General features: G+C 38.3%; 2 protein-coding genes across 2 annotated transcripts; both read right to left on the minus strand.

Annotated features, from left to right (window-relative positions):
• Positions 1-59,738: 59,738 nt before the first annotated feature.
• On the minus strand, positions 59,739-121,559 carry LOC5575190 (cleavage and polyadenylation specificity factor subunit CG7185). The gene is made up of 2 exons (XM_001655523.2): positions 119,818-121,559; positions 59,739-62,860 (listed from the first exon to the last, which is right to left on the minus strand). The coding sequence occupies exons 1-2, from the start codon at positions 120,515-120,517 to the stop codon at positions 61,800-61,802; spliced, it is 1,761 nt and encodes a 586-aa protein (XP_001655573.2). The 5' UTR covers positions 120,518-121,559; the 3' UTR covers positions 59,739-61,799.
• A 10,480-nt stretch (positions 121,560-132,039) lies between these two features.
• LOC5575189 lies at positions 132,040-133,632 on the minus strand. The gene is made up of 3 exons (XM_001655522.2): positions 133,513-133,632; positions 132,369-133,457; positions 132,040-132,305 (listed from the first exon to the last, which is right to left on the minus strand). The coding sequence occupies exons 1-3, from the start codon at positions 133,615-133,617 to the stop codon at positions 132,114-132,116; spliced, it is 1,386 nt and encodes a 461-aa protein (XP_001655572.2). The 5' UTR covers positions 133,618-133,632; the 3' UTR covers positions 132,040-132,113.
• Positions 133,633-139,689: the final 6,057 nt, after the last annotated feature.

Consider the following 139,689-nt stretch of genomic DNA (forward strand, 5'->3'; position numbering starts at 1 on the left):
CCAACCTGACGAAATCGGAACACAGTCGTCGATCAAGTTCGACAAAAACGAGACGGTTAAAGCGTTGGTCATCTCCAAGGGAACCCGAGTCCGACAATCTCCGTGTCGATTAGAAAATCCAACAGCACGACGGTGTGCCTACGAAAAGATTAACTTTGGGGTTAATCTCGGTAGCTTTTAGACCCCCTAGGGCTGTATCACTAATTAGCATCAAGGGCAAGATGTTGATGTAGAAAATTTTCTACTACCCTGCTCCTGGGATGGCCCAGTTCCCGACGACATCGCAAAATCATGGGAAGAATATGTGTTGCAGATCCCAAAGGTGGCAAACTTCCGCGTCAGTCAGAATTTCTGAAATAATATCTGAAGGCTGCTAGAAGCTCTGTGGGTGTCTATGAAAGAAACCATGCAGATATTTAAGGACTAATTCCTGCAGTAATTATTGGATGAACCGGAAAAATTGCAAGAGACGTCTTCGGAAAAATCTCGGAAAGGCCATAAAGAAAACTAATAAGAAATTTTTGGAGGTATCTACAAGAATTTCCGTAGGAACTATCACAGTAACTCCTAAATATTGTTGGTGCATTTTGCGTAAAAAATAAGTGTCATTTTTCTCGGCGTGGCAAAACAATGAATAGTCGGCGCACAGGTCTAAACGGCGCTGACGTAATCCACCAAGCCGGCACCTCACTGCGAAGGCCAGGAAAAAAATGCATCGAAGATGAGCTGAGATGCATCAACGGACTATTTTTAGAGGATTATCTTATCCACTTATGAAGGAAAGATGATGCGTTTTTAATTGCGACTCAAACTTGGACGAAACGCAGTGAAATATTCCATTCCAGCGAGTCCGAAGGGCCAGTTTCCAAATTGGACCGGGACAGAGCTAAGTGCAGCTACGTGACACAAACCAGCGGTCAGTTTTAGCCTTGCGAAAGGTGAGAAAGTGGGTACCAAGTGATGTTTTTTTTTTATTCGCCGGCCACCGCAAAAGGTTTCCCCATTGCGAGTGGCGATTAATCACGGGGCATTCAGTTTCATTCACAACTTTTACCCATGGGTCCACTTTTATGGTAGTGGTCTTTTGTCGGCAATGTTGGTTGGACTGTGTGATCTGGTGCCGATGCTGGGAGCGGAGATACTCAGTGCTTTTCCATCGACGGTGGACCACACCAGATTTTTTAACTGCTAAATTTTATATCACTTACGATTTGAACAACCTGCACGTCTAATAAACAAGCATACCGTCGTTGCGGGTGAGAATTGGTCAAAAAAGGATATGTACGAATTATTTATCGAATAACTATCGTAATTTAACTCCAATAAACTTCAAATTTGATGTGTATGTGCTTTGATGGTCCATTAACAACTTTACAAAAAAATAAAGAAAAATATTTATTCACTACGGTACTACATGTGAATCAGAAATGATCCAATCTCACCCCATAGAGGGGGTGACATCGGGTCACTGTAAATGAAATAACTTGTTTTTGAGAATATGATTCACAGCTGAAAAATATTGATGAAATACGTTGCAAGCAAGACGAAAAGGCATCTAAAATGTTTCACAAGTATGATGAACCTACTTAAAAATGATTATACCGAAAAATTTAAGAGCTATGAGAAAAAATATGTATATTTGATTAAATTTAACGTTGTTGCTGCGCACGAAAAACAGTTGCTGGTTTGAGAAGTTGTCAAAATGCGTTGCATTGTTATTAAATTCACGGAATCCTCAAGTAGACTTGATTGATGTTTCAGGATGTTGTATTTAGAAAGAATAAACACACCCTAATGATGAAAGAGTACACACGGCACCGTAAAATGACAAAAATGAAGACTTATGATTTCAGTCGCAATCGTTCTTGTATGACCCAATCTCACCCCCATTTTTAATGTTTTAAACACTGTACCGAAAAATATTAAATTTTTGTGGAAAAATAATACAGATTCCGGAAAAAAACAATTGAAATGTATTGAAAAGACGTTCGACCTTCTACTAATATAACCATAGATGTTTAAGTACATACGTTATACTTTGCACAGGAGAAATTTACTGTCGTAAATTTTGTCAAAAACTACGATTTCTAAAAATGTATATTATAATCGATTATGAGTAATAATATGTTCCCTTACATCTGAATTACAAATTTTAGTTATATCAGCGTTATTAGCTGAAATATTTCATATATCATATTTTTCCGTTTTGACCCAATCTCACCCCCTAGACCCATTGTCACCTCCATCGACGGTACACTCAAACTTAAAATGTTGAAAATCGATTGCTTGAAAGGGAACAAAACTAGAGCATGCCAAAGCTAAGCATTTTGAACGAAAATCGATATGTGCTGCTATTATTCAGCACGGCACTGTAGCTTTTAATATGGTCTTCTAACTCGATATCAATTTTCGAATATCGAGTATGGTAGAGTTGACTGTATATGGAACAACTTATTGTGGAATTTTATAAGAGCTTCCAGAACTCATATCCAAAGAAACATCCTAAGCATCACAAGATAAGTATTTGATGAATATTAGAAATCTTGAATTTATTACCTGAAAAAAAATACTTGTTTTAGCTATGCCAAAACATTCAAAAATAAATTCTTTACAGACTCTAGTGTACAACACAGATTTATGGTGTTTGAATTGAGTCAAGTATTGAATTAATTGTATTTTTTTTTTATTCCGGTCGTAGGTACGAATTTTATGGTCATTGGTCATGCGCTGGTCCATTAACCACGTGGTCTTTTTTTGGCGACACTTAACTAGGATTATAAGATTGAGTGACTTAAGCAATACATACATTTTCAGCGTATAGATAGTTTAGTGGATGCTTCTTTGGCTTTGAGAAGCTTAAACCATTGACATCTTTTTGCACGGGAAACACCTTTTTCAGTTTGTTCATAAGCCTTTCAAGCTTTGGTTGGGTAAACCAGTTCAACTGTTCAAGCCAAGCATACTACAATGTATGACAAGCTGAAGATACTGTGTAGACTTAACCTGCTCCACACACCTGGAACTGGTCCCATCGGGTGAAGTCATCTCACCCTGGAAAACTTTGGAATCTATTCCGGGTGAAACTCCTATTCGAATGTCTAATTTGCTACAGTTTCTTCAAATTATCATACAGATTAGCATTCGCTTTTCCCGGCGGCCCAAAAACCAGTGAATCCACTAACTCCTAAGCCCCCTAACGAAGTCTCATCTGAACGCCGGCTTACCTCCCCGAGCCAACTCTTCAGGATTCAAATAAAACAAAAATTATCACCGGCTCGGAATCATTATCACCTCGCTATTGCTGGACCACGGAGACGATAAACTAGGCGGCAAAACCGCTCTACCCAGCCCATACATATGACAGCACGAGACCTTGTTGCCTGGGACAAGACCAAAAGCTGGGAGGAGAAATTTCTTACCCACAACTTTCGAAATCCCATTATTTTACGAACCACTCTCACGCCACCTCGTGATCTCTGAGTGCTTAGGGTGGTTCGAGCTCGCGCCACAGTCGACACTCGCCAGAATTTGAGGAACCACTCGATTTGCGTCGCAGGCCCGGCTCGCTCTGGAATGTCGTTTGGTATGTTTCTCGTACGGTTTTGTAGGTAAGACGGTACCTCTCTCTCGCTGCTGCTGCTGCTGCTGCTGCCATGGCCTGTCCAGTTCACGGTTCGTTCATACATATGTGCATGGTAAGGCTGATGATCGCCGCCGTCCGTTCCTCATTTGGTCGATACTACTAGAAAACCACTTGTGGATACCCCCGTTTACGATCACCACCAGTGTGTCCCCTCAAGACACTTGGACTGCAGCAGAGGACCACGACGGCGATGCATGCAGGAGTCATTTGGATAAAATGTGGCCAAAATTACGTTTTTACTTTAATGATCATCTTGTGCCCTTAAATTGACTAAACACGGTTGTATTTATTATCTCAGTCACTGAGGTGAATTCACCTAGTCTCAATAAATACCTAGTCACTCAGTTTCACATGCATTTCAAATGGAAACCCTTAACTCAGATGTAGAGTGAAAGCTATTCATATACAAAAAGTGTTGCAAATGTGAGGATCTATCACATACAAAAGGGGACGGACCTGGTGTAGTGGTTAGAACACACGCCTCTCACGCCGAGGACCTGGGATCGAATCCCATCCCCGAGATAGTCACTAAAAATTTCAGTGACGACTTCCTTCGGAAGGGAAGTAAAGCCGTTGGACCCGAGATGAACTAGCCCAGGGCTAAAAATCTCGTTAATAAAGATAGAAAAAAAATATCACATACAAAGACACAGATGTTTGTGACGTTTCCTCAATGTGATAATATTATACGCCATACCCTAATTTATCTCTAAGCAACTCAGCTTGATCAGTTTTATCGATTTCCCAAACTATGACCACGAATTTTCGCTAGTAACTCCTCTGTGCGACGCTCGGATTGTTTGGGAGAGCAATAATATGCAACCTCACTCGGCCCGCCATTCGCTGCTATCTTTGCTTGAGGGCACCGCATTCGTTTCCACACTTGCAGGCTGTGATATGAGCAAAGTTGAAACCTATATTCAATGAGATCGAAAGCCAATGGCAACTTAACTTACGAGGAGGAAGGAAAGGATCCAGAAGGCCGGAACGAAGCGGAATAAAATCTTCTCTTTCTCTCTGTGGGGACAGGTTTCACATTCCTCGGTGGACGTTTACTACTGACTGTGGCACACTTGTCGTCGTCGTCGTTGTCGTGAAGCGGAGCTGACCAATCGAAACAAGTGAGTGAACGGGATGAAGTGTGCAAGTTAACAGAAATCTCGGCAAAAAAATACTGGCTATTGAGATCTATATTCGGATTGGAAGGTTGTCAAATTTCCAAAAGCAAATAAAAAATTGTCAATTGTACTCTTGCTTTAAGATTTTTTGAATAATATTTAAAAATTTGAAAAACCAAATCTGGCGTTGAAATGGTGGAAACAAAATATTATCAACTTAAGCGAAAAAATTAAAAAACTTGCTATGCAGTTTGAAAGCACGCACAATTTTTATTTAGAACGTACTAGTCCAATTGGTAAAAAGGTTATTGAAACGAGAATTCTCATGTTTTTGAAAAGCATTCGTAATGAAGAGAACAATGCTTGTACAACTGGTTTGGAAGAAATGAGAACTATTATTAAATATTTAAATTTCAAAATTTGGAATGCAATGAAGTAGCTAATTATTCTTGGTTGATATATTTAACTGCTGTGGTATGGTCAAAGACAAAACAAAGACCTCCATTTTCCTTGCAGTACTAGAAGTGGTACTCATTCTCGACCCGACTGCTATGTCTCTTTTCGTCTCAGGTATGGTGAAGCGAAGTAACCTACGAAGTAACCTACGACCCATTTTCATCTATTTAGTTAACATGAGTTGAGTTGTTTGGCTTTAGATCAATTATCTTGATAAAGCCTCGCCAACAATAATTCGCCAATTCACTCGGTTCATGGCCGCTTCTCTCCATCCTCGACTGTGACCCACGCTCTCCAGGTCCTGGTACATCTGATCAATCCACCTAGCTCGCTGCGCCCCACGCCTTCTTGTTTCGACCAGATTCGTAGCGAACATCATCTTTACAGGGATGTTGTCCGGCATTCTTGCAACATGCCCTGACCAGCGTATCCTTCCAGCTATAGCTACCTTCACGATACTGGGTTCGCCGTAGAGTTGAGCGAGCTCGTGGTTTATCCTTCGCCGCCACACGCCGTTCTCCCGTACGCCGCCGAAGATCGTCCGTAGCACTCGGCGTTCGAAAACCCCAAGAGCTTGCAAATCCTCCTCGAGCATAGTTCACGCCTCATGCCCGTAGAGGACTACCGGTCTTATCAGCGTTTTGTACATCGTACATTTAGTGCGGCGGTGAATCTTTCTTGACCGCAGCGGTCAACCTGTCCGGGCCCATCTTGATGAGATCGGCTCCGATACCATCCTTGCCAGCGGTCTTGTTGTTCTTGAGCTGTTGAATGACATCCTTAACTTCCCCCATCGTGGGAGCTGGTTGGTTTCCGCTGTCCGCTGTGCTGACTTAGCCATCGCCTTCGTTGTCCTGACCTTCTGTGCCTGTGTTCTCTGCGCCATTCAGGTGTTCATCGCAGTGCTGCTTCCACCTTTCGATCACTTCGCGTCCGTCCATCAAGATGCTCCCATCCTTATCCCGGCACATCTCAGCTCTTGGCACGAAGCCTTTGCGGGATATGTTGAGCTTCTGATAGAACCTCCGCGTTTCTTGAGAACGGTACAGCAACCCCATCTCTTAGCATTCCACCTCTTCCATGCGGCGCTTTTAGTCCTGGAATAAGCGGGTTTTCTGTTTCCGCTTCAGTCTGTATCGTATTTAGTTAACATCTAAACAGAAAATTCTGAATCAACAATTTCACGCCACAATTCTCGGTTCGTGGCCGCATCTCTTCATTCTCGTTTCTGCTCCACGCTTTCCAAATCGATACGCACATGATCCGCCCACCACGCTCGCTGCGCTCCATGCTTTTTGCAGGATTGTTGTCCGGAATTCTTGCAACATGCCCTGCCCATCATATCCTTCTAGTTTTGGTCACCCATTGGATAGGGGAACTGTGGGTAAAATGAACAGGGGGGGTAAAATGAACAGGTTAGTGTTTTACGGTAATTATGCTACAAAATTATGCAAAACATAGCACCATCCTTAATCCTCAGATAAAGGAGCTATTGCAACAACTCTAACGCGATCTTGAACTGTCAAAAGCTGTAAAAGTAAACAAAAACAAAGTACGCCTCTCCGTTTTCTCTTATGATGTAAATTTTCACTCGTGGAATTTAGGGTTTTTTTTTTGACTAAAATCATATCTTCAAAGTATTTATGATTAGTAGACGGAAATATGAAGCATTTTTATCTTCTAAATTCTTAGAACAAATGATTTGAATAGGGCAAACGCTCCCTTAGTGGAGGTAGCTCCAATAGTGGAGGTAATGTGTTTTAGCATGTTTCGCACTAATCAATGATTATGTGATATTTTTCTTTGATGTAAGATGTGAAAAAATGATGCGAGTAATCGAATAATATCCATGATTTTTAACCGAAAAACAATTTAAAACAATTATTTTGCCTAATTTTTTTGCTCCTTTATATATATATATATATATATATATATATATATATATATATATATAAAACAAATATATATATATATAAATTCTCCAAGAAGCCATTCTTTGTTTTTTTTTTAAATGACAAAGAAGAAAAACTATAGAATGCTGTCATATAAGACATGTGAATAGTTACGAAATTTTGAAATTGTTGATCACGATTTAGATTTTTTCATAGAGTAAAAGCACCGGTTGTAGCCATAGTGGATTATACACCGTTTTACATAGCCAATCAGCGTGAAACCTTTTGTGTTCCGTAGATCACATTCATATGATAGAGCTACATTCATTTACTCGTCCAAATTGATTAAAACATAATCAAAACAATGAATTTTCCTTATTAACTCCCATACACCTAATTTGGCCACTCTCACGAGAAATCAATGCGAGTGACCAATTTGAAACCCAACTAAATTTTCAAAGCGAAAAATGGTTTTGGCTCAGTTTCGATAGTTCACATACATAATATGGATTGAAAGCTTGCATTTGACATATTTGTAGTATACATACGGCTTCCCATTTAATTTTTATTGACATTTTCTCTTAGGCTGGCCAAAACTGGTGCTTTTACCCTACTCACTCCAGTAATCAATCGGATTACAAAATCATCCAGAAAAAAAGTTTAACCCCTCTACCGGCAGCTTCATGTTTACCACTAGAAAAAAATTCGAATCGCGATAACTTTTTTATTTCTCTATATTTTTGCACCATTTTTTCACAACTTGTCAAAAAACTCTTCTAGTTTAAGAATCTGTGTCAACATTGATCATTGGACATCTCGATCTAGAGATATTCCGAAATTACTTGGGGGACCGACGCGTAACCATAACCCACGCATATGACTCAGGCTACAGAATTTTTATCGTATTCGGATATTCACTCTTCGGAACAACACAATAATGAGAGTATGTTGTGTAAAAATGAAGAAATTCGGTACAGCCGTCTTTGAGTTATGAGCATTTATGTTGCTAGTACCAAGCTGGCCAAATAAAGATCTTGAAAACTTCAAACAACATATTTCTCTAAGAATATTTAATCAATTTGTAGGATTTTTCCAGAGTAGCTCCATATTACATGGCATTGTATAACCCACATTTTATTTTTTCGATAAATTGACGTAAAACAAAATGGCCGCCAAAGACATTTTATATGGAAAATGTCGGTCCCCCAAGGAACATCGGAATATCTTCAAAACCAGATCACCAATCATCAATATCGACACGGATTCTTAAACTAGAAGAGTTTTTTTTGAAAACTTGTGAAAAAATGGTGCAAAAATACCGAAAAACAAAAAAGTTATCGCGATTTGATTTTTTTTTCTTGCGGTAAAAATGAAGCTGCTGGTAGAGGGGTTAATAATTTTAATAAGATGCTAAGAAACTAAAACTTATTATTGACCTTCAGGCTAGATGTTCCAGATTTTCAACTCTTTAAAATGAGCCAATTATGCCTCCACTTTAAGTTAAGTTAAGTTTTACAATTCTGGTTTGCTTTCGACAGGCTGCAACAATAGAGTAACGACTGTTTACATTGTTCTTATATGCTAACAGTTGGCGCCTGCGGCAAGAAGTACAGACAACAACCTTTCGACCTTTCGGTTTCTATCACTGGCCACTGAACGGCGAGACTGATTTGTATTCCACTTACTGATCGCGCTACTCTCGGATCTCAAATCTCCAACAAAAACATATTTAAAGAACAATATAAATGGATGATTACACGTTATCACGTCAATGTATTGTAATTAATTTAACTGTTCGGTAATAGTGAAGTTCAGTCAAATTCTTCAAGTCAATTTCTTATAATAAAAACTACCTTCTCAACTAGCAATATTTTCAAGTTTACAAATCAACACCCCCACCCCCCAGAACCAAATCCTGGTTGCGTTACTGCGTCAAGGAATCATCAGAATATTTCCTAAATTAATTTCCACAAATCATTGGTAAGGACTGTTCATTTTATAAAGTGGACACTTTGTTTATGCTATATCGTTTTTATATATTGATAAAATCGTAATCGGTTTTCTGTGCATCGTTTAACTATTATTCTACACTGCTATGAAAATATAAGATCTTAGAAAATGTATTCGGTTGAAGAGCTGAATAGTTTTTCCAAAAAGTCCTAAGAAAAGCTGTTTGTTAAAGTTTAACATTATTTTTCGCAAAACAAAAATCCAAATTTTTATGAACAAATTGTATGTTTGTATCCTTTAGTATCCTACTATAAGTATAGCTTAAAAAAATCAATTATATTCCAGCATTCTCTGACATTAGGTAACATTAGTGATTTACCCAGTTATGGCCAAATTTGCTGATGCACCATCCCTTCACTCCCAGCAAAAGAGAAAAGTAAAAAGCGTGTTCAAAACTAGTTTGGATTACTAAGAAAACTATATTTGGATAAACGAGAGCAAAGTCGTGAGTTTAAACCACAGTCTTAAGTATAAATTTTACTGTTTATGGTAGTTTTACCAAAAAGTCTCATACTTTTAAAATCATGTGCGCATATTTATCGATCCACAGCAAATTGTAAACGGTTTTCTTCAAATATTTTAATGGGTATTCTCAGAATCACATATTATGAAAATAATATGGGGAAAATTAAATCGATTTTATTACAGCAGTGTTGCCAATTTTGTTAATTGTCAATGTACTTTAAAAGGTCTTCTTAGAATAAAGCAATTGTGTTTCTATTGTGCTTTATATGTGACGTGGGGACTAAATAAGTAACTCTATGAAGGCGTAAGTTATTTCTCATATCAATACTATATCAGCACTTCCGTCAGGACGTACTTTTAACCAAAAAAATCTACTCATATCAATTCTCTTCAAATTTAAAACATGTTTCTCTAAAAAATTTAGGGGAAAAATAATTTTATTATATCAGTAAAATTGTTGCTCGAAAAAATACTTGATTTTTTTTCCTTCAGGCTTCTGATTGATGATGCTTTCGAACAACAAGCCTTTTTAAAAAATTTAAATTGTAGAATTTTCCACCCAATTTCTAACAATCATTTATTTTGATAACACTCAAAAATCGTCCGTTCTAATCGCTGTTTCATATTCATGTGAAATTAAATTATTTTGGAAAATGTTTATTATCACAACACTGTACAATACTAGTCGAACGATGTGCAGAAAACCGATTGAAATTTCATTGATAAATTTAAAAGATACAGTATGCATAAGGTGTCCACTTTATAAAATGAACAGTCCTTATACTTTACAGCAGAAACGCTGCAGAAGTACTTGTAGTTATCTCTAAAGGATTGATTTTCATATAAGGCTGATACAAATATTATTTTCCTTTCGTGTCATCAAGTCCCGAAACTTTGAAGGGGAGAAAAAAAAATATTGTTCTATTAAACCTTGAAAGCGTTTTTAAAGCCATAAAACAACAACATCAAACGAAATGTGCACAAGCTCAAAGCTTCAGATTTTGGGGGCTCACAAACTTGGATAGATTTGATTGGACGTTAGAATTTATGAAGGGAATATTTATGAGTTCAAAGCCGTAATCAGATTCAACATTTTCTAAATTGGCATCTGAGCCTCCTCAAGTATCTACATTAGGGCCGTCTTCAGCTATAATTCAAATTCAAATTCAAATGTGGGGGCCCAAAGCCACGGTCTGCCCTAAAATATTAAAATAAGGGATAGTCCAGGGACCCCTTTACTTCGCTCCAAGTCTTTCCCAAAACAATGCTCATTATGCTTACCATGCTCGTTTTCTTTTTGAGGTTTTACAAATTGTCAGTTTCCTACAAGCTATGTAGAACTTCTAATGCTATGATAAATCCGCACTGTAATTTGGGGCCCCTAGGAGCTCGGGGCCCGGTGCGAACCGCACCCCCTAGCTACGCCAATGCACTGTATACAAGGCGATGTGTACGAAAGGGTGTTCCCAGCGTTACGGAGTCGATATCGATGGGGTTTACTCCCCTGTGGTACGTTACTCGACAATTCGTAGCCTGGTCATTTTGTTCAAGATCCAAGGAAATTATGTCGTTTGCAGAAAGCATCGTACGGGGAGAAACAACTTTTCCGAAGACGCCATCTTTCTAAGTGGTCAGGCTACTGAACTATACACAAAATAAAAATTATTTGCTCACTAGCGCCGCCTAGTGGCAAAATTTCGAAACTTTCGGCTCAAATAATGTTAGCCCTTGTGATACTAAGCAACTTTGCCGAAGACGCCATCTCTCTAAGTGGTCAGGCTACTGAGCTATCCGTGAAACAAATATTATTTGCTCACTAGCGCCGCCTGGTGGCAAAATTTCGAAACATTCGGCTCAAATAATGTTAGCCATTGTGATACTGAGCAACTTTGCCGAAGACTCCACCTTTCTAAGTGGTCAGGCTACTGAGCTATGTACAAAATAAAAATTATTTGCACACTAGCGTCGCCTAGTGGCAAAGTTTCGAAACTTTCGACTCAAATAATGTTAGCCCTTGTGATACTGAGCAACTTTGCCGAAGACGCCATCTTTCTAAGTGAACAGGTTACTGAGCTATCCGCGAAACAAAAAATCGTTGCTCACTAGTGCCACCTAGTGGCAAAATCTCGAAACTTTCGGCTCAAATAATGTTGGTCCTTGTGATACTGAGCAACTTTGCCCAAGACGCCATCTTTCTAAGTGGTCAGGCAACTGAGCTATGCGCAAAACAAAAATTCCATACTCACTAGCGCCGCCTGGTGGCATAATTCCGTATCAGAATGACCACCGCGTGTCAGCCCTTGAGCTACTGAAAAACTCTTCCAAAGACACCAACCTTCCAAAATATCCAGTGAATCAATTGTCACCCAACATGCAACAACAAAGACATTGTCATCTTTTCTACTTGTTGCAACAATTTTATTCTGCAACATCAGTTCATCACCACTTGAGCAGAATATGACAGTGATCGATCATCACGTGCGTAGCGATTTTCTGGGCTTCACATTGCAATTTTCGAGAACTTTCTACGTGTTGGTAAACATTGCCACATTATCGAACAGCATCCATAAAACTAATTTGGTTTTGTGTTTAAAATAACTGATTATTCGCGAGTTGAAAAGGTTGCAACAATGTTGCACTCTGTGATTGTCATGACAATTTTGCTTTGGATTGTATCCTTATCCGCAGTTGGGATGAAAGGGTTGTGAGCGAGCTTGCTTTGTTGTTTGTTTTTCGTCTGTTTTGATGACAATTTGATTCACTGAAAATATCAGAATCTAGAGATATCATATGTTACAAAATTTCGCATTCTTATCCCTCATGGTTCTTCTTCTTTCTGGCATTACGTCCCCACTGGAACAGAGCCTGCTTCTCAGCTTAGTGTTCTTATGAGCACTTTCACAGTTATTAACTGAGAGCTTGCTGTGCCAATGACCATTTTTGCATGCGTATATCGTGTGGCAGGTACGAAGATACTCTATGCCCACGGAAGTCGAGAAAATTTCCAATCCGAAAAGATCCTCGACCGGTGGGATTCGAACCCACGACCCTCACCTTGGTCTTGCTGAATAGCTGCGCGTTTACCGCTACGGCTATCTGGCCCCCTCATGGTTCATATAGTGCTAATAAGAAAAAGCGCCCCTACCGGCCAAGTTCTCAACTAAAAGGATGATCCTCAATTCCTAAAGGTACATCGTACTTAGCACTGAAACTTCGCCGAAGACAGTGTTGTGCTATCTCATTTGGCTTACGAGATATTCAACGACACCCCAAAGTGATGAATTCCCACAAGCCCTGGGTCTCCTATAACGTTCTGGTGTGTCTTATAGGAGTGAGCGTAATAGGAGTGCACGTTAAAGAAATGCGTTTAATAGGAGACACGACTGTACATTGAAAAAATCAATGAATGTTTTATTGGTACTTACATCGAATAAAATTATCATTGCATTCTTTTATTGCCACGATTATAAATTTACATTCAGTTTATTGCAAAACAAATAATTTGTCTCTTATAAGTTGACGATTTCAATTCACTTGTAAAAATTATGTTATGTTGGTTCTGGTGTTATGTTTGAAACGATACTAATAATAATATATAAAAAACTAAGAGAAACACATAAAATAAAAATAAACACAACGAACAACACTTCAACGTTGTCTTGTTAAATGTAGTCTAGTGGTGTTTGATCGTGACATCCTTTTCATTGATATCGATGAATTTCTTCAAATCGATGGAGACTTGGTAGTCTTGATGATAATAAATTCTTTAACTTATTAGTTAAATGAGTAACCGATTTCAGTACTGTGCCCTTTAATGCTATCCTGAAATTCGCATCATTTAACAGATACACGTATTTTATTCTCAACTATGAGGCCATCTCAAGTGTCGTGTTCCGCGACTGCGACTTACTCAACCTTACGTAAATCATACAAGATAAAATTGGCAATCGCTCATTGTTCATATTCGTACATCCAATCGCCACATCTGACCAATGCGGATGCAGCGCCTTGTATGTCTGATTATACACACGTGCACACGTCATAGCTTTTGATTTGACATATTGCTATCCCACCGGACTGGATTGGGACCACCAACCTGACGTGCGACGTGCGGTTCCCCCTGTCCATCCGTCCGATATTAATGGACAGCCAAGCCAAGACCGGTCCCCGGAGTGTGAGATGTACACGCGCTTTCCCGAAAAAAAAAACATCATCGGATCAAACGGATGAAAGTTTTATGCGCAGTCGAAAAACTTGTTTTTATCACCAACGACTTCAGTAAAGTCTGAGGTGACGACTTCGACGACGACAACGACAACGATTACCAAAATGGAAAGGAGCGAAATCTTGCCATCGATCGAACTGTCGGTGATTTGAAGATTGGCTACCTTCGAGCAATATTGAAGTTCGCCGCTGTCCAGACATTGAAGGTTTTAATTACGCTTTTAAGGTTGCTTTTAAAAGCACCTTTAACGCACTCGAAAGTTGCCCTCCATCAAAAGTCGGCTTCCACATTTAAAAATTGCTTCCCCACGAAGCCCTATCCATAGTTGCTGCTCTAAAAATGCCCTTCACCAGACCGGAACGAAATCCAGTTTGCAACTGTGGAGCACTTCGAGCACTAAATTGTTGGAATCGTCAAGAATCTCACGCAGTCCAAAGAATACAATCTGTTTCCCAACATGCCATCAGGGCACAGTGGCCCGAAGCGGACCAAAAGTCAAGTATATACAGTTTTCAAATTGTTTCACCGATAATTTGTCTGATTTTATATTGAAAAACCCATATAAACACATAAAAAACATACACTTGCTTTTTATTAACGAAGATTGTCAGCACTGAGCTAAAGAAAGTCGTCACTATATCTTTTACGTCATAAGTGACTATCTTGGGTATGGAATTTGATCCCAAGTCCTCGACGTGAGGACTACGCTACAACATGTACTACAAATAATCTTGATGATAACGATTGTGTAAAGCTATGTCAGCTATATGCTAATTAACCATGGTGTTCTAGGCCAGCCAACACACCGAGGGGATAAGGCCTTTATATCTACAAGTGGAACCAGTGATTTTGCGTAGGATTTAAACGCAAAGATGTGTGAGTGACAAGAAAGCCTCCTTTGATTTTTTAGCAATATTCTATTGCATACATATGGGAGCCAAAAACATGCCTTTCTTATACGAGTTATGTTATCTTATCTGTTGGACTGCAAAATCACCTACAATATTTTTGTGAAGCTTAAAACAGTAACAACATTTAATTCCAACCGACGTTAAGGTGAAGATAAATCGAAGGCAAAGTTCAAATTTTCAAGAGCACGGATCTGGAGAACCAAACACCCGTTTGAGCTGAAAACCTAATCGATTGGTCACCACCAGCTAGTGACCAATCGATTATGTTTTCAGCTTGAACAAATGTTTGGTTCTCCAGATCCGTGCACTTGAAAATTTGAACTTTGGCTTCGATTCATCTTCACCTTAATGTATTTTACGTCCTTTTGCGTTTGGGCCCCCTTAATCATACTCTACCAAGATTTGATTTCAACTACTGTTCAAGGTTATCCAAGAACTACTTGAAGTACTTCAGAGCATTGCAAATCAGGATAGTAATTAAATGGGCTCATTCAGTAACGGTTTTACCCATTTCTGCATTCAACGGCTATCTAAGGTTATCCAAATACTTCTATGAGTACAGATCATCAGATGTGCAAGCGTAACTAGTGAACCCTCGAAGAATTATTTGCAATAGGTATATAACTAAGTAGGCTCAAGAAAAGTTTTGTGGTCAACGACCATGTAAGGTTATACCTACAAATCTTCTGAGAGTACAGGTCTGAGGTTATTTCAAGTTTTGTTTTTGTTGTTGGCTGGAGTTCAATATGTTCTGCTTGATGGAAATCTGCTTGAGTATGAATTGTATTTGTTCTTGGAAAGATCTCTGGTTGCGCCAATAGATACGAAGGACCTCATTCATAGAAGTATTGTGATAAGCGTAATCAGCCATTGATTTTAAAACTTGATGTAACGTATTTTATTAAGCCTGTTTTAATGTAAAATTTTTTCATTGCTAATGGCAATTACGACTGGATCTTGAATAATACTTTCGGATGGCTTTCTCAGACTGGAAGTCAAAAAACGATGTTTTTTTTTCCAACGTTTCGGTCGATGGGTTTTGGCCTTTTTTACACCCCTTGAAAATGGCCAAAACCCATCGGCCGAAACGTCGGGAATGTAAAAAACATCGTGTTTCGACTTCCAGACTGAGAAAGCCATCCGAAAGTATTTTTTTATTTCTCAGAAAGGTTACTGGTTACGCTAACAGATCCAAAGGCTTCTGCTCGACGGATCTATATTGTAACCTGCAAACATTAAACTTGGTTCAACTTAATTGCTTCAGCCCACATGATTTTAAACCTTATTGATGTATCTTCATGAGATTACTGATCCCGTTGGTTGATTTGGAGAGCTGTACTTAACGGAGTTTTTGAACAACCAAAATTATATAATCATATGTTTGTTTGAGTTTACTTGTATATAAACATCATTCAGAAGCCTCCGAAAGATCTTCTGTAATATTTGTAGATACGAAGGCAATTTTCTTGGTTTTGAAGTCGATTATGAAACTCAACTCGATAGTCCCTTTAATATCGAATTATGGAGAGTTGACTGTATATTGTTTAGCCTTTTAGGATATTGATCTTATTTATTCATTAAAGCACTATTGAACCTTCTATAAAACTAAATAATGTAAACAAATAGATTTTTTTTACATCAATAGAAAGTTTTTGATACATTCTTCGAAAAAAAAAATGCATGTTTTGTAAAACTACAATTTTGATTCTGTTTTGGCTGCGTTTCTAATCTATTGCTGGTGTTCCTCAAGGCAGCATTTTTGGGCCAACATTATACAACTAGCTTACCTTACGTGGCTAGCCACGTTCCTACGAAATTTTAAAGCGAAAGACTATGTAGGGTAACCAACCAATATATTTTAGACCTCTTTAGATTTTCGATCCTCTGGGTAATTTTCCAACAAATTTACCAGTATAAATCCAAAAATAAACTCAGTTTGCATGTTATTTGGATGGATAGGGCTGTTTTACACTTGCATCAAGTGTTTGCGCATGGAAAATATCTTTATTATGACTAAAATTAATTAAATTCAATCGGTTCATCCACGCAACCGTTACAACACGTTACACACGGAAATTGAAGATGTCAAACATTTTACGAATGTAAACAATAACTTTTTCTAATTTCTAGGCTAAACGCATACAATTCCTTCAGTATTCCATTGTTAATCGATTGACTGGACTATGCACAAGCTATTAAACATACAATTTCCGAAACGTTTTTACAACGCTTCGAAAATCTTCTGTCAGTGTGACTATCCTCGGAAATCTCGTCGAGGGGAAGCTGACAGAATAAAGAATCATCTGAATGTTTTCATTTGAGTGTTTTGATAGGAGAATACTATGTATTTGATTGCCGATAGTAGTCGAATGGTGCCCAAGCCGTAAATTACCCTATAATCTTTTGAAGCGCATGATATTATTAACCGCAAAATTGCCTAGCTTTATGCTTTGGCTATGCTATATCGAACACGTGGCCATTATGCTGTTGTAATGTTCTAATCTGAAATAATAACAGCCTTAACCTTCCGCGGATGTTAAGAAAAACAACTTAATAAGATACTGGGGTCATTATGACCCAGAAATGTATACCCCTATAAATCAGCGAAATATCAACCGAATAATGAAATTTATGCCGCATTCGAAAGATATACTCCTCAAGATTCTGATCACTACCTGGAATACCGGTTCCGGATCCAGTGGCCACCGGGAATCGGTTACGAAGGGGACCATGTTGCCCACGTGGAATTTCAGTACACTCAGTCCAGAAATCTGCAGTCATCACCAAATTGTATAAGATGCAGGCCATATAGGAATGTACTGTCTTCAGCAAACTTGCTTCGGGGGCCAAGAACTTCCACATGGGATACAATTTAGTTCAGAACTTGACCACCGCGTGGCGCTAGCGTCGATATGAACTTCCGGTAGGGGCTAATTATGCGATAACTCGAGATTGCGAACACATAGAAGAATGCTGTCTTCGACAAAGTTGCTCAGGAGGATAAGCACTTCCACATGAGATACAATTTAGTTCAGAACTCGACCACCGCGTGGCGCTAGCGTCGATATATACTTCCGGTAGGGGCTAAGTATGTGATAACTCGAGATTGCGAGCACATAGAAGGATGCTGTCTTCGGCAAAGTTGCTCAGGAGGATAAGCGCTTCCTCATGAGATACAATTTAGTTCAGAACTTGACCGCTGCGTGGCGCTAGCGTCGATATGAACTTCCGGTAGGAGCTAATTATGCGATAACTCGAGATTGCGAACACATAGAAGGATGCTGTCTTCGACAAAGTTGCTCAGGAGGATAAGCACTTCCACATGAGATACAATTTAGTTCAGAACTCGACCACCGCGTGGCGCTAGCGTCGATATGAACTTCCGGTAGGAGCTAATTATGCGATAACTCGAGATTGCGAGCACATAGAAAGATGCAGGTTTCGGCAAAGTTGCTCAGGAGGATAAGGACTTCCACATAAGATACAATTTAGTTTAGAACTCGACCACCGCGTGGCGCTAGCGTCGATATGAACTTCCGGTAGGTGCTAATTATGCGATAACTCGAGATTGCGAACACATAGAAGGATGCTGTCTTCGGCAAAGTTGCTCAGGAGGATGAGCACTTCCTTATGAGATACAATTTAGTTCAGAACTCGACCGCTGCGTGGCGCTAGCGTCGATACGAACTTCCGGTTGTGGCTAATTATGCGATAACTCGAGATTGCGAACACAAAGAAGGATGCAATTTTCGGCAAAGTTGCTTAGAAGGATAAGGACTTTCACATGAGATACAATTTAGTTCAGAACTCGACCGCTGCGTGGCGCTAGCGTCGATACGAACTTCCGGTAGGTGCTAATTATGCGATAACTCGAGATTGCGAGCACATAGAAAGATGCAGGCTTCGGCAAAGTTGCTCAGGAGGATAAAGACTTCCACATAAGATACAATTTAGTTTAGAACTCGACCACCGCGTGGCGCTAGCGTCGATATGAACTTCCGGTAGGCGCTAATTATGCGATAACTCGAGATTGCGAACACATAGAAGGATGCTGTCTTCGGCAACGTTGCTCAGGAGGATGAGCACTTCCTTATGAGATACAATTTAGTTCAGAACTCGACCGCTGCGTGGCGCTAGCGTCGATACGAACTTCCGGTAGGGGCTAACTATGTGATAACTCGAGATTGCGAACACATAGAAGGATGCTGTCTTCGGCAAAGTTGCTCAGGAGGATAAGCACTTCCACATGAGATACAGTTTAGTTCAGAACTTGACCGCTGCGTGGCGCTAGCGTCGATATGAACTTCCGGTAGGAGCTAATTATGCGATAACTCGAGATTGCGAGCACATAGAAGGATGCTGTCTTCGGCAACGTTGCTCAGGAGGATGAGCACTTCCTTATGAGATACAATTTAGTTCAGAACTCGACCGCTGCGTGGCGCTAGCGTCGATACGAACTTCCGGTAGGGGCTAACTATGTGATAACTCGAGATTGCGAACACATAGAAGGATGCTGTCTTCGGCAAAGTTGCTCAGGAGGATAAGCACTTCCACATGAGATACAGTTTAGTTCAGAACTTGACCGCTGCGTGGCGCTAGCGTCGATATGAACTTCCGGTAGGAGCTAATTATGCGATAACTCGAGATTGCGAGCACATAGAAAGATGCAGGTTTCGGCAAAGTTGCTCAGGAGGATAAGGACTTCCACATAAGATACAATTTAGTTTAGAACTCGACCACCGCGTGGCGCTAGCGTCGATATGAACTTCCGGTAGGCGCTAATTATGCGATAACTCGAGATTGCGAACACATAGAAGGATGCTGTCTTCGGCAAAGTTGCTCAGGAGGATGAGCACTTCCTTATGAGATACAATTTAGTTCAGAACTCGACCACTGCGTGGCGCTAGCGTCGATACGAACTTCCGGTTGTGGCTAATTATGCGATAACTCGAGATTGCGAACACAAAGAAGGATGCAATTTTCGGCAAAGTTGCTCAGAAGGATAAGGACTTTCACATGAGATGCAATTTAGTTCAGAACTCGACCGCTGCGTGGCGCTAGCGTCGATACGAACTTCCGGTAGGTGCTAATTATGCGATAACTCGAGATTGCGAGCACATAGAAAGATGCAGGCTTCGGCAAAGTTGCTCAGGAGGATAAGGACTTCCACATAAGATACAATTTAGTTCAGAACTCGATCACCGCGTGGCGCTAGCGTCGACATGGACTTCCGGTAAGGGCTAATTATGCGATAACACGAGATTGCGAACACATAGAAGGATGCTGTCTTCGGCAAAGTTGCTCAGGAGGATAAGCACTTCCACATGAGATACAGTTTAGTTCAGAACTTGACCGCTGCGTGGCGCTAGCGTCGATATGAACTTCCGGTAGGAGCTAATTATGCGATAACTCGAGATTGCGAGCACATAGAAAGATGCAGGTTACGGCAAAGTTGCTCAGGAGGATAAGGACTTCCACATAAGATACAATTTAGTTTAGAACTCGACCACCGCGTGGCGCTAGCGTCGATATGAACTTCCAGTAGGCGCTAATTATGCGATAACTCGAGATTGCGAACACATAGAAGGATGCTGTCTTCGGCAAAGTTGCTCAGGAGGATGAGCACTTCCTTATGAGATACAATTTAGTTCAGAACTTGACCGCTGCGTGACGCTAGCGTCGATACGAACTTCCGGTTGTGGCTAATTATGCGATAACTCGAGATTGCGAACACAAAGAAGGATGCAATTTTCGGCAAAGTTGCTTAGAAGGATAAGGACTTTCACATGAGATACAATTTAGTTCAGAACTCGACCGCTGCGTGGCGCTAGCGTCGATATGAACATCCGGTAGGTGATAATTATGCGATAACTCGAGTTTGCGAACACATAGAAAGATACAGTCTTCGGCAAAGTTGTTCAGGAGGATAAGGACTTCCACATAAGATACAATTTAGTTCAGAACTCGACCACCGCGTGGCGCTAGCGTCGATATGAACTTCCGGTTGTGGCTAATTATGCGATAACTCGAGATTGCGAGCACATAGAAAGATGCAGGCTTCGGCAAAGTTGCTCAGGAGGATAAAGACTTCCGTATAAGATACAATTTAGTTTAGAACTCGACCACCGCGTGGCGCTAGCGTCGATATGAACTTCCGGTTCTGGCTAATTATGCGATAACTCGAGATTGCGAACACAAAGAAGGATGCAATTTTCGGCAAAGTTGCTCAGAAGGATAAGGACTTTCACATGAGATGCAATTTAGTTCAGAACTCAACCGCTGCGTGGCGCTAGCGTCGATACGAACTTCCGGTAGGTGCTAATTATGCGATAACTCGAGATTGCGAGCACATAGAAAGATGCAGGCTTCGGCAAAGTTGCTCAGGAGGATAAGGACTTCCACATAAGATACAATTTAGTTCAGAACTCGACTGCTGCGTGGCACTAGCGTCGATATGAACTTCCGGTAGGTGCTAATTATGCGATAACTCGATCGACCGCTGTGTGGCGCTAGCGTCGATGTATACTTCTGGTAGGGGCTAATTATGCGATAACTCGAGATTGCGCACACATAGAAAGATGCAGTCTTCGGTAAAGTTGCTCAGGAGGATAAGGACTTCCACATGAGATACAATTTAGTTTAGAACTCGAACACCGCGTGGCGCTAGCGTCGATATGGGCTTTCGGTAAGGGCTAATTATGCGATAACACGAGATTGCGAACACATAGAAGGATGCTGTCTTCGGCAAGGTTGCTCAGGAGGATGAGAACTTCCTCATGAGATACAATTAGTTTAGAACTCGACCACTGCGTGGCGCTAGCGTCGATATGGACTTCCGGTAAGAGCTAGTTATGCGATAACTTGAGATTGCGTGCATATAGAAAGATGCTGTCTTTGGCAAAGTTGCCCAAGAGGATATATTTTTGTCTCTTATAATGAGATTTTTAACCCATAGCAAGTTTATCTCGAGACCAACGTCTTTGAGATCAAAAGTGACCATCAAGGGTATGTGATTTGATCCCAGGTCTTCAGCGTGAGAGGTTTGTGAACCAACAACAATATTAGGGTCCGTCTCACAAAAGAATAAGGTATTCCACATGGGCTACAGTTAAGTTTAGAATTCGACCACCCGGTGGATTTGACGTCGATTTGTATTTCCGATAGAGGTTAATTATTAGAGGAGGGTTTCACATTTTTTGAGCCCAAACACGACCCGTACCCGATTTACTTTATTTTTTTAAACCCGGACCCGAGCCGTACTCAGACCTGACCCGAACCTGAAACAAAAATCCGCTGTTCAAATCCGAATCTGACTCGAAACCTTAACATTTTTTGTAAGAAAAGACCGAGTTTTAAAAATAGATAAATTCATCGTTTCTGATGCATAAAGAAGCTTTCTGGTTGTTACTCTTACCATAACTCTTACCAAAGTCCACCTAGATCCGAATTTTTACAAGCCCGATTCTGACGTACAGTCACCCCACAGTTATGGATTGCACACAGATATGGATCAGAGTTGGATTAAAACTGAGGTATCTCATCAAATAGAGTTACAATTACACAGAACACATTTTACCTACGTGAACTATAAATCTGTACAGCATCGCAATCAATTATAACATGCTCTGGCATATTTTTTTCGTCCGTAGGAATTAAATTGTCAACCGTATTCCCAGAAGCGTTGATTCATAACTGTGGGGCATTTGAACCCATACCACAGTTATGGATCAAAGATAAGATGATTCCAAAACAAACGCCAAAACGTATGCTTTCACTAGCACACCATTCATTTACCCCGCAGATAATTTACTGTTATAGTGCTTCGATCGAATTCGTCACTTTTTCGTAAATAATCGAGAATTTTGAGGTGTATTCTTAAAAACAACTATATTCTGCAGTGTAAGGAAGGGAATTTTGTTTTGTACAGCGTCATCATGTCTTTTAATTATATTTTGTTCTGTTTTTGTTGACCCTCAGTTGATTCATAACTGCGGGTTGACTGTACTCGAAAAAAAAATTCTAGCCTTCAAATCCGACCCGAACCATTCGAGTTCGGGTTTGAAAACCCGAGACCCAACTTATAGAAGGATGCTGTCTGCGGTAAAATTTTTCGAGAGAATAAGGAATTAGTCACACAGTTCGAACGAAACGTGTAAATTTCTGAGACATATAATGCACATAATTGGAGCGTGGAATATCATGGATATTTACATGATATGTCATGTAAACTTCAATTATATGTCATGTAACTCAGCAGGATTCTGTGTGATTACATGACATATAACACATTTTTACATGATTTCAGACTTGAATGTACATGACGTCATGTTTACATTGCATAAATGAAGTTTACATGACGTGTAATCTTCATTATTTTTGACTGTGCATGAACATACGTTCAAAATTTAACCAGCGTGTGGTGCTGGCGTCTATATGTATTTCCAGAAGGAACTCTTTTTTGAAGGTTTTATCTTCGGCAAAATCGTTCAGTTTTTTTTTAATTCTGCGTAGTAAATTCCGCGTGACGCTCGTCATTATATTGCTCTTATATGATATGAATTACATGATCCGACATGAAATATATGTTACGATATAAACTACAGTCGATTCTCCATAACTCGATATTCAAGGGACCATCGACTTATAGAATTATCGAATAATAGAATATACCGACACAAAATCGAAGGAACAAATTTCTGTATTTCCAATATTTTTATTATCATTTTTGTAAGAAAGCAATATTATTTTGTTGATAGTATTTTGCAAACTATTATTTGAAAACATTTTTCGAAGTGCTCGAAAAATCACGTTATTTTTACTGACAATAGTTTTTATCATTTTAATGTCATTACAACTTGTAAGTATTTATGCACCTTCAAACAAAAATTAGATCACGTATCCCCAAAAAAGAAATTAAAATAGATATCGAGTTATGGAGAGAAATTCACATCTCACGTAACATCAACATGTGGAGATATCGAGTTACAGAAATATCGACTTATGGAGAGCACAATGTATGGAAATTTAAAGGAACCGGAAAATCCATCTAGTTATAGACTAGATGGATTTTCCGGTACATATCGGTTATATATCGGGTTATAGAATATCGAGTTGTGGAGTATATAATATAAAATGAGCTCTATGATATGATATGAACTATATTGTAGTCACTTCTAAAATTCCAACAAGAGTTCAGATACAGATAACGTCATGAAGTTGCAAAAAAAATTACTTCTAGTTTTCTTTAGAAGTTGTTGCAGTAACTGTGCACTTTAGTTTTTAATTGGATCCGGAGGAATCTTATGACTTTCTACCAGTATTTCCTTCTGGATTACTTCCAAAAAGTTATCTGAATCTCAAGACGTAGTTCACATCGGAGTTATTCAAAGGATATAGTCCAGTAACCTTAAATCATTTGTATGATGGATTCTACAGTTATTTACCGAGAGCTCATCCGAAGGAATACAAACCCATGCCCTTCTGTCCTCATCCTCTCGAAATATCCCCAGAGACTCCCCCAGAGATTTCTCCAGGAAATCTTTCGAAGATTCCTCCAAGGATTTTACTAGAAAATAGTCCAAGCTATTCTTTACCTTAATCTCTACAATGATTTCTTCTGGGTTCCCTAGAACTTTTGCCAGAGATTCTTTCAGGAAAAAAATTTGTTCGCCCTGCATGGAATAGCTTCCTCCAGGGAGTTGAATTTTTACAACGATTTCTACAAGAAAAAATATGTATAAGGATTTCTTTAGAGATTTCACAAAGGTTTCCAGCAGAAATGTCTGTAGTGATTCCTTCATAGATTCCTCCAGAAAAATCTTTATTGGGATTCTTTCAGGAATTTTTCCAAGGATTCCTCCACGATTCGTTTTAGGAATACTTCGAAATTTCTCCGGAGATTTCTCCAGGGACTTTTTAAGTTGTTTCTTCTGGTATTCCTCTATAAAATTTTCCACAGACTTTTGCAAGGATTCCTCCAGGAAAGTGTCTACAAGGATTCTTGCACAGATATCTTCAAGGTTTTTTCCAGGAATTCCTCCAGGAGTAAAACTTAAAACAATTTCTTCAAGGATTACTAGAGATGTTTCTCTAGTGATATCTTCAGAATTTCTCCCGAGGATTCCTCCACGGATACATACAAAGATATCCACAAGCAGTTCTCTCGAGATTCGTTCAGAAATTATTCCGGGATTCCCCCAGGGATGATTCTACGAGGAAATTCTACAAGGATTCCACAAGGTGTTCTAAAACTCACGAATTCCTCAAGGAAATTACATAAAACGCCTCAAGAATTTCTCAAGATAATCTTCCAGGGATTCCCCTAGAATTTCTCCAGGGATTCGTACTGGGTCTCCAATAATACTCCATGGATTCCCCCAAGAGTTCTGCTTGAAATTTCTCCAGAGATTCTCCCATTAATTCCTGCTAGAATATTATCAGAACTTATGCTAAAAATTTCTCCATGGATTTCATCAAAAAAATCTCTGCATATCCTCCAGTAAAATCTCTTTAATTTTTTTTTGAAAATCTATTCATGGATTTCTTCAGATATTTCTCCTTAGATTTTTCGAGAAATTTTTCCATTTAAATATTCTATAAGGATTCTTCCAGGGATTTATCCAGCAAAAATCTACAGGGGTTTTTCCAGGGATTTCTCTAGCGATTCCACCAGCAAAATTTCTACTTCGATTCTTCCTGGGATACCTCCAAGGATTCATCAGTGATTCCTCTAAATATGTCTCCAAGAGTCCTTCATGGATGCCTACACTGCCCATAACTGCATAACAGTCACATTCGACATGTTTGACAAATTGGAGTTAATACCATGGAGAGTCATCAAATGATAAATACTTTCGATCAACTTACTGAAATCTGGAGATTGATCTAGAAAATTGGAAAAAAAATACCAAGTTGTTTTGTCACATTGGTAATTATAACCACATAACAGTAACATTGAGATTATAAATGAGCCTCGTAATGTAACAGCAATAAAATTTCTACCAGAATTATTTTCTGACTATTCACCTAGTATGCGATATGAGTTGTACAAAATATCAGCCTCAAATAAGAACTCTTGAGTTTCTGGTAATTTCTAGAAATTTTAGTTTCCTCCCATACTGCCATGAAATGTACACTTGGTATTCCATTTACTCAATGCCTACTTTTGTCGAATGTTACAAATATGCAGTTATGGGCAGTACAGGAGTCTATCCAAAGACTCCTACAGAGATTTCTCTATGCAAATCTTTACAGGAATTCCTGCAGAGATTTCTCCAGCTTTTTCTTCAGGATCGCTTCAGAAAAATCTCTACATGGTTTCCTGTAGATATCGTTTCAGGAATGAACTGATAGAGATTTGACTGTATATATAAATGAAATATGAGTTTCGTCTACGCAGTCTTCATTATAAATAAAACGTTGAAAAAAATGAAGACTGCGTAACTGAAAAGCATATATGATGTTCAGGGGATTTTTGTAAGGAATTCCTCCATAGTTTTCCTCGAGAATCCCTTCTTGGGCTCTTGCAAGAATTTCTCCAGCGATCCCCATAAGGACTCATAAAATAATTTCTTGTCATATCCCCAATTGAATGGTAGAATCTCTGGAATAATTCGTTATAGAATTCCTGGAGCGATCCCTGGAGGAAATCTTAGGAATAAATCCTAGAGGAATCTTGAGAGGACTACCAGCGGAATGTCTGAAGAATTCACTGTGGAAATATTTTAAGTAATCCTTGAAGAAATGTTACTTAGAGAAACCTCTGACATTCAGCAGAAATTTCTGTAGAGATCTTCTTGGATGAATCCTTAGGGGAATCTCTTATTTTTTATTAGAGGAATGTCAGGAGAAATCGCTTGAAGAATCTTTGGAAGAATCGCTGGAGAAGTGCTTGAAGTAATCTATGCAATAATTCCTTGAAAAGTTTCCTGAGGATGGATTAATTCCCGGAGAAATCTATCTGGAGTGGATTCTTCAGAGTTTTTGCAATTCCCTCACAGGTCTTTTTTTTATTGAACTCTTCTACGATCTGATTTAAAAATTGTTTTCGGTATTTCTCAAGTTATAATTTTTGGATATGACGGAATAATAGTCTGATTTTTTTTCTAAAGGATAATTTGGAATTTTCTCAAGAGAATTTTTAAAAAAAACTTCAGAGTACTTTTAATAAAGCGTCCCAATGAAGCTATTTCTGGAATTCCTCCAGCTGTTCTTTCTAGTATTAGTCCATAAGATATTTCCAACATTCGTTCGAGTTAATGTATGAATTCCTCCACGGTCATTTATTTAATTTTTCCAGAAATCTACTGAAGGTCTCCTCGAAGTTCTACATGAGTCTAATTTGATTCTAATACTTTATTATGGAATTCTACGAGAAATTTGGATTATTGGAATTTTTTCATTGGTGTTTGCGAAATTGCTTAATTTTTTTACAAATCTTCTTTTAAGGTAATCTGACGAAGTTCTTCTGAGTTCTTCCTGGCAGTATTGTTATAAAACAAAACATTTATGCAAATTCTTGTACGCAAGATTTGTTGAAATTTCTGCAGAAGCTGATTCTAAAGAAATGTCCAGAAGTTAACGAAGAAGCACGTTTTATGTTGACGTTACTATCCTGTTAAATATTTTCACTTACGCAAAATAATTGATTCTGAATCAAATCAACTGCTTCAGCACTAAATTTTACGTTAAATCAAATTCGCACACTCTATTGATTTTACAGTGATACCTCCATGATTCGATATCAACAAACTTTCATGGTTACTATGATGGTCCCTAGAAGCAGCTATCCAAAGGAATGCTGTTCCATGACTCGATATTTTCATGAGTCGATGGTCCCTTCAATATCAACAGGTTTCGCTGTACTATAAACTTTTATTTATCTCAATAATAATATTGATAATTATCACTATCCGAACACATTCACATCTTTATACTTCAAGTCATGCTCGCAAATCTACTTACTCTAACTTGCGAAGAATAATGTAGGTGATAAGATAATCACAACTCAAGCAGAGGATTACGTTCAAATTAAAGTTTATGACGTGCATTTTTTAAATAGGGGTAAGAAAATGTAGGAAGTTTCTTATGAAATGTACTCAAGAGTTTCTTTCGGAATTCTGTCTCTTATTTCTTCTAGGGATACGCCCCAGAATTTTTTTCGGGGATATCCTTATAAATTATCTCCTAGGAGGGACACCCCTAGTACTCCTCAAGGCGTAAGTTTATCAATTTATTTATTTATCCAATGATTTTAAAAATTATTCCTTAAATTACTGTTTAGGTTTTTTGGAGTTTCTCACGAATTTCAAAATCAGCAATTTGTTTCTTTGTTTTCATTAAAAATTAGTCACGCGGTGGTCGATTTCTGAACTTAATTGTGTCTTATGTGGAAGTCCTCATCCTCCTGAGCAACTTTGCCGAAGACCGCATCCTTCTATGTGCTCGCAATCTCGAGTTATCGCATAATTAGCCCTTACCGAAAGTTCATATCGACGCTACACTATGGGCGGTTTCCATACAGACAGGCGGCCAAAAATATTGTTTCCATCTCATGTCGTATTTATGAGTTTTGTGGTACCAATTTTATGTTTTATTTTCGAAAAACAAGTTTTCGAGACTAACTTTTGAATAGGGCCTATAGCGAAATAATAAGCTTTGTTACTAATGATGAATATAAGCCATTTATGCGATTAACGTTGTGCAAACCATTATAAATGTTAGAACTCAAATGGAAATGATGATGTAAATGATTTAGCGATGTTCATTTACTCTCTGAATTATTTTTCAGCTGTTTTTAATGAAAAATAGTTAAAAATAATCAAAAAATTCAAAAAGCCTTAAATTAAAAATGTGCAGCTAAATTCTTCACGATCTTTTAGTTTACATCTCAAAGTACTCTTGGATGTAAATTTTAGCCTGGGACAACTTGGGACAAAAAAGTATGGGATGTGTAAAGTTTCGATATAAAATCAAATATATATTTTTTCAGTGCACTGTCCGCATTTTTCCGACGTAAAGTACAAATTTTTATTTCATTTTATTTTTCTAAGATAGCATTTTGAATAAGCTTTTGGACAGTGTAAAAAGATCTGTATAAAATATTACGATTATGCAGTATTTTGTATTCAATGTGTACCTTGTGTTTGCACTGAATTCTTAATTTTTCTTAAAAACTCTAACTTCGACATACTGTATCATTTAAAATATAAAAGATCTTGCCCTGATATTCCAGTAATATCTTAATAGAAGTGTTTACAATGGAATGATGTACAAGAAAAACCTATCAGAACAAGTCATTTTTTCGATTATTGGCCACCTGATCGCCCATAGTGCGCTAGCACCACGCAGCGGTCGAGTTCTGAACTAAATTGTATCTCATGTGGAAGTCCTTATCCTCCTGAGCAACTTTGCCGAAGACAGCATCCTTCTTTGTTTTCGCAATCTCAAGTTTTCGCATAATTAGCCCCTACCGGAAGTTCATATCGACGCTAGCGCCACGCGGTGGTCAAGTTCTGAACTAAATTGTATCCCATGTGGAAGTGCTTATCCTCTTGAGCAACTTTGTCGAAGACAGCATCCTTCTATGTGCTCGCCATTTCGAGTTATCGCATAATTAGCTCCTACCGGAAGTAAATATCGACAATAGCGCCACGCAGTGGTCGAGTTCTGAACTAAATTGTATCTCATGAGGAAGTGCTCATCCTCCTGAGCAACTTTGCCGAAGACAGCATCCTTTTATGTGCTCGCAATCTCGAGTTATCGCATAATTAGCTCCTACCGGAAGTATATATCGACAATAGCGCCACGCAGTGGTCGAGTTCTGAACTAAATTGTATCTCATGAGGAAGTGCTTATCCTCCTGAACAACTTTGTCGAAGACAGCATCCTTCTATGTGCTCGCCATTTCGAGTTATCGCATAATTAGCTCCTACCGGAAGTATATATCGTCGCTAGCGCCACGCAGCGGTCGAGTTCTGAACTAAATTGTATCTCATGTGGAAGTGCTTATCCTCCTGAGCAACTTTGACGAAGACAGCATCCTTCTATGTGCTCGCAATCTCGAGTTATCGCATAATTAGCCCCTACCGGAAGTATATATCGACGCTAGCGCCACGCAGCGGTCGAGTTCTGAACTAAATTGTATCTCATGTGGAAGTGCTTATCCTCCTGAGCAACTTTGACGAAGACAGCATCCTTCTATGTGCTCGCAATCTCGAGTTATCGCATAATAAGCGCCTACCGGAAGTTCATGTCGACGCTAGCGCCACACAGCGGTCGAGTTCTGAACTAAATTGTATCTCATGTGGAAGTTCTTGGTCCCCAAAGCAAGTTTGCTGAAGACAGTACATTCCTATATGGCCTGCATCTTATACAATTTGGTGATGACTGCAGATTTCTGGACTGAGTGTACTGAAATTCCACGTGGCCAACATGATCCCCTTCGTAGCCGATTCCCGGTGGCCACTGGATCCGGAACCGGTATTCCAGGTAGTGATCAGAATCTTGAGGAGTATATCTTTCGAATGCGGCATAAATTTCATTATTCGGTTGATATTTCGCTGATTTATAGGGGTATACATTTCTGGGTCATAATGACCCCAGTATCTTATTAAGTTGTTTTTTTGTGGCGCCATCTTAGAATCACCTTAAGAAAAAAATTTTTTGGTCTTGCGCTTTGTTTCCACAAAATATTAAAAGTCAGGGAATTTCAGAAAGATCCGTTTGATAACAACAGAGATATTGCAGGTTGAAATTCGATTTTGGGTCATTATGACCCCAGTATCTAACTAAGGTTAAATGACGTTATTCAGGGGTCTATTTTATAAGTCGAGTCGATCAAAATGACTCGACTAGAGTCACTGTCGACCGAAAAATTTGCTCGACTCAGCTCTGCCACTCGAGTTTTTCGACAGTTATCACTCTATGTGACTGGATTACTATGGGAGTCGACGGGTGACATCTGAAATATGCATGTTTACTTTGATCGACAATGAATATAGACGAGTCACATGAATCTGCTCGATTTACAAAATAGGCCCCTCATTTCTTTTTTTCAAACGCTCCAGAAGATTCCATGAATTGGAGAATCTGTAGCTCTTGTTGTTAGCTTTGGAAAGCTGTTTTAAGACACCATCATTGTAATCATAAAATTTTGTTGTTGGTATGCTTCAATGAGGCAATATCGTTTTGGAACTTAGGTTGGAATTGAAGAAACCCATTCTGATTTCATGTTTAAACAATTAACCACAATACAATTCAACTTCGACCGAATTACTATTTGCTTAAAGTTGGTTTGTTGATCAAAACGTATCATATACCAATATTCTAAAAATGAAAACGACAATGAAAAAAGTTCGATAATATATTCCAGAAAACTATAGAATATTCTGACAAATAGCTGTTGTTATGCTCTCAATATGCAGTTGTAACAGGAACGTCCCACTCGGGCTCAGATTGGGTACCACTTCTAGTACTGCATTTGGTTCCTCGGTAGTGCAAAAGGTACCCAAGTTTATTTATTTATTTATTTATTTATTTATTCTTCGTCTTCAGTTAACACTGTACAGACTGCTTCTTAAAATCTAGTTAACAATAGCAACATTGAATCACAAAATATTTTCACGCTTTTCTACTCAATCCATTGGGTACACTCATTCAAACATCAAATCAACACAGAATAAAACTTCCCTAACACACACATTTGATCCTGCATAATACACCACTACAACTTATTTCATTTACAATACTCAAAAAATAGCACATTGCATAGTGAATATAAAAAATATCAAACATCAATCGGTAATCGAACAACTAAATTAAGCTACTGCATTAAAACAATTCTTTATTTTTATGTTGGTTTCCAAGTAATCCTAGATCGTTTATGAAATTTCCGATACATTATACCCGTAGGCCACGTGCTAGCCTGTAGTGCTTTAATCTTATATTTATCGTGTATCATAACTTTGAATGAAGCATAGTCTCGAATGTCTGTATTCCATTTCGGGACAAGTTTCACGACATTAATCTCATTACATTCATCTACTCCTAACGATTGCGATACCATACAGCTCAACTCTTCCTCTGTCACTTGCACGTCGATGTTAGTTAAAAATAAAGAAAACATTCCCTCATTTTCACACATCCTAGAATTTGTACTTGACATATGCGTACGAGATGACTCTGTTGTGCAGTTGGTAGCATCGATTTTTGAACCCATTTGGAGCTGCGAACAACGAATCGGAGTAGAATGGCTTGGTTGCGGTTCTGACATATGCTGAAGCGGTTTTTCGGAACTACTATCGAGTGCTGGAATCAATTGCATCAGTTCGGCGACATTCGTTGTGATAGCATTTAATCCTGCAGTGATTGATCGAAGGATAGTTTCATCTTGCTGTTCGGGCCCGATTTGCTGATCACGTTGAGAACGGTGAAAGGCAGAGAGGCATTCATCACACAGCCAAATAACGTTCTTCTGCAGGCAACAAACACTCGTCTCCGAAAGGCCAACACACGCAGCGTGAAATGTTCCATAACACCTTCCTTCACACACAACGAATAGATCCGTTTTGCAGTTTACTGGTAGCACACATTTTCTGCAAGACATGATATAGAGCGGGCAAATAAACAATGGTGGAGTTGGACGAACAAAACGAAGCACTGTGACTGCGATGAATATATCAATATCTCGTTGTTGATATAGTTGCAGATTATTTTTTTTGGAATGGCAATTAACTTTGCTGCAGTTCTATAAAACTATCAATCCTAAATCACGAATTTCCACTGCGTTTTTGCGAACTTAATCAGCAATAGTCTAAAAAGCTTCGTAGAATACGTCAACAGACAACAACACGCAACACTATCACTGTTTGACGGATCGCAGTACACTTTTCACGGCATTCTAGATTACCTTATGAGCCATAAAATTTTGGGCAACTGCAAGAGACATGGGGGTCTTTAATTTGTCCTTGATTGTAATGTTCTGATATTTTGAATAACTGTTATAGTGCTCTTAAATTTATGTTGTAGCTCTTAAGGGGCCGTCCATTAATTACGTAAGACAATTTTGGTGGTTTTACCGGTGTTGCAAATAATTTCCAATTTTGTTTTATACCAGCTATCTGGTCTTATTTTTGGAACAGGCTAACCGCCTGGTCCATTTCTGGCCGGATTTGGACCAAGATTTGAGCTATTCCACATGTTTGTTTACCAGTTCGGGGTTTTCTCGCTTAAATAACCACCGTCCTTACCCAGCCAACCAGAATTCGCATAACAATTTAGGTAAAAAGTCTTTTGTTTGTGCGAATTTAATCACACTCTCACAACATGGTGAATGAAATCGTTTTATTGATGAATTTCAGCGCATAGAACGCTGTTTTCTGAATTCATCAGAACATTTTGATTCGTTCCGTATAAATGTACAACAGAAGTCGAATCAATCCGCAGCAGCTGTCAAATCAACTTTGTTATCATAAACTAAGTCGTATAAGGTAACAGATTAATTCGTAATAAAATCTGTACACTCGTATTGTATGTCAATTTTCATCATATAAATTATGCACATATATCGATTCCACTTTTGAACGCATAAGGCCTTTTGACGACATCTTATATGGAATCTTTGCACGTATAAGCATCGCATAACGCATAAGGTGATTTCGTCATATGTACATTCTGATTGTCTGGGTAGTCCCTATTCATTTGAGGTAAGTAAAAACAGGAACATTATTCCATCGTTGTTGTTTTTTCAACAACAGTTATTCATCTTCCAGCAATTCCTCGGGCCTCCAGGAATTTATACAGAGAGACCTCCAGGACTCATCAGCTCATTTTTTCGGGGAATCCTTTAGGAGTTCCTGCAGGAGTTCGTTCATGGATTTTACAACGAATTTCTACGGGAATACGTCTGAAGATTCGTCAACAAAGTCCTCCTACTGAAATCTCCAGGATTTTTCCAGAAATTCTATCAAAGTACCTCCGATGTGTATTACAGGATTTCCATTTAAATGTTTCCTTGGCTGTTCTTAAGGAATTCCTCAGTAGATTTTTTCAGAGAATTTATTTCGCCATTTCCTCCAGGAATTTCTCCGGGGATTTTCTCCAGAATTTCTTCCAAGATTTCCAAACCGGATTTTTTTTTCCAAGAATTCTTCATGGGGTTTTCAATAGCAATTCCATTAGAGATTTCGTCCAATAATTCAATAATAAATTCTTCCGATAATTATCTACATTAATTCATTCGGATATTTTTCAGAAGATTCCTCCGGAGATTTCCTTCAGGTATTTTTCCGGAGATTTTCACCTGGAATTTCTCCGGAGATATCTTCCAGGAGATATCCTCCGGGGATTTCCTTCGGAGATTTTTCTAAGAATTCTTTCAAGGATGTCGCTAACCCCCCCAATAAATATTCGGGAAGAAGAAGTCCTCCAGAGATTTCGTCAAGGAATTCTTCTGGAGATTTCACCCAGGAATTTATCCGGGGATTTACATCAGGAATTTCTTCGAAGATTTCAACGATTCATATGGGGAAATTCTCAAGTACTTCTGCGGGGATTTCCGCCACGAATTCATCAGGGAAATTACAATAGCAATACCGCTGGGATTTCGTTCAAAACTTCCTCTTGGGATTTCGTCATTAATTGTCTCGGAAATTTCATCCAGGAAATCCTCCGGGTATTGCATTACAAAATACTTTAATTTGTGAAGTATCGACTGTTTGTTTTAATCTTAATTTCCCGGCAACGCAGTCTTTATTAAGGTAAAACGAGGTGCTTATTTGCCCGACGTTTCGACACGGTTATTGTGTCTTCCTCAGACGGTAAATATAGTTTTCGTTCTTTGTCCTATGTTTTGTCGAACTATAACTGGCCTGTACAAGTTGTACACAAAAAAGGAAGTGATTTTCGTAGCTATGTACCAAAAAAACCTACACCAGACAACTACCGAAAAGCTAAACATTACATATAATTTGCAATTGGATTAGATGGACAAATTGATGTGAAGATTTGCGAAAAAGTTACACGTCTTCTCAGTGAGAATCGAACTCACGACTCCCCGATCTCTAGTTGTGGCGCGTTAACCACTACGCCATGAGAGGACTCATGAACGCAGAAGTTAACCTGAATTCGATTTCAGCTCAATAATCACGTGGTCCTTTTTCGCAAAGTGCACCTCTTTCGGAAGAATTAGATGCCCATCCAAACAGTGTTCATACGGTAGAATGAAGTGCACGTAAAAGTGGTTGGTGCTCACAATTTGCGAATATCCATGGTAAAACACCAGTTAAAAACCGAAAAGCTACTGTTGCCAAACAAGTGATCATCTATCAAACGATTTCTATCCGCCAATTAAGTGATAAGCTTCAGATTAGAGTTGTTTTTTGATACTCTTTTCTAGAACAAGTTTTATAATATATCTGCAGTAGCCAAAGCCATAATTTTCGAGCAGTTATTGTTCTATTCCATCCCGTTTGATCCATTCGGATTGTACTCGTCAATATGAGTGATAACGAGAGAACGCTGCGTAGTAACAATACCACCAAAGGATCCAGTCTCAGTAACGATATGAGCGTCGGCGATCTGGCTAATCTGATGAAATCGCAGTTCATCTCGTATCAACGTTCAACGAAAGAGGAAATCAAGATAATGGGAGAGAAATTGTCCTCGGAAATTGAAGGCCTCAAATGAAAGATCACTACGGACATGGACAAATTGCGAGAGGAGAACAATAAGATCTACGCTGAGTTGACTTCGACCATCAGTACGCTAGAAATGGACACCACTCATGCCATGGAAACAACGATGAGAGCAAACGATTTGATTGCTAGTGGAATACCATTTGTGCAAGGAGAGGATCTGATGTCTTATTTCAAGGTTTGGTGTTGCTCTCTTGGATACAGCGAAGGTCATATACCAATGGTCGATGTTCGTCGTTTAATTGGAAGATCTGGTAGTAGTGGTAACGCACCAAATATTCTGATCCAGTTCGCTATTACGGTTCAGAGAAACGATTTTTACTCACGTTATTTACGTTCCCGACGTCTAGTTCTCTCTGATATCAGGTTCTCCGTAAACAAACGAGTTTATGTGAATGAAAATCTCGGACCTGCTGCTAGAAACTTACGATCGAAAGCTATACGACTAAAAAAGGAAGGCCGACTACATGCTGTATTCACCAGAAATGGAGCTGTGTACATCAAACGGAATGAGGAGGATCGTGGAGTTGCTGTTAAGTCCTCTGATGAATTGGACCATCTCTTACAATCTTCGTAACCCTATTCCTTTGACAATCTCATGAATACTTCCCATGTTTCCAATCCAAAAGGTTTTTCCTTTGAATCCTACCTGAAAGTCTCTTACATATTACCTTCTCCTTTGAAGTTTTTGTTTACTTCCTTCCGATCTGTTCCTTTAAAATTATCCTTTGGCTCTCCTCCTAAAAGCTAAAATCTTCTGTTGCTGTATATTCACCACTTTGCTGCTGCTGTTGTTGCTGGGATGTCGCCTATCGGATGCTGTTGATGCTGGGATGTGGAATGCTGTTGTTTTAATGTTCGCGCTGCTTTATCATTCAAATAAACTCTAATAAAATTTTACGCATCTTGTGACACTTTTGATAATAATGAATTGTAGTAAATGATTTGTATTAATGACTTGAACATTTTTTGTATTGTAAATGTAGTATGGGTGCTCAAACTAATTTCCGTTTCAATCTCGTCTGCCTTATTTATTGATAATGGATAACGATACCTCGGTCAACACCTCTTCGAATTGGAGTATTCCGGGTGTGGTTATGAAATCTGCGTTGTTACCAGGAAAATTATCAATATGTTGTTTAAACAGCCAAAGTATATGTGCTCGTCGTATGACTAAATTTATTGAGCTGAAACAAATGATCATTATGACTGCTGTAGACATTGTTTGCGTGTGTGAAACATGGTTGAATAGCCGGACTGATAATAACGTTCTTACGATTGATGGCTATGATTTGATAAGAAACGACAGAATAGGTAGACTTGGCGGAGGTGTTCTAATGTACGTTAAGCATGGTCTTAATCACAAAATTCTTGATTTGTCAGAAAATATTTCTTGCACAGAATACATTCTTTGTGAGATGAAATTACATAACAAAAAAATGCTTTTCGGAGTCTTCTATAACCCCCCAAATGTCGAATGCTCTGAAATGTTGAACGATTTGCTTTGCCGGTATGGAACTGAATACAGTGGAGTGTATTTTCTAGGAGATTTCAATACTAATCTCCTTGATGTACACTCTAGTAGGACTGCTAGATTACAAGAAGTGTTGATCGGCCATAGTACTGAATGTTTGGGAGTCGAACCGACTTTTTTCCATATCAACGGCTGTTCGCAGCTAGATTTATTCCTAACAAATGTTCCTGATAATGTTTTACGATTCAACCAAATAGACTTTCCTGTGCTCTCTAATCATGACATGATATTTGCTTCTTTAGACATAGAGGTATATACCGGGGTTCCGAGATCTTTCCAGTATCGTGACTATAACCGTGTCGATATAGGTGCTTTGCGAGAGTCACTGCAGTTGGTTGATTGGGACACTTTTTACAGTATCGACGATTCTGATATACTTAAGTAATTACTGAATATTTCAATGCTGTGATCTGCGAGATGCATGAAATTTTTGTGCCTGTACGTACTGTTTTAAGAAATCTAAAATCGAATCCATGGTTTAATAATAGCATAGCAAAAGCGATAGTTGATCGCGATTTATCTTTTAAACAATGGAAGGTCTCATCAAACGCAATTGATCATGCTCTGTTTAGAAGATTACGAAACAAAGTTAATTATCTAATTAGAAAAGCAAAAACTGAATATTATAGTTCTCAAATTAATACGAACTTACCCCCAAAACTTCTCTGGAAGAGATTGAAAAATTCTGGAATCAATACAACTACTAAATCCTGTAACAATTTTGATGCAAATGATATAAATAACTTTTTTTGTGAAACCTTCGGTGATAATGATCGTTCTTTCAGGCCTATCCATAGAAACTCAGAACTACCTGCTTTTTATTTCCGTAATATCGATGAAGTCCAAGTTATCAATGCTCTATTTGATATCAAATCTGAAGCTGTGGGTCTTGATAATTTATCGCTAAAATTTTTAAAAATGTGCTTACCAAGTATTTTACCGCAGATAGTTTATATGTTCAATACAATCATATGTAGCAGCCGTTTTCCCAAGTGCTGGAAGCAAGCAAAGGTTATTCCTATCAAAAAGAAACCCTTGTTAAATTCAATTCAAAACCTGCGACCCATAAGTATTTTGTGCGTCTTGTCTGAAGCTTTCGAAGCTTTGCTTAAAAAGCAAGTTTGTGAGCATGTTGAAGAATATAATCTTTTGACTCGTTTTCAGTCAGGTTATCGGTCTAAACACAGTACGAAAACTGCCATGATGAAGGTTTTAGATGACATTGGAATAGTGTTGGATAATGGAAAACCAGTAGTTTTAGTTTTATTAGATTTCTCGAAAGCGTTTGATACGATCTGCCATACTAAACTGTGTACTAAGCTGCAAACTAATTTTGGTTTTTCTTTTGAAGCTACGCAATTGGTTTATTCCTATCTTACAGAACGCTTTCAGTGTGTATACAATAATGGATTTTTTTTCTACGTTTATCCCAACTACATCTGGAGTTCCTCAGGGATCTATACTTGGGCCTATTTTCTTTGCATTATACATTAATGATTTACCAAACGTGTTGAAATTTTGTAAAATTCATATATACGCTGATGATGTCCAACTCTATTTTGATTGTTCGGAATTTGACGCTAACACCACTTCGAGGTACATTAATGAAGATTTGGCAAGGATATTGGATTGGTCTGTTAGAAACAAACTTTCAATAAACGTTGAAAAGACGCATGCAATGTTTTTAACTACTCGTGCCAACAGTGAAAACGCTCCTATGTTATGTTTAAATGGAAGTTCTTTAAGGTACGTTGAGAAAGCTTTGAGCCTTGGTTTTACGATTAAGAATGATTTTAGTTGGGATGACTTCATTCTTCAACAATGTGGAAAAAATTATGGTAAATTGAGGACACTACAGCTTACCGGATATTTTTTCAGTGCTGAAATAAAGTTAAAATTATTCAAAACCTTTATTTTTCCCTTTTTTGTCGCCTGTGATTTTCTTTTGCCGCAAGCATTAGTGAACGCTACAAATAAACTGCGTGTAGCTCTTAATGCCTGCGTGAGATATGTTTATAATCTTAGCCGGTTTGATCATGTTTCACATTTGCATTGTAAATTAATAGGTTGTTCTTTTAAAATTTTGTGAAACTTAGATCTTGTCTAATTATTCATGATATTTTTACACAAAAAGAACCTGATTACTTACATAGTAAATTAGTTTTGAATAGAAGTGGAAGAAGTAATAAATTCATACTACCACGGCACCGTACGTCAAAGTATGGTAATTCCTTTTTCGTTAGGGGTGTTGCATATTGGAACTTGTTGCCAAACGAATTAACTATGCAATTATCAGGGATGGGATTTAGACGGAAATGTTTTGAGCACTTTAGATAAATAGGGAAAGTGTACCAGTTATGGCCATAGTGGTTCCCTATTTGGCCATATGTGAAATTTCGATAACCTTTACATTTTAAATCTTTGCGAATGTTTTAACATCAAGATACATCTTATATCTTACTGCTAAAATACACAAAACCTTTCAAAATGTGGAGACATTCAAGTTATCCCGCATGGCCAAATAGGGAACCACTATGGCCATAACTGGTACACATACCCTAGTAGTTTATTTAAACACGTATATTAGAATTTTTCAGAAATGCGTGCTTTACCGAATGTGTCACTTTTGTTCTACAATGCATCAATGTAACATAGAAAAGACAAATCGTCTTAAGTTACTTATTAGAATAAATAAATGAAATGAAAAAAAAAAATGAAATAAAAATACAACGCTTTCTATATATATCCAATGCCTAGCCCGAGAGCGCATTGTTTTTTAGGTATAGGAATAGCACACTACACTAGCCAGCAACTGCGCTGGCTGAGGTATCTATTGTGTGGGCTTCCAATTGATCGCGACGTTCTCAAACGACCGGTTACGGAACATGAGTCCGTTGCTCGATAAATACTTGTTTTTAATTATGAATCGTGGTTTACGGCTAACCAGCCGAGTGGAAGTTCAACAACTACCGAAAAGCTAAACATTACATATAATTTGCAATTGGATTAGATGGACAAATTGATGTGAAGATTTGCGAAAAAGTTACACGTCTTCCACACAGTTCCACACGTTGTTAAAATCTTAGCCTTCATTTCGTCCAAAAAGATTGAAAATCGGTCGAACGGTTCAAAAGTTATAATTTTTTAAAAATAAACATTTTGCAAAATCGCGATTTTTCTGGTCACCCTATTTCGGAAATGGTCACCCTAATCAAAAAATCCAAAAATACGTGTATCCTTATTTCGGATAAGGAACAAAATAGCAAATTTTCACGGAATTCGGAGACCCACTAGATCGGTTTTTCATGGAATGGCTGTATGAATAGCCATAATAAAGCTCTCAATAAGCACTGGTTACTTTTATAAATCTGAATACAATTTGAACTTTCAGCTAACATTCACATGGAGAGCGACCACTGTGCCGCTCGGAAAACTCGCTTCCACGCGGAAGGTCCATTACATTACTGTAGCACTGAGTGAGTGACGATCCCAATAATGCCGAAAGAGCCAACCGACTGATGTCTCAAATTCCGTGTTCCACAAGCTCTATTCAATTCTAATTAGCTGCCATCCACCGGCGCGCCAACTGACGATTCCCATGATTTAAAATCGCATTACGGGAGGCGGTCATTAGCGCTCCGTCTGCTCCTCATGAAGCAGGGGGGACAGTGCAGTGGGCGAGATATCACGAAAACACAGACATCATTGTTGGAGTGATTAAGATAACGTTGCTTTCGCTGCCAATGTCTTCCCCAGTTCGTCACTTGTGATCACGTTGATGTCGAGTTGGGAGGGGAAAGACAGTTCAAGTTCAAGATTTCTCACAACGCAGAGGAAAAGTTGTTAAAACCGATGGATTTCAGTTGAAATTAATCAATTTTACAGTTTAAAACAGGGGATGGTACACAAATTATGTCACGTTAAATTTCAACTTTTTTGACCGCCTCCACCCGTTCCCCCTTGTCACGTTTTTTGTATGAGTCCTCCGAAAATTTTGTTTTGTTTTTCTTTTTTGAGTTTCTCATGATAATTTTTTTAAAGGCAGAAAATTGAAAATTTCCAAATTTTGGTAGACTTTCATTCGAATATTCTAGTAAGCCTTGCTAGAAGACAAAGGATTTGTGTGTAAAAATATATGAAAAATGTCAATTTTATCAACATAACAACTTTTTTCTTCTAGGTAGCCTCTAGAAGAGAGCTTATTCAATACTATTGTTTTGTTTTTTAATACTTTGATAAACCCACTCACAAAAAACATAAAGCTGACTTAGTTTGTTTGGACAGAGAAATCAAAACAAAAAAATCGTTCGATACGCACTTGCTTACAACAAAAAGCATACATTGCACATGTTCCAAAGTTTGCCTCAACAGCTTGGGTCGACACGGCGGAATGTACTGAGCCATGAAATAACCTATTATCGCACGTGTTAACTTTTATTTCCTACAAAACAAACACAGCAAGAAAAAAATCGCCGTCTAGTCCGCTACCTAAAAAAGCGAGCGAAAGCAAATTTCTTAGAAACCCCGGTGCCTATATAATACGCAAAATGATTCCGTTCGAAAACACGGCCCAAGCTGACATGCACTATTTTGTAAATTCCAGCCCGGTTCCATTCTCCGGCAAAATCCACTAACGCAGCAAATCCGTCATCCTCTGGCGTTGTCGTCGACGTCGTTACCGTAGTTATCGGCGCTATTCCTATACGCTTGTACGAAGTGATAAGGACTGTATCGAAATGAAATAAGCTACATTCAAGATGCTTGTTCTCCAAGCAATATTTTTGTACCGAAAATTGTGATTTTAGAAGCATATTCAGGCGATTCATGGCCCGAGCAAACGAGTGATTTTTGATACATTTAGCCCGTGTGGATTAGGCGTGTTGGCGACGAAACTAAAAGTTGCCTGTCATCGATGGATTGTCAATTGGCGAGCTCGTTCCATGCTTTTATGTCACATATGCAAAATATGTATATCTCGTTTTGCGAAGTTGCCGTAATGGTAAACGCGCAGCTATTCAGCAAGACCAAGCCGAGGGTCGTGAGTTTGAGTCCCGCCGGACAAGGATCTTTTCCAAATGGAAGTTTCTTGACAGCCTCTTGATGAACGAATGCAAAAAAAAATTGGGGTGGGTAATATCTTTTACATTACCGCGGGGTTGACGTAGAACTACGATGATTAATAATTTGATTTGTCATGTGTATGAATTTGTAAGTGTACTAGTTTTGTGTTGTTATTGATCGGATGAAGTTTTCAGAAGTTAACTCTTTTTGGACTCATTTTGGTAGTCCTAAAAGCACCATTTGTCGTTCTGTGGTTCCGAGAACCAGTGTTTGGTGTTCCAGGAATAATGCCAGATGATTGAATTTGTTTGTTTGGTCGTTGCTTCCTTGTGTTGCTTGGTTGGGTGATCGGTTTCTGGCTCCAGCTGTAGTTCGCCAAACTCCTCCAGTAGATTAGATGTTTGATAGCTCGGGTGCTTCGATCGTTAGAATCGATAGAATCGGTCCAGTGCTTTGGTTTGTAGCAATATCCATTGCATGAGCATTTAGGCTCTGTACATTGATACTCATCAATATGCAGGACTGGCCGCTATGATCCAGTATTTCACGCAGTTCGTCTCAAAGCGTCACTAATCGATGATTGGTGACGCTGCAGCTCATTCCTCAAGTCAACCCTCTTGGGAGAATTGCTGCCTTTGGCATGATGGAACTTAAACATATTGGAAGAGTTTGTCAAAAATAGTCCTTGCAGTGAAGTAACCCGCGACAAACAAACATATACCAATTGCTGATCCTGGCTTTTGTCATAGTCGTACACGACCTCGGGGAAAGTTCCACCTTGCGACTTATGAACAGTAAAAGCACAGGCACTAACCATCGTGAACTGAATGCGTTTGCAGTTGATTATGCCGCACAGTTTGAAAGTAAAATAAAAATTCTCTATACAGGAGTGAAATTGGAATTTCAAAACCAAGAGCCTTACGTTGGCATGAAATATTTTGAACTCTTTTAACTGTTTGCTGGTTTAACGAAATTCCTTGAATGGCACCGCAATCGAAAGACAAGACATCAAAGGGTCATGTCGTCTACTTACTGAATCCCACATACCTGTCCAAATAGTTTAATTACTGTTTTAAAATAGAACGTTGATTTCAAGCAAATTTATAAATAGGGGTGCTAGAGAAAATTTGACGTCATTTGCTTTCCATTCTCCACTTGGATCGCATCTCAGCAGGCGACAGATCGGCTTGCTCTGACCGGGCGTGCTTCTCAGGCACAGACATCGATAGCGAAGGACCTCCCCGTTTGTCTTGCTTCGCTCAAATCAAACTGTCGAGCGAGCGAGAGAAGATGCCGTCCAAAGCCAAAGTCATCACCGCTGCCACCGCCAAGAAGAAGAAGAAGAAGAAGAGGAAGCAGTCCACAGGTGAATTTGCGGTCGAACTGTGAACACGGTCGGGCAAGTCATTCTCGCTTTGTGCTTCACCGCTTGTTTGCGTTCACCCAGCCATCGTCATTGCCGCCATCATCAGATTTCGACTTAAGCTCGGTGATCCACTACCTGTTACTGTTGTGCGCCATCCACGCCACGAAACTTTCGGTTCGTCGTATAAGCAAATATGCTCAAATTTATACATTTGAGTTGAGGATTCCCCGTTTGACCATGGCAATCAACTGATAACATCCCGCAGTGTCATTTATCTGTAAGAGCATCAAAGCTAACAAAGCCATCGGCCCTTTTCAGGGCCATTAAATTAGTGGAAAAGAGTTAAAAGAGAAATATTTCCGACATTATATATGACTTCTTATATTCCTAAATCAATTTCACAGGTACATACAAAATTCATAAAAGGGTTTATTGGATGATATTTACTGATTTATCTATAATGATCTAAATATCGCGGTATACTACAATTTGGTTCACATAATTTACCCCACATAATTACATGAATTTGAGAATTTACCGCTGCAGCGCCGTCGGACCGTAATAACATCATACTACTCAGCATTGTATGGTAGAAATACAGCATCGTTGATTTATTATATAATGGGGGAATATTTCCTAAATTCTCGAGTATGGATATTGGAAAATGCATTAAAATTGCTACAGATTTTAAATACTGTTCAACAAACTGTTTCCTGACCCATTGTAATGAGCAACTATTGATCTGAAACTTTTCTACATGTTAATCTATTGCAAATGTCATAGTATATAAATCAGAACACATTGAACATTGATCAGAAATATTTAAAATTTGCACGAAACCAAAACATGCGTGATTTTAATTAATTGTAAGCTATTAAAATAATGTTTTTACTGTCCATACGAACGCGCATGTGAATTTTCCAAGGTATGTAAATCTCTGACCAAGACATCAACTTCATGTATCTTATCCAAGATTGGTCAATCAGAAGAAGGCGAAGAATACGAAAGGGAGGAGCATATTCTGCAATTCAAATTATGTAAAACATACTATCTTCGACAGATTCGGTTCATTTAAGGGACGAATGACCTTCGGATTAAAATCCCTCTGTAACAACTGGATTCGGTTCATTTCATTTACACTTTCGAGCTAGTAAGAACTTCTCGTGATAAACCAAAAGTATTTAAAATTTGTCGCAATTTTAATACATTTTCCAATTTCCGTACTCGAGATTTTTGGAAGCGGGGGCCATGACTGGTCCTGGCTGGAAATATTCGTGGGGAGAAACTCGACCCTTTGCTGCAAGAATTTCATTAACAACTCTTTGGTAAAGCATACATTTTCCGAGGAAAAGTCTGCTAAAAGTGAACTTTTTCAAAACAACTCTTATTGATTGGAATATTTATCAACAACTCTTTGTTAAGTAAAATCATCCTAAATAACTCTTTGCTCCATCGCCAAACCAAACCATTTAATTGAATTCATCAAGTACAAGAATATGAATGGTAAGGAGAGGCAGATGATGTATATTTCGCTGGCGTTACTTTCCAACAGGTCGCCGGTTGGCGCTGACTACTAATCCGACCACTGAATGATTTTCAGTTGTTGCTTTCGCTTCGTTGCTCTCTGGTTCCGTCGTTACTCGCACACTGCTGTGGCTTTCACGCGCTCTTCTTTGCTGCTCCGCTGCTTGATCCGTTCGTTATGCCGTTCGATTTGTGAATGAGCTGGGAGCAGAACAACCAGTGGTTTTATTTGCTCGAGCTTCTTTCATCGATGGCGAGTGGTGGGGTTCTCGCTTAGTTGTTTCGTCACTCCGTTCGCTACTCGCACGCGATTGGTTATTGCTTTCGCGCTATTTTCGTTGATGATTCTTCGCTGAGAAAAAAAACTGCAACTCTTTTGATTTTTCATGCAAAATAACCAACTTCAATAAACCATATCTCAGTTATTTATGAACCGATTTGAATGAAATTTTCACAGAATATCAGACATAACTTAAATTTTAACATATATTTTCGAGTGATTTTTCCAATCACACGTTGAAAAGCAGTAACGGTTTGACTAAAGTGAATTTTTTGACGATTTTTTATAATTGACATAACTAAACAGCAAAGTTGTAGATTTTGACGAGATGAATAAGTTTGCTGAAGACAGTTTTTGTGTAAAGCTACCAAAATTTAAGATAAAAAGTTTTGAATTTTTCGTCGAAAATTATAGTTTTGTCAAACCGTTATTACTTAAAATCTTGTAATTGGAAAAATTATTCAAAAATATATGTTAAAACTCAAGTTACATATGATGTTCTGTGAATGTTTCATTCGACAATATTTCCATAAATAACTGAGATCTAACTTACCAAAGTTAATCATTTTGTATGGAAAATCGAAAAAGTTGCAAATGCATGTGAATAAGTTGGGGCCTTCCTTAGCCGAGTGGTTAGAGTCCGCGGCTACAAAGCAAAGCCATGCTGAAGATGTCTGGGTTCGATTCCCGGTCGGTCCAGGATCTTTTCGGGTTGGAAATTTTCTTGACTTTCTCTGGGCATAGAGTATAATTGTACCTGCCACATGATATACGATTGCAAAAATGGAAACTTTGGCAAAGAAAGCTCTCAGTTAATAACTGTGGAAGTATCATAAGAACACTAAGCTGAGAAGCAGGCTCTGTCCCAGTGAGGACGTTAATGCCAAGAAGAAAAAGTAAGAGGTTGTTTCCGAGATACGACCGCCAAGTTGACGTTGGATAACGTAGGCTTCTTCTATTTCCTGATTTAGGACCGTCACGAACTTATGAAAGATTTCTAGGTACTGACAAAAAATCTGATCAATTTTCAAACTATTTGTTGCATGTCAATTCTGATCTATTATGGACATTGAGTGTTATTATTTGGTTGGTTCGGTTAACACTTCAACACCGATAGAACCGGTCGATGGAAGATGAAGCATGAGCGGTATCTTTTGCTCTCCAAACAAATATACCGGTTGAACGTTAGGATTAATGATCCACTAAGATTGGTTGCTTTAGTGGATTCCGAAGCCAGTTTGAGGTTGAGGCTCTTGTCCATGAAGTCCGCTAACTCTGTGTTCTCCTCTTTGCTCAAATCGATGTTGAAGTTACCTGTCACGATGAATGGCATAACACGGTCTCCCGTGTCACCTTAAGACCGATCTGCGATTCCAGAGCGCGACCGTCATGGCCCTGAAGGAAGCGAGCGTGGCCTAACTGGTTGGTTTGTTTGAGGATACCAACCTGTTCGCGATCCACGCCAATCGTGTCACCATCATGCCGAAGGCGCTTAAATTGCATTGAAGCACAATTTCAAACAACAACCCTTTACAGGGCCACAATTGAATAATTAATATTTAGTTATCAATTGTAATTTCAAATGATAAGTTTTCAACGGAGATAAATGGCAAACAAAGTTTTATCTAGGTTCCCGTCGCTCGGGTCGGACTGCGGTAACATTTTTGCAGTCTTCTCTGTGTGTGTATTTCGATTCGATCGACAATTTCTTACCAAATCAAAACGTCAACAAAGCTGTTGCTGATAAGTTTTAGCTCTTTGTTCGCCAAGTTGATACTGATCGCTCTAGCATGCGACGACGACAACGGCATCATTCAATCATCACAAAATGCGAGGCAAACCGTGATGGATTCTTAATTCAAGTGCCGTTCGCGAATTACCTGACCGCGCGCGCAAAATGGGAATTTTATTTCTTGACACTGTGATTCTCGAGAAGCATTATTTAGCCGTGATAAATGATTGCATGCAAATTACTGACCAAAATCTGAATCAATCACATCCAGTCACCAGTAATGTCGCTCTTCACGGTGGAAAATTCTCACTACTCTTTCAAAATGAAATGGTCGTCCTGAAAAGGACGGTTGGGGCTAGTCACCGTCGATCAAACTGGGTTGTCAATCCATTGTAAGACAGAAACACACCAAAAGATTACCGAAAACGATTAAATCGAAATGCAGTCGGTAATTTTGTACTTCGTTGTTTTCGTTGGTTTGCTCACTCCTCCGACGGCAATTTTCAAGGTTTCTAGACGAGTTCTCCACGAATTTGATGGTGTAGCTGGATGCCCATGGCCATGATGAGCGATTTCACGGAACCTGCAGCATTCAGCTTGGGTTGGGAATAAACAACAGCAGAAGCAGCGGCAGCGACGAATGTGTAAAATTTATTCCGATAGGAGTCCTTCTCCAATTACTGGTCGACGATTGACTGATGTGCGCGGGGCTCATTGAATCTTGGTTGGCTTCGACTGAACACGACAGAATAAAGAGGAGTAAGAAGAAGACCGAAAGGGGCGTTTCCCTTTGCATGACGAAAGTGGCTAAGATATCGAGCAATGATGTCTGTGCTAGGAATACACAAGAAAAATGTGCTTTTCTATGGAAAATAAGACATGCCTTGATATTTATCGATTTTTTAATAGTTTATTCATGAAAATCAATAGTTTTAATTATTGGAGTCGATTCGTAGAAAGATTTGCAATATGCAATGGTTAGCTATTGATAATCAATAGTTTTCTTTTGTATGAAGGAAAATTTCTGATCCATGGGTGCCAAAATGATGAAAATTGTTCAATGGGAATTTCTTTTCAGAAGCATTCTAAATATGTCGCAATTTTGTTACATATGTTCTCATAAAATATGGCAAGTATAAGAAGCTGTTGGAAATGCCACTCTATTTTACAATCGTTGTGAAATGTTGTGACGGCACTGCAGCAGCGTCCACGAATACAGTATCAAATTGTCGTGCCATCAATTATTCCTGACAAATTAAATTTTGTATGAAGCTGTGAGATTGATTGAGAGATATAAGATGTAATAAGGTCGAAAATATTATTCTTTCAACTCTTTTCAACACATTTGATGGCCCTGAAAAGCGCCGATTTGCTTATACGACGAACCAGTCAAATGACGTGACGTGGATGGCGCACAAGAGCAATGGATTGTTGATTACCGGGCATAAGTCGAAATCTGCAAACGATGCTCACTTTTAAAATCTTGAACGATTTCACAAGTCCGACGCTCGATTAGAAGCAACTCAGAGGGCCTGTGGTATTTCGTTCCTAGCGGGCTTGCTTCTTGACCACCGATGCTGAATTCAAAGTCGAAGTCTGCAAGCGCGGATAAATTTGCGGCAGCGATGACGACGGCTTGGACGCTTTTCCGAGAGGCAGTAGTTCGCCGCTCGGAGAAGCGCCCCAGCCATCGTCATCACCGCCGCAAATCAACCTTGCGTCTTCCTCTTCCGACGACACAAATTGAACTGTGAAGCGGGTGCAAAGGCAAAGCTAAAATAACTCGCCCGACCGTTTTCACAGTCTGATGGCAAAAAGAAGACTGAGGGAAGAAGCAGGATCGGTGCGCTTTTATAGTGAGAAGCGGAACCCAAAAATGTGCTTGAACGTGATTGGTTAGATAAGAAAGGGGTCAACATTTTACGATTTTTCAATAGTTTGTTGCCAATAATCAATAGTGTCCTCCATTTGAGTCGACGCGTAGATAAATTTCCGATCGATTGATGTATAAATATTGAAAATCTATCGACAAATGGCTGAGTTATTAGCGGTCAAAACCTGACCATTTTTCGTTACATGCTCAATTTTTCGTTTTTCTGAATTGTACCCCCATATGTTGCCGAAGAACGTTATCCAACGTCAAAAAAAGAAGAAGAAGAATAAGAAGATGTGAATAAGTTCTCAGTTTATTCGACAAACCAGCTAAATATTTCATGGGTACACAACAGCAACAGGTTAGCGGATCACAGGGATTTAGTTGAAATCTGGAAACGTAGCTCAATAGTGAGCGATTTCACAAACCGGATTCTGGATTAACAGCTCAGCAGGCTTCTAGCAGCGAGGTACTTCTTGCTAAGCAAGTTCGGAGGAGCTCTTACTAGCTCGAAAGCGGAAATGGAATGAAACTGAATCCAACGAAGGCAGCATGTTTTATAACCTTGGAATAGCAGATGATGCTCTTCCCTTTTGTGCTCTTTCTGATCGCCCAGTCTGGGAAATGGGTATGTGCCAATAATGTGTTGGGCTTGGAATTACTTGAAAATTGTGGAGAATACTAATACGTGAGAAATTGGTCGAACATGAATTGTTGGAATGATTGGCATTCCCTAAATATTCAATACGAGCTATTGATAATAAATAGTTTTCTTTATTATGACGGTAAATTTCTGATTCATGGGTGCCAAAATTATTACAATTGTTCAATGAGAATGTCTTTTCAAAAGCATTCTAAACATGTCGCAATTTTGTTACATGGGATAATTTTCCTAATCAAAATGTTCCCATCAAATATGGAACATAAAAGGCGCTGTTGGAAAAGCCACTCTATTTTACAATCGTTGAGCACTCACCCCGACGGCACTGCAGCAGCGTCCGCGAGTACAATCTCAAATGGTTGAGTCATAAATTATTCATGACAAATGAAATTTTGTATGAAGCCGTGTGAAATTGATTTAGGAATATTGGATGTCATATATAAAGTCGGAAATATTTCTCTTTTAACTCTTTTCCACAAATTTGATGGCTCTGAAAAGAACCAATGGCTTTGTTAGCTTCGATGTTGTTACGGATAAATAACACTGCTCGGACCAGCAAATTTCAGGGGGCTTCTGGTATTTGCTCCTATCGGGATTGCTTCTTGACCACCAATGATGATTTCATCACGAGTCGAAATTTTGATGCGCGGGTCAACAGCTCCTCAGCCGATAATTTGCGGCGGCGATGACGATGGCTGGGCGAACGCAAACAAGCGGTGAACCACAAAGCGAGAATGACTCGCCCGACCGTGTTTACAGTTCGACCGCAAATTCACCTGTGGACTGCTTCCTCTTCTTCTTCTAGGCGGCGGCAGCGGTGATGGCTTTAGCTTCGGACTGCATCTTCTCTCGCTCGCTCGACAGTTTGATTTGAGCGAAGCAAGGCAAACGGGGGGGGCCCTCGCTATCGATGTCTGTGCCTGAGAAGCACGCCCGGTCAGAGCAAGCCGATCTGTCGCCTGCTGAGATGCGAGCCAATCGGAGAGCGAAAAGCAAATGACGTCAAATTTTCTCTAGCCACCCCTATTTATAGATTTGCTTGAAATCAACGTTCTATTTTAAAACAGTTATTAAACTATTTGGACAAGTATGTGGGATTCAGTAAGTAAACGACATGAAGCTTTGATGTCTTATCTTTCGATTGAGGTGCTAATCAAGAAATTTCGTTAAGCCAGCGAAAAGTTATAAACGTTTAAAATATTTCATGCCAGCGTAACGCTCTTGGTTTTGAAATTCCAATTTCACTCCTGTATAGAGAAGAAAGACGTACTTCTACGTCAAAAATGTTCAATTGACAAAGTAAGACTGACAAAACCATACAAATTTGTTAAAATCTATCCAATTTTCCTGGGACTTTTAAGAATTTCGCTAATTAATTTTCGACACAGTCCTTAGTGCTGGTCAAGAAACGGGTCAACCCCATCAGCAGCAATAGGTAGGAAGGTAGGTAGCGACACAAGTATGACTCAAACACGCAACATAGAGCCGGGGATAACTGTGTTTTGCGCCTCAGTCACATCGTATTACTTTCATGTTGTCCATTCCCGACCGTAGCCTTTAGATACGCACAACGTTGTCGTCAACAGAACGGGCAAAAGACATCGAAATGGAGAAAAAAAAAGTGTGCTAAATATACAACGGTCACAGCTGTTCAAATGGAGCGTGATACAGCGGACACCTAGCGGGATTATTTTGAAATGATGACTTCCACGAGAAATCATTTGCAGAATTCTTAAAAAGTTTCCTAATTGAAATTTGAGGGGAAAGTAATGTTCGGCCAGATTGAAAATATATATGCATATAATGTTGCACTGAAAACATCAAGATTATCAACAGGACAAATTCATTCGTTTTTCATCAATTGGGTCCTAAAATTTTTAATGAAATTTAGTTTTTATTCAATAACATGAAAGAGCATGTTACTGCAACTACTTTAGCAATTTTTCCCGCTCAAGTAATGGCTATATCATGTTTCAACTTTATTTTAAAATTTGATCCATAAATGAACCTTGACCAGTGAATAAATTGTCACCCAACACGCAGCAACAAAGACATTGTCACCTCCTATTCTTGTTGCAACAATTTTATTCCGCAACATTAGTTTGTCATCACCTGAACAGAATATGACAAAGATCGATCACCACGTGCGCGGCGATTTTCTGGGCTTCGCATTGTAATTTTCGAGAACTTTCTCCGTGTTGGTAAACATTGACACATTATAAAACAGCATCCATAATACAAATTTGGTTTTGTGTTTAAAATTACTGATTAATCGCGAGTTGAAAAGGTTGCAACAATATTGCGCTCTGTGATTGTCATGACAATTCTGCTTTTTATTGTGTCCTTATCCGCAACAGTTGTGACAAACGCTTGTGAGCGAGCTTGCTTTGTTGTTTGTTTTTCGTCTATTTTGATGATAATTTGATTCACTGACCTTGACACTTTTGATCATGTTTGACGTTCGCTTAGTAGACAAAAACACCACAGGGGTTTTAGTTTTAACACTGGGGTTGTTCCTATTTGACATTTTGGAAGGGACACGGAAAACAAAATACACACAAAATTTGAGTCTAAGCCAAAGGGTGTGGCAAAATCTAAAAACATGTTTTTTGGACTTAAACCAACGGTAAGCATTAGAAAATTAAGTAAACATGTGTTTTTGGCCTAAACTTTGGCCTAAGCGTTTGGCACTGAAATTGGGACAGGGCTTTAGGACCCTATTGCGACGCTTTATGTATTCAGTACGTATTCAAATTTTGCATCTTTTTGGTGGAAGAATGGGAAGTGTGGTCCATAATGATCAAACTATAAAAGCTTTATTAGCATTCCCCACATTTCCTCGGACCCCAGAAGCTACACGCTTAAACGAAATTCTACAAAATTGAGTACGATTCGCACAAAATCGAGCTCCTCTGGACCAACACGTCATGTGTGTAATTTCAACACCTTCTGAAACACTGCTTCATTTATTATGCTCCTTCCTAAAGTATATGACACATGAAGATACTTCACAATATGAGCAATATTTTTACATTATTGATTTAAATTTAAATTACAATTCCAATACGATTTCTAACACAAATATCCTGCCATGAAATTATGTTATTTGATAGTTAGTAGCTAACTCCATATGATTTTTTTCTGAGCTATTAAACTTATGAAATTAGAAAACTTCATAACTCTTCTCGGGTTAATATACAGCAAATTGACACAGCTTTCTGGAACGATACTGTCAAAATAATTGTGCCATATGTCCTGGAATGATCTTGATAGGATGAAGATACTCGTTAATTCATACATTCTCTTGATTTTACCATCAAGATACTGAAACTATCTATCAAACACGTCTGAAAGTATACTAGAATTTCCATATGTTTCTGTTCTCTTTTCCATTTGCGACAGATTTTTTTTTTGATTTTGTATTACAGGTATGTTCCATTTTTATCACGTTTCGATTTTGTCACGCTCCGATTTTGTCACGTTCCGATTTCGTCAACAAATTATTCCGTTTTTATCAACATAGGAAAATCGATTTTTTTCAATTTTCAAAATATAATATAGATTACAGAATATAAACTTAATTCTTATTTTGAAGCAATTTAATTGCTTTTCAATAGCCTCAGATTTCAATTTTCAGCATTATGTAAATATATAGCACCTACGTTACATGGTAGGTGTCAAGTCATATACGATTCAATGAGGTTTGATTCCTTCTTATCCACTAATCAATTGGAGTTTTCAAACTTAGCATGGTCTGTTGGACATGATTAACCCATCCTTCAACAATCGAGAGTTGCTATGGCCACGTCCTAGCAACCACTCTTCTTTTTCTTTTATAACATGGCATAAAAATGTTTTCTATGAAAATTTGATAAACATAGGGTCTGTCCTTTAATTACGTAGAAAATGTTGACGGTTTTTCGACACCCTCTCCCTATGGTATAATTTTGTGTATGAAAATGAAAAAAACTAATTTGCACGTAAGATATCTCAAACCCCATCCTCCCCCATAACCCCTTACGTGATAAATGGACGATCCCATATTAGTTCAGTTCTTTTTTTATAAGGGATGCAATTGGGAATGAACTCAAGAATGTTTGGGCAACGGCAAGAGACGGGATCGAGTTTATTTTATTTTAATAAGACTGTCGACCCCGTCATATTTTGGACATTATCTTCTATCTCTCAAACTCAATAACATTGCACAAATTATAGAAAACAGCCAATGATTAGATCCTGTCCAAGGGGTAGGGAAAAGGTCCAGCAAAACTAAGCAATCTATAGAAAATTTTGGAATCTCCTTATAATCAGTTTGCATCGAGGAAGAGGGTAATGGGCTGGAATGGCTGACAATTTTAGAAAGTGTTGATACTGGACGTTCCCACGTCACGCACGTTACTATACCAAATTTACTGGGATCTTGATCGTTGAGCAGACATGAACCCCTTCTCCACATGGAGACTAAAAAGTGATTAAGGAATCTTATATCAACAGCCATAGGCTTCTTCATAAAACTTTACAAAAGAGTTTCTTACCATAAAGTTCTAATTTGGTGATGATTGTTCTAGACTTGTGTTTTTGATGAAATATCATATAAATTAAAAATGGAATGGTGTTTGTATGCACTAATAGACTTACATGATTATTTCACTGTTGAATTGATCAAGTATTCCGACGTGTTTGAGTGACGGAAATGATTTGGAAAATTCTCTAACTGGATAACTGGAAAAACAACTGAAAACTAATCTGTCGTTTTGTATGGGAGATTGCATGTCAATTTTCAGCAACCTACTTGATGGCAAAACGAAGTTTGACGGGACCACTAGTATATGATATTATTTTTACTTAACAAAAAACTAGAACTTTAGGTTAGTTTATTGCCAGTCTCTTTGTGTTCTAACGTAAAGCTAAAAGGCGATGGTGGCGCTGTTCTAGATTGGCGATTGTGCATCCCTGTCGAAGTTGGATCACCACAATCATTTAAATGATAATATTTTGGCAATTCAATGCACAGAAAACCGTAGATATTCATTTCAGTTCGCACAACTTTCGCAAGATAACTTCACATTTAATCGCCAATCGGGTGTGGCAAAAAAGGCAAAAAAAGTACCTTGATAAAAAAGCTCTCAGTTTATAACCGCGAAAGTGTTTATAAAAACATTAAGCTGAGAAGAGGACTCTTTCTCAGTTGGGATATTAATCCAAAAGGAAGAAGAAATATTTCTTGAAAAAAAAAACAATGATCAGCTTGACCCATTTCGTTGTAATTATTTTTTACAAATGTGATACAAAGGACATTTATGTGATTATCGTTTAAATATTCTATATACAGTCGACTCTCCACATCTCGATGTTCTACATCTCGATATCTCTCCCTATGTCGATGATTTCATAAGTCCCTTCAGTCTGCATACATTTTCACTCTCCATATCTCGATATCCTCTTTATCTCGATATCTCCATATCTCGATGTGTTTCTGTTGATTTTTCGTTCTCAATTTTCTCTCTTTATGTCGATATGACCAATATCGAAGAGCAAACTTTGGGATTCAAAACAAATTAGGAGCGCAATATGACGTTTGTTTGTGTATTACTTTCTTGGCAATAGAGTGTTTTTCAATCTAGTATTCATCAAAAATTTGTTCTTTGTTTCGATCTCTCCCTATCTCGATGGTCCCTTCGATATCGAGATGTTGAGAGGCGACTGTCACATATCCTGACAAAACTGCAATTTTATTTTCAAGTTTGAAAAATATTTTGTCTAAGAAAATTATTCCGTTTTTGTCACGGTTCCGTTTTTATCAACTGAAAATTGCCGATCGTGTTGATAAAAACGGAACATACCTGTACTATTTTCATGGCTTTGTTTGAATATTGAAAATTTTTGCTAAGAGCTTCAAATTTACCATAAATTTGACCAATATCTACAGAACTAAAATAATTACAGAAACTATAGCATCATCTGCAATTTGTCGAAGCGTGCATAGTTCTTCCTAACTTTTGTGAATATCGGGAACATTGGAATTTTAAAGTAAGGGACTAAGACATGAGCCTTGGGGAAAGCTTATACAACTAATTCTGGAAGTTGTTAGTTGATCCAGAGTGAAGCCTATGTGCTTTCTGAAAGCATTTGCTCCTTGTCCGCAAATACTAGTTAAATATCTGATTAAAGTTAGACAATCGTGGGTACCTTTCCTGTTATGAAAATCAAATTGAGTATTTCAAAGCATACTGTTCAATACAGTCGCGGAAGGATAATTTTCTTAACAATATATGTAGGAAATCAATAAATTTCTATACAATAAAATAAAATAGTTAAACGATTTGCTTATTGCTCCAATAATGGCTGTCGTTAAAGTTCATTTATTGGAAATATCTGCAGTTAAATTGAAAAAAATATGAATATAATATTTGGTATTGTTATCCAAGTCTCGATTAGTCATATTGTCTTGATTTCATCTGGAACATTTTTAATTTTGGACATGATTGAGAACGATTTAGTCAAAAATCAATCTAATCATGTGCTATATGCGACTTTTCAAGTATTTTAATCAGATGATTTTCCGGATATTTTATTTTCATAATACAGTCGAATTTCGTTCGTTGCACTATCTTTAGGTGGGCTTCGTTTTAATTGGGCTCCGTTAGGTGAGCTATAGCCCTCTTAAAACGAAGACAAACGCCACTTTTTGACATGAAGCTCGATTTATCAATGTTGGTAGCCCTGAATTTCTATTGTATTCAAAATTTTGACAGCTAAAAACTCAGCCCGATTAGTGAAAATCTTTCACTAGGTGGGTTACAGGTTTAGTGCAACGAACGAAAGTTGACTGTACTTAACTTTCCTATGCTTAGCGTTTCCCACTCATTTTGTGCCAAGGGCCCCTGTCAAGAGATCTGACCCGGGCCCCCCGATGTCCAAATCCGAATATGGCCACATCTGGTACAATCTAAACCAGTGCTTCTCAACCTTTTCGAAGCCGCGACCCTCTTTGAATCTTTACAAACGTCTCGCGGACCCCTAAATATAGATGTCCTTTAAATAGAATGTTCATGGAAATACCGAATCTCTAATGATTTATCCTTCCGGTCGTCATGTGGTTGACCATCGCCAGAAGCACCACGCTGTTGCTGAGAACGAAAAGCGAGGTTTTCTCAATTTACGATGCGAATGTTGAAGTGTTATTTGATGTCCTGACAAGGCATTCCTATAAATCATGTCTGTAATCTACAACAGATCTTAACAAATCTTCAATGCAAGAATTCTGTTGAGACCTTTTGGAGGAGTCCACTAAAAATTGAGTCAAAAATTTACCTAGTATTTTTCCAATAATACAATATGGAATTTCCATTAAGGATCCTGACAAAATTCAATAACACAGCGCAACAAAAATGACATTTTAGCTTGACTCAAGGATCAAATTATGTGTCTCTAGTAGATTCGGGGTTGTTGAATCTAATGCCAATTTCAAAAATTTCCCAGCACGTCACAATTTTTGGCTACAGGTCGCCAAAGTTGTATAAAACATTGGTTTTATTGATGTTTACCTAAAATTTGAAGTATATTTTATCAAACTTTTTTGTGATCTTATCCACCAAGCATGCAAAAGAGGACTTAAACTTTCGTTTTAGATATGTTTTGGTTGAAATTTCACGATTAAATTTAGATTAAACCGATCTTTTTCAACATGCTTGCAGTCTTCATACGAAACTCTTCGTTTCTCATATATGGCAAAATACAATACTTTTCTAAACCATCAAAAAATGATATTTCCGCATCAAAAATATTATAAACTTTGATGATAAGTATTATTATATACATAAAGTTTGAATTCTTAGGCAAATTAAGCAAATAAATTGCCTTACAAGCTGGCAAACTTGCATGCAAGTTGGCTGAAATAGTCAATTTTCGCATTTTCAACAACCAATATCTCAAAAACTAGACGTGCTATAACATTTCTGTTAACGGCAATGGATTCAGCAACCCCGAATAAAGTAAATAGAGGTATTTTGATGCTAGAGACAAAAACGTGTTCCGCAGTGTAATTCATGCAGGGCAAGTAGGAACAACAGAAAGTCGCATTTTTGTACGGTTCAGAATAAAGTAAAGAACTTTGGCATTTTCCGTATCCACTTTGATGGGATTTTCTCGGCCAAGTCGTCTGAAACTTAGTAATAAGAAGCGCTTGAAAACAATGAATATTGTTACCAAATATGAGCTCAGCAGTTCAAAAAAATCTTGTCGAAATGAATCAGAAGTGCAAAGAATAAAATACTTCACATGCAAACATTTCTAATTCGGCTAATAAATCGTCAAAAATATTCCCAGGAATTAATTGCAGATTTCGTGGGATCCTTTGAAGCCAACTACATCCGTTTGGATCACAAAAGCGTCAGGAAATTTACGAAAACCTTGGATATTTACCAAGAATAAAGTCAACGTAAAAGAAATATCTTATGGATACCTCCCGGAACATTGTTTTAAATTTTCAAGACCGTATTGGATAGAATTTGAATGGATGTTGAGTAATTATAGCTGACATACAATTTTTAACTGACAGGGTCACATTGAAGGTATTTCCCAGTATTTTCACAGTTGAAACAAATAAGATAGGTTTCAATTTAAAAATACTTCACTGATCAAAAATTTATAATGTTCTTTTGAAACCAAATTGGATTCAAGAGTCATTTGATTATTATTTATTCACCAACGCCACTTGCTCTCAATGGCTTCGCGGACCCCCTGAGAACTTTTCACGCCCCTCTAGGGGTCCGCGAACCACCGGTTGAGAACCCCTGATCTAAACGGTTCAAAACTCTTCATTTATAGTGTTGAATATCAGATCTCAATGATTTGTACAAATTAAAATGATTGTCATTGTAAATAATTAGTGATTCATTCGCATGTCCCTAACAAAGCCCTTTTTTATTCGACATGGCCTACCCATGGAACACACATGTTATAATTGATGCATATTAACTCTTATATGACTATATTTTGTCATATAAGAGTTAATATGCATCAATTATAACATGGTAGTGACCCTTCGGAATAACTCCGGCTACAGGAATATTCTCGAGTTCTTTTTTCAACTTTGAGAAACTAGAAATATGTATGAGTATACTGACAAAACAAAAAAATCAATCCGTTAAGTATTCGCACAGGCCTCTACGGGTTAACTGAGAGCTTTCTTTGTAAACTGACCATTTTTGCATGTGTTATCAGAAGGTACAAAGATACGCTATGCCTTGGAAAGTCGAGAGTATTTCCTTTACGGAAAGATCCTCTACCGGTGGTATTTGAACCAACGACATTAAGCTTGGTCTTGCTGAATAGCTGCGCGTTTACCGTCATGGCTATCTGGGTGTTTCGTATTACAAATTTTGTATAAACTTATACAATTTAGCGTTATGTAATTTGTGAACGAACCTTAGTGGACAGGAACTTCTGATCTAGGATATGTGCATTTAGTATATGCTTCCATTCCATAGCCATCCAAATACTATGCCAAATAGTGTTTGCCTAGCAGTGAAAAACAAAAGGGGGGATTCTATATTACCTGAGCTGTGTATATGAACAAGTCAACGGTGTTTTATAATAATCCAATCCACTACTGAACAAAAAACTTAGAGGTACCTATCCTTGATTTATACCATCACAACGTATCAAGTAAGTACTAACCGCAAATTCAATCGATACTTACCATCGTTCTCCTATTAACTACATGCAAATTTTCATAATCAATCACTTCTTACATCACACCTCACTCGGACGGCGCAGTACTGACAATACACATGTACGTACGCAAAAGTACACTCAGTAAGCCAACGAATTCTCCTCCGAAACAGATAAAAAAAAACGAGCCCCCAATACTTGCGCAGAGTTACGCAAACCGTAAGTCAAATGGAACTCAACCGGAATGAAGAGGTGCGGCATTGAAAGGCTCTAACTTCTGCCTGCGTTGTAGTTGAAGATGATAAATTGATAACCTCACTTACCTGTACTGTGCGCACTCGCATTGCGCCGGTCACAAATGCGCAATTGAGCCGAATCGATCACGATCTCGTCCCAGATATTCGAATCGAAAGAGCTGCAAGCGACGACGACGACGGTCCGTTGTGAGATAACTTTGCGCGCGCGCGAACAAAAGAGGTGGCGAAGATGCGATGATCAAAACACAGTTCGATGAGTTCGGTGATCTTTCGTCGAGGGGTGTTCGAGTTTTCGATTGAGGCGTTTCTTTTCGGTTCCATCAAAGGAGTAAACCGCGCTGTCGGCGATGTTTTACAGTATAATAATAAAATTACAATTTATTTTAAAATAATTAGTACAGGACGGGGGAAGCTCTTTTGATACAGGCGTAAGTTGCTTAAAACTGTTGGTTTGTGTGATGTATTGGAAGTATTGTTGGTTTCGTTGGTAGTTTGTTGCGTTTGCTCATGGTGTGATGGATTTCGTTAACTGTGAATCCTTGTGAAAAATTATGCAAAGTTAGTGTATCGAACAGTTGACTGTTAATTTGTGATTGGTAAAATCGTTTGAAGCTGTCGCTTAGGAAAACACCAAAAGCGTAGCGTTTAATCGCATTTTCAACGTTCGTTAAGTGATTTTGCTTTATCGCAATTATTTCATCAATTCCTGACTGACAGCTGGTTTCCGCGTCCAATTTTTGTGCGGATTCTTATAGCGTGTAAATGTACAACATATAAAATAACTAATAATTTCATTTCGCATAAAGGCGGATCATTCCATCTAACAAATCTCGTTATCTTTTTTCATGCACACGCACACTCAAAATCGGGCATCATTTCGAACGACCAGTCAGCCAGTTGTTTATGAGTTATGTAAACTTTTTATTTTTTGCTCAGATTGGTTTGTATTTCGCACCAACTCTCCTTCTGATCGGTTCGTTCGCTCGCACTCATAACATGAATCCAACTATCGTATCGTGTTTAAAATCTTACTTATTGCCAGTTTCGGAAGGTGATCGGCACTTCCTGGCCTAATGCCGCCAAGATGCCCATCGCACGCCATCTTCTTTTTTCCTATGCGCTACTCATCTTTCCGCATCTCTTCATCGTCGTAAATAATTAAATTATCTAATTACTTAATAAGGCACATTATGTTTTCTTCGTACTCCTCGGTTCGAATGTTTTTTTTTCTGAGTTTATCTTCTTTCTATCCTACTTTCTTCGGTTGGATTTGTCCTACAACTGTTTTGCGGATGCGTGGGCATCGCTTTCCTACCCACTTGATTTAAGTAAAAATGTTAAAAAATGGAAAATTTCAAGTTCATGCGATTCAATGCCGGAATCGAGGCACGTCACGCGTGTGTGGTTTTACTTGTCTGCTAATTGGACGTGTATTAGTGGTTTTTTTTCTTTCCCACTTCTCATGTTTAATTTATCGAACAATCCGATCTACCTATCTAACGCAAATATGACTCCACCAATATAATATCTTCTGAGGAGTTAGAATTTGTTACACGTGTAAGGTTATTAAGATGTATTTCTTGGTGATCCATTCACTGTTCTAACATATGGTCTTAGACAACTATTTTTTTTTATAATTCGTTTCTAACAATAATGACAATTATAGCACACTTTGATCGATGTTCCTCGTTCTTTTAAAATGTAACAAAAAATATAATGCATCGAAGGGTTGCGCGGGGTGTGATTGGCTTTGGCAGTGGAATCGATCACGACTAAACTAGTGGAAAATGTGAATTTATATCGTAGCAAAATAAGTGAAAAGTAGGGGATAATAATTGACATAGGACTACGATACATGTTTATGAGAATTCATTGTCATGCATTTGACGGAAACTTTGACCCAAAAAATATAAAAGCTGTAGGTGTTAATCGAACGAAACTTATAGACGATTTTTTAACAAAAAAATAGAGGATTTCTTGAATTAGACATGTAATTTCTGCAGTGATTCTGACAAAATCAATGTAGTAATTCCATGGTAAACTTTTATAAAGAGTTGATTACAGAAATCATTACAAAATACCTGATAGAATTCTTGAAGCATCGAAAGTAGGAATTCTCTAAAAACTATCCTGAAACCATCTTATGACATGTTTTTTGAAGAACTGCATGGAATATGCTGCATATCGTACTGTAGTACAGTTGTCATTAATTCCACTTACTAATCCAACCACAACTCGACAAAAACCACTTCACCAAAACCCTCCCCTAATATCCTCTCACCCGACACTCACAAAACTCTCTCACCCCCGGAATCCCTCGTAGACTTTTCTTCCCGCACTTACCCACAAAAGGTCCCCACATTCACTCACACATCGATTTAAAACTGTACACCACCGACTCGGATCGACCGGGTCCTCCCCATTCATCTCCGGGGCTTTCCGAACGTTCCGGACGATCCGGCCATCACCTCGGATCGCCTCCGCTGCAGCGTGGAGTCGTCGGTCAGTTCCAGCCCGGCCACCATCTGGGCGATCTCCCGTTCCTTCTTCATGTCGGGCGGGTTGAACTGTAGACTAGCGAGCGAGCCGTGACTTCGGCTGCGGTGCTCCTGCCGGATCGAGTAGCTGAAGGCACGTTCGTTGAGGTGGCCCTTGCGGCGGTAGATCCCAGTGCCACCGGGAGATTCGGCTCCGGAGTTGCCGGATTCGTCCAGACCGGCGGCCGCCGACTGGGCCAGCTTTCGGTTGCTCATCGAGAGTGGTCGGGGCTCCATGAGCGAGGCGGGACCGGGAGGTGGTGGATAAGCAAACATGGGAGGAACCACCGGGACTCCAATCGGAATACCTCCGTTCATTTTGTTCTTGTCTTTCTTCTTTTTACTGCTGCGTGGATGTTGTAGGGTGGCGTACTGCGGGGGTACCATCATCTGCATCGGGGGCATTCCCGGGTGCATCGGGATCTGGTGGTGCGGATGGTGCATCATCGGTGGCATGCCAGTTCCGTTGTGGCTCCGATGGCCGATGGTGTGGAACTGGCGTCCACCTAGAGGGGGAGGGGGCGGTGGTCCCATCGTGTACATCATCATGCCAGGATGACCTCCGGGGCCACCAGGGGGTGGTGGCCCGGGTCGACCTAGTGGATTCATGTGCATTGGACGGGGTCTTATAAGCGTACCGGATAGACTTTGACTTCCTACCTGTAGCTGATGTTTGGATTGCTTCTTCGCTTCTTTCTTCAGCTTTTTCAGCTCTTCCTTTGGGGGCGGTGGCACCGGCACCGGGGCACTAATCTGCCGAGCCCGAGCCGGCCGACCCAGCGTCGATCCGGTGCCGGAGTAAATGTCATAATGGCCACTGTCGCCCACGCCGATGCCGTCGAGCTGGTCGGTTGAACCACTCCAGATTTTGTGATTCTCGTCGCCGTTGTACAGCGAGCTACCGTCGCCGTCATCCACCACTTCCAGGTCGGCACTGCTTGCGTACACTGTTGGATGATAGGAGAAAAGGGGTAAAGGGAAATTAATTTCTACACATTCAAAACATATCCTTGGTATAAGCAAATATAGATAATTATTCTAGAGGGATCTCCATGGGGCGTAACTGGATGAAGAGGTTGGTAGAATGCTTCTACCAGGAATTTTGTAATTCACGAAGGAATACGGCAAAAATTCACCTATGTTCTCATCGAAAGTCCGTCATGATTCTCGCATACATACAAGAACTTTCCAAGAACTCTAACGGACTTCGAAAAAGAGAGAGAGACTCTTGAGGCGTTAAGTAAGAAGTCTATCAAGAACTAATACAAACTTTCATCTTTGTTAATACTTTGTTAACGGTGTCGGTTGAGATAAAACAATATTTTTTTTCTTTATTTTTTTTTTCAGGCGTTACGTTTCAACTGAGACAGCGGCTGTTTATAAAATTAAAGTTTTCATGATCACTTTTACAGTTATTAATTGATAGCTTCACCAGTTTTTCATGTTTATATCGCGTTTGTAGCACGAAAATACTGTAAGCCCTAGGAAATGGAAAAATTCTCCAACCTGAAAAGATTATCGACTAGCTGAATTAAATCCACGACCCGCAGCATGGTATTGCTGAACAGCTAAGCGTTTACCGCTACATGATATAATTCTCGCGTTGAGTATCATACGGGCGTATCTGCGGCAATCGATTTCTCTTCTTCGATTCTCTCTTTTGACTATTACACAAAGTTCGATCGATTCTAGTAACATTATACGATGAAAGACAATGAGTTCTTTCAACTGAATCGAAAATGATAGTTGAAAACAGCCGCCCGGCTAAGTAACTCGCTAAAGAGAAAATAGATAAAGACAAATCGATCATTGCAGTTACGCCCTTATGATACTGAACACGAGAATCGACAACCAGGAAGCAATGTCCAACATAGCTTTGGTCTTGGTCCTTTCAAGCCACTACCTTATTCTTCCACGAACTTAACGATGGCAAATAGCAACAGCTAAGTTTACCCTTAGCTGGTAGTGCAACTTGGTCTTTCTGACATCAGCTAGAATAAAGGGTGCGTCCCGAGCGTCTGTTCACCAGGAGGTGCGACTCAAACAGCGTCTGTTCTGGCATCCAGCGGCTGATTATGAAATACTGTATCCCGCTAGCTACACCTAAGATAACAGTCACATCAACGCGATGTACGTAGCGTGACCCCGGTAAAGTAGTATACCGAATCTTAAACTTACCATGAAAAATGAAGAAATAAAAAAAAAATAGAGAACGATATTTTCGGCAACCGACCCAACAACGAAATAAGGACTATGAATGGAAACTTGGTACCTGGAATGTTAGGACACCAAATAAACCCGGACCTTTTGGCTCGTGAACTGCAGAAGGTTGAAGTGTGCGTGGCCGCCATTCATGTAGTGCGATGGCCTAGATCTAGAGAAATCGAATTCCGGGCGGTTGATCCCATCGCCAACACTACGTTGAACATCTACCACAGCGGCGGTGACAAGGCAGAACATAAAGTCATAGTGATCGGGAAGCAGATGAAACGCGTTATGAAGTGGAAACAGATTAGCGAGGAAATCTGTGCACTGGCAATATAAGGATATATGTATGCGCCGACGAATGACAAACCCGAAGGGCACGTTCTATGAAGGCTCTAACGAGGCTTATGAAAAGTGACCAAAACACGACGTGAAAAACACTCCAAACACTCAGGTCGAAAAAGAGAACTTTTGACGTCCAATCATCGGAAAGCCTGTAGAGCCTTCACTCCGTTATCAACGACAACGCCAAGCACCTACTTTGCACGTAAGGATTTTCAAAAGAAAGGAAGGAGGAATCCAAATGGTGATATTTGCAACCAGATAGACCATATTCTGGTGGATATCCGACAATTCTCAGATGTTCTCGATATTAGGAGTTTCAGGGATCCTAACATTAACTGGGATCACTACCTCGTTGTGAATTAAATTCGAGCGCGGTTATCAATGCGATTCAAAATTCACCGCTTCTCAGTAGACGGTGTTACAGCTGAATACCACCAAAAGCTAAACGGATCCATTGTGTCCAGTTTGCGCTGCGCGGAAGAAGAAACGAAGTGTGCCGGAGAAAAAAAAAACCGTCAGTAGTGTTGGATCCGTTGAATCTGTTGCATGCTCCTTGTGGGCGAGCGACGAGATCCGGATCCATTGAGTCCGGTTCGCGTTGCGCGGAAGAAAAAACGAAATGCGCCGGTGAGCGTCAGTAGAGTTTGATACGTTTAACCTGTTGTATGCTCCTGTCGAGCGAGCAACGAAATCAGTATCGTGTCTGGTTTGGATAGTGCGGTCATTCGTGTATATGCTCACGTATTCATTTCAAATTATATATTTATCGTTTACCAAAACGAATCCTTTCCCATATCCAAACTCCCAGTGTTTTCTTGTGGAAGTGCAGGGGACTCCTCGGCTTCTGTAAAGCAAGTAACACGTCAACATTTCCCTCCCATTCCCAAATTGACCTGCATTCGGACGCAGCCGGCGCCGGTATTGTTTATTATAATAATAAGAGCACCAGTATTTACACATTGAGGATGATACTGATCCCGAGTAGCGTCTGTTGATGCCCTGTGTAAGTACAGCTGTTCTTGCAATAACGGAGTAGCAACTGCGGGCGGTCAATCATGCTCATGCTCATGCTCAATACCACCAAAAGCTAAACGATTGGTTAAGTGAGATCAATGTGAGCAAAAACAAAAATCTATGGGATGCAATCCATCGAGTGGTAAGCGAAACAGCGTGAGAAGTGATAGGTACTTCTCGAAGAAGCATCAGAAAATGGTTTGACGAGGACTGCCAGAGGGTGACGGATGAGAACAACGTTGCCAGACGTCAGATGTTATTGTCTGGTACCAGGCCGACAGGTGAATCCAGCGCAGGGAGAAAAAAGAGTGTGATGAAAATGTGATAGCCGAGGCGCAACAACTGTATGAAACAGAACGATGATATTATGAAACTGTGCGGATAAAGTCAGCGCCGTCTCTCGTCATGTGCAACGGCCGTGAAGGTAATTTGCTGACCGATAAAACGTTTCATTATACGTTACCTCATGGTGGAAATGAATAAGCATCGAAGAACAGACCCAGATAACCAGCAGTCGCAGCAAAGTTCACATATTACCTCGTTAGTTCATACAACTACCGGGAGTACAACTTGCAGACTCATCATCTGTTCATTGATTTCAAGGCGGCATACGATTCAGTGAAAAGAAACGAGTTGTGGGAAATAAAGATGGAACAGCTAGACTGATTTGTGCAACCTTGGAAGGAGCGAAATCAAGTATGCGAGTTGCAGATGACATTTCAACATCCTTCGTAACCTTAGACGGATTAAAGCAGGACGATACACTTTCAAACCTATTGTTCAACATAGCGTTAGAAGGCGTTAGAATGAGAGCTTGCGTGCATAGGAAAGGAACGATACTATTATCACGACGTAAAAAGGCGTGTTGCAGCAACGAATAGAGGTTTTTACGGACTTCCTAACCAGTTAAGCACAGCGAAGACCAAGCCTTCATATAAGAACTGTGGGTTGAACTATTATTCAATAGGGTCCTAAATTTTATGATTAAATCTTGTTTTACCCCTCTGCTAGCACCATATTTTGTTGACAACAAAAACACATCGCATCGCAATAACTTTGTTGTTTCTCAATATTTTTACAACATTTTTTCATAAGTTCTCAACCTTTTCTACTTTTAGAATCTGCTTCAATTTTAATCATTGGTCGACTGGATCCGGAAACATTCCGAATTTCCTTGGGACCAACGCGTAGCTATAACTCACTTTAATATCCTTGACTACAATTTTTTTCTCGTTCGGTTATTCACTTTTCGAAACAACCACATGATAAGAGTAAGCTGTGAAAAAATGAAGCCATTTGGTGCAACCGTCTTTGATAAATGGTATCTCCGTTATAGTAGGGTGCCGGTACCAATTGTTGTAATGTACCAGTAGATTGGACTATGGAAAAAAACGTACATTTTTTGATAAAAACTACATGTGCTATTTTTGGTGGATAGATCGCCTCTAGTTTAGTCGATTTACAACATTTCAGCTTTTTATTTTATCAAAAAGTCATATAAATAATTAAGTTTACGCAAAAAATTTACTCCTTTGCACCAGTAGGTGCCGTTGTGTTCCAGTAGTGGATCAACGGTTGGAAGCAGTTTTTAAAATGGATGTACAATAATGAAGAAAGTCCTAGAGATGATCTTTATGCTTCATTCGGAAGATATTAGTTGCTGTTCCGAGGGAAAAATGTTAAACCTATGTAAAAAATTACCATTTTGTTTAACATTCCTTGTATCATTCCTGAACGTCTACTACTGGAGCACTAGCGCAACTACTGGAACACGTGTACGTGATTGCTGGCTCAATCGATATGTTAAAAAATTAGTTTTATTTTTCCACATAGTAGAGGTTGACATTTTTTTACTGGCGCCAAAAGATCTCTGTTAAGGCTTTTCGTTATTTTGTTATGATTTTTTATAGCTTAGGTAGTCCACTAATGGCACCGGCACCCTACCACTTTGGCCGTAGAGGATCTTGAAAATTTCAAAAAAGCATCATATTGTAATTAAAAGATTTCTTGGAGTCAACTCAAGCTATTTTTTTTTTCAAACACGCTCCATTACCTAACATTGTATAGCCCATATTTTAGTTTTTGATACATTGACGTTTACTTAGTCATCAAAAACGTTACGTTCTATTTTTTAGCACTGAGGTTGTTCCTATTTGACATCTCAGAAAGAACACGGAAAACAAAATGCACTAAAAATATGAGTTTAAACCAAGGGGTGTGACAACATTTCAAAAAACCGGGAAAAAGTGGGTTTTGTACCTAACAAAAACAAAATAATTCAAAAATTGAGAAAACATGTAAATCTGACCTACTTAAGCGTTTGGTTCATCAATTGGTACAGGTGTAGAATCCTTATATCGGTAACTCGAAATCAATCATTTTTTCTTAACCGTATTAACTTTGATTAATGGCAAATCTGGTGAATTTTCGCTGAACTTTACTAAACTTCCTACCCAATAATGAGATATTTTCTCCTCTCTTGCACTCTCTCTCGAATGGTCTAATCCACCAGTGTACTGAATTCACTGGGTCTGAGAATTGTGACGCACGCTTCCTTACAATCCCCACGTGATCTGGACCCGCTCTAGTGTCAAAATTCTTCGTCCTTAATAATCTTATGTGGTGTGCTAAACTAACTCGGTCGAAGAATTTTGACACAGCAGCGAGTCCAGATCCCGTGGGGATCAGACGGAAGCGTACCGCGCTCAAATGTCACAATTCTCGGGCCGAGTGACTTTAGTACACCGATGGATTAGCCGATACAGTGCAGTTCTAAATCTTATGGTAAATTTTCCGCTGTATGCCGAGAAACAATGTCATTGGCTAGCGTTTTGTAATGTAAATATATCCATTGTAGTGTTTTGATAGAGAAATAATGAAATTTTCCATTTCAATTTTAGTTGCTGAGAATAGTCAAGTATTTGTCTCGTCTTGGTATACGAAAGTATATTCTATTGTCATCTGTATGTGACTGCATCGCGATCGGCCCATTTTTCTTTAACGAGTTTGTATATGAACGCTTTAAGGTGAAACATCTCGAAATCCAAAGATAACCGTTACAATAGCAGATTTGTGCCAATACTCACGTTCTCAAAGGCTAAACTGGAGAAATAGTTGGCAAACTTTTTTGATATTCTAATTTAAAATATCTGCTAGTGCACAAAGTCAAAATAAAAGTACACTGTTTTTGGATGCTTTTTTTTGCCAGTTTTGTGCCTTTGAAGTTTAAGTGCAATTTTAATAGTTGATTCCTAACTTTTTCACCTAAAGGTATCAGTAATCGCTTTGCCAAATGCGGAATTACCAGGCTAGGCATAGGCCATCAGATAAACATCGATTCCAGACAAAATCTTTGCATTGTCAAACATTTGCTAGGCTCTGTAGGGAAACTGGGGGTAATTTTTCCATAGAGGCCAAAACGCGCCACCTTCGATTTGGACGAACGATGTGCTTTAGAATGCTTTTTTCACCCTAGATTGTTGCAAATGAATAAGAATGCTTCTCTTTAAATATTTCTAAGTGTTTTTCTCAGGAAAATCGTTCAGAAAAACATGTAAAACGTTTTTTGTAGTTTTCGATGTAATTTTGTCATTTTTCAGGTCGATAAATAACGAAACTTTTGAAACTATCGCCGAGAGTCAATTTGTGCACTGTCATAGTTTGTATTACAGTATTGGACAACATATTTGCAACTTTTTCGATTGTCCATACAAAATGGTCAACTTTAGTAGGCAACATCTCAGTTTTTTACAGATCGATTTGAATGAAATTTTCACAGAACGTCAGATATAACTTGAATTGTAACATATATTTTTGAGGTTTAACAAATGACAAAATTTTACAATTTACGTAACTTGAAAATTTGAATGAATACCTCTGTGATATCTTCTGCAAAGTTGTATATTTAAATAAGCAGTGTTTGGATTTCGATCAGAATAAGCCGATCGAACCATATTCGGAGAGTTTTACAGTTCGCGAACTATAACATTTCGTAGCACATCACATTCGGAGAGCCCTAAGAATGTAAACATTCACTCTCTCGTTTGGTACGTGGCACGAGAGCGTTCAAGAGCAGCAACTCTCACAGACTGCAACAGTATCGAGTCGTTCGGGTGATTTATGTTTTGCATAGAATGGGTTACACATGCCCTGATTCGCTACTCACCACACCGTAACGCACATGCGCTAGTGTCTATGTATGAAAAATCTCTAAAAGTTAACCCGAAAAATATTTGTATGGCGAAATGCATCTAACGAATAATTTATCAAAATTGGGAACTTTTTTTGAAAAAATATTTGATACCGGTTGTGCGTGATGATGATGGCTATCACGCCTACCAAATATTTTTTCGATTAAAGCTTTCATTCACAAGATATTTGAAGTCACAGATGCCTTTTTCCATACAAAATAAAATGAGAAAACTTCTGCTGATCAACCTAATTATAATCTATTGGATTATTGAACATCCCTTTAGTTGCAAACATAGCAAAGAAAATAAAAAATATACGCCTCTGTTTCTTGATCAGAATGAGTGTGGGTCAGCGAATGTAACAAGTGTTGACACACAGTGATCGGGGCCAAACAGTGGATGGTGTGTGTGTCTGTCTTGTTTTCGTTCATGGTTCGTTATCTTCCGAAAACGATATATGTCATGCGTGTGGTATGAACATCAGATTTCGTCACAGTGCGATGACGAAATAAAAAAAGACACCGTTATCCAGTATAATAACTCTGGCAGGTCGTCGTCTCGTCATCGACGAAAGCATGCACGACGAACGTCAATCCAAAATCGTCAACAAACAACTTTGTCTTCATTCCGTTCGCTACCCTTTCTCAAACGAAAGAGGCGTTTATTGTATATTCGCTTGCTATGCACAAAACGGCAAATGCCATCCCAGAATTGCTTGTATTGGCGATTTAACCCGCACTCCTCAAGCTTCAACAATAGCTCTGTTGGTAAGCGCATGTCGCTGACGATCCAGAGATCATTTGTTCAATTCCGGACACGTTATGTTTTTTTGTTTTGATTATTTTTTTCAAAAAAGGCTCATAATCTATGGCGTCGATAGATTATGAGCCGTTCATATTTTTAGTCGGCTCAGAGCTTTCGAACGAAGATTTGACCATAAAGCCTGGTTTGCTACTGAAAAGGAATCGCTAAAGAAATTTCTCGTCGATTCTTTGCAGAAATTTTCTACAGCGACTCCCATTTGAACTGACATTTCTTTTCAACTCCATACTGCGATCAGAAAGAAGCGCATTCTTGATCAATTCCTTGCAGAAATTTCCCATGCATCAAGATTGGCCGAGAAATTACTTGTTTGCAGCGAATCAGGCTTAACGAAGGAGGCTTATTTGTTCGTCATGACGCCGGGCCTTTGTGGCAGACAACTGCAGAAAATCGTCATCCAACGCTGGTTGAATGACGATGACGATTCTTTTTTAGTTTAGCCGACGACTTTTCCCATTTGACGGTGACGATTGTTTACCCTGGGTATGAATGCAGGCGGATAAATGGGCTGAAATTATGGCTCGTGTGTCAATGATCGTTAAACATTCCAAAGCCTGTAAATGAGATGACCAAGTTTGCTAAAGACAGTGTTTGTGTATTCTCATTTTGAGTAAAATCAGTTGTAATTCTTCGTCAAAAATTTTATTTTAGTCAAACCGTTATTACTTTTGAACTTGTAATTGGGAAAATTGTTCAAAAATATATATTAAAATTCAAGTTATATCTGACGTTCTGTGAAAATTTCATTCAAATCGAACTGTAAAAAACTGAGATGTAGCCTACTAAAGTTGACCATTTTGTATGGAAACTCGAAAAAGATGCAAATGTTTTGACCAATACTGTACATGCAAAGAATATTTTAAAATTGTTCTTAAAAAGCTTATCGAAGCACCTCAACTTCAATGAACTCGCGGGGAAAACCCTTCCCCTATTTGATAACACCAAAATAGACGTTTGAATTCAAATTCTTCGAAACGTAATGCCACGCTTAGGTTACGTTGAAACCTTACAAATGTACATTTTTCGTATAAATATTTATTTTATTTTATTATTAGTATCATTCCAAACATTACATTCATTTCTTATATCTATGTATTCTGTGTTATTAGACAACACTATCATCCTAATTTGGTAAAACAAATTTAAGATTTTATTAACATTTTGTTAACAACATATTACATTTCATTTGCCGTAGCAGTACAGATTTTTACAGGTGAGTTGATTTCACCTGCTTATAAAGACAAAAAAACGGTTTGAATTTATTCAACCTTACTTAACCTAAACATATAACGCATTATTCGTTGCAGTAGAAGATTGTAACGATTTTTGCCTGAAATTATTAATTATTTTATTTGACATTTGTTCCAATGTTTCAACATTGGATATTATATGTAACTCATTGGTTCTATACCAGGGAGGAAGCTTCAGAATCATTTTCAAAATTTTATTTTGAATTCTCTGCAGAGCTTCCTTTCTGGTATCACAACAGCTAATCCATATTGGTACAGCATACAACATGGCTGGCCTGAAAATTTGTTTGAATATCAAAAGCTAATTGTTGAGACAAGGTTTCGATTTTCTGTTAAAAAGTGGATAAAGACATTTTGGCGCATTTGGCTTGAATTCGCTCCCAAAACGACAATTCGTCCGGTGGGGTGTGCTGCTGTCGTCATGATGATGGTTGACGAGAGCAATGTCAAACTCATTCATGGTTTCCAAACATTCGGAACAAATTATTTATTTTCACCGCTTAAGTGAAATAATGTATGAAATTGAATGAAATTCAATGGTAGAGAATTCATGTCTCTACCCAATGGTATTTTTAGAGGCAGCGGAGAATGTTTCGAAACGTGTTTTATTCAAGTGCAAAAATCGCTCAGGCGAAAGTTCCAATATAACTAACCTCACATATTCTGGTTTTCCAACCTCAAACTAGTGCTCCTACCAGCCGGATCTCATTTTTTATGAAAGTAGTGGAATAATATAAAAAACAAACGAATGTAGAACATAGAGCACGAACATTTCTACCTTTTCCACTTAACCGTTTGACTGTTGACTGTCTTTTATCAAGAAATTAAAACATTTCCCCCACAGAGGCATGTGATGAATGCGTGAAAAATCAAATCTCTCATCCACTGACTAGTTGCGCTACCAAAGTATAGATGGCTAACAGTATGTTGCGTTTCGTGATTGGAGGCCTATGCCCTCAATATGGTTTTGAAAGTTAAATTCTTATCTAGCATGAGCCCTAGATACTAACTAGGGTTACCACATGTCTAATTAAAGGCTTTAAATGAAGAACTTTTGATTTACGTTGGAATATTATTAGATGAGTTTTGGAAGCATTAGGAGAAATCTTCCATTATTGCAAGTATGAAGAAAAAATACCCAAACTTTTGTGCAATCTACTACAGATGCCACGCAGGCTTCGTCCTTTGGCGGAGAGGCATGTGTCATCCACAAACAAAGATTGTTGACATCCCTGAGGCAACTCAGGTAAGTCAGATGTGAAAATATTGTATAATATTGATTCCAAAATGCTGCCTTGAGGAACACCAGCTCATAAAGGAAGCTTTTCAGACTTGGAGTTTTTCTTTTAAATTAGGCTGATACAAATATTAATTTTCTTTTATGTCAACCCCCCCCCCCCTTCAAAAATCCGAAAATTTTGAAGGGGAGAAAAAAAAAAGATTCATCATTGTTTTAACATCAGTTTCTAATTTTTAGAGTAAAAACCAGGTAAAATAATGATCCAGATGACGATTGGAAAAAGTTTAACAACTATCGTTAAAAATAAAAATTTGAAAAAATACCTTTTTTTTCATTTTAATTTTTTTGTTCCTTATTTATTTTTATCCCCCCCCCCTCGTAGCTTCCAAATAGTCTCGGACATAAAAGATAATTAATATTTGTATCAGCCTTAATGGAAAATTTCATTAGTAACAACATATCAGAACAATACAAGTCAATTCTTCGTACTTGAAATAGCTCTACGCTTGACCTTCAATTAACCAGTAGCCAATCTACCTTCTGGATCGACCCAATTCGCTAACCATTGTTGCCTTTCGCCTTCGCATTAGCCAATCCGGACCGGGGAGAGGTTCCGCATTCATTGCCAGCTATGAGGAGGTCCCACTGCGGTTCGTTCAAGCAATTGCAAACCCGCACTGATTGATCAAACCAAAAATAACCTAATAACCACCCATATTACGGTGGTGTATAAACATTAGCCGTTTGCGTTCACACCCGGGTTCGGCTCATGGTCAAAACCACCATCGAACCGTTGAATTAAACAAAAGTAAGTTGATCGGAAATCAAGGTCATCCTTCGTGTTCAACAAGCCCCAGTCGGTGCGCGCGAAACACCTCGGATATGGCTAATAAAAATCTTGATTAGTAGTCAGGTGGAAGAAAATCGGTACGCTACGCTCGCTGTGCGGTGGATGAGTTTACGCGCCTAGTTGAGCCGCCTCCGTGTGGTTCACATGTTTCTTCGGGGTTTCTTTTCTGTCGCCGTCAAAACGGGCAATTAACGGAAATTATTGCACATTACCACCGCTGCGTTGCGTCTTGTCAGGCGCTCAAGAAGAAAAAGGTTGTTAACGGGAAGGAAGGTTAATTGTGAGGATCGACGGGAATGAGGAATGTGAGGGAGGATCTAACAACTTCTCAATTACTGGAAGCTTAAAGGTTATGAATTAATGATAAGAAGGTGTAGCTAAGTAGTGCTTTATCAAATTCTGTGTCAGACAGTCGATTGGAACTAATTGACAAATTACAATGTTCTCTTTTTTTTTCTTGAAAGAGTAATTTCAATAGAACAAACCAAAATTGGTTCCTGAAGTGTGACGATAGATTTGCGGTGTCAATCAAGCGACACATTTTCGGCATTTCGGCACTACTGGAAAAAGGCCGTAAAACAGAATTCAGGGGCATTCGTCGTCGCTTTATGGTCGAGTGTGGCTTATTCGCGCACCGAAAGTGGCAAATTCAACGCCTTCAGCCGAGTTACAAGCGCGAAGAAATCTGGGCCAACATCAGCTGTGGTAGTCGCTAAATAGCCGACGCCCGTTTTCCGGCCTTAGCTACTGCCTGACTGATGCTAGAAATGGACGGAGGCGGTAACTTACCCACACAATGTGTGATTATTCAAATGTTGCGTCTGCAGTCTGCGGCGTCCGAGTTGCTGCCAATGATGATGATTAATCGCTAGCTCTTCGATCCGTGGAGAAGTTCATCCGTTGTCGATGGCTGTCGGTAGCCTTGTTCCAACCTATGTTTGTTTACGATTGGCTACCACTCCAGTGAAACTCGAGTGCACTTCAAAACGCATGTTGGAGGTACCTAGTGGTTTTCATGCTAAACATAAGATGTCCTTTGTGAAGCTACATTTTCTACGATTTCCATAACACTTTTCAATGCAATGGAGAGTTGATATTCTTCCATGACACAGAGAAACTTTTGGGAAAAGAATTTTAAAATTTCTTGAAGGAAATGATGATGATTATAATTGAACTTCAAGACAAATAGTGTATCAAGAATTTCCTCTCAAGTTAGTGATCAATTTCGTACGGTTATTTTTTTATAATATATGCAGAGCTTCTAAGGGAGCTTGCAATCTTCGGTTCGATTCATTGTTCAAAACGCATTAAGTGATTATGACAATTTCAGAGGTTTTTTTGTTGAAAATTCTCAATTGGTTTCTAAGAATATTTTAGGTGTTTTAGTGGAGGAATACTTGACGGCTTTATCGGAGATTCCTTCATAATCAAGATATCGATTGGGGTTACTCGAAATGATTTTTTTGTGTTTCTTTTACAGTTCTTACAAGAATGCTTTAGCAGATTTAAGCGAATGCAAACCCTTTCCGGTAAAATATTCCGCAAACTGTTAAGGGCAAGTTAAGATATTATTTAGCAGATTGCATCCAATATCTTAATTTTCTTTTTCCTACTTTTTTTTTCGAAATCCTCTGTGTGTTCTCTTATAAACATCTAAAACTTTCATTACTAAATCATCAAGAGATTCCATACTTGATCGTTGTTGGATTCCTTTCACGATCCTAAGTGGGCGTGTGAAGATTTATTTTTTCGGCGAATACTACCTGTATCCATCGGTACAACATTTTTACTTTATTACCGCTGAATTTTTAGCTAACTCTAGGATTTTTAGAATGATTATTCTGGCCGGCCCAAGAAAACAGAAATATTGTTATTGAAATATTCTTGATGTGCTCTGTTCGTTGAAAATATTGACGAGTACTGTTTGAAAGCTATGTTGTATTTCATTTGAAGTTGTTTTTATGATCTAAAGACCTATGCACAAGTTCACTAATTTGACGTTTGAGCTGAATTCACTCGTTGCCATGGTCACGTAAATAACACGGCACCGCTCAAACGTCAGATAATGAACTCGTGCATCGGTCCATGGTCCATAAAATATGCTCATGACATTCTAGGATGATCGATATTTCCAGGATCCTTATACAGTCGACTCTCCACATTTCTTACTTACTAGGTTACTAGACCAGATTTAGGAGATTCAGAACAATTTGGAAGCTCGAAATGAGGTTTGTTTGTTTATTATTTACCTAGTAACGAAGTGATTTTCAATCTAGTCTCCATAAAAACTTGTTCTCTTTCTCGATCTCTCCCTATCTCGACGGGCTCTTCGATATTGAGAAGTGGAGAGGCGACAGTAGGTATTCTAGGTTATTGTTTTGATTCATCCTTCACTGTCGACACTACAGTAGCAAATTTGAAGCGTCTTCTCGAACCAAGATTAGACTAATGGGAAGTATGCACTTCCACAGAAAAGAAAACGCTTGTCTCTCGAGGTGTGGGAATAGTAGTTTACGGAACAAGTTGCACAATGATTTTTATACCACGAGTCGTAAAGTTATATTAAAGTTAATTACGACGAGTACTGTAAAAATCGAGTTCTGCAACGAGTTACGTACAACACTTTTTGCAATTTCGTTGAAGACCAGAAATTATATCGGAATGAATTCACCATTATTTTACAATTTCTGAGAAATTGTTGTGTTATGATTCATAACGGAACTCAAACAGTTGCGTAATGGAAAAGCGTTGCGAAATGAATCATTACAGCACTGGTTTCAGTTAGGTAATGACTATTCCCGCACTGCATACTTCAGTGCAGGAAAGTAGGCCGTTTCATGACAGATTGGCATGATGAAAAACAGCCTATTACGATGAGAAATTGAAAAATTCCTTTCCAGAAATGGTCAAGAAAAGCACTTTTCTGCGATCGCAGTACGCAGTTGAAAAGAAATGTCATTTCAAATGGAGCTCGCTGAAGAAAATTTCTCGGCCTTTTCTTGCGAAGAAATTTTTACTTTTCTTGAGCGGGACAGCATACTTAGCTTCATAATTGACAGTTTATCATTCCGTTTCCATATAATATTTTTCCTAGGCCTGCTTATCTCGTTGTTGCCTGAATAGATAATTTGAACTCTATTCATTACTTCCTCATATTATTCCCTTTTCTACTCTTGTCTGAAATAGTACTTCTCCTCAATTTCCATTTTTTTATAATGTACACAATGAGTTTATCTAAGTTATAACTTATTCCATGATTTTTTTAAAAGATTTACTCAACTCACGATTTGGTTTTCCAATGGAACTTTTCCACTTCGAATAGCATTGAATATCCACGTAAATCAAATTTTCAACTCCAAGCTTAATTCTTAGCATTGGTGTACTTTTTGAGAAGCTTTTATGGCTCATTTGGAGAAATTAGATTTGACAAAGAAATTGGCGAATTCTACGTGATAATAGAACGCATGTTCGTGCTCTCTGATGTAGTTGCTACTACTTTTGGTAAATTTGACCGTAAATCATTATGAAGAATTGGATTTACAGAAAAAGTCAGAACATGACCTTGCTGAAAGGAATGCAAAGATTAACATCGTAGCCTTCTAGGAAGTACATTTTACAATCTTTGAACACCAGAGAGCTTAGTATTCTAAACTGTTTGACCTCGAACTCAGATCGTCATAATTCTTGCTCTTGCTGTTTGGAAATCAGATCATAGAGTACTTTTTGAAGTTCTTCGTCTGATTTTTTCAGAGTAATTTCCTAACTTTGCGCTATATTCGCGTGAAGAATTATTATCTGCGTATCATTAATTGATATCAGTGGTATATACTGATTGTATGAATTAAAGCTATAAAATGTTCAATAATTATCTATCCTCTGTATGGATACCATTCTTCTGGTTCTGAAAAAAAACTACACTTGAATACGTAATAATCTGAATTTGAATGAATTTCCTGAAATACTCAGGCTGTTGAACGTCCGACTCTAGTTGAGGTAATGTAGCAAAGTAGGTAAAGTAGTTTGTTTATACCTGGGAGGGAGGCACCGATACTACACACGAAATTGGTTACAATTGTTTTCCAAATTGCAAGATAACTCCAGTTTACCAACGACAATCAAGGCAGGCTTAGTGAAAATCGCTAGTTTTCGTTTGTTGTGTACCTTCGATCTTTCTGGACAAACATTGAAAAAGGGCCACAGTTCTCTATGCGTTTAATTTTCAGTTTTAATGAAAACAGTAAAAAGAGCCTCATTCCAATACGTTACATCCATCCATAAACGGTGCTCTCGTGACGTTACTTTTGAATGTGCAATAATTGACTCTAATTTGATTTTTGCTACTTTTGATGAAATGCAAAAATATGCTTAGGGTAATTACGCGCTTTTATCATGTTTGTCTATTGTTTAAGATCCGGGCTCACAGTGACAGTTCGTGACAGCAAAATCTCGGCTCACTGTGTTTCAAAATGTGAAGACATTCTAGTGATCATGTATGGCGAAATAGGGAACCACTATGTCCATAACAGGTACACCTACCTTACATTCCACATGATATATAGGCTCACTAAAGACAGGAAAAAAAGCATAGCAACAATCGACTGTGGTAGATAATGAAATATTATTCCATTTCATCGAAACTCAACAGCAGGCATACAACAAAAATATAGCAATGCAACGCAGAAGAACAACAAGTCTTCTGGAAAGGACGAGCTCCGGGCCAAGCTTCTCAAACACGTTTAACAACAGCTGCACGAACTTCTTCATTGTATCGTTTCGAAGATATGGGAGGAAGAACAAATCTAGCGTGTGCTAGAATAAGGGCGTAAGTAACATGATCGACTTCTTTTCGTCGATCCTCTCTCGTGTAAATAAAGGTGAGTGCTGCAAATGTCTAAGCAATTTTTCATCCAGGACGCAAGATTGAATCACTGCCAAGTGAATAAATGCTAACAAACTTGCATCTTGTCAAATTTATTCACAAAAGAGAAGATTGATGAAGATAAATCGAGCATGATACTTACGCCCTTATTCTAGCAAACGCTTGAACTATCTTCTAGTTGGTTGAATGGTTTCATTTGCCATTTGAAGAAGAAAGTTCAACGACTTGAGCCTGTAATTATCGAGGGATACCACTCTTTAATTCGTACAAAATCTTTTCTGGAATTATGTTAAATAGATTGACACTGCTTGAGGAGTTTATCTTCGGCGAATATTAATCTGGTTTTCGAGAGGGTAATCAACGCTTGATCGAATTTTTACCGTCAAATACAAATACCAGATGCATTCTGGACGTACAACTTACAGACTCATCATCAGTTTGTAGTTTTCAAAGCTGCGTATGAACTAGTGAAGAGTTACGATTTGTGGCAAAATTTGTCCGAACATGGATTTCCGGCAAAGGTGATTAGATTGATTCGTGTGGCGCTTAAAAAAATCATATGTACGTGTAGTGTACAAAGTATCGTCATCGTTCGTAACTTTAGATGAATTCAAGCGGCATAACATTTAAACAAAGCGCTCGAAGGTGCCATTATTACATGTTCACGAAAATCGGTACCATTATCACCCGTCCTCATATGCTCTTTGACTTTGCGGACGATATCGATTCATCGAGGTTTCAAGAGAAAAAACAGCGGACTCGAGATCAACACGTCAGAGATAAATTATATGATAGCTGGTCGGATGAAGGTGGATATTGTCAAGCGTATAAAGCACGATAGACTGTGATGGGCTGGTCACATTACCCGTATGAGCTTCAACTTGAGCTTAACTGGCCACCCGTGGTTGCTACTCCAGAATCGCCAGATCAGCTTTACTTACACAAGAAACCAATCAGATGACTGCTTGGGATTAACAGACACCCTCAGTGTATAAGTGCTGATGATCTTTTATTTTTAGGCAACAATGGTGCCTGCCACGTCAGAATGCAGACCAATGAGGGGAAGGGGAAGGAGTTGATGATGCATTCAACTGGCTCCCACGGTTGACCGTATATACCACTGCGGCTACGCCAGTTCATGCGGGAAGGGTGAAAAGGTGGGGTGATTTTTATGGCAGAGAGGATTGCTGGTTTGGTTAGCAGACTACCTATGTTTCAGGCGTAAGGAAAGGCGTGCTATAATGATGGAAGAATGAAAGCGTAGGGAAACGGTTGATTTTTGTGCGTCTCGGGTTCTAGCAAATGCTATGAACTGTGATAGATTAACTGTGGATATATTAAGGGTGGTAGATAGAAGCAAGTAAAAGATACAACTATAAAGTACGAGGAAAGGCACGGTCCTGGGATTGATCCCATGACCTTCTGCGTATGAAGCAGAAGCGGTAGCCATTAGACGGGGTTCGTGATGGGCTGGTCACGTTACCTGTATGCCGGAAAAACGAAAAACAAATATAATATTCAACAGAGAATCCGAACGAGGCCGCTGATTTGTGGTAGGCTACGTATACGATGAATTTTTGCAGTTGAGGAGAACTTAAGGGGATTTAACGTTCATGATGATTAGAAGCTATTCGCTCATGATCGAGCCCGGAGGAGATGAACCATCCATTCGGCGTAGATTCATCTAATTAATAGTGGCTCATCAAGTTATCAAATACTATAGTACTGCCACAGCCATGCGGGATTTTCCGTATCTTGAATTTGAACCACTGGAAACCATGTTATAAAACTGTATTGGAACCCAAAAGGTACTGGCTTTCACTCACTATGTAGAATCACTCCGTCAGCACTGGGCTATCATTCAAAAGAAACAAATTCTCATTTTTAGATTGAAATTGTTGTTCTTGTTTGATGAGGGGGACTTTAACCCGAGGGTCATTCATCCCTTTAGGAGATTGGAATCCAAAAACTTTTCATAAGTTTTGAGCTGGACAAGACAGTCAATGAAAAAAATGTTATATTAGCCTTTGCATTATGTTGGTTTCCTATGATTTTTGCAGCTACCAATATCTTGCAAAACGAATCTATGACAAAAGGTACAAAAAATTAGGGACAAAAGGTCGAATTCCTAATTTCAAAGGAAAAATTTCCCACCACATTTCGACATTTTGTCCCTTCGACCTTTTGTCTTCCGACATTTTGTCATTTAGACCGTTTGCCTTTCGACCTTGCAAAAGAAAATCAACATCAAGATTTTCATGCATCAGCGTTCTTGTCATTTTTCAGGCATCACGTAGTCCGTTGGAGACTACGATAATAATCATTTAATAGAATTACTGTTTTTTACCATCGAATGCCTCATAAAATGCTAAATATTTTCTAATATTTTCACCTTTATTGTCCCAACTACGCCATTGAAGTTTAAAGCGTTTTCTCGAGCCAAGATTAAACTTATTACGAATCTTTGCCAAAGGGTCGGAAAGACAGAAGGTCGGAAGACAAAAGGTCGAAAATATAAAAAGTCGAATAACAAAAAAGAAGGGACAGTCGAATATCTAATTTCAAAGAAGGAAACATTTCCCACCAAACAAATCATTTTTGACCTTTTGTCTTCTCGACCTTTTGTCTTTCGACCTTTTGTCCATAAACCACTAATAACTGACAGTATGTCTTCCAATCAACCAGAAGTTCAGATAAAGGGCATATTCAGGCTTAATCAGCTAATCTAAATGTTATGAATTATCCGACAAAATTTTGAGAATAATAATCACAGAACTCTTACTAAACCAAGATGCAAAATATTTAAAAGGATTCGCCATAAATTATGGACCAGATTTTCACGGATAACATGGGCATGATTCTCACAGAAAATTCCAACAGGCATCCATAGACTTCTAGCCAAAAACTTCATCAAATTTAATACATTATTTTCTTATATCCTAGCTAAGAGTAAAATGCAATTCTGGACAGCATTCTCAAAAATTTCAAGGTAGGATTCTGGATTAAACATAAGGCGACATTCATTATCCTAGGCAGAATTCTTTTAAAAAGCTGGACGGAATTCTCACTTAATTCTAATCAAGATTATTTGCAAAAGTTCCTTATTTCGGATCTTGAGCATCATCACACCATATGTAGGATTTCAAATCATACTAGATTCTAGCAGATTTCTGGTTTATGTTTGCTATAAAATCCTGGGCATTATTTTACAATTTTTCAAAATTCCTCTGGTAGACTTTTCAAAACATCCTGCCCCAGATTATTGCATGATTTTCAAGAGCCATCTGAATGCTTGGCAGCATTTTTCTGTTTTTATTTGTTATTTTTCTTGAAGCAATTGGCTTAATTTATTGATTTTTGACAGAGTTCATGCAGATATTTGTGAATTTAAAAAAATGGCCCACCATGAGAGTTGTTTCTACGATTTGGCTCACGATTCAAAAGATTTTCTTATGCTGAAGGGCTCATAATATGAGCTTTCGGTATTGTCGGCCACCTCTTCAGTTGCCAACCCGCCATCAATAACAATTTATTAATTTTCGATATATTGCCCGTCTTTAAATGTGTAGCCTTCAGCCCTCCGGTGCCGCATCCGTCTTCATCGATTCCGCTCATTCCGCTTGTGAAATCATCACCTTCCTGAATCGCTAAGTAATTCACAACAATTTCCACTGCTCTAATTACCCAACAAACTTTTCTGACCACAAGCAGGTGTCATTATTGGTCGCCGCATTGCCTGTGATTGCTATACTTCGAAAGGAAATTCAAATTTGTAAAACACCAACAATATGTGCAACACTTCGTGGACACCTAAATAGCGTTACTACGTGCAAACAAAGGCACGTGTCCCTCAACTTTGCTAGCATCGCCAATCGAAAACAAATTGGAAACCCATGATGGCATTACAATCGACTCAACTTACTAGCCTAATGGTTTGCGGCGGTGCTGTGCTTCGTCGGCGTCACTTCACCGCGCCGTCGACGTGAGGCAATGAAGCGTGTAAAGTTTTACCGAGTAGAAAATCCATAAAGTGGCCCAAGCGACACAATGGAAAATCAATCACATTGAGTGCGGTCCAGCGCTAGTGAGCGACTCTCGATGGCGTGGTCAAGTCGATCGGTCGAAGGGTTTCACATTTCGGAGGTCTAGCCTCGCGGCGATGGCGAAAACCAACTAAACGCAGGGAAAGGGCCTTAGGGCCATGAATGGCGCAACTTGGTAGGTTTTCTAACGGCGGTGCGCTGGATAGAAATTGAAAGTTGAACGTGGGTGAAAATCGAATTCGGGACGATGAACTGCAACCAGTGTTGGATCAGGCATAGGGTTTAATAGGTATAATGGACGTGTTGAAATTTTGGGCAAACAGTGAACTTTGACAAAACCGGATGCGTTTTGGAATTCAGTGGCCAAAGGCAGTGTAAAGTGATACACTGAATGATCAACTAGATGATCAGCACGCATCGCACCTTCGTGCTGCGTGTACACAAATTCTCTCAGCTCTTGAAACTACCTGATGCAATAAAACAGTAATTTTCAGTATTATTTTTCTACTATTGAACCTTTTACTATCCTTACTTGGACCCGTGCCTTCGATTTTTCGTTGGGCCCGTTATTGAAAGCTAGCGGTGGTAATCCTTCTTGGACATCGTCTTAGAAAAAGAAACCTCTTAGAAGGTCATATCTTCTTTCGCACAAAGCCCCGACAACAGTTCCAAGCCTATAAAACAATCTATTTTGACTCCGGCTGGCAATCACGGTGAACATAAATCGGAACAGTTCCCACATCAAATTCCCCAACAGCTAACTGTTAGATGCGATCAAGGTCTCCAACATCTCCGGTATTTTGTTGTGATGCTGCGCTGCATCACAACATCGACCGTTAAAACCATCCGAGCCCCCTCTTCTTCCTCATCATCTTCCGAACTGACGGTCGCAGGTTGTAAAACATGATGATTAATTTCTCCGATCGAGATGCTCTTCGGGAGTGATCTCCAACCGTAGCACTTGTCCGTGGCGCAAAAACAGCTGCAAGAGCAAGAGACGCTGCTCGTAGTCGTAAAAAGCGTGCAAGGTGAGAAAAGCACCACATCAAGTGGTATTCATTCATTCCATTCTTCCATTCAAAGTGGAGGAAAGTGTACCGTGAGAGTTCGGCTGCGTGGCATTTGGAGGCCCCTCGACCGCTGTAAAAGGCGAAGAGTTCATCGGGTGGAGATGGGTTGCGTACCTACGTGCTTCGGTTGAACCATCCACGTCAAGTCAGGCAAATTTATTTATGCAGAAGAGAAAAAAAAAATGCATCAACCCAAAGACATCCGAGTGTTTCTCCGTTTAGGAATTGTTAGATATTGTAATTGCACTTCCTGTGTGAGTGTACGTAGAAACGGAAATCAAATCACTACATTGGTGGCGATACGAAGCAAAGATGACAGTCAGTCGATGTGATTGGCATTGATAACACTGCGGAACACGTTTTTGTCTCCAGCACCAAAATACCGATATTCACTTAATTAAGGGTTGCTGAGTCCATTGCCGTTTTCAGAAATATCATAGCACGTCAAGTTTTTGAGATATTGACTGTTGAAAATGCAAAAATTTACTATTTCAGCCAACTTGCATGCAAGTTTTCCAGCTTGTAAGGTAATTTATTGGCTTAATTTGCCGCAGAAATCAAACTTTATGTATATAGCAATACTTATCATCAAAGTTTGTATTACTTTCTATATGGAAAAGTTATTTTTTGATGGTTTAGAGAATTGTTGTATTTTGCCACATAGAAAAAACGAAGAATTTTGTATGGAGACTGCAAGCATGTTGAGAAAATTGGTTTAATCGAAATTTAATCGCGCAATTTCAATCAAATTATGTCTGAAATGAAAGTTCAAGTTCTATTTTGCATGTTTGGTGGATTAGATTACAAAAAAGTATGATAAATTGTCCTTAAAATTTCATGTAAACATTTATAAAACCAGTGTTTCATACAACTTTGGCGACCTGTAGCTAAAAATTGTGACGTGCTGGAACATTTCTGAGAATGGCACCAGATTCAGCAACCCCAAATCTACTAGAGACACATAGTTTGATCCTTGAGACACGCAAAAATGTTATTTTTGTTACGCTGTGTAATTGCAGTTTGATTGATTTGATGCTTCGAATGCATAAATAGGAATTAAAACGAAGAACAATTTTTAGTTGCATTAAAATGGTTCATACATTAAATGGTTATGGTTATAGTTGAAGAGATAGTATGTATCAAATAACATCACTGTTACTTGTTATATTTTCTTTGGATCGTTTACTGTTTTATCCTCATAGAAAAGTATTTTTCCATTATGAAATAATATTCAAAACAATGTTTAACATCTCTTTTTTTTAATGTTCTCTCAAACATTATTCATTCTTAACCTCACGGGTAAAAATGCGGCACTCGAAATAAGGAGAATGAGTCATGATTTCGGGAGGAAAGCGTGTTTTCATGTTATGAAAATACACCATGACCAAAAGTCATGAAATCATGAAGCATTTTACCGTAACGCCGGCTGTACGTTACGTTTTCAATATAAAGCGAAGAAAAATGTCTGCTGGAATCCTCAAATCATGAAGCATGTATGCTGGAACCATGAATAAAATTCATGTAAACATAAGCGCTATTCATGGATTTAGTCATCTGTCATTTATGATTCCTATTTTTGATACGAAAAGTGGCAATTTCGGTCATGATATCATGAACAAAGTTCATGAAAACATAAGCACTATTCATGTATTTAGATGGCTTTCATTAATGATTCCGATTTTGGTGCTGAAAAGTGGAAAGTTGAGTCATGAAATCATGAAGCATAATCCCAGAATCATGAACTAATTCCATGAAAACGGAACATTATACGTCAATTTAGATCCCAGTTTATATTTGCTATTGGTAAACAAATGAAATGAAAATTAAAATCGTTGCAACTTTTGCGCCGGTAGTTTCGTAATAAACCGCGAACACATTCCACAATTGTCAACCTAACGAGTGCCAAATCTTTAGCAAGAACGCGAACATTCAGTGGTTAGGTTTGTACGCAAAATATTGTTTCGAACATCAATTGATTTGACAAATGGTCCCTGGGCTCACAAAATGCTGGTGGATTGCATGAGTAATGGAACACTCCTTAACAATACTGTGTATATGGAAAGTGAACTGGAACATCCGGCTGCCGAAGGCTTTTTTTTTAGCTGCTCTGCTGTAGCACATAGGGAAGGCACACATCCGAACAGTTAAAATCGCCGACGAGTTTGTGAAGCGAAATCTTCGTGCAAAGTCAAAAATTGCCCGGTTCTGAAAAATCATGATGAAGGCTTGTAAGTATATTTTGGAACATCTAACAGCTTCAGCAGATTGATTTTGTCGTGACACAACGTGGGAACTTACGGAAATCTCGCCAAGAATGTCATCGATACGATGGCAAGGTTCCGAAGAGCAGTGTCTTCAATTTAAACTTTTTCAAAAACAAAACTACTAGAAAAAATCACCGATCGCCATGAGACGCGTTGACTAAGATGAAGAAAGTGACAGTTAGATTTGTGTAACGCCCTTTGCATACAACTTCTTGCATAATACTCACGATTTCATGACTTTTAGTCATGATATCATGAAACATAAAATTTTATGAATTCATGACTTTTTGTTCATGAATCCGGCAACCGATTTTTTTCCGTGCTCTTTTTTATCGTAATTATTTTAAATTTTATTCAAGAAGAAACCGGAATGAAAACTTCGTACTTTGTTGAACAAGATTTTGTTATAAAATTCGTAATTTTTTCATCGTGGATTTCCAAACGTTCCCATCGAAGGTCTTGTAGGAAAAATAACTTCAAAAATTTAGCCTACAATTCATCTTTTCAGAAAGTCTTTGTATATTTCTTTTATCAAACTCTCCAGCAATATCCCTAAGGCATTCCTCATGAATAACGCAATAAATAAATATATCTGAACAATACTTTTAAATGTCTAAATTTTAAAATAATTGAAATGCTCATAGCGGTTTCCCATGCGGAATGTAGCATCAGCAAATACGGTCAGTCAATAGTTAGTTATTCAAAAAAAAAATCACCATGAAAAAACATTTTCCAACGATTTTCTCCATAGGGATGGAATATATTAGAAATATCCGTTGTTCATCAAATAATACCAATATTCAAATTGTTCTGAATACCTTCAAACTATCTGGGAACACTAATCCCAGGATTCTTCCAAGAATTCTCGCGTTCAGTATGATACGGGCGTAACTATAGAGATTTATTTCTCTTCATAGATTTTCTTTTCAACTACCGTAAAACGGGAATATTAGTATTTTCATTTGAATTGAGTAAAACGGGAATATGTCAGAGCTATTTTCATTTGAATTGAAAAAAATCGAGGTTTTATATACCAATAATAAAAATTGATGCGATTTTAGCATTTTTGAAACGCTTACAAACAATCTGTTCTACTATCACTATTTGAAGCAGTTTCAAATAGTTCGTCCCTTATCTTTGACCTAGTTATAATAGAACTTGAATATGGTCTCAAATCTCTTAGCGAAAAGCCTTTTTCAAACTGGGGCCATTTTTGTAATCTAAGTCTGAAATTTCCATACGAATATAAATCTGATTCCCACATCATGATTTGCATGCCATGAAATTAAAAAAATGGTTAGGTCTTGATATCAGGACGACATATCATGGTTCTTGGAGTCACAATCATGATTCTTCATAAGCGTAGCATCCAGAGTGACAACACTAAGCGGTGCACTTTGCTTCAGCTCAATCACATCTATCAGCCATAATTCAACAAGATATGTTGGCAGTGTGGCTCCCATTCAGAAAGTTCTTGGTTCAAATCTCGCTCTAGCATTTTTTTTTTTCATTTTATCGGTTTGACTCACAGGACTATAAACAAAACAGAAATGGATGCGCTAGTCATGATTTTGAGCATTCGATGCATGATTTCGAGCAGTCAGCTACAAAAACATAACATGTGTTACATTACGACAATCTGACTCATGATATCGTGATTCAAAATCATGGTGAATTTTCCTAAGGATGAAAACGAACTGGAATCATATAACATTGAACGCCTAGAGGTATGCAACACCCTATAAATGTTACGAGATTAATGAAATTTTTTTCGCTTTTTATTTTTTATAATTTCAAGATCGATTGAAATATGTTGAATTGTTAAAACGTAAGAATCAACCAGTTTACATTCAATACCTAAAGTTTATATAAATTATTTTACTCTAATAATAATGTTTTCATGTTTGTTTCAACTTAAAACAGTTCATAGGTGTTTTTTATGAATTCTGCTCTTGAATACAAAAAATGAATTCTACACTCTCTTTTAACATTCTTCAATTTAGTACCAACTACAGTGATATCAAAAAGTAGCTTGGTTGAAGATGTTCACATACCCATTATCAATTGAGGAATTAACTACCCTGAGGAAGACACAATCCCCGTGTCGAAACGTTGGGTTGAAATAAAACTCGTTTTAATCATTCCAAGACTGCTTAGCCGTAAATTCCACAATTAAAATATACAGTCGATTGCTCCACAAAAAAAAAAAACATTATCAATGGAACCCCAAAACAGAAAACTGACTTTCGATTATATGAAAAGTTATAGATCCATCCGAAATAGATCTTTAGGCAAATAGACTGAAGGCCATAACCTACAACATAATCATCACAGTCGTATCCCTGAGAAAGCAATCTATTAACTATAATCGGATATCAGTACTTTTTTAAAAATAAAAATTATAAATCTTTGAAACAGAATGCATAAATATTTAGATTATCTTCCAAAAAAAAATCAAACTTACCCTGTTTTACGGTAATTACTATCCCGAATAAATATTTTCGATTATTATTTGCGATTCAGTAGAAAGTACTAATCGTTCTTCGTCATCCTGCATCGTGAAATATTCCGAAAATCGATAGAGTTTCGTCTTCTAATCCATAGAATAAGTCTATGCAGAGGAATCGATCATTGCAGATACGCCTGTATGATATTAAACGCGAGAATTATTGTGGAAACTAATTACCTGCTGATCATCGCACGGTTTTCCACCTACAGAACCACCAGTGCGACCATTAAAGTGTTGAGAAAATACGTTGATAGGTACCACAGGAATTTTTAAAGAATCTGTATAGAAATGTTGCCCTAATAATTTTACTATATTTACGCCAATAAAGATTTAACAATAATGAAATGAAATGGAATGACTTGACAAAAATTTCCTCGAAGATACAGTGAAACCTCCATGAGTCGATATTGAAGGGACCATCGACTCATGGAAATATCGAGTCATGGAACAGCATTCCTTTGGAAACCTGCTTCTAGGGACCATCATAGTAACCATGATATTTTGTTTTTAGTATGGTTCCATGAGTCGATATCGAGTCATGGAACATCGACTCATGGAGGTATCACTGTACATACAGAAATTCATCAGGGAGGGCAAGAAAATGCATTAAATTATTCCAGGAAAATTGGCGGATGTGCTTTATTAATTAAATGCAGAACACTGAAAGGATTTTTTTCAAAAGATACCTGCAAACACTCAAACAGAAATTGGCTAGTAGCACTTTGAACTGACTGGATTTTTTAAAATAAATGGTATTGGATGATTTCAAAATTTCTTAAGGAATGACACCTTACACTATTCAATGATTCAACTAGAGATGGGTAAAACAGTCTTCCCAAACGAACATCAAACACGTTAGGTACAGGTGTTTTCGTAGTCGCTTCGAACCCTGTCTTCGTGTTCAAACCGAAACCGCGAACAGCTCACGAACCAGTACCTAAACCCGAACTTATGTTTGGAGTACCAAACTTCAAACCGATGTTTAGAAACCGGTACAACCGCACAGTACACCGTCACAAGTACGCGGCAGCATCAGTGTGTTTTGTTCTATTTTTTTCTCCCGTAGCAACACGTTGTTTGCCAGTGCTTTTTGAGTGTAGTAAGCTTTGCATACGGCTTTAGTCAGTTCGTACGCACGCTTATTATTTTCTACCTAAAGCTAAGTATGCTGTTTCGCTCAAGAAAAGTAAAGAAATTCCTTGACTGATAGGGTCAAGAAATTTCCTATAGAGAGCCCCCTTTGAAGTGACATTTCTTCTCAACTGCGTACTGCGATCAGAAAAAAGTGATTTTCTTGACCATTTCTTGGGATAAATTTTCCACGCATCGAGATAGGCGATTCCTTTTCTTGTCAGTAGCAAACCGGCCTTAAAGCAATAATCTGTGATCTGTGACGAGATCAAGGTATTTAAAAGGGAGGTAATCCAATATGTCAGATTTACCATTTCACCATTTTAAAGTGCCAAGTGACAGCTAGCAAGTTTGTTTTGTTCATCAGCTATCACTACATACAAGCAACATCCCATAAAACTTTATTATTCAGCATGGTTCGCTTATCAGGCACATAGCTTGACCACTTTTCGGTAACATTTCACTAAATTGCTTCATAATTCACTGATTATCAGGCACAAAAAACATATTAAACGTTCCTTTAGACTCTGTTCCTTATGATCACCGGCGATTCTTCACCAACTTCCAAGCTCGTGATAACACTTAACAGTTTATCCTTTACCTTTCTGTATTTTGGAAGATATTGTCCTCCATGGAATCAGCTTCTTCTGCTATTCAAAACACCGGAAAACTACATATACGATAAAAATTCAATTTGCGACAGAAAAGTTCATCAATGCTGGAGAAAATTTTCACTTCACTGTATTTATGCTTGTTGGAGTAAACATTCCCTAATAGCCCCATAGAAACGGTAGAGTGAAAAACAGTGTACACAAACCCGCCAGCTACCAACTCGCCAGCTGTCACTTCCACCATACCCGCAGCCAACCACACCACGCACCCACTGACTGCTTAGATCACTAAAACTGTGATTAAAAAAGCCTTGGACGAGATTCTCGTCACGAGAAGTATCATAAAGTTCAAGTTAAATTTTATCATCATGCATTTAAACTGCTTTCTTTCGGTTTGTTTTGTACCATGACTACCATGGTTTGAACCATTGTTTCAAACCTCGGTTCAACCGAAGTTCAAGTGAACAGGGTTCAATGTGCAACGCAAGATTTTTGTCGTCGTGTGTTTGCTGTTAAACACGAGTAGAAAGATGCAAACCCAAGTTGAATATCGGTAATGTTCATGGGAAGACTGGGGTAAAATGAATCGGAGCCGTTCAAATAATTCGGATCACTCAGAAGAACGAAAGATCCACGGCTCTTTTTTGGCGAGATTCAGTTCACCTGATCAGCAAGGATTAGACAAAAAATGACTAACCGATTCTTTCCCCCTATTCTACTCGTTCGTTCCACGGCTCTGTTATAACGCTTGACACGTGCCTTGCTTTGCGCGCCAAGGCACACATGCAAACACAGTTTGCTGCAGCTCCGCACTCTCAGGCCGACGACATGGTAACGCGTGGCGTGAAGCGAAGCTCAACGCGAGGCGTTTGCGTCTGAACAGTTCAGGCAAGCGACAATGTAAAACGCATGGTGGAGCGGTCAAAGTGAACGCGATGCGAAGCGCGTGCAGTCGCATTAAATCATTCCTTGAAGTAGTTTCACGCGTGTTCGATGCTGTTTGATTTTGTTTATGATGATGTTCGTTGCGAAAACCTATAATTTTTTTTTGTTTGTTAAAAAGCTCATCTTGAAGTATGTGTATATTAGTAGGACGATCGCGTACAATTTCTGGGGGCAGGTTTCAGCGGAATTTAGTACTACTACAGGTCGTATGATGTAATAATCATGGGGCACCAAGTGGCGCATCAGCCAACGCCTATCTGAAAATCGTTCAAAAACGCGTCACGCACTGCTTGACGCCTCGCGTTACCATGTCATCGGCCTCAGCATGCCCAGCCAAACAACTAATTTGCCCACTTGCATTCAGACAGAGAGAAAAGTTCCCACTTTAATTGAACTTGGCAGGCAAAGAACAATTTGCTTCTTTCTTATGGCTCGGGTAGGGGAAATTGGCTGTGAATATCGTGAGTTTCTGGAGAAGTTCTGGAGATTGTACGAATAATGAGAGAGCGAAAGATACGAAAGGTTCGACGCATGTCGCGCAACAAGGTGTGTACCGTTCGCACTGAATCGTTCAAAAGATCCGGTTTACTAAAATTGAGTGATTGGGATCGAACTCATTCACTAAAATGCACCGTTTTGCACATCTCTAGACTCAACCAGAAATTCCAATTACAGGATTTCATACGGATTTCAGATATCGACAGGTTCTTCTACTTCTTCTACTTGGCATTAACGTCCTCACTTGGACATAGCCTGCTTCTCAGCATAGTGTTCTTATGAGCACTTCCACAGTTATTAACTGAGAGCTTTTCTTTGCCAAAGTTGCCATTTTTGCATTCGTATATCGTGTGGCAGGTACGATTATACTCTAAGCCCAGGGATGTCAAGGAAATTTCCATTACGAAAAGATCCTGGACCGACCGGGAATCGAACTCAGACACCTTCAGCATGGCTTTGCTTTGTAGCCGCGGACTCTAACCACTCGGCTAAGGAAGACCCCGATGTATATATATCGTCAGGTACTCATGCGATTAATATAGGACACTTTTGTATATGTTACAACAGGAAAGTTTCAATAAGAATTTTAATCAACTCCATTGGGATTTCATCAATTGATTTTCAATTCCTTTCTAATTAACGGGCGAAGAACCGACTGTATGGTTAAGGTAAAGATGAATCGAAGCCAAACTTTAATCTGATCTGCTTTACATCCGTATAGCGTTTATTGCTCTACTTCAGGATATTTTAATTTTTAATATTTGAACCAACGTAAATCTGCCACGTGATCTGTGCACCAATAGCGACGATTACTTCATTCAAGCCAGCATCATAATCCCTTCGGGGGATCTAAATTTATGGGTCTAGACAAGCACTGACTGGCTTCCTCGGTAATCTCCAGCTCAGTTCGCACGAAGTGCACTCAATTTGCATACGCTCGCGACTCCACCTCGACACGAAGTTCACCTTAATACCCAAAACCAGTTCCTCGCGGTAATGCCTAGCCTGACCACATGATACTTGACATGGCAGCCTCGCATGCAGCTTGAGATGACATTGAAAAATGTGCAACCTGGCATGGCGAATGGTGGCCGACATCACGAAACGAGTTATCCTTCCGATTAGGGTAGGTGCACCAGTTTTCATCAGTCAAAGGACATTTTTTATCAATCATACACTTACAATAAAACGCTTCTTTTCTCTTGCGTTACGTCCCTCCTGGGACAGAGTCTGCTTCTAATATCATATTTAGTAGAAAATGTATAAAAATTGATCAGCAACTTTGTTTTTGTATTGAAATCTGGGGTAGCAAACACTGGATCAGCTGGAATTCACCACCTTTGTAAAATCCTTAGGCAAGCGCCAGTGCATCTACCCTATTTATGCATTCGAGACACGTCCCAAAGGTGGTAATTTTCATGCGGTGCGATTCTGACAGGATGGAATTTTTCGAATTTGCCGAAAACTGCGAGTGTCTCGACAGGGGCTTTGTCGTGGGTTCTGCTGGAATCGCTGCAAGCAATTAACTGGCAGAGGATTAGGTATGCAGCACCGGTCAGTTCGAAGATTTGTGAAGATTTATGAGCGGTCCCCGGTCGGAGACCGGTCAACAAAGTGATTGCTTATTTCAAGGTTAAATGGCAAAGCGTGATTTTTGCGTTTTTTTTTCGTTTGCCATTCCGGGTGTCATCAGTGCAGCAACTGCGGATTTTGGTAATCCGTTCGGTGAGACATGTTATGTTGAACGAAGCCAATTCAGCTTCGCAATTAAGGTGCTATTGTTTATTTATTTATTTATTTGTTCATCAACAGGCTTGATTCTGCCCCAATGATGTGTTCTTAAAACTAGGGTAAACAATAAGCATTTTGACAATATTACAGTAATAAAGACGGCAATAAGACGGTAATAATACGGCAACAAAAAATTTTTAAACATACAGATAAAACAAACCAGTAAATTTCGAATTTAAGCATTTTAAAACTAACAACTTCAAACACAAAACACTAACAACGAGCATATAATTTCAGTGAGACTTGATCAACTAGACGGATACCAAGTACATCTTTGGCGATTGATAAATTCCCTGAATTTTATAGTCGGTGGCCAAGTAGACGATCTCAATGCGGCTGTTTTCCATTTCTCATCGAGAACCACTTTGAAGGAGATGTAGTCCAATTCTTCACATGGTTTCCATTTCGGCACGAGCTTAGTAACGGTCCTGTTGTCTATATCCGTAATTCCAAGCGATTTCGATACCAACGAATCGATATCTTGTTCCGTCACACAACTATTCACATTCGATAAAAGCAGCGAAAAAGAATGTTGTCGTTCCGTACTGGTTCCTACATTCGTATGATTAGCAGAACTTTCTCGCAATACTTCGTTCAGAGCGTCCGGAGATGATAACGGTGTTGAAACTTGTTGCAATGGTAATGATTCCTCTAATGTTGAACGTCGCGAGTATCCTGACAACATTGTAGTGATGTTGGAAATTTGAATCTTTAATTCATTAATTTCTTTTATTATTTCCACTTTTGGACCACTGTGCTCTGCGTCTTGTTTACATTCGATCAGCTCTTGGAAGCGTTCGGCATGAAACGATTCTAAACAGATATCGCAAAGCCATATGATGTTCTTTTTTATCACACTCACGGCAGCTTCAGAGAGTCCAACACAATGAGCATGATAAGCTCCGCTACAGTTTCCTTCGCACACAGTGAAGCATTCCGTCTTCATGTCAATAGAATGAGTGCACTTTTTACAAAGCATCTTCACAGCGATGGAGTTTTGAGTTCTCAAACGTCGAGTTTTATCATAAAAATTACTGCTTTCCAGCGCAAATGATATCTTTGACAACAACCGTGATAGATATTGACGAGTTAAAAGGATACTACGACGTAATCTACATCTACATCTATTGTTGAACCGGATGAGTGGAAAAATTAGCGAGTATTAAGTGGAGGCCAAATGGAATGTGCTAAATATATCAATGGCAAACACGAGGCGATGTGAGGTACAAATTGCCCTCAACAAAAATAAGGTGATTATCACGTAAATTGTCGCTAGATCGTGTCTCTGGAGAACTTAAAGCACAAACAGAACTGAGTGCTGCCATAATGGGAATGGGACAGTCTTTAGTGCACACATTGGTCTTCCATCACATCATTTACCCAAATGAATATCTATAGTTTGTTTTTCATCTCTGATAACATCTTGGGACCCACTTCTTTGCCGAAGGAAGATATCATTTTTTTCCAGAATAAATAAGGAATGGAATTCGATCTCAGGTTCTCGGCGCTTCAGGCATGTGTTTTTTTAGCACGGTTATCACCGAGAGAGACCTTTTTTTCTGTCCTGACGTCTCTACTGGGACATAGCTTGACACTTCCACAGTTAATAACTGAGTGCTAGACCATGGGCACGATGATAGGACAATCAGACTTATATCTATTTTTCAATTTTTCGTCATCTAGGCCTTCTCGTTTGCTTACCACAGTGCAAGCCCAAAGTTCATGAGAATAACAAAGCAACATGAATTCTGTTTCCATAAAGGTTGTAAGATAGTGTTTCCAGTTGAGCTATAAATGTTTCTAGCGAATAAACCAAACTAATATCAATCAGGTTATACAGGCTGTTTGAACCAAACAAAACTGTGCAGTACGAAATTGAAGCAAAACGTGAGTAACTGTAGTTTTGATATTGGTTTATATTTTTATTTAATACAACATAGAACTGTAAATGCTCTAACTTTTATTCCGGGGATTTTCTGCAGCAATTCCTCCGGGGATTTACTTCAGGAATTCTGGAGGTTTCCATCAGATTTTTTTCCGTAGGTTTGCTACAAGAATTCTTTCGAAGAAGAATCCCTAGAATTCCTCCGGAGATTCTTTTGAAGCTATTCCATAGTTTGTCTTGGATTTTTTTTTTATATCTCCAGGAATTCTCCAGAGTTCCTCAAGTACAGTCAAACCTCCCTGAGTCGATATCTGAAACGATCACCAACCAGGCTTTGAAAAATTTAACAATCATTGACACACGACCCATAATTTCATCCCATTTATCCGCCTGCATTCATACAACATGCATGACATTTATCGTTTGTGGAAGATAACGAGTCATGAACGCAAACAAGACAGACACACACCACCCACTGTTTGGCGCCGATCACTGTGTGTCTACACTTGTAACATTCGCTGAACAACTCTCATTCTGATCAAGAAACAGAGGTAAATATTTTCCATTTTCTGTGTCATGTTTGCAACCAAAGGGGTGTCCAACTGTCCAATAGATTATAATTAGGTTGTTAAAGGCTGCATTACCAGAAAATATGAAAGATATTACCAATTTTATGCAAATCATAAATCATCTGAATGGCTCAATACTGTTGCAGTCTGTGAAAGTAGCTACTCTGAAACGCTCTCGTGCCACGTACCAAACGAGAGAGTGTATGTTTACATTCATAGGGCTCTCCGATTGCAATGTGCCACGAACTGTTTTGGTTCGCGAACTGTTAAACTCTCCGAATATGGTTCGATCGGCTTATTCTGATCGAAATCCAAACACTGGACCACCAACTCATGGAAATTCCGAGTCATGGAACAGAAATGCTTTGGAAAGTTGTATAAGGGGACCAGAATAGTAACCATGAAATGATGGGTTTTTGTATGGTTTCATGTGTTGATATCGAATAATGGGGGTTTCACTATGATTCCTCGGAAATGCCCCAGAGCTCCTCCTAGGAGTTCTTCTGAAGTTCCTTCGAAACAATCACTATATTCCCTCCGGGAGTTTGTTCAGAGTTCCTCAGAAAATTTCTAGAAAAAAATCTCCGGGAATTTCTTTAGACTTCCTCCAGGAATTCATCCAGTGTTCTTCCAAGTTTTTTTTAAAACCGTCAAAAATTGTTTCGGATTGTTTTCTGGTAATTCTTCTGGATTTCGTCCAGCAATTCTTCGGAATGTCTTCCGAATTTCTACAGACAATTCTCCTAATTTTTTTTTTCAGAAATTCCTCTGGAGTTCCTCCAGCAATTCTTCGAAAGCTCCCCCGTAATTCCTGGAATGTTCCTTCCCAACAGTGGAAATGCTTCGAATATCCGCCTTAGTTTCTCCAGGAATTTATCCGGAGTTCGTCAAGCAATTTCCCCGGAGTTGCTTTAGGAACGCCTCTACATTCCTACAAGAATTGCTTCATAGTTCATCCAGGATTTCCTTTGGAGATTCTCTAGGATTTTGTCCAGAGTTTCTGCAGGAATTCCTTAAGAGTTCCTCCGGGAATTCCTTCGGAGCTTCATGGGTAATTCCTCCGAAGTTTTTCCAGCAATTACTTTGGATTTTATCCAGCATATCCTCCGAAGTTGCGGGGACTAGTTAGCCGTAGCGGTAAACGCGCAGCTATTCAGCAAGACCAAGCTGAGGGTCGTGGGTTCGAATCCCACCGGTTGAGAATCTTTTCGGGTTGGAAATTTTTTCGACTTCCCAGGGCATAAAGTATCTTCGTAACTGCCAAACGATAAACGCATGCAAAAATGGTAATTGGCACAGTAAACTCTCAGTTAATAACTGTGGAAGTGCTCTTAAGAACACTAAGCTGAGAAGCAGGCTCTGTTCCAGTGGGGACGTAATGCCAGAAAGAAAAAGAATCCTCCGAAGTTCCTCCAAAGCTCCAAGAAGAACTCTGAAAGAATTGCTGGAGGACCCGAAAAAGAATTCATGGGGGAAATCTGGAAAAAAAATCCTAGAGGAATTCCCTAAAGAACTGCGCAACAATTACTAAAGGAGCTATGAAGGAAATCCAAAGTACTTACCGGTGGAGCTTTGGTGGTACTTCGGAGGATATAGTGGATAAATTTATGGAGAAAATCCCCTTGAAGTCGTCCGAGGATTTATTTCTGGAGTAAATCTCCGGAGGTATTGCTATTTTAGATCCCCTGAGGAATTTCTGAAGAAAATCTCGGAGGAGTTCTTGGGGAAAATCCCCGAAGGAATTCTTTCAGGATTTACCAAAGCAAATCACCAGATGATATCCTCGGAGGAACTCCTAGATGGATTCCCCGAAGCAATCTCAGGAGAAATTTTCTAAAAATCCCGGAAGGAATTTCTCAGTTAATTTCTGGACGAAATCCTGGAGAAAATCTCTAATGAAATCTTTGGAGGTACTTCAGGAGTACAACTCCTGGAAGTTTTTTTTTTGGATGAAATCGACTGAAGAATACCTAGAGAAAATTGCCAGAGAAGTTTCTGAAAGAAATTCTCAGAAGAATTCCTTGGCAAAATTCCTGAAGAATTTTCTAGATGAAATCCCCAGAAGAAATCCCGAAGAAAATACCAAGAGGATTTTCGGGAGGAAGTCCTCGGAAGTGCTTCTTGGAGAAATCCCCAGAAAAATTCTCGAAGAAAATCCCCGGAAAATTCCTGGACTAAATCCCTAGAGTAATAGCTTTTGAAAATCCTCTGAGAAATTCCTGGAAAAAAAATCCCAAAGGAGTTCCTGGGATATCGCCGGAGGAATCTTTGAAATCCCCTAAGGAAACTCCAGAGGAATTCTTGGTTTAAATCCTTAGAAAAATTCCTTGAGGAACTCTCCTGAAAAATTCTGTGGAAAAATCCCCGAAAGAATTTCTGGAGAATATCCTCATAGGAATTCCTTAATGAATTTCTGGACGAAATCCACAGAGAAAATCCTGGACCAAATCCCCGCTGAAATTGCTATCCGAAATCCACTGAGGAATTCTTGGTGCAAATCTTGAACGAAATCCACAGAGGAATTGCTGAAGAAAATCCCGGAGGAATTCTCGGAAAAAATCTCCCGAAGAATTTCTGGACGGCTCAATCGGGAATTCCATTCTAGCTCCACTGGGAGCTCCTTCGGAAATTCCTTTGGAGCTCCACCGGGAATATCTTCGGATTTTCGCCATAGTTCCTCCATGAATTTAATCAGAGTTTTTCCAAGGAATCCGCCAGTAATTCCTCGGGAAATTCTCCAGAGTTTATCCAAGAAATTCTCCGAAATTCGTCCAGGAATTTCTTACGAGTTTCTCCTAGAATCCCTTCAGAGTTCCATCTGAAATCCCTACGGATTCCTCACTTTCAAAAATACCTCCAGTAATTTCATCGTAGTTTCTCCAGAAATTCTTCCGGGGTTCCTCCAGAAATTCCTCTGGAGTTTCTCTGAATTTTCCTTCAGATTTCCTCCCGGACTTACTCCAGAGTTCCTCCAGAAATCCTCCACAATTACTTAGGGAATTCCTCCACAATTGATCTGGGAATATCTCCAGAGTTTTTCCAGCAATTCATCCAAAGTTCATCTGGAGCTCCACCGGAAATTTATTGGCAGTTCTGCCGTGAAAAACCGAGTTTTTTTCAACAGTGTTGTACAAAATACAAACGCACGACGATTGAAGCTTGAAAAAAATAAAAGAATTTTCAGGGATATTTCATATAATATCTGTGGACAAATCCCTCAATGCTTTTCACCAGAAATCTTCAGAGAAATCTTTAGCGAATATAATCCTTGGTGGAATCTATGGAAGGAAATTCAGGAGGAATGCCTGAAGTTATTAATACAGCTACTTTCTAAAGAATGCTAAAAGGAGTTCTAGGGTAACTTGTTTGAAAACTTTTTACGATTTTTTTGAAATCACGAGAAGAATTTATAGAGGAGTACATAAGATTGAGAAATTTGCTGAAGATTCTTAATAAAACCATGAAAAATTGTTATATTTTTGCTAGAATTTCTCGAGATTGCTAGAGGAAAAAGTGGGCGTGTTTAGAAAATCTGTATTAAAATTTCTGGAGGAATTCCTGGAGAAATTCTTTGTGAAATTCCGGGATAAATTATTGCAGAAATGCCTGATTAAACATTTGAAGAAATTGTTGAACGAAGAACAAAAAGTTTCTTGATGATTGGCTTGGAATATCATAGAAAGTTTCGGTTCACTGCGACATAGTGAGTGGTCAAAATACAACACTTCAACATTATAATGATATAATGATCATTTAGATCTACGGACATCCTCCTCCATTCCTACACGTCATAAACCATGTAGATTCCCTTGAAATTCATTTGTAGCAAATGCATGACATTTGCTCACAGCGCAGCGCAAATTATCTTGCACATCACAATCAAAGTAATCGTTTTCTTTCCGAGCATCACGCACACGGATAATACAGTCGCCTCTCCACATCTCGATATCGAAGGGACCATCGAGATAGGGAGAGATCGAGACATAGAACAAATTTTTAACGAATACTAGATTGCAAATCACTCCGTTGCCAGGAAAATCAAAAACAAACAGATGTCATTTCATCTTCGCAAATTGTTTTGAATCTCTAAAATCTAGTCTAGTAGCCTTTGATAGTGGGCATATCGACATACGGAGAGAAAATTGGGAACGACAATCACATCGAGATAGGGAGATATCGAGATAAGGAGGATATCGAGATATGGAGAGTGAAAATGTTTGCAGATTGAAGGGACCGAAAAAATCATCGACATAGGGAGAGATATCGAGATGTAGAAAATCGAGATGTGGAGAGTCGACTGTATATAAAACAGCGTTACAGCGTTTTCAATTATAAGCGGTCGTTGAGGAAATTCCTTAATATTACGTGAATCACAGAACTTTGGCTGTAACGGAAACTGGCTACTTTGTTGCAAGTAGCTCAAACTTTATGGTTGAAAAAATACCATTTTTCTTAAAGGGAAAACACTGCTTTATTGCCCGTGCTTTTGTGTTGCAGAGTAAGGGTATGCGAAATACCGAATGATTCCGTCAAATACGCTTCGAAACGAAATTCCGCGGAATTCCACGGAACTCATACAGGCGAAATTTGTATTTTGCTATTTCGTTTCGTTTCGCCAAATTGTAAAAATATTTCCACGGAAAATTGAAAACAAACGGAATAAAACGGAATTTCGCGAAATTCGAGTTTAATTTCGGACAAAAAAGGCAAAGTGCTCGCTTCTATTTCTAGCTACAGTTAAAAATGAGTCTGTATTATGGATCAAATCGACTCATATCATGGATCAGAACACTATAACAGCAAATTATCTGCGATGCAAACGAATGGTGTGGCAGTGAAAGCATACGTTTTGGCGTTTCCATAGGAATCGTCTTGCCTTAGATTCATAACTGTGGTATGGGTTTCAATGCCCTACGAACGGAACAAATGTGTTTAAGCATGTTATTGTTGATTGCGATGTTGTATAGATTTATGGTACGCGGAGGTAAAATGGGTTCTGCGTAATTGCAACTCCATTTGTTGGGATATTCTCCGTTTAATCCAACTTTGATCTATATCTGTGTGCTATCCATAACTGTGGGGTGACTGTAGTATTGACTGGTCAGCAGGATATGTTAAACTGCACTGCTGTCTAAATGTTTATAAAAACGCCTATTTGCCCTAAACTCCTCGCGGCGAATAGCCCAGGAAAAGAACAACTGCGTTTGATGAACTACCGCTATGTTATCTTCCATAAGGAAGCTGAGGGCAAAACCACGGTTGTTCGTTTCCTCCGGGGAACATCGCGTGTCCTTTTGAACAAATCCGTTAATATATCGCATAAATTGTTTGTACACAAATGTCAAAAAAATCTGCGGAGCGTGAGTCCCTGATGTTCTGGATTTGCTCATGTAGTGCAGATTATTGATGCGCGCATTAGTTCTCTCTCTTGCTTTCCCGCTGTGACGTCACTTTTAACTCTGCATAAAAACAGCGGCAGAATAGAAGAGAAAACTAATAGCACGCATCAATTATTCACGCCACATGAGTAAAGGCTCTCCCAAATCAACGCGATTTTTTCCGCAACGGCGATGAAAAATCGCCGCGATTTCGTTGTTGTGTCATATATGTCATAAACTCTACATGTAGCAGCGAGTGTTTGTCGCAGTCGCCGTAAAAAATCGCGTTGATTTGGGTGATCCAAAGCTACACCTCAAATCTTCAAGAGCACAAATCTAAAGAACTAGGCGTCCATTCAAGCTGAAAACTCTATCGATTGGTTACTCGTTGGCCAATCGATCACGTATTCAGCTTCAACCGCTGTCGGGTTCGTTAGATTTGTGCTCTTGAAATTCTAAGGTATGCCTTCGATTTATATTCACCTCAAACAAGGAAGATGCGTACATTATTTTATATCGAAAAATGAATCTAGGTTTATTCACCCTGTACCACACCACCAACTCCTCTCTCCTCTTATAACGTGACATAATTTCCGCATGAACCCCAAATAAAAAAAAGCGATTTTTTCGAATTGTTTAATATTGATAATATACCATCACAATATACCATATATTGGAAGCAAAAAACCTCAAGGCAAAGGTTTTAACCTTTTCAATACCGACATCAAAGTTTCAAATTTCTCTAGTTTCGCCATCTTTCGATCGATTTTGGAGATTTTTTTTTTAGGAAAAATCACATAGTTATCACACTATCAGTTATAAATTTAATTCATGCATTGCATGCATCATCAAAATTGGTTCCGGATTTTGATTCAAGTTTGGTGTGGTATATTTCATAATGGAAAAGCGCAACACTTTTTTTTCGATTTTTGCACATCTAAATCTCGAGAAATAAAAAACAAGCATTGAATTTAGCTCATTGAAAGACGGATTGTCTGAACAAACATGAGTGAACTTGTCAATCTTTTTTTTGGTTACTCTATGCTTTGTAGTCCAGGTTCAAAACTTTTTTTTTCGAAATTTTCAAATATTTTTAAAATACTCTCGAGGCTCAAAATTTAGTGAAAATGTGATTTTGTAGTCAGTTTTAAACAAAGAATCGGAAAATGGATAATATTAACAGTCCTTAATTCTTCCAGTAATACCTTCACAGATTTTGGAATAGGATCATTTCCCCACTATTTGCTCTACAAAATAATAGAAATACCTTCAGTATTTTTCTGCAAGGTTTACTCATCCAGTGTGATCCCTCCAAGAATTAATTCACAGTTTATGCAAGGCTTTTCCAGAAAATTTATTTGGAACTTCTAAATTAACCACAGCAGGCAATCCTGGTTAAGTTGCTGCCACAATATCTCTTGGAATTTATTACACTTGCAGTTCTTTTAAATTTAATTTGATTGATTTCTTAGGTATGTGTTGAAGGATTCTTTAAAATGTAATTTAATTCAATACTCCAGTATATACTAAAGCAAATATTCCAGTGATTCCTCTGTTCTACTTATTTTTCTTCTTATTTCTGGCGTTATGTTCCAACTGGGACAGAGTCTGCATCTCAGTTTAGTGTTTTCATGATCACTTATCGACTTGTGTCCCCAATCACAATCATTCAAGCCACGAAGCATACAGTACAGCAAAAACAAAACAATGAAAATCATTATTCCATGTTTTATGGTATATATGTATTGGCATAACATCACATCCACATAATTAAACAAATTGTAAGGCATTTTTAAAAATTAATTGATTTTGGGCTCCACTCAATATTTTTGAGATTGTTTTAAATGTTTGTAACTGCTTATCGATCTACTTCTTAGTTGTAACATTTGAATTAAACCCACTCATTCCCTTGTGTGAATGTCAGATATGTTGAAAGGAAACCTTATAAAGTTATTATTGTCAACTCTCCTTTACTCGATATTGAAGGGACCATCGAAATAGGGAGGTATCGAGTTACAGAACACAAGACCAATGCAACTGCGATCCAAGGGACCATCGAGTTAGCCATGAAAACCAACTTTTACTATGGATCTCTAACTCGATATATCTAACGGAATATCGAGTAAGAGAGAGTTAACTGTAAGAAGATTTCAAACAAACAAGAGTCTTACCAAATCATGTAAGGATTCCGCTGAGCAACACTAAGGTTTCCATATGGTAGAGGATTTAAAAAGACGTTTTTTTAAGCCTTTTGCAAAATTTCCAGCTTTTGACAAGAAAAAAAAAACATAAACGTGTATTCCGCGAAACAAACTCAAAAATTTCGTTTCGTTTCGAAAAATTCCGTGAGATAATTGATTTCGTATCGAGTTACACGAAACATTTTTAAATTTCGTTTCGTTTCGTCATTATCAGCGCAACATATTCCGCGTATCGTTTCGTATCGTATCGACATGGAAAAAATCCATATCGCATACCCTTATTGCAGAGCAATGATCTTTTCTCACGCTATTTTATTTACACTTTAAGATTTGACTTTAATTCCGCTTCGCTAAACAAATCCCCTTAATCATTCGAATGATGAAAACCTGACCCGGTTCTCACTCCACTTTACTGCGCTGATAGCGTAGCTCTTATTACCTTTCAACCAGTTTCCCGAATTGTCGTTCCATTTCCACTCGACAAAAGTAGTCACGGAACAAAAACAAATCTACCAACAAAAATCTTTCTCCATGCCAAACATTAGCTACCAACCACATCCCATTTTCATTGGACACCAGATTTACCGTACCCATCGGCTTTGCACCAAACCTCGCCAACTCGTCTTCAACCAGTTACTGCCCTGCTGTTGTTCGTCTTCGCATAGTTGACGTAAGCGCCAATATGATTAAAATGTATTACATATATCATTGGTATGCACTCTTCGCCTCTTTGGGCACTTATTTGGTCGAAAATTTTTGAATTATTAGAGGAAAACATACATCAATTTATCCATTTTGTATAGTCTTTGTTTGGATAGTCTAGCGAAGAAACCAAATTGCTATGACAGTGACCAGCTAATTGGTCAGATAAAATTATGTATAGGTTTTCAGTTGACAAAAGTATGGCATGGAACAAAAATCCTTTGCAAGTCAACTTCAGAATTAGCACAAATAATTTGATTGAAATTGTTAACAGAAGCAATAATGCAGCCGGGAACACAAAAAAGCATCTTCCCACCAATGATAGTGCTGGCGGTAACGTCGATTATGTAAATATGGGCAGTGCTGTCTCGCACCCATCGCAGAATAGGTTAATTTAATTAACTGTTCCCCTTTTCGAGAAACGTTGGGAGGGAAACCTCCTCGCACTTCAAACGGATTGACGGATTACCGGCTCCAGTGCCAGGGAGGGCACCCTGCCACTCCGGAATCCAAAACGTGGCGAAAAGTTTAGCGAATGCTGCTATTAAACAGAATCGCAATTATGACACGCCTTGGATGGAGCTCAAGTCGGATGCGCAAGCAGAATCAACTCACACAGAGTTAATCGAGTCAGGGCTACCCACGTTAGATGGTTTTAAATGTGCCTGCACTCGATTCCATCCCGTCCCGTGGAGGGCCGTTATCCGGGAGTTGATGTAGATTTAAATGCGTATGTTGCTGGTCCGGTACAGAAACATGGCGATTTGTACACGATAGCAGCGTAAAGAACAGGACTTTAACTGGTTGAAGCGAAACCTGTCGGGAGGAATGGACTGGAATGACGAGATTCAGAATTGAGGCAGTTCTTCTGGGCGAAAGATCGAGGTTATCAGGATTTAGGTTACGTCCTGGATTTCAACTTATGTATTTGGTAAAACAAATTTAAGATTTTATTAACATTTTTAAAAACAACATATTACATTTCATTTGCCGTTGCAGTTCAGGTTTTTAACAGGTGAGTTGATTCTATTAATAAGGGGATAGAGATATTTACATATTTGTTACATTTGGATTGAATGCCCTCAATGTGATTTTTGAAAGCTAAATTCTTATCTAGCATGAGCCCTAGATACTTAATTTCATCTGACCAATTTATTGGAACCCCTCTCATCGTGACAACATGTCTACTTGAAGGTTTCAAATAAAGAGCTTTTGGTTTATGTGGGAATATTATTAGTTGAGTTTTGGAAGCATTAGGAGAAATCTTCCATTTTTGCAAGTATGAAGAAAAAATATCCAAACTTTTTTGCAATCGACTACAGATGACACGCAGACTTCGTCCTTTGGCGGAGAGGCCTGTGTCATCCGCAAACAAAGATTTTTGACATCCCTGAGGTAACTCAGGTAAGTCAGATGTGAAAATATTGTATAATATTGGTCCCTAAATGCTGCCTTGGGGAACACCAACTTTTACAGGAAGTCTTTCAGACCTGGAGTTGTGATAATTAACCTGAAGTGTACGATTTGACAGATAACTTTGAATTATTCTAACAATGTATGTTGGAGAATTAAAGATTTTTAATTTTACAACCAAGCCTTCATGCCAAACACTGTCGAATGCTTTTTCTATGTCTAGAAGAGCAAGACCAGTAGAAAAGTCTTCAGATTTGTTGGAACGGATCAAATTTGTTACACGTAAAAGTTGATGAGTGGTCGAATGTCCATAGCAGAATCAGAACTGTTCATTGGTAAAAATTAAATTTTCGTTGATGAAGACCATCAATCTGTTCAAAATGACATTTTCAAAAAGTTTACTGTTGGAGGAAAGCAAGCTGATTGAACGATAGCTAGAAGCTTCTGCAGGATTTATGTCTGGTTTTAAAATTGGTACAACCTTAGCAGTTTTCCATTTGTAAGAAAAATATGCTAATTGAAAATATTTGTTAAATATATCAACTAAGCCGTCCTTCCTTAGCCGAGTGGTTAGAGTCCGCGGCTTCAAAGCAAAGCCATGCTGAAGGTGTCTAGGTTCGATTCCCGGTCGATCCAGGATCTTTTCGTAATGGAAATTTCCTTGATTAGTAAATTTTATACCAACTTAGGCTGCCGCAGTCATAGTGGGGGCTTTGAACATTGCATCAATCATTAGATTCAATCAGTGAATCAAATTGTCATCAAAACAGATGAAAAACAAACAACAAAGCAAGCTCGCTCACAACCGTGTGTCCCATCTGTTGCGAATAAGGATACAATCAAAAGCAAAATTGTCATGACAATCACAGGGCGCAACATTGTTGCAACCTTTTCAACTCTGGATTAATCAGTTATTTCAAACAAAAAACCATATTTGTCTTATGGATGTTATTCGATAATGTGCTAATGTTTGCCAACGCGGAGAAAGCTCTCGAAAATTGCAATGCGAAGCCCAGAAAATCGCTGCGCTCGTAATGATCGATCATTGTCATATTCTGTTCAAGTGATGATAAACTGATGTTACGGAATAAAATTGTTGCAACAAGAGAAGGAGATGACAATGTCTTTGTTATTCCGTGTTGGGTGACAATTGATTCACTGGATTCAATTGTTCAGTTAGAAAAATAAAATCAGAGGCAGACATATCACTTGAAGTGGGTACATTATCTGTAGATTTTCCGTTGGAATTTTCGGTAGACGAAGAGACGGAGTAGAAGTTTCCTGTGGCGGCAGGAATGTTTCCCATTCGATTTGAAACAACGTAGTATGAAATGGGAGAAGTTCAAATTACCTGCTACAATATCGGCAAAGGATTTTCCGTGGGTAGATACATTCGAAATTAAAAGATTCGAACGGCTACCCGACGGATTAAAATAAGAATGTGAATGAGCATCCACCAAATCCACCTTATTATTCCTAATCAAGCGATCGTTAACTGAAAAATGAGTATTATTCGATACTCTACCAGGAGAATTCCGGAAACGACCGTTATCGTAACGGACATTACCGTTCATCTACCTGGTACGAGCCTCGACGACTCACCTACACGAAGGGCAAGCCCAAAAGTTAGACTTATGATTGCCCTCGCATATAAACTTATCGGTATCTACCTTCACAGGACAGACCTCCTTAGCGTAAGAAGAACCTCCGCAAATTATGCATTTTGCATCCATGCAGGAATGTTTTGTTCCATCACCCCACTTTTGGCACCGACGTCACCGAGTGGGGTTCTGGAAATTTCCTCCAGGCTTCTGGAAATGTTCCCATGTCACACGAACATTGAATATAAGTCTTGCTTTTTCTCAAGTTTTAATATTATTTCGATCTTTTTTGTTTAAGTGAACTAAATAATATTGTTTGGAAAGCCCTTTCCGAACAATGCCAGATTGGGTTCTCTTTTTCATAATGATTACTTGGACTGGGGAAAATACAAGTAAATCATTTATTCCATTTTTGATCTCTTCAGGTGATTTATAGTCACTTGAGAGACCTTTCAAGACAACTTTGAACAAATGTTCAGTTTTGTCGCCATAAGTAATAAATTTGTGCTTCTTCTCTTCAAGATGTCTGAGAAGAAGTTCGTGATCTTCGAGAAGTTTTTTCTCACTAAACTAAAACAAATTCCATTGTTGAAGCAAGGGGCAATACAAAAATGTGAAGTGAATTTATATTGGAATTTCAGAAAAGCCTAAATCATGATTTGCAGTTTGAAAGCGCACACAATTTCAATTGATGTCACTTGCCTGCATTATTGGTGTGCTGTGCCTGTTTGTAAATGTCAACTCAGTTCATCAGCCTATTGACGATCAATCCCCAACATATAATTTGATACACTTTGATCTTCTCTTTTTCCAAAAGACACACAATTGCAAGCTCTTGAACATACGTCACCGAAACAAATCCCTACCACCCTGTCTCCCTTCGCCATCTGATTCATCTTCGCAAAGGTTCGCACCTTCGCTCGGTAGATGAAAGTTTACCCACACTGACTGGCGCTAGACAAAAACCGCGCCACCACGCCATGCAAAGGTATTCAGCGGAGGAATTCGCAGTTGACTGTTGAAGGGTGAATTTCTCGAGCTTATCCGCAGCCTAATTGACGGTGGCGTGTGAAGAGCTCGGAGAGCAAAAGGCGAAGCCAAAAACCCACCAAACAATACCCCAATGCAGAAAACCCGATGTAAGTCGCCCGAATGAGAGCTTCGCCATCAAGAGGGGCCACCCGGTGAAGATCAATTAATCCCCAACACGAACAGCGACGAATGATGCAGTGAGCCAATCGCGCACACACACTTAGATTAAATTACTGGGGTCGGTAAAATTTTACTGGGTTTTGGAATTACCGAAAAAGTCAGTAAAATGAAAACTGTCGCCACGCCTAATTGAAAAGCAAATTTCACCATATTTTATTTTTTATCGATATATGATATAAAAAGAAAGCTCTCTGCAAAATTTCAGTACAAAATCTCTGTTTTTCGATTTCTGACATTTAATTTTAGTTTACTGACTTTTTCGGTAGTTCCAAAACCCAGTTATTTTTACCGAACAGATTGAGTGTGCAGTGGACCCATATGTTCTACGGAGCATATCATAAATAGTTTTATACAATATCTGAAATCTTTTATAAATGACTAGTCTACTGAAATATTAAAAAACGTAAACTTTTCATGCTCACTATAATCAAAATGCCGATTTGTTTTCTAATATAAAAAAAAAACACAAAATTTGCTCCATTATTTATGGCTTTACAGGAACGTCAATTAAAATTATTTTTCTACATCAAGACAACTTGACTTTCGATGTTTGCCCTGCGGGCTGAACCACTGTGCATCGCCGAAAGAGAAAGCATTTCGCAAAGCGGAAACTGGAAGCACGCCGATGAGTGTGTTAAGCAAGAAAGTCTCTCTGCCAAAACGGATCTCTTATGCCAAAGTCGTCATCGTCGCAGTCGCCGTCGTCGTTTGCAAATCGTGGAGCAGGGGCTTAAATTTTTCCTAAAGGCGTTTCAAATTTGGGCCGCTTCAAAGTTTGTTGAACCTGGAGCTGGAGAGCTTATCTTGCTACGACGACGACGCGCCAATGGAGGGTCGACGAATGTGTATGTTTTTTGCGGGGGGTTCATTTGCGACACACTACTTTAGTTAACGAGTTGGTTAGCCGGTTCGAAACATGGGCAGTGAAATTTTCGGTCGTAAATTAGTCGGGGTTGAGAATGATTAACTGCTTGATTGTGGAGTACCTAATCGTTTTTTTACATTTTTAAAGCCATGGAGCGGATGTGATTTCGTAATCAGATGATAGGACTATGTAGGTGAATTCAGAGGCCCAGATAGCCGTAGCCGGAAACGCGCAGCTATTCAGCAAGACCTAGCTGAGGGTCGTGGTTTCGAATCCAACCGGTCGAAGATCTTTTCATAATGGCGATTTGTTCGACTTCCCAGGGCATAAAGTATATTTGTGCTTGCCTTGTGATACGATACGCATGGTCAATCGACAAACAAAGTTCTCAGTTAATAACTGTGGAAGGACACAAGCTGAGAAGCATGCTTTGTCTCAGTAGAGACGTAATGCCAAAAAGAAGTAAAATATAGGTGCAATTGTTAAGCAAGTAAGATGTATCATGCGCTTCAAATTAAATTGAAAACTAAGGGGTCCTCCTTAAGCCACATAGTTATTTATTCTAACATTTCAGTCCCCTTCGCCCCCTCGTCGCCCTGCGTGGTTTTGGGCAATACCACCCCTCTTCAAGGGGATTTTTTCAAATACCTACAGAAAATTACCCAACATTTCCTCTACAATTCCATACACACATTTTCAATTATTCATCCACTAATATCCATCATTAGTTTTGGAGGTTTATTCACTTTTTTCAAAAATATCTCTACCTACGTTTTATTACAAGAATTACAGCGGTTGGTTGACAGTTGGCATAATAAGGAAATTCTAAAGTATGATTGCGTTTGACAAAATTAAGATTACCACTAATCAGGGTAAATCACCGTGCAACGTATAAAGTGAAAACATATTGGCTTCTATCGGTAAAAAAGGATGGTACCAGCTTAATTATCGTCATGCGTTTCGACCTGGGAAAATTAATACGTCAATTTTCGTCATTCTAAGCCAGTGTCGTGCTACTTTTGCAATTTTCTCAAATGTACACAGACAAATTAGTTTGCTGATACTAATTTGTCTGTGTACATTTTTGCGCTGCTCAATCCTCTATTGATTCATACAGACAGAATTGTTAAAAGCTTTTTGGAAACGTTTTTACAACGGTTGGAATATGTCTTGTAAGTGTAACTATTGTCGGTACCCTAGTGCTCTTCGGCAGCTTTTCCATAAGAACTCTTCGGCAGCTCCAAAGCAGCCGCATTTTGAGGCAAATTCATTTGAATTGTTCACAATCTTTGGCGAAATTGTTTGTTTAACCTCGGAAATCTCGTCAGTGGGAAGCTGACAGAACAAATAATTATCTGAATGTTTTCATTGGTGTGTTTTGATAAAAAAAATGTGTATTTGGCGTTTGAAAATTGATTGCCGAAAATAGTCGAATAGTGCCGTCCTAAATTATCCTGCTACTCTTCAGTCACCTTAAGACGTATCGAGATTGCTCTAGCTTTATCCTTTCGTCTGATAAGTTTTTTTTCTAGTTAAAGTTAGAGCCAGCTTGATACGTCTGAAGACAATCGAAGAGTAGTAGATTGAAACTCGAAACAATAATTATTTTCGTCCTTAATCACGGAAAAAAGCCTATGAGTTTTAACCTTTCAGTCGTCGCGCGGTTTGCCACCGCGCTGCTGTTGTGAACGAATAGCGAGGTTTTTTCGACAGTGTTGTACAAAATACAACAGCGCGACGTCTGAAGTGTTAACAACAAAATTGAGATTGTTGAGGAATATGAGAATTTTGAAGACCAGTTATCATAAAATTATGTAGAATTAGAATTTTTGAAGAATATCTGAATAAAATGGATAGGAAGAGGATGACAGCTCCAAAATACTCAACCTAAAACACTCCCAGGTAACCACTAAGCAGCACAGCAGACTGCTTACAACATTTCAGATGCTTTCTGTCATATCAAAGCAGTTTGATTGCTTAGCCGTCTCAAATCAGCAGAAGCACTGCTATTTAAAATCAATCTGTTCTTAAGAAGCATGTCCACTGCAAGAGCTTTTTTTTGCTCAGAGCAACCGAGATGCTTGATTGTTGCTATACAATTGCCAAAAAAGAAGAGTAAAGCATATATGTTACGATTTGACAAAGCGTTTCGTCTCTTTCATACCAATCGCTCGTTTGTGTGTATGTTGTTTCGGTAGCCTGACGTAATTGTTCGCGGCTTGATGCGAGAAGAGATTTCACAAAGCACTCGAACTTACGGAAAACCTCGCAGAATACCGGAAAAACATCAACAACTACGTTGCCACGAATGGTTCTCGAGTTTTGGAAGAAATTAGCTCATGTGTGATTTGCACCTCCCAGACTTCCATTTTTCCAGAAGGTGTACGCTAAGAATGAATGTTATCATTTTACGAAGGAAGCAACATATTATAAGTTGAATCAACCTGTACAAGACACCACGGATAATTACAAAATACACTCTCTTTCCTCTTTCACTTTCTTTAATGCATGCCAGTATATTGATGATTTTCTGGCTATACAATATTTTCGAACCTCAAAAGGGCTAGCTTAAGTAGGGCACAAATTTATCGCTCGTCACCCAACCTTCCATAGCAGTTCCTGCTGCGCGAAGCATCACCATCAAAAAACTTATAATCGCCAGATTCTCATTACGAATCCCAATCCGGGAATCTGAGCGAAAAACTTCACCACAACAACAATGAGCTCCAAGGACAGAAACCATGACACGAAAGAAAGAGAAGAGAGAGGGTCAACATTTAGTTTTTTCTTCGCTCACCACCAAGGCGTTACACTTTTTTGACAGTTAAATGCAACGTTCCTGAAGGTGTAGCATTGAAGCAGCCCGTTATTTCGCCAAAACCTGCATTGAGGAAGCACTAATGACAGCTATACGCTTGATAAGCATTTATTGCTTTGCCGTGCCAACGCATATAATGCTGTGTATATGCTATTTTAAATGCTCCATGGTTACTTGGGCTATTATATGTCAAGGCAGCACTATCTTCAATCTGATAAAACCCGTGGTTGACTTTGAATCCCCCCCTCTAGCGTGGCTTTTCGTGATCATTTGGCCACCCCCTTCCTCCTCTCCATATCACGTGGTTTATGAATGGCTCCTCACATGATCTGTAAGTAGCTTTCTTCGAACTTGACCAACTAGACTTCGGGCTAGATCTGATAGCCACAATAATTTTGAAAAAAGTTTCATACTGTTAACTCTTCATAACATGACATTGAAGGGACCTTCGAGTTAGGGATAAAAAACAACTTTCACTATGGTTCTCTAAGAGGTATGCAACGCCTTTTATAATTTACTAAATTGTTTCGAATTTGTTCGGAATTTTTATTTTCGTGTTCGAAAAATGGTTGATTTATGTTGAATTTATTGTCTAAACGTGAGAATCAATCGATATTCATTCAGGAATAAAGTTTTGAACTAATAGTGGTGCTTGTCATGCTTGTTTCAATTTAAAACACTTTTTATGTAACTTTTTGTATGAGTTCTGTACCTTAAGGAATGAAATCTTATCCACGATGTTTACAAATATTCTCCAATTTTGCCCCAAAACCGAAAATCAACCTTCATTAATATGAAATATTATCGGTGCATTCAAAATGCAACGTAATGCAATCGTTCAACTGCTGTCAAAAACTAAGGTATTTGCACTTGTTTTAAAAATATAAAAATATCTTATAAAAAGAAAGCAGAAATAATCAGATTTTCATCTATGAAGCTATCAAAGTTACCCTATTTTACGGTAACTGTCAAAAGATTCCAGTTAGAATTGAATGGTAAAGAACTTCATTCGATCTATTTGGTATCCGAAAAAGCTATGCAAAATGAGGGCGCGTTCGGCGGTTTATTCTACTGAGTATGTTTCGCATTTGAAGTTTATATGTAAATTTACAGTATCGGATGTAAAATGTATCAAAGCTGATTTTACACATAAAATAATCATCTTCAGGGACCTATATCTTTTCATTTTTCCCTGTAATGAGCTACAATTTCTTTCATTTTTTTAACTATTTTGTTGAAAGTTGTGTGATAACTATTGATTCAAACGTTACACATAAGTTGAATTTTGACAGAAAAAATACACCCAGACAAAAAATGACGTAACAGATAAACTGCATGCCGTATTATGTTGGTGTTTACAGCGCATTTGTTCCTTACTCACTCAATGAACAAATGCGCTGATGACACCAATAAGATTCGAGGCGTAGTTTTTCGGCTACATCACTGTGTTTTGGTGCTTTTTTGGCAACACTTAACCTATCTGTAACTTTTGAATCAATAGTTTTCACAGAACTTTTTCAATAGTTATCAAAAATTGAAATAGTTTGTAGTTCTTTACAGAAAGAAATGAAAAGGTTCGGTTGAGAAACGGCGAATATATAGCACTCTGATGTTGGCCATTTTGTACGAAAAATCATTAACATAAAGTGGCGTAGATGCAGGGGTATATCCGGTCTACTGTGGAAACCAGTTTAATGCATCTGCAATTTCAGCCCCTTCCCGTCATAGGTGGTAGGCGCCATTGTTGCCTAAAAATAGAAGATAATCAGCACTTATACACTGAGGGTGTTTGTTAGCCCAAAACGATCATTTGGTTGGTTCCTTGTGTAAGTACACCTGATTCTGGAGTAGCGGCCACGGGTGGCTAATCAAGCTCAAGCTCAAGCTCAAATTCAAGAAATGTTTCTAAGCCCTTTATACAAAACACACTAAAGTTCATTCCGATTGATCATAGGCAAATCTTTTGTCTACATAAACATTGTCGAAAACATAAACATTTTATTCATTGTGCATTTTATCGACTTATGGTTTCTCAACCTTTTATAGGACCAAATGGATAGAAACTTCTGAAATGTTTGATATTTACTGAGTACATTGACCGATATACAGCGACTGGCGATAAAAAAAGATCATTTTACCGTTTTCCATACGAAATGACCAAGTTTAATGACATGGACCTTGCCTCCTAGAGCTCCGATTGGGCCGAAATTTTTACCGCAACTAGAAAATAACTGGACAAATATGAGCTCTGTAACTTTCAAAAAACCTCACTGCCGAAATGAATCAAAAGTGCCATGAATAGGATCCGGCTCCCTACCCTTTGGCAAAATAGTTTGATTTAACAAGAGAATCAAGTATGTAGAAAAAAAATCTGTAAAGTTCATACTTTTCAAGATATATCAAAAGATAACATTTCTTTCAATATGGGACATTTGCGATAACTTCAAAGTGTGTGATCAAAATGGTGTGCGTTTTTACTGCACAAATTTCAAGTTATTTGCTAGTGGCGGTAGAAAAGATCCATCGGAGCTCTAGGAATCAAGATCCAAGATTCCAAACTTGGTCATTTTGTATGAAAAATGACAAAGTGATTTTTTTTGCCAGTCACGTAATATGAAAAGTTAATCGTACAGTGGCTATCCTTTGAATGAAAATTTCCGGGAATTTCCGGGAAACAGAAAACTATTTTCCAGGAAACAAAAAATCTAGGAAATTACATTTCCTGTATATCTAGCTCAAGCTTGTAATGGATCAAACAAAAAATGGTAAAATGGTCACGCTTACCCACTATAAGGCATGGTTATAAAGGTAAATAATTTTAGATTCTGAAGTGCAAAGTCTTTGATTTTGAACATAATGTCATTTGTATGAAAGCAATCATTGACATCTTGCTGTAGAAAGCGATTGGAATTAATTCAACCGCTTCTAACAGATGCAAGTTGGTGTCGAGGTAAGATACAAGACATGCATCCCGAAGATTTAATGTTCCCGTCTGAGTCAGGCGAAACGTTTATTTTGCCTTTTTTTTAATTTCATATCAAAACATGCAACGTTGAAATCAAGGGATGTTTCTTTGGTATTGCCAATAATAAACAATAGGGCGAATCCAAGTGCAGAACTATCGATTTCATGGTGCTTATTTTTTCCGCTGACACTTTTTCAAAGTGTCCAATACAATAGTTCAATTTATAGCTCAGTAACACATTGTAGTCTAAAGAAAACGACATTGCTATTAAAATTTGAAAGTTGTATAATACTTTTATTTCGAAGTTTTCCGAAATAAGTTAACTTTTTTTAACCTTGTGTGAATTCGTTTGAAAAATAAAACTCGGTTTATTTTTCGAAGCCTCAATGAATAGGCTACTGTGTGGCAAGACAGCGTGTGCTAAGAGGACTATTTCATAATAAAACCACGGTTCTCCTATTACCGTTATAAATGCATAAAAATAGCCATCAAAACATTAAATGCCATATGGTTTATATACTTATTCTACACTTCTGGGCAGATTAAAACAAATCGTCAGTCAAAGTTAAATTATGCCTATTTGTTATGTCGGTTACGCCGTAAAAATCGTTTCTTTTTAATACCTTTCAATACCAGAAGTTGTTTTCAAATGTATCAAATTACATTGATTCATTCAAAAAGATGAAGAAATCAGCTGTTAATATACAGGTTCAAGCGCTTTGAGGCATTACGAAGCCGATTTATTTGGTAATTACAAGTTTTAAGATTACAAGTTCTGGAACCCAAATCGAGGCAGCGGTAAACGTGCAGATATTCTGCAAGACCTGGCTGAGGGTCTTGGCATAGAGTATATTCGTATTTGTCACATGACATACGAATGCAAAAAAAAAGTCAATTTTCAAAGAATGATCACAGTTGATAAGTGTCAACTCAGTTAGAACGTAGGCCAGAAAGAAACAGAATAAGGAAACAATTAGTACTGGCTTTTTAAACACAAATTTTTTATGTACTTCCCGAGTGCATAAAACAAACAGGTATCTATGACCCTTGAGCAGGGTTTCCCAACCGGTGGTCCGCGGACCCGTAGGGGGCGCGAAGAATTCTCAGGGGATCCACGAAACCATTGAGAGTAACTGTCGTTTCTCCTGATTGGTAAATAAAAGTGAGGAATCCAACTTAGTTCCAAGAGAACATCATATCCGAGTTGCAAATTTTTGATGTGTGAAGTATTTTTAAACTGTTACCTGTTTTGTTTCTTACAACTGTGAAAATACTGGGAAATGTGGTTCAATGTGGTCTTGTCAATTAATCCTTTGTCTGTTTACTGGGGTCAATATGACGACAGGGAATTTGAAGGGCTATAATTTTTATGCTAGTGAATCGATTTGTGATTTTTTTTTCACACATTGGTGCATTTCCACGAGTTGTTTGTTTCGCACATGGATTTTTGTTTTCAAATATTTTGGAAAATATTTTCCTTAAATTAAACATTTTAGGGATCAGAAAAAGTGTTTTCTGCGATAGCTCCATCATGCGGTGGAATTCCCAAACAACCAATGTGCAACAGTCCTATTCCTGCTGCAAGTATTTACTGAAATTGTGATGTTTTCGGCCTGAAAGTACTGAAAGTTTCTGAAATATAGACGTCCAAAGTTTCCAATATTCACGTTTTTACCATTTTTCACAATAATTCCTCTCAGCAAAGAACCATCTTCTTTTGAATTTTTATATATATATTCTTTTAAGTACAACTGAATTAAATTTTCTTACCAAAACAGCAGAAGAAGCGAAATTCCGTGAAGTGTACACCTAGTTAGTGCATATGAAAATCATGTTTCAAACAACAGAAAGTATGATTTTCAAACTATTAAGATTATTTTGATTTATCTATTTATAAATGAAGTTTGTAAAAACATTTAAAAGTAAAATCGGCTCGGTAATGCCTAATAGCACTTGATCCTATACGAAAAAAGTTGAAAATGTTGATTCTACAGAATATTGAATGGTTGTATACATTTGGTAACATTCCAAATCAGCTTCCGGTATTGAAGGACATCGTTGATGCATAAAAAATAATGATTTTGTCAGTTCCCGACCAGTAGATTACAACAAAATGGTAGCACACTTATATTAAGATAAATTAAGTTTCATTTTTGTTAGAGGCACTTTGAATTGATGGAGGATATTATAACATAATTAAAACAAAATCAGTTATAATAACAAAGGCTGTTTCAATTTTTTTCAATTTAAACATGATTACAAAACTATTTGTTATAAAAAATTGATTAACGCGAATTTTGATATAATTTTATTATGGAAAATAACAAAATTAATTATATTTTTGTTTGATTTGACACATAACAAGTTACATTTTTGTTGAAATTATCACATATTTTGTTTCAATTTTATTTAGTGTAGAGGCAATTGTGTTATATATTTTGTTACTTTAACTACTAAAAAGACAAAATTATAACATATTTTGTTAGAAAAAAGGGCTAACTGGGTAAAAAAATATTGTAATCCACTGGTCGGGTTACGCCTTCAAAATTTCAATTTTTTTTACATGTGTTGATAAAATGTACCGTGCTGCTTTAAATTTCCGGACACTACAGAAGCCAGACACTCGTCTTTTTAACGTTATTTTTTGAATTAAGGCCAGTGTCCGGTTTCCAAGCGTACGGGTAATTCGAGTCAGCATGGTATAAACCATCTGGCACTTTAAGCGATGGCTATTTCTATTTGATAATAACGATAAATGAAGCATCGTGGAAACTAACCTTGACTTTCAGAATACAATTGATTGAGGGCCGATTTCTTTACCTTGGCTTAAGCCGTAAACCACGTTTACCCGTAACTAGGTTTCAGGCCTAAGCGGTGGTGAAGAAACCGCTCATAAGTAGAACTACTTATCCTTGAGCTTGAAGTAATACTACTCTACCAAGGCTTGAAGGAAGGCCGCGTTAATAATGTTTAGTCCTTGAAGCGACAATGTAATGCAATGTAGTTTCAAGACAAACAACACTAACATTAATTTCAGGCAAACTTCCCCATTTTTTACACTTTTCATAACTTTAAAATAAGTTTTGTTTTGGATCTGAACATATCTGGTCACATTTGGACACTTTGTTAAAGAGATATCGCTAGATGTGTATTTATCACCTATTGGCAGGTTGTAGTTCTCCTAAATTATTTGTTTGGTGATTGTGTGCTATGTGTGCATAGAGCTTGGCCAAGGGTATCACTTTTTCAAACTCTCGATTCAATTTATGAAATTTGACAAAATTGGTACTTAATGACAGAATGTACATTTGTGCCATTTTTTGTACAATTTTCACATTAATTGTCAATTAATCTATTTAATCCAAACGTGCTTCAAAGTGAGGTCATAATAAAATTTGATGTCCCTTGCTTATTTTTCAAGGTTAATATATGACCTAGCATGGTCTTACCTACCCGAGCAGAAGAAAATAACTACTGAATACCAAATTGAGGTATTCCATACCAGATAATTCCCAATACTTACAACCTGAATGAGGTATGAATGAGTCCTGCATAAGAGGTAAAATACCTCAAATAATACCTTCTGCATATTCTACAAATACCAAGCTGATAATTAAATCAGGTATTGTAATACCTAAAAATGCTCTGCAGAGAATTCAAAATAAAATTTTGAAAATGATTCTGAAGCTTGCTCCCTGGCATAGAACTAATGAGTTACATAGAATATCCAATGTTGAAACATTGGAACAAATGTCCAATAAAATAATTAATAATTCCAGGCAGAAATCGTTGCAATCTTCTATTGCCACGATTAATGCGTTATATATTTAGGTTGAGTTAGGTTAAGACAATTGAAAACGTGTTTTTTTTTCTCTTATGAGCAGGTGAAATCAACTCATCTGTAAAAAATCTGAACAAATCTGTAAAAAATCTGATCAAAATCTGCAAATTTTCTTCGTCCTCCATCTAATTGAAACATTGCATCCACGCAAATGTAAAATGATTGCACAAATCATTACAATTGACCTTTTACTCCCGAAACGGTTTGCATTCCATCACCATAAATTAAGTTTGCTGTCAACCAGCGCTGATGGCGATGCCATTTGCCATTCCTTACAAAGCCAGCTGCAATCGCTAGCAATCCATCCACAGGCCAAGCTGTCACCATTGTCGGAACGTGACCGAATTCGCTACCGAACGTGGTTTCGATAGATTGAAGACGTGCTCCGTCGAAAATGTCATAACATTTGATTTGTCCAGCAGGCCGGAGGAGTTCACCCCGAAACCAGCTGCCTTTTGCATTGCGTGCTGTCACCAGCGGGAAATCTAGGCCACTTTCCTACCCGACAGGGGAGGGAAGTAAATTGCGGCTAATTTACTGGTTCCGCAGAACCCCAAGCAAAGCGTGTATGCTAATGTCACACCGGCAGCAACCGGTTAATTGCTTCGCTGCGAGAGACTTCTTCTCGGCCAGGGCGGAAACCCGTCATCAATCCATTAGCGCCGTTCTAATTCGCCCCTCAGTCACTCGATTTAATTAGTTTCTCGATCCCCCCAACAGTTACGCCCCAGTGAGTTCGATCGAACTTCCTTGATCACAAGTTTCGAGGGAGGTGTCAAATGACGCAGATTACTTACGATTTTTCACTGTGTACGCTTCGCCAACGCCGTTAATTGCCTGTCGACTGTTGACGCCAACGCTGTTCAACGTGGTCGTACTACCGGCACGTGATCGCCATGCGCCTTCGGCCGTTCCGTTGGATTTACCGCCGATCGTTCCGTAGACACTGTTGGAGCTGCCACTACCGGATCCTTCCAGCTGCCGTGCGTAGGAATTGTCCGCATAGGCATGGAAGCAACAGCGCACCAACGCATTGGCCGCTGCTTCCCGCTTGCAGATGAAGGTGTGACACTCGAGCACCTTGATCCCGGTAGTTCGACGAAGGATCGCTGCAAAGATCGGTGGATGTTGAGCACGGGGAGTACGTGCGAAAGGCGAATCCAAGGGGAGAAATTTAGGTTCCGGATTGTTATTGCCCCGCTCTGGGATCAGAACCTGTCGAACCGCTGCACAATAATGCAGGGAATCGATTGGGAAGAACCGAGTGACCTGCTTTCGATTCTCGTCTACATTCTCTAGCAAGATCCCGTTGGACCATACGCTGAGCCAAGAGTCGATTCCTTTGGCACCGATAGCCCCTTCCGAGGGGTATAGACTTCGGAGAGGCTCCTGAATTCCCTGGAGCCCATCTTTGCTCTGCCGAGGTACGGCACTTCCGAGATAAAGTACCCGACAGCGACAGATTGGCGTCGAATCGCCCATTTTTCGTTCTTTCATATGAGCGGCCAAGGTTCTTCTTCGAGCAGACGCACTACACTCTTCTTCTACGGGGCAGCCTAATAAAAAACTCGTTCTACTTTTTTTTTGGGACAGAACGTGTTTGTCCAGGTTACAGCAAAGGAAATATATTCAGAAGAGAAGATTCTACTCCAAGAACGTTCGGGAAAACGAAGAGAAAGAAATCACATCATCACGACTCCGGCGAAGGGTTCAGGTCACACACTCGTCGTAATCCATGCACTTTAAGGCAGCACACCAACACTATCGCGTATCCGTTCCGTGGACGTAAACACACTCACTTGGTCATGGCAAACCTCAAAGGCACCACATTCCGATCACGGTATCTTTCGCGCTCTTTCGCACCTTCGATCGTGCCACTGGGAAACCAACACTGGAAACTGACTTGAGCTCAAAGCTAGAGAAAGACACAATTCAGGCGAAAAGTTAAGCAACTTAAATATGGCTGAATGACTTTTTCCTCGGTCTTGGAATCTCTTTTCTCACACTTTTATGACTTTTTTCGCCTTTTGCTTCACAAATGATTGATTCAGATCTCACATTCAAGACAATCACCCACTTCACACGGTTATCTCTGTTATCTTTCCTTTCTTCAAGACGACACTCGATCACACGTCAAACAGTGAATACAGCTCCGGATCAAGCACTTGAGTGTTTTCACTGCAGCACAAACGGAACTGGTCAGATTTGGCACTCAATTTCTTGTTCACAACTACGAAGCGATCGCCTCACAATCGACGTCCCATTGGGGAGATATTCTTGGCCCGAATCGACACGTCGACAGTTTCCTCACTTGCCGGAATCCTCTGGCATTCAAATTCCTATCACCACCCTTAGAATCCGGTTCCAATCTCGAAAACTGATCAATATTACATTGGTTTCTACCGCTCGCTTCTTCCCTTCCCTTCTCTTCTCTGTTCGTACTCCGTAACACTTCAAACGCAACAGCAATATCCCGATACGCGATCGCGACTTCGAGGCGTCTAACCACGGTGCAAGTTCACTCTGGAATGGCTGGCGGCTGCCGACGTGTATTTTTTCCTCAGCGGAATTCCTTTGGCCGTGGCCAAAATACCCACACAACATCAAGACGTTTCTCACCTGCCCGAGTGTAGCATTATTGGGAGAGTGAGAGAAGTTCGACGACGACGACGACGACGAATGTGGCAGACGGTATGGACAGCAAACCAAGACACCTGTGTTGAGAAGCCGAGTGGCATGTGATACGGTGACGATATCGTGTAACCAGACATGCTACTGCTACCGGCTTGGACAGGTACGGGACCGGTGTGTGATCAACTGTGGACTTTCTGAGAAGTGAGCATGATCGTCGTCGTTTGGCGGCTCTGTGGTGGTGATCGTGCTCTTCGTTATAAAGGTGATCTGCTCTTTGTTGCGGTTTGCATGTAAGACGATGTTGGTAGTGCTGCTTGACAGGTGAGCCAGGTGAAATATAATGGCAAATGCGGGATGGTGAGAATAACTTGTTCAGCAATAAGCGACGAACCGTTTGCTGTTAAGAAATGAAAGCTTTTATATTCTTGAAGCTTACTTGGAAAGCTTTTGCATTAGTAGCTTTCTAGCTCTTTTGTCGAGATTTTTATTTACGATGCATTTTGATTTTGATACATCAATGCTTCTAGAGCGAAAAAGAAAGATTTTGCAAAAACGTTACAAAATAATTCAATAGCAATATCTAAGAAACTGTTTGTCCATTATTTACGTTGTTAATTAGCTTATGAGGAAGAGGGGGTTTTGAGATTTCCACGTATCAAAACTTCAGTTGACAATACCATACCACAAATTGTACCATTTAGAGAGAGGGAGGTCGCAATATCGCGAAAATTGTCTTACAATGTCTTAACTGGTGAACAGCCTTTTTCTAGTGAAAAAATAGATAAGTATTTCAGGGTTCCATCCAGGATAACTTCAAGGGATCAGTTCAGGTTTGTTCAAGAATCCACCAAAGATTTCTTGAGTGAATATATAAGGAACTCTCGCCAAACTATTTCAAAGATTCCTCTAAAAATTCTTCATTTGATTTTTGTTGTTATTTTGTGATTTTCGAAGGATTTTCATCAAGATTGTTCCAACAATACTTTCTGGAATGTTTCAAGCGTTTTCCCATGATGATTTTTCCTAGTAAGGGAAATGGTCTAATTTCGACCTGATAACATTTTTATGGTCATATCCTTAAAGTACGATGAACGTGTCATGCCGTCAGTTTCGTGTTATTTTTTATGAAAGCCAGGTTCAGTACGCACACTTATCTCTCAATGAATTTTAAAATATGTAAATCAATTTCATCTTTTGGAAGTCACTAAATAAAGGTATAATGTGTTTGGTTGGAGGTTTATTGAACTTCTTTTATGAATACAATCATACACATTTAAACTAAATGGTTGACAAATTTGAATAGAATCAAAGTAAAAAAAAACATTGAAATTCGAGTCCGGTTCAAATCTGAGAACCACTATTTTCACTCGCACACTTGTTTAGGATCATTTTGGCAAACTACTATAACTAGATTGTCCGTGATATTGTCAGAGACGCGTTTTGAGTACCTTTTCTTTAATCCCTTATTAGTATTCTTCTAATCATTTTTTTCATTTCTTATATGCTTGTTTTTCCCATACTAATTCCCATACAAATTTTGAAGGGCTTGTGCAATGTCAGTTTTCATCCAAATGAGCTCAAATTTCGGGAGGACACCATGAATTTGATCTAGAATCGAAAGAGTGGTGTGGAGCAAAAACAATTTTTTGAATCACCTTAATGATTATACATCATCCTTGTGGAACAATATGATAGCAAGACTTCGAAACGATCCACATCGAAGCACATTTCTATAGGGTAGGACTAACATATGAGGACAAGCATGAGCATGATCATAGATGACTGTACAATAGGACCCTGATCATTTAGAAGGACGATTTCTTCGACAAGTTTGTCCAGTTTGAAAATTGCTTTCATTTGAAAATTTTGAAATTCAAGCGTTATATCCAGCACTATTTTGTAAGCATTTGTTGACACAAAACTCATCAATATAAAAAAATCACTATCAACACGATGTTTATGTTGTATAGTTTTTTAACTGTATATCAAAATGAAAAATGTTACAAAAACTTGATTTAAGTTGATCAAGTTCATTCATGAAAACCTCTTATTCGCCTTTACTGATCAAGTACATTTTTTCATCATAAGTGTTTTTTTATATCAAGGAAATTTAATTGGATTTTTGGAGAAGTAATATGGAATCTAAACAACTTATATAGCTAAGTATGCTATTTTGCTCAAGAAAAGTAAAAAATCTTGGCGGAAGGGGTCAAAAAAATATCAACGAAGAGCTCTCTTTGTAATGACTTTTTTTTTTGAATTCTTACTGCAATCAAAAGGTCGTTCATAAGCCACGTTGTCATTCATAATAGAAGGAGGTTCTGGACAGCCACAAAGAAGGATGCTTTTCTTGACTATTTCTGAAAAAAAGCGTTTTTATTCCTTCCCCATCCCAACTGACTGTAAGGACTTGGCCGGCGTCGTTATTGATCAATAACAATAGATCTGCTAAAATTTCACTCCGAGAGTAAGCGGAAACTCCCATTCCTTATTCATTTAGATCGCACTGCAATTCTTACCAGTTCCGATCAATCACGGAGTAGCAACCATTGCAATGGTTGACATGTACAGTCAGTCTATCACGGCGTGTCTGGTAGAACAATATTATCACAAAAAAATAGGCATCGCTAAATCTTTCATCATTCGAAAACATAGGTTTTTTGCTTTCATTTGACGTGTTCCCCAAAAAAATCCACCGAGGGATCCCGAACATTTTTTTTATTTAAAATTTTGTTCCATGAAGTACATTATTTTCAAATAAAATCATGATAAAAGGCAGTTTTTTTTCTCACAAGCTCGATGGAAGCCCAAATTTCAAATGAAAGTTTATATAACAAAGATATATAATATTACATGTTGTAATGGACATAACTGTCCTATGTGATCTTGTGGATTTAATATGCCATAGGACACTTATTCGTACAGTGAAGAACACACTCAGTTGAGTTCAACTAATTTTCATTCTTTTATCGAGATCCGCACAGCTGAGCGGTCAGCAAATTAATTTTAACTGATATGTCAAGAAAAAATCAAGTTTACTTAAAACAGCACCTTTTGGTGCCGTCACCAAACGTCACTTTTACTAAGATGTCAGCAAACAACCTTTAACTAAGATTTGCACAGCTGAGATTGGCATTCTGATTTAAATGTGTATTTGATTCTAGTGTATAACTGCTTCTTTTCATGTCTAGAATAGATGAATTTTCTGTTTCTTCTGTCTGGAATTACACCCCTAATGAGACAAAGCCAGCTTCTCAGATAAGAGTTCTTCGGTTACTCATTAACTGAGGATTTGATTCGCCAATCGTTCATTAATGTTTTTATATTGTATGTAAGAAAAATATTCTCAACCAATGAGATCAAATCAACCATGCTGAAAAAATAACTTTATTCATCACAATTTCACGTAGCTTTTCTTTCAATTACATATTTCAGTGTTAACTTCCGTACAAGTTCAAGCTGAAAACGATTGATACGAAATAGAACCCTTTTAAACCATTTTTACAAATCAATAACACTTGCTGCTGTGTTAATATTTTCATCTTTCTCAAAATTTATATGAAATTTAATGATGCTTGATTTACTAGTTTGGTAGTGAGATAATAAGGAAGTGTTGATAAACCCTTCAGTCTTTTGAAAATTCTGTTTTTTGTTTAGTATAATGGTTGGCTGCCGTTCTACGCATATTTGTCCCGCGGTCTATAAGGTTTACCTAGAACATGGTACGAGTAAGCGTAGAAGGACAGTTCATGAGCTAGTAGATGGACAATTCAAAATTCAATTCCAAATATTTTTAACATATAGTGGATCAGTCACCTTGTGATTGCATACAGGATGCGCCATCTTTTATGTTGGTGTGTGAATATTGAATAACTTTGAAATTTATTAAACGATTGATTTGGTTTGACATGTCTTGGAAACGTCAATTTAGTACACTTTAAACCATGAATAACTACACCGAAACTACATACCAAAAAAGTGACTCTTTGAATTGAAAATAGTCTTGCAGTTGTGTGAAATCAACTGTTATGTCCTTAAAAATATCGTGGTCAACAGGCACCATCTGGCTTCATAAATAAGCAAAAATGCCACATTTGAGGAACAGAAAATCTATTTGAGATTCAAGAAACGCCATTTTATGACCAAGAACTAACAGTTTGGACCAGCGTTCGCACCAAAAGAATTGAGTCATTTTTTTTTTTCAAGCAGTACGAAACAGTCGATGGAATTCGATATCTTTGGAAGTTTGTTCATAATGTCTCTGCAACGGATGGACATCTGAGAAAAAAGGGACATACGATTTGATTTTGGAAATCCTAATTTGACTCCTCCTGACTTAAGTTCATGGAGCTACTTGACAAGCAAAGTGTATGCTAGAAAATTTTGGACTATTGAAGAGCTCAAGGCAGATTCTTGTGCCGATATCATCGCAAATGAAAAACATATAAGATTATTTGAATATGGTATCAATCTAAAAGGAGTATGAAATGGCAAGACTTTCTTGTTTGTAAGCTGCTTACGTGTTTTAATTATTGCAGTTATTGTGAAAATTTTGTTATTGTTGTTATTCTTGTCAGAATATCACTTTCGCGGTGGAATAATTTTTATGGTTTGATTTCGCAGGAAATATCTTCCACTATATTCATGTTAAGTTATTAATATTGAAAACATCTATATAATTTCAATACTATTGAAAAAGTCTTTGGATTGCCATTTACTCTGGGTGCCTCAATAATATGCTTAATAAGGATTTTTAAGTTTTTTGCTATGACTTGGAGTAAAGGGCGTTTAAGCATATTACATTTACTTTCGTAAGCTGTTGTAATGTTGATCTATTCTACTTTTTATAAACCTCATAATAATTACGGTTGATTGCCAAAGAAAGTTCTCAATTAATAACTAAGTACCCAACTCTAAGCTGGGAAGCAGGCTATGTCCCAGCAGAGGTGTAATGCCAGACAGAAGAAGGAAAAAAATAATGTATTCTAACCATGAAAGGAAACAGTGCTCGATTCGACATACTACTACAGTACGAGTTAGTGAACAGTCAAACTTCCAACATTTCTAACCGAATAAGTGTCCTATAGCTCGTTAAATCCTCAAAATTACATAGGACAGTTTTGTTTTTTACTTTATCATACCTAATATATATGTATGCATATTTATTTTATGAACTTTTATATGAAAATTAAACTTTCATCGAGCTTAAAAGCAACGAAACTGTCTTTCACATTGGTTACATTTAAAAATAATGTACTTCATGGAACAAAATTTTAAATAAAAAAAAATGTTCGGGATCCCTCGGTGGATTTTTTTGGGGAACACGTCAAATGGAAGCTAAAAACCTATATTTTCGAATGGTGAAAGATTTAGCGATGCCTATTTTTTTGCGATAAACCTTTCCCATATACACGCCGTGCTATGCTATGCTATGCTATTTCTGAAAAAAAAAAAGGGTTTTGAGTATCCATACATCCTAAACAGTATTCATTTTTGAGTTTATGTAGTCAATAAACATCGATATTTTGAAAATATTTTTTTTAAGTGTCGTTCATGACCACATAAGTGGGGCCCAGATAGCCGTAGCGGTAAACGCGCAGCTATTCAGCAAGACCAAGCTGAGGGTCGTGGGTTCGAATCCCACCGGTCGAGGATCTTTTCGGGTTGGAAATTTTCTCGACTTCCCAGGGCATAGAGTATCTTCGTACCTGCCACACGAAATACGCATGCAAAAATGGTCATTGGCATAGTAAGCTCTCAGTTAATAACTGTGGAAGTGCTCATAAGAACACTAAGCTGAGAAGCAGGCTCTGTCCCAGTGGGGACGTAACGCCAGAAAGAAGAAGATGACCACATAAAGCATGATTGGAAACATTTATTTTTATTCATTCTATCTAAAATTAATTATTCGCCGATCACGACTATATTTAAGAATATTTTTCGAACCTGGAATTATTTTGTGAAACATACACTTATCAAAAAGTACACACCCATCCACATCATTCTCTCTCAATGATAAGGATCCTGGGATACAATGATTTTCATGAACCGGAATTCGCCATCTTTTTTAAGCCGCCATCTTGAATTCCATAATGCTCAATTGGAAGCCACTTTCAGCTTGAACAACCTTGTCGAAAAAATCATCCTTCTAAATGATCAGGATCTTTAGATACAATGATTTCCGTGGACCGGAAGTCGCTATCTTGTTTTCTAGGTCGCCATCTTGGATTCCAAACTGACAGAAATTTTCAACCTGAACAAACTTGTCGAAGAAATCGTCCTTCTAAATGATCAGAATCTTGAGATACAAGCATATATCTGTAGAGTTTGTGCCAGAGCGTTAATGATTAATCATAAATTTAATCATGATTAATGATTAATGATTATGATTAATCAAAAATGTTAATCATTAATCACAAAAAATCAAGTGTTAATCATTAATAAATAATCATAATCATTGCAACATTATGTTTTAATCATTAATCATTAATCATAATCATAAAGATCGTTAATTTTATTCAGTAATCATAATCTTAATCATAAGTCAAACATTTAATCAATCGTCAATCAATCATTGAATAAAATTTAACAAATTTTACAACATTGCCTTCTAATGTATTAACAAATGTTGCATTTCTTATATCTTGTGACACGAACAATGAGCCCAAGGAACGTCGAAATCCAACCAAGTACAGCATGGCTTTGCTTTGTATCCAAAGACGTTATCATAAGACTAAAAAAGACCCTGTTGAAGTAGAGAATCTCCTTCCAACAGTATGATCCAACAGATTGAGTATTGGTGTTTGCAGTACTTGTCGAGTGGATGGTTTGTTAGAAGAAAGGCGCGTCAAATCGATTACAACTGTTGGAGAGAAAAATATTAATCGCGAGCGACTAGCATTCTTCCTCCTGACTCCGATTGGCACTCCACTTCATTGTCCAGTTGCAACTTCAATGATGCCCTGATGCCCCATCCCTTCCTAGTATATTGTCAGTGTTACATTGCATTTGTATGGGTAATAATTGAATTCAATAGTAAAATGAACGTCAATTTCTATCACACGACAAATCAACATAGGGGAAGGGGTGGTAAAATGAACATCTTAAGGAAATCATCTTGTTTCTGATAAAAAAACGATGAATTTGTATAGTTCTATCGCACAACATCAAAAATAGGGATGTAATCTATAGCAGCGACATGGATTCAGACTAAAATAGCTCAATTTTCACATATTTTCAACGCTATCAAAAAGCGATGCAAATGTTCATTTTACCTGCACTATGTGGGTAAAATGAACAGCAATTGGTGGTAAAATGAACTCCATGCAAAAAACGTGAGCAAAACAAATATTTCTGAAAATTTCCATTACCCCACCGAAAATACATCCATTAATTATTGTAACCCATTCAAAAAGAATTCTAAAGGTATTAGATTTGACATCATATCATAACGATATTCACCTCACCAAAAAACCGCAAGTCTTTCAAGCTAAAAGTTACATCAGTTCTAATTTTCAAACGTGGTTTTCTAAAATCTTAATTTTTTGTTGATATTTTTACTTCAATTGACCTACGTGTCAACTCGAACACTCAAAGTTATGCTCTAAATCGTCCGTGTGTGATAAACATTCATCGACATTTGTTTTATCTCGGTAAAAGGCACGGTGTTCATTTTACCACCCCTGTTCATTTTACTACCACTTCCCCTACGGCTAGTATACATTTTTTTTGTATTGCTATTAATGACGAGGAAAATTCTTAACGGGCGGTAAAAACGCAGTTTTCAAATCTGTATAGCATACGTTTTATAAAAAAAAAATCATTAAAATTGTCCGGATGAGATTGCAAAACGATATTGATTGTATTTTTATAGACAGAAGGAATAATCCTTCGACGAATCGAAAGAGTTTTCTGTTTTTACAGTGCAGTGCACTGCCCATAACTGCATATTTGTAAAATTCGACAAAAGTAGGCATTGAGTAAATGGGATACCAAGTTTGCATTTTACTGCAGTATGGGACGAAACTTAAATTTCAAAAAAATATTAAGAATTCAAAAAAGCTTATTTGAGGCTAAAATTTTGTACAACTAATATCGCATATTGAGTGATAGAAATTTCGTTGCTACTACATTATGAGGCTCATGTATAATCTCAATTTGACTGTTATGCGATTACAATTGACAATGTGACAAAACAACTTGGTATTTTTTTCGAATTTTCTAGAACAAATTCACAGATTTTAGTAAGTTGATCGAAAGTATTTATCATTTGATTACTTTCCATGGTATTAACTCTAATTTTTCGAAAATGTCGAATGTGACTGTTATGCAGTGCATATTAGGCAAATAAATAACCGGTTATTTACGTTACCGGTTGCCACGAGATGAACAGCGCACTGTGATCAAACGTCGCAAATTGTTTGAACACGGTTCTCGTGAGCTTTAAACTAGTGCTGGGAAAAAATCTGAAATTCGTTCTGCGGAGTCAAACTATCGTGAATCATAGCTATCCTTGACGGTGACTGCAGAACAACTCTCTACAGTCTTTCAAATGATTGAAATTCACTGATGATTGTATGTTGCTACGGTAGCTGGCTTCAGTAGTTTTTCGTTCCATAACAACCGGTGTGCACACCATAAGGCCGAGATTTTTTTTTTCATTAAGTCTCCAACCAGCAAGAGAAACAGAACAATTTCCCATTACAATGGAACAGTTCAACCGCATTCAAGCAAACTGCAGTCCAGATATGCAAGCAAAGAAGAGAAATAGGCCATCTTTAGTATCGCTGGTGAAGGATTTCGTACTCGAGATCGAAGGAAAATTCAAATGCAGAATTGAAGAATTTTGAACACGTGCGTATTCACAAGAGAACTATGATGCTGGCAATTTTTTTCCGCCATTTCCGAAACATACACCACGACATCGCTCAAAAATTAGGTTTCACGGGAGGAACTCCAGCTAAAAAGAAAAAATCTTCTGAGAAGCTCACTATTTGCTTTGACCGGCAAAAGTACTTGGAAGCTTGCGTGAAACTCATCACAAAACACAGTTTGCCGTTAAGCTGTTTTGAGTGGGAAGGTTTACGGATCATTTTGGACCCGCTGACTAAAGCTCTGAATACAAATATGAATCGCAAGAATATGAGATGATTCTTGATCTCAAACAGAGTTCTGATATGATTATTGAAGGTATAACTAAAGAAATAGCTGGCCGTCTAGTATCCATCAAAATCGATTCAGCTTAAAGATTCGGACGATATATTCTATGTATAAATGCTCAATATGCAATTAACCATGAAGTTATAACGCGCACGCTATGTTAGACAACTATATACTCTACTATTTTTTTAGTCAAAAAACTATTTGTTTTCAATAATTACAGGTATGATTAAAGTAAAACAAAGCCAAACAGCCAAAAATCTGAAAACGCAAATTTTGGATGTTTTGAGGCGATTTAATATTTCCGTTGATCAAATTTTTTCGATGACTTCGGATAACGGGGCCAATAAGATCGCAGCAGCGAAAAAGATACGTGAAGAATTTTCAACAGTTGTGACATTCAAGGATTGGGCAAATGTAGCAGCTACAGCTGGCACTGAATTACGTAGTTCCAAATTCAGATCCCTTTACGGATTTTTCAAAGAGTGAGAAGAAGATAAAATACAAACCATTTTTCGAATATTACAAACTTTCATGACCACCTTTCTGGGCCCCTACTAGGTGGTGCGGAAAGTAAAAGATGATTCGATCTATTATAAATCGAGAATGGTTATTCGTTTTGCTTGGGGAACAATATCCGGAGCTAAGTATGTGCAATAATATAGTTATCTGGTTTGTAACAATCTTAAAACATATATATTTACTAGAACTTGATGAAGAAACTTGGCAGTTTTTGAAAGAATATGAAGAAGCGTTCCGTGCAATGTATATCACTTCTAAGCTGCTAAAGGCTCAGCATCAAGCATTTTCTGATTTTTACATGTGTTGGATTCTGGCAATAAGAGATCTGAATAATCTACAAGATAATCGTTTCGCTGTACCGTTTATTGAATCACTAAAAACCCGATTAAAAATGCTCACGGAGAACAAGGCGTTCAATGCCGCTTTGTTCCTTGTTCCCCGTTTTACTTATTTGAAGTCGACCGTGTTAACCCGTATAGGCCTGATTGAAAGCAAAAATTCTAAAACCGTCACCGCTCAGCGAATTCTCAATGGATTCAAATGATTTTTTGTCAGTCTACTGGCACACATATCTAGTTTCAAGAAGTGAACAGAGGAACGCGGAAATATTCATGTGGTCGGAGTTATTCCGGTGGATCACTGGGTCAGGTCGGGTGAAAAGAACAGCAAATTTGAAGGAATTCGCATCAAACAAAGGCAATTAATTCTAAATACAATTGTGTAGCCGATAGATCAAATTATTTATTCTGATGCTTCCTTGTCAGCATAGCTTAAGAATCTAATTAATATCGGAACAAGACTCAACACCATCCAAATGTCCCTCATTACGTAGCATCACTTCGACCACCTGTGCATACAAGCATGCTCCAATAGCGACTTGGTTCAGCGACATCCCATCTATCACATAATTATAAATGTCAATTGATTGATCCTCAATAATTATTTTCGTTTGATTTAGCAGGTCATGCATCTGGAATAAAGAAATAGAACGTTAGGTACTGTTTGATTACTGAGCTATGAAAATATGCTTTACTTCCATTAAGCACTCCTCAACCGGTACGTTATCCTCAAACTTTTCAGCAAAAGTTGCACAATTTATGTACGTTTCCGTGATGAATTCGATAGCTTTGTCTACCGAATCCAAAACTGTGTCGACACGACGAAAAGCTTTATTCATTTCTGCAGCAAAATCCACGCATCCATAGTATCTATCCACGGAATATAGAACTCGTTCATTGAACCCATGGAAGTACCTTGCTACACAATCGAAACGAGCCTTTCTGTTTAAGAATAGTTCTAAAGGATACTCTCGCAGAAAACCATCCGTTTCCACCGTCGAGTTTGTGACTCCTTCTGCAGCTTCTTTTACCAGTTCCACCCAATAATCCATCAGCTCGTGCATTTCACCATGCAACACTGTCGTTTCATTGTCAAGAAAATCGAAGAAATCGTACACCATCGCAACGGTTGGGTACTCATCCAAAGCCATGACAACTCTTTCGGGGATCATTTCCGTCAACTTTCTATACAACTCCGCCCACTTTGTGAAATACTTTGTGAAGGTCCCATCCAACTCCGCCGTAACAGTTTCGTTCACACGTTTCAACTGCCCCAAAATACTTCCGCTGATCTGTTTTGAACGTTCCTCGAAGACATCACTTTTCAATCCAACAGACACAATCGCGATACCCTTCAAGGTGTCATCGAGCTTGCGTCTGTAGACGGAAGCCTCGAGTTGCACCGCTTCCAAGCTCTCTTCCACCTGTTCAACTGCATTCGACGAAATTAGCCCACACAGTTCACGCACCCTCAGGAGCAACGGTTTGGCGACCCATTCGAAAATCATATTGGTGCTGTCCAGCGAACGCAGATCAGCAACTCTTTCGCAATCATGAATGGCATTTGTCAAGTCGTGATCGATTAGCATCAGCACCCTCAATATCGCTTCGATGCTGTTCTGGTTCAGCGCCAAGAACTCATCCATGACGTCTTGCACCTGGTGGTCGGTTCGGTGATCTACCGGGTGATTGCCGGGAATCACATGCTGAAGCGTTTGCATTTCGTGCATGAGGGAGTCCTTCAGTTCCATCACTTTCGGCGGCAGGTTGGCCCATGATGCTGCCTAAAAATAGAAAAAGATTTTTAATTTGGTGGTATAAGGATTTGGAAGAAAGTACCCAGAAAAGAGGACATATTGAAATTGTGAATTTCCAGTTGATCATTCCGTGAAGTAGGAACAACGGATGAAATCGAAATGCAACGATAACGGTAGTCAACTGCATCGTGAATAGCACCTGTCATCTTCCGAGTATGACTGCTCGAAAGTATCAATTAGTGTACGACTGATTATAGCGTTTGGTTTGAGTGTGGGACGCCCATATTTTGAGTTGGGGAAATACTGCGAAATCATCGTTCATTGTTTTATGTAGTTTCAGCGGCATTTACCTGAGGAGCATTCTCCATGCATAACTGAAATCAAATCAAAATATTTTCATTCCTACATTCCATTTTCACCTCTATGACTTTGCAAACCCAATCATCAATCATCAGCACTTTACGTTAAAGTTGTCATACTCTGTATTTCCTGCCACAACAGGGTTTTCTGCTATACGAGAATTATCATCGTCACAAGTGCTCCAATATTAATAATGTCTTCAAAAACTTCAATCACATCCCCATCAAGCACAAACATTAGCATCAACATGACTAGGACTCCCAATTTCTAAACAGTTAACTCTCTCTTACTCGATATTCTGTATCTTGATATCGAGATAGAGAACCATAGTAAAAGTTGGTTTTCATGGCTAACTCGATGGTCCCTTGGATCGTAGTTGCATTGGTTTTGTGTTCTGTAACTCGATACCTCCCCAACTCGATAGTCCCTACAATATCGAGTTAGAGGGAGAGTTGACTGTACATGAAACCATGTACTTCGTTTTGAAAGAATTAATATCCATCTATTTATTAATTTCAAAGCCGCGTTTGACACGGTAACGGCCTTCCCTAGCCGAGTGGTAAGAGTCCGCGGCTACAAAGAAAAACCATGCTGAAGGTGTTTGGGTTCGATTTCCAGTCGATCCACAATCTTTTCGTAATGGAAATTTCCTTGACTTCCCTGGGCATAGAGTATCATCGTACTTGCCACATGATAAATAAATCCAAAAAAGGCCACTTTGGGAAAAAAAAGCACTCAGTTGATAACTGTGGAAGCGCTCATAAGAACACTAAGCTGCGGAGCAGGCTCTGTCTCAGTGAGGACGTAATACCAAGAAGAGGGAGAATCAAAATGTTGTTCCATAGTTTAACGTAAAAACAATACTAAACAAGTTTAAATCAATTATTGGCACACCGAACAGCTAACTGTTAGACTTTGCGAATAAACAATTTTGTTTACAATTATCAGAAAATTCTATCCATTAAAGTTTTCGATAGACCTGAAGTTTTTTACTTGAGAAATTTATGGCGAAATCCCCTGATGGATTAACAACAGACCATATTTGAAAAAAAAAAAAAAAATTATGTTTATGCTCTATATAAAATATAAGGTCCTGGACGAATCCTAGGGAAAACTAATGAAGAACCAGCAAAAATACTTGTAGAACTAGAAAGAAACTCGCAGAAATCACTCCTGAAAATGTGTATGATTTATAGGAAACAATATGTAAGAAGAAACGATGGAGATTTTTTGCTGGACTTTTGGGAGCTCTAAGAGGAATATCTATAGTGGAAAAAACTCCCATTAGCTCTCCATTTTTTCCAGCACACACAATGCATATTTGCTGATTAAAATAAAACAATAATACTATCAGGATCATTAATATCAATACTATCAATAATCGTAACTCGATCGGGGATGAATAACTGAACCAGTTATTGACTTGGTTATCATGTTATTTCACAAGTAAATTGTTGTTTTATTTTTTTGTTAATACAATTCCTGATTCATCAAAAGTAATTGCACAGTTAATGATTATCACTAAAATACACATCTAATAAGCGAAAAAATGCATAAGCCAAAATGAAAACTCCTAAAACATTATGATATGAGCGTGTTTTTAGGAAACCATTGAATAGATATTGAGATAACGTAAAAATGTATATTTGATAACCGAAATTTATAACAGACAGGCCGCTAAAAAACGCTATTTTGGTTGCTAATGCTACAGTTTGTAAGCTTTTTCTCCCCACAAACTTAAAGTACCGAAATCCGGGGGCAAATTGATCACTATTTCACAACTTTTTTGTCATGTTATCCTTCGGAATTCTAATATTTTCAAATTTATTACGGTAAAATCAGTACATCAATGATCTCTTTTAGTTTATGTAATCGTTTTTTCATGATATAAAATTTAACATTTCATAGAATTAGTTTTAATATCAAAAACCAAAAATGACACATTGCGGCGAAATTGGTCACTATATAATAAAGCATATTTTGAAATGTTAAATTTCCCTTTCTACTAAATTTGGGTCTCCTGAATCTGAAAATGATGTCAAAATTCTTACATCTCGTGAATATCATAATTTTATTGCAAAATTAAATTTTGTAAATCTGTATGATCCGCCTAAATGTATGCAATTTTCTTTTGAATTAAGCACGTTATTCAGCAATAAACGATTTTATGAGCAAAAAACTATTCATATGCTGTACGATTTCAAAAATGAGTGTAGTAGTTCATACTCAAGCTTAACACTTAAAACTACAAATGAACTTTAACACTTCACTTTTTGCAAAAAAAAAAATAAAATACTAAAATCACTAAGGTGAGCAAATACCTTTAAACTCTAATATGTGTTGCTTATCTTGACAGATAGGCCTATTTCGTCTGCGACTTACAGACTTCTTCAGTGTCGAGTGCTCGACTTGAAGAGAACATCGCATGGATCTATTATTTATACTAGAAAAAGTGTGTGGGTATGTTAGAACTAGATTCTACCTGTAATCGTATACAGGAGGTCATTTTTTAATTGTGTACCTAATCAAATGAAAGGATTGTCAAAATTACAAACTCCTGCTTGTTTGGCAGGTGGTCAATCAATGTGTTTATGTATTGTGTATGTGAAGGTTAGGTATAAGTCTAAACAGCCAAGAGTACCCATTTCCTTGATCTTTGTTTAGTAATTTATTGTGGTTTTGTTTGAAAATTTCTATGCTTTCCGCTACGTCAAGCTTCCAAGGATTTGAAATATGTCGTAAGAGTTTGATATTTTTTGTGTTAAGGAAATGTTGTTCATTGTAAATATGTTCTGCAACTTTTGATTTGAAATGGTGTACATGTCCTTTTTCTGTGTCTTTGTGTGCTTTAGTAACTTCTGCTACGTGTTCTTTAAAACGTGTATTGAGAGTCCGTTTTGTTTGTCCTATGTAAATTTTATTGCAGTGGTCGCATGTAATTTGGTAAACGCCTGATTTATATAAACTGTCAATTGGGTCTTTTGTTGAACCTAGGAGAGTTTGGAGTTGGTTGTTTCTACTGGTAAAAACTAACTCGAAACCAAACTTTCGTAGGATTGGGCGTAGCTTTTTTGTTTCATCGTTGTAATTGACGGCTATATGTTTGAGTGTTGGTTGTTCTTGTGTCAGAGTGGTAAGTGAACGTTTGTATTGTTCTCGTGTTCTTTTGTCGATGAGTTGTTGTATTGTTTGTCTTGTGTAACCGTTTAATTGTCCTGTTTCAAAAATGTAGTTAAGTTCCTTTCTTCTACCAGTTTCACTGAGGGGGATTGTTAGCATTCGATGTATCATGTGATTGAAGGAAGACATTTTGTGTTGGTGTGAGTGATTTTATGTGTTTGGAATAATACATCATCAACGTAACGCCACCAGATTTCAGGGAGCTGGTTTTTATCTTCTAATCGTTTCTCTAAATTTGCCATAAAAATCTCACTTAAAAATGGAGAAAGAGGGTTTCCCATTGGGGCTCCATTTAACTGTTTATATGTTTCATCTCTAAAGGAAAAATAGTTTTCTTCCATGCAAAGTTTAGTTAATTTAATGTATGTACGTACTTGTTTTATCCAATCTGTGCCTTCATATTGACTAAGTAGCCAATCTTCTAATAGGCTTATGGCCTCTTTAACAGGAATGCTAGGGAATAAAGATTTGACATCGAAAGAAACCAAAACTTCATCATCGGCTATTTTTAAATTTTCAATTACTTCTGTAAAATGTTTGGAATTTTTAACTGTTTTACTATGAAACTGTTTTGGAAAATTTTGGAATTTTTGGACTAAATACTTTGCAATCTTGTGGGTGGGTGATCCAATAGCTGAAACAATCTCACGCATTTCATTACCAGGTTTATGAACTTTAGGAAGTCCTTTAATTCTTGGTAATGAAGGGTTAGATTCTTTCAGAGAGTTTACAACATTACCCAAAACCGGTTTTGCTTTTAACGCTTTGTCAACACGTCTTATCATTCCTGGAAGAGGAGCCCCAATGGGAAACCCTCTTTCTCCATTTTTAAGTGAGATTTTTATGGCAAATATAGAGAAACGATTAATAAATTGTTGTAAAGGAACACTCATCACTTACATTTGAAATCTATAGAAAACCAACTAACACTCAACGTATTATTCCAAACACATCAAATCACTCACACCAACACAAAATGTCTTCCTTCAATCACATGATACATCGAATGCTAACAATCCCCCTCAGTGAAACTGGTAGAAGAAAGGAACTTAACTACATTTTTGAAACAGGACAATTAAACGGTTACACAAGACAAACAATACAACAACTCATCGACAAAAGAACACGAGAACAATACAAACGTTCACTTACCACTCTGACACAAGAACAACCAACACTCAAACATATAGCCGTCAATTACAACGATGAAACAAAAAAGCTACGCCCAATCCTACGAGAGTTTGGTTTCGAGTTAGTTTTTACCAGTAGAAACAACCAACTCCAAACTCTCCTAGGTTCAACAAAAGACCCAATTGACAGTTTATATAAATCAGGTGTTTACCAAATTACATGCGACCACTGCAATAAAATTTACATAGGACAAACAAAACGGACTCTCAATACACGTTTTAAAGAACACGTAGCAGAAGTTACTAAAGCACACAAAGACACAGAAAAAGGACATGTACACCATTTCAAATCAAAAGTTGCAGAACATATTTACAATGAACAACATTTCCTTAACACAAAAAATATCAAACTCTTACGACATATTTCAAATCCTTGGAAGCGTGACGTAGCGGAAAGCATAGAAATTTTCAAACAAAACCACAATAAATTACTAAACAAAGATCAAGGAAATGGGTACTCTTGGCTGTTTAGACTTATACCTAACCTTCACATACACAATACATAAACACATTGATTGACCACCTGCCAAACTAGCAGGAATTTGTAATTTTGACAATCCTTTCATTTGATTAGGTACACAATTAAAAAATGACCTCCTGTATACGATTACAGGTAGAATCTAGTTCTAACATACCCACACACTTTTTCTAGTATAAATAATAGATCCATGCGATGTTCTCTTCAAGTCGAGCACTCGACACTGAAGAAGTCTGTAAGTCGCAGACGAAATAGGCCTATCTGTCAAGATAAGCAACACATATTATAGTTTAAAGGTATTTGCTCACCTTAGTGATTTTAGTATTTATTTTTTTTTGCAAAAAGTGAAGTGTTAAAGTTCATTTGTAGTTTTAAACATACTCTAATAATCCATCCCAAACTTTAATATAAAAAAGTGTAGTTAACACTTAAATTTTGCAAACAGGCTTAGCACCAGCGGATTGTTTAGTAGCAAAATTTCCAACAGTATTGCTTACACCATCAAAAACTGTGAATATTTAAATGCAAAACTGTCTTTTATATAAATGAAAATTGGAATGTATGTGATGCAAACGAAGTATTAAACATCCTCAAAGGGAAATGCTATTAGGTGTCGACCTGATCAAATTCACCCCAGTGCACAATTGTCGGGCTCCATATAAAGGGGCGGCTAAAACTACCAAAAACTATCTTGAGTTTTTATGTTTTTTATCATTTTAAAATATACCTCATGTATTATATTATTATGATCCTTGATTGAAATTGATGACTTTTCTAATGGGGGGCTGAAGTCAAAAAAATCAAAAATGTTATTTTAAAATAAAGCACTAAATTCATATTTAAGGAATACAATATTTCCCCGAAGTCTGAAAACTTATGGTCCAACACTTTTATCGAGCATGAAGATGGAAAAATTGGTTAAAATTTTAGTACTATTCAATATTACACTTGGGTAATTTTAATGATTTTGAACATGAAAAACAACTCTTGTCGCGTCATGTCGCCGCCATTTCGAATATTGCACATCAAAAAGCATCCCTAGATCTAACAA

Source organism: Aedes aegypti, chromosome 3 (genome assembly GCF_002204515.2).
Source record: "Aedes aegypti strain LVP_AGWG chromosome 3, AaegL5.0 Primary Assembly, whole genome shotgun sequence".
NCBI classification, from domain to species: domain Eukaryota; kingdom Metazoa; phylum Arthropoda; class Insecta; order Diptera; family Culicidae; genus Aedes; species Aedes aegypti.

Bases quoted from the DNA above. Each gene is read 5' to 3' on its own strand.
- LOC5575190 (XM_001655523.2), bottom strand. From the start codon at position 120,517: ATGAAAGAACGAAAAATGGGCGATTCGACGCCAATCTGTCGCTGTCGG. The intron at 62,861-119,817 runs GTAAGTAATCTG...ATCATCCAACAG, and splicing joins AGCGTACACAGTGAAAAATC to TGTACGCAAGCAGTGCCGAC.
- LOC5575189 (XM_001655522.2), bottom strand. From the start codon at position 133,617: ATGCAGTTGACTACCGTTATCGTTGCATTTCGATTTCATCCGTTGTTC. The intron at 133,458-133,512 runs GTACTTTCTTCC...TTCTATTTTTAG, and splicing joins CAATATGTCCTCTTTTCTGG to GCAGCATCATGGGCCAACCT. The intron at 132,306-132,368 runs GTAAAGCATATT...TCTTTATTCCAG, and splicing joins TTGAGGAGTGCTTAATGGAA to ATGCATGACCTGCTAAATCA.